This window comes from Melanerpes formicivorus, unplaced genomic scaffold, assembly GCF_026170545.1.
Source record: "Melanerpes formicivorus ecotype bairdi unplaced genomic scaffold, bMelFor1.0.p_v2 SCAF_65, whole genome shotgun sequence".
In the NCBI taxonomy this organism is placed as follows: Eukaryota; Metazoa; Chordata; class Aves; order Piciformes; family Picidae; genus Melanerpes; species Melanerpes formicivorus.
The window spans coordinates 2,565,266-2,686,733 of NW_027142417.1; the positions used below are offsets into that span (position 1 = coordinate 2,565,266).

Consider the following 121,468-nt stretch of genomic DNA (forward strand, 5'->3'; position numbering starts at 1 on the left):
GCAGGACACCTGGACCTTCTGCACCCACAGGCACAGACCACCTCCCTCCCATGGTGTGGACAGAAGCAGCTCTGGTGAAACCAGTAGTTCATGGAAGGCTGAGAGGCCTGGGGCTGCTCAGCCTGGAGAAGGGCAGACTGAGCAGGAACCTTGTCAGAGTTTATCAATATCTGAAGGGTGGTTGCCAGGAAGGGGCCAGGCTCTTGGCACTGCTGTCCTGTGATAGGACAAGGGGCAATGGATACAAACTGAAACCTAAGAAACTCCACTTCAACAGAAGGAGAAACTTCTGCACTCTGAGGGTGCTGGAGCCCTGGAGCAGGCTGCACAGGGAGGCTGTGGAGTCTCCTCTGGAGAGATCCCAACCCCCCTGGGTGTGTTCCTGTGTGACCTGCCCTGGCAGGGGGTGGGACTCAACGATCTCCAGAGGTCTCTTCCAACCCCTCCCACTCTATGATTCTGTGTGACAAGAGGTGAATCAAAATCAGGGGGAGAAGCTGAAGCCATCATGTATCACACAGCACAGAATGAATGGTTGGGGTTGGAAGGGAGCTCTGGAGCTCATCCACTCCAACCCCCTGCTAGAGCAGGGCACCCACAGCAGCTTGCCCAGGAGCACAATGGCCAGGGGGGGCTGGAATCTCCCACAGCACTCTCCTCTAGACCCTACACCTATCTAGCAGGGTGGTCTGAAGTGAAGCTTTAAGAGTGAGCAAAGCTCTCCTTGTCCCACGCCCTGGGGCAGCATCTCCCTTCTGGTCCAAACAAGGTGAGATGGTTGATGGAGGTTTCACAGACTCAGCTCAAGAAGATCTGTCTGCTGAAGAGTCTCAGCTGGGGGTTGTGCATTTTGCTTCCTGCTGACAGAATTTGGCTTGTTGAGCTGCAGCCTTTTAGCACAGTGAGGTCTGTGAAGAGCACTGAAGTCCTTTGCCACTCATGCTGCCACTCCCCAGGGTGTCACCTGCAGGTCCAACAGGAATATTCTCTATTCCATCATCCAAACCATTAAGGAAATACTGAATATCCAGCCCAGCTTCTAGCCCCTTGGACACATCTCACAGTGCTCTGCACTGGCTGTGTTGTCTTTTCACCTGGAGCAATCTTCTCCAACCTTGTTGAACCAGAACCACTCAACCCTCCTGAGAAACAGAAGGCATAAAACTCTCTGGAGCATCTTGAGCAATGGCACCACTGAGATTCAGGTGTGGTGAAAGCTGGATGAAAGCTTTTTTCCCCTCCTCCTGCATTCCCAGCAGCCAGGGGAGTGTGCACACATTTCCTTGATAACCATTTTGCAGCTCACCTCTGGGACCTTACCAAAGACTTGAGGTCAGTCCCTAGACTACCAGAGAGAAACTCCAGCTGGACCAGGGCCCTCCAGGCTGCTTAAGACAAATACCCTCGGGGTATTGTCCAAAGGGGAGACCTCAGAGCAGCCTCCCAGCACCTGAAGGAGGCCACAAGAAAGCCAGGAAGGGGCTTTTGAGAAGAGCTTGTAATGATGTGAGAGGGGTGGAATTGTTCCTCTTGTCCAAACCTATAACCTCACCTGGCTCAACTCCAGGCAGCTTCCTCTTCTCCTAGCACTTATTCCTTGGGAGAAAAGACCAACCCAAACTTGGCTCCAACCTCCTTCCAAGGAGTTGTAGAGAGCAAGGTCTCCCCTCAGCCTCCTTTCCTCCAGGCTGAACACCTCCAGTTCCCCCAGCTGCTCCTCACAACCCTCTGCTCTGGACCAGCCTCATTGCTCTTCTTTGGATGCCATCCAGCACCAAAACTTCCTCCTTCCCTCGGCACTGGCTGCGTGCCCACCTCACCCTCAGAGATCAAGGTCACAGCAGGTGCTCAGAGCCTCAGGTCTTCAGCAGCCAGGCTGCCTTCCCTGGCTGGGAGAGCTACCCCTGACCTGGTGGCCACAGATGAGAGGCTGTGTCATGCACCACAGATGTTCTAACACTTCTGGAGGCCTGACACGAGTAGGAGGGCCCTCGAGGGAAGCTGTAACCACACATACATTACATTTAATTTCAGAGGAGAGGCCATGCAATGCCTAATTAGATTTTCTTCATTTCTTCCTCACATTTGGCCAGTTGGGATCTTGTGAAGTTCCATCACATCTTCTCTGGAAGCAAGGACTGTTTTCTGCTGGGGTTGTTTGCTTCCTAGCTGACTAAATGTCAATTAGGTAGTGGAAGAAATTTAATTGAGTTGTGCTGAGTTCTCCAATGACTAACAAGTCTGCTCCTGAGCTCTGGAAGCAAACATCCTATCACCTGTGATGTGTGTCATCTCCCAAGGAGGAGGCAGCCCAGACCAAGGAGCACAGGAACAGCTGGGTTGCTTCTTTTCCAGATGAGGACCAAGCAGAGGGTAGGAGAGGCCTCCAAATCAACACATCTGCATCTCACCACAGAAACTGCAGGCTGCTGACACAAGTCCCAAACCTGGAGCACAGGGTTTTGAACAGAGTCAAATGCTTTGCTGAGGGGATGCAGACCCCAGGATGGTCTTTATTGAGCTCCTCCAAGAACCAGCAGCAGTCTGACTGCATCAACCATGCATTACACCCTTGTCTCCTCACCCTGCTGAGAGGTGGCACAACCCAGCTCCTGTGGGAGGCACAAGCCAGCATCACCTTGCAGGACTCTCCTGTACCATACAGAGGACCAAGCTGCCCAGAGGGGTTGTGGAGTCTCCTTCTCTGCAGAGATCCCAACACCCCTGGCCACTGTGCTCCTGGGCAAGCTGCTGTGGGTGCCCTGCTTTAGCAGGAGGTTGGGCTGGATGAGCTCCAAAGGTTCCTTCCAACGCTCACCATGCTGGGATTCTGGGATGCAGTAGTCCTTGGTGCTCCAGCAGAGCTCCTCTCCTGGATCATCCATCCTGCTGGTGCTGTAATGAAGACATCTGATCTGCTGCTCTGGTTGGACTCGATGATCTTCGAGGTCTCTTCCAACCTTAGTTATACTGTGATACTGTCACCCACCAAGCTTTCTAGTCCAGCAGGGGATGTCATGAGAAGGTGTGGGTGCTAGAGGCAAATCTGGGCCCCCCAGCTGCAGGGGGGAGCAGAGACATCATTTCCACCATGACACAGGGTCCCCATTGTCACAGGCTGCTCAGGCAGGGGCCAGGCTCTCCAGTTCTCAAGTGTTTCCAAGAGAGGACTCAGTGCCTCTCTAGAAGGTCTTTCATCACATTGCTGAACTCAGCTGAGAGGTGACAATGACCTGCACGTGTGCTTCACACAAGGGGGTTCAGGCCAGATGGTCTAAAGATGCTTTTCTGGCCTCAGGTAACACCCATCCTGGTACCTGTTCTGCCCTTGATGGCTTAGAACCAGCAGCAGGGGCCAGCCTGCAGGGCTCCATCTCCTCTCTCCCTTCTGACCACAGGCTTCCTAGCAGACACTCTTCTCCTAAGCTGTCATCCTCCTCACGAGTGTGTTCTGCCAGGGGGGCACAAGGGAGTGTGAGCCCATCCACACCACTCCCAAACTCTGCCACTCTTAATTCAGCTTTTGTGGTAAAAACATAACGTCTTGGTGCACTGAATGTTTGAGTGACTCATCTAATTCCCTGAGTAGGTGGACTCTGTGCCTGCACACAGCAGAATACTTTAATCTCAGCCCTCCAATTCCTTTAATCTTCAAAGGCAGAACGGTGCAACCCAGCAGTGCAGCTGACTGCTGCCTGAGTTTCCAAGGAAGAGCTCTGGCCCTGCACCACCTATGTCATAAAATAGACCTCCAGCTACCCCAGAGCTCCCCAGCGTGGCTTCAAACTGCTCCAGTCCACCTCTGGCTCCAAGGAACTGATTTAAACCCTGGCATAGTTCAGGGCAGTCTTTAAGCAGCTCTGAGGTCTGCAGGGCTCCACATTCCCTTGAGGCTGCAGAAGCTGTGGACACCAACAGCTCCAGCACCATCTATCCATGCTCCCCTTTCCCATGACTCAGACCCCAGGCTTCCCAGCATCAATTGACTCAACTTCATGGCACTAACCCAGAACAAGAGCTCGAGGAGCAAGTGCACATGTAGCTACCACTGCCTTTGCAGTGCTGGTTGGACTTGAGGAGCAAAAAGGTCTCCTCCAACCTCAACAGCTCCACAAATCTGTGATAAAGTTGAAAGCTGACAGGCAGCAAGAGGTCCAGGAGAAACCAAACAGCTGTCTGCTTCCTAGGCATGACCAGCAGGCAGTAGAGGTAAAGAAGAACTCAGGGAGCTCTCACTGTCTGTCTAAGGAGGACAGGATGGAGATGGATGTTTCCTCCCCACTTTGTGCCCAGTGGCAGCCTCTGCTCTGCACTCCTTGGAGCTTTCCAACACAACAAAGCCCAGCCTCAGGAGAGGCACATGAAACTCAGCTCTGCTATTTAAGCTTCATTTGAGGCACCTTGGCCAACTAACCCAGCAGCTGCAGGTGGGTAGAACCTGCCTGATTAACAAACCAAAGCAGACGAGGCACAGATGGGAAGAGCTCCCCTTTGCCAGCCTCCATCCCCCTGGCTGGCTGTCAGCCTGCCTGAGCACATCTCTCAGAGCCACAGTGAAGGTGGTGCCTGCTTCAGCTTTGCTGGAGAGAGCCTTCACCACCTGTCCTTAATCTGGGATAAATGACAAACTCAGCACCCCCAGCTCCAGGAGAGAAATGGGGAGGTGGAGGGAAGTTGTGTCAAAGCTGCTGCAGGCACTCAGAGCAGGCAAATGCACGTCCAGCATGGAGCTTTAGAGTGGTTTGCAATTACTTAATTCCCTGGAATTAAAGCAAAATGAAGTGCCTGATTGATCCTGTAATCCAGGGGCCACAAACTGCCCCTGCTAATGGAAGACCTGCTGCTTTGGATAATAGAGAGAATTGCTAATCTGCTGGCTGTTTGCTAGGCTGCAATTTTCCCCTCTGAACTGGATTGTTAAAAATAAACAATTCCTTTTCCCTCCCAAATAGGTGAAATAAAGAAAAGAGAGAGAGAATTTCTTCCTGAGAATGCTTTGTGGCTTTAGGGGGAAAGTTAAATTTAGAGCTGAGACTGGTTGCACAAAATGCTTTATAAATATTTTAAGGAGCTAACTTCCACTTTCTTCTGAGTGCAGAAGGCAGCAGGGAACAAAGCAAAGCCAGGCTTTGGGATGGAGTGGTGCTGAGGGAGCTCCACGTGCTCCTGCAGACGAGGGAAGGTCTTTCCCTTGGCATTCAACCTTTCCTGACTCTGTTCCTTGTCTGTATAAAAGGCCATGAGAGCCAGACTGGTCAGACAGGAACCTGCTGGTGACTCAGCCTGCAGCCTCAGCTCTCCCAGCCTCCTGCCCAGATGTGCCTGCACCGGTCCCTCCTCACCCACTCTGCTCTGGCTGCTGCTCCCTGGCCATGGGCCCAGCTGTTTCTCACTAGGCTTGTGCTGCATGGACATGTCTGGCTGGCTGCAGCCAGCACACCACGCTGCCTCTGTGCTGCCCAGTCAGCAGAGGAGGCTGGTGCCCACGGTCACCCCACTCTCATTCTCTGCCTTGGCTGGTCTGTGGCTCTGCAGGGCCTGGCTTTCCATTTCTGCAGCTTTTCTGGTTCAGCTGGCCCACAGGTGGGTGTCATCACAGCTCCTCCTCAGCAGGCAGGGGGGAGCTAAGTGAAGCCAGACCTCTCCCATGGGAAACCTGTGCCTGCCCGAGTCCAGCCTGGGCAGAGCAGAGCCAGGCTGAGGTAGCTATGGGCTGACAGCTTCTCCCCTGAGCTGCTCCTCCAAGTGGCTCTACTTGGGGGTATTGAGGACTCTGGGACACGTTGCTAGAACTCCTTCACACCCAGCTCTCTCCAAACTGGTGCACCAGAATAGAAGCAAAGGCACATGGCTGGATAGTGTGCAGTGGAAAAAGCAACAATTTGGCCAGACCAGGGGTTTGGATGTGAGCCTGGCTGGGGGATCTGGGCACACTGTGCAGTGTATCTACAGTAGATGTCAAGAGTGACATTTCAGAAGAGCTTGGGAGAAGGAGAAATGATGACTTGCATCTCCCTGAGCCTAGCTCCAACAGCAGCACTAGAAAAGAGCAATCAGCCCTTTTTAACCACCCTTGTTCTCACAGAAGAGTCAGGAAATGAAAGATTTGTTTGTTTATTGGAGGCAAAGACATCAAATGAATTTTGGTCTCACACTTCAGGGAGAAAAGAGAAAGAAGCCCTGGCACTTGGAGCAACCAGGGGAGATTTTCAACAGAGAAGGACAATTCATTACTCCACAGAAGCTGCTAAATGTTAACAGGCACAAAAGTTAGCCACAATCCTTTCCACCTGACGACAGCTCTGGGTTTGAGGGGTCCAGGACTGTGTCCAGAAGATGGCTTCTGAGCATCTCTAAGGAGGGAGACTCATGGCTGCAACCTTTCCTTTCATGTCATCACTGAGGCAAAAATGGAATCAAATCCATGAATCCAAGGCTCTCAGTGTCTCACAGGGTTGGTCTGGAGCCTAAACCCAGGCAGGTGACTAAGAGAGATTGCATTTCACTCACTTCTGAAGGAAAATAGTGACAAAACCAACAAACCCCAGACAAGGATGCTGTTAAACCAGAGCTAAAACAGAGCCTTTTGCTTAGGTTCCAGAGCTCAGGACATTTGAGGGTGGAAGGTTCTACAGAACAACAACAACAGAGTTCAACCTATTAACACCTGCAGACAGCTTTTTCTAGCACTTTGCTGCCTGGCCTCAGCTTTGAAGTGAGTGTGGGAAGGGTTTCTGTCACATCTCAGCCATGACCTTCTCATGTGTGCTCTGACACATCACACTGGGCAGCTCCATGTGACCTCATCTTTTCCTTAGAGGGAGGAAAGGAGGCTGATGTGAGCTACAGGGCTCCATGCCATGAGTCACTGGCTGATGCATGGGGCAGGAAATGCAAAGAGACACTTCTGCAACATCCACCCTCAAAAGAGTTAATTTTTTTTCATCCTGGGAACCAAAAACGTGAAAACAAAATAAAAGCCTCCTAAAAGTGCCCAATCCTCCCTCATGCCTGGTCTGGGGCTGGACTGCTGCTTGCAGTTCCTGGTTCTCTTTGAAAGATTGCACCAGATGATCCTCGGGGTCCCTGCCAACCTGGCATCCTGTCACTCCATGGTTTCAGTTCATGAGATACTTCGTGTGCAAAAGGAGCCCCAAAAGTGTAACATTGCCTTCTGCTGTGCAATCCCAGCAGCATCCCAGCAGCATCCCAGCAGCATCCCAACCCCCTGGGCAGCACAGTCTCACTACCCTCCCACTGAAGAACTCCTTCCTCAGGTCCAGTCTAACCCTGCTCTGCCTCAGCTTCAAACCATTCCCCCTTGCCCTGTCTCCCTCTGCTGCCTTCCTGTAGGATCCCTTCAGGTCCTGGCAGGCAGCTCCCGGGTCCCCCTGGAGTCTTCTCCAGGCTGAACAGCCCCAGCTCCCTCTGCCCGAGCTCACAGCAGAGTGGTTTTTATCTGGTGGTTTCTAGAAAGCCTGAGCCAAACTCTGAAGACAAACAGAGTCACTCTCAGCTTCACACTGCTGGAACTTGGAGCAGAACTTGCTTGCCGGCAGTGAGGCAGGAGAAGGCTCCTAACCACGGCACAGAAGTCCTTTGTGAGGGAGGCTTGCTGTGATTTTTCTCACCAGGTCTAATGTGAGTACTTAGCAGAGTGTCTTTCTCTGGCCCCCTGACATTTACAGAGGAATCTATTAGTCACCTGATGTCATTAGCTCAGGCACATTCCTTCTGAGGCTGACACTGATGAGCTCATCGATCATCGTTATTCAGCTAACATCAATCACCTGCGGGTAGACTACAGCAGCTGCCTGATAGATAAAGTTCCTCTGCTAAAGTTGCAGACAATGGACTTCTTTTCCATCCCAAATGTTGACGGGCCCCATCCTGCCACTGATCTCACCGGTGGTGTTACTGCAGACTGATGCTGGGGGTGTAAGACAGTGAGAAGGAGCTGGGTTCCCTCCGGGCAGCAGCAGCAGTTCTCACAGCAGCAGGGCAGGGACACCCCAGCGATCAGACCCCTCTGATCTGAGCATTCACTTATCCCCTGCAGCAGGAGCTGACCTGCTGGAGGTGCAGCTCCACAGAGAAGGACCTGGAAGTGCTGGTGGGCAGGTTCAGCATGAGCCAGCAACGTGCCCCTGTGGCCTTGAGGGCAAATGGTGTCCTGGGTGCATCAAGAAGAGGTCAAGGGAGGTTCTCCTTCCCTTCTACTCTGCCCTGGTTAGGCCACATCTGGAGTTCCCCTATTCAAGAGAAGGAGGGAACTGCTGGAGAGATCCAGTTGAGAGCTACAAAGATGCTGAGGGGCAGGGAGCATCTCTGTAAGGAGCAAAGGCTGAGAGCCCTGGGGTTGAGAGCCTGCAGAAGAGCAGCCCCAGAGGGGAGCTGAGCAATGCTCAGCAAGAGCTAAAGAGTGGGAGGCAAGAGTCTGGGGCCAGACTCTGCTGAGTGGTGCCCAGGGACAGGACAAAGGGCAATGGGCACAAACTGGAGCCCAGGAGGTTCCACCTGAACAGGAGGAGAAAGTTCTTTGGTGTGAGGCTGCTGGAGCCCTGGAGCAGGCTGCCCAGAGAGGTTGTGGAGTCTCCTCTGGAGAGCTTCCAGCCCCCCCTGGCCATTGTGCTGCTGGGCAAGCTGCTGTGGGTGCCCTGCTATAGGTCAGGACCAGACAGAGTTGGACTGGATGATCTCCAGAGGTCCCTTCCAGCCCTGACTGCATTCCCTTGCTTTGCTGAAGCTATTTTGCAGAGTTCTATGCACAAGCTGGGCAAAGTGAGGAACATTTTATAATCCCATGAATTGTGCTCAGGGAGCAGGATGCCAACAGCACCTGAGCTGATCCTTTCCCTCTGATGGGAAGGGAGTGAATCACCATAGAGTGGGTGTGGATGGACGGTGACCTCCACCAAGGTGATGGCTCCCAGCAGTAAACAAGTGTGAGGAAAGAGGTGAGCTTTGCCAGGAAAGGGGCAGGCAAACTCTGCTCTCTTCAAGGAAGAGAGAAGAGGCAGAGTTTCAAGCACTTCTTTAGTCACTGTTTGGTTCTTCCTCTTGTTCTGTGCAAGGCTGATTCCTGTGGGGTCAACAAACTCTTAGACTGCTTGTTCCTCATGGCAGAGATCTGGGAGCCAGCTTACTCTGGCAGACCCATCACACCCTGGGGCTCCTAACTGCCCACAGCAAGCTGGATTTCCAGGCCCACAGTCAGGAAGACTCCACCACCACCGTGTTCAAAGGGGGCCCAGTCAGACCCTGAACATGAGTAAAGAGATCCTGCACCTGCCCTGCCCGAGGTGGGGTCCTGCTCTCTGAGAAGTGCCCTGCCCAGCACGAAGCCTCAGGTCCTGCTGGCTGCCAGCAGCACGGCAGGGAGGGGGTGCAGTCATCCCATCAAGGCACATCTCTGCAGTGGCAGCGAGACCAGGGCAGGCAGAGCCCGGGCCGCAGGGAGGAGATGTCTTTCAGCCCTTGAAAGACAGGAAGGAAAGGGAGAGGAGCAGCAAGCCAAGCTGGGGGTGCCTGTCAGGTCTGCCTCATCCCTGTCAGATGTCAGCTGCCTCCACTGCTTCTAACTATAAATGTGACAGATAGGTGCCTCATGCCAAGGAGTGCTTATAATCATGCATGATGAAAGGAGCTGAGATTATGGAGCTGTCAGTGGAGTCTGTGTCAAACTGGAAGTTTATATTTAGTATTTACTTCACTTGAAGTCACTTCAGTCATTACTGCAGTTCTCAGCCCTGCTTCCTCCACCCATACGACTGCCTGAGAGGTCCAGCAAGTCCCCTTGGGAGGCAGATGTCCAACCTCTACAGGACTTCAGGATATGAGTACCACAGATCACAGAATGCCAGGCTGGAAGGGACCTCAAGGCTCCTCTGCTCCAACCTTTCCAGGTGATGGTTTGGTTGAAAGGAGCTGGCCCAGCAGCCTGGCAAGCTGAGTCTTCAAACTGCCCAGTGTGTGGGACTCCACTGCTGCCCTTGGCAGATGATTCCAATCTCTGACTGTTCTCACAGGCAAACAGCTTCTGGAGTCCAGCAGGAACCTCCCCAGGGTATCTCTAAGTTCCTTCAGAGCCTGTGCCCACCAGGTGTCAAGGAAATGGAAACTGCCTCATCCTAACCCAATCCCTCAGCACAGCCTGAGGTGATGGCACAAGGTGCCAAAGGTCTGGGCAGGGTGGAGAGGTCAGCAGCTAGCTGCATGACATCCACTAAGTGATGCAAAGTACTTGGATGCAGGTTGGCCTTACTGAAGATGCCTGGTCCAAGTGTGACCTCCCTCTGTTCCAGGCTCAGAACAAGCTCTCCAGATGATCTGCACTTCCCCATCAGACCAAGCTTTGGTTCCCCACAGTTCTCCAAGCTGGATGAGTTCCCACCAGCACAGAGTCTTGTAGCTGAACAGCAGTTCTGGATGGACTCTGGTGGCAGCTCTGGGCATCATTCATTCAGAAAGTGTCATAGTCTGGAGGAAAAAGAATGAAGTGACAAAGAGGAAACTTAGCCTTAATGAAATCAACTCCACTGAGACAGCAGGCAGGTGATCAGAGAGCCAGCTATGGCTGCAGGGATTTCTGCAGCTGGAGATGAGATTGCTTTGCTCTGCTTCCAGTGACCAGTCCAGTTCTTGGTCGGTCTTGGCATACCCTTAGAGCAGCATTCCAGCACCTGAAGGGGCTACAAGGAGGCTGCAGAGGGACTGTTCCCAAAGGCCTGCAGTGATAGGACAAGAGGCAATGGTTTGAAACCAGAGCAGAGCAGATTGAGATGGATGTGAGTGAGGAACAAGTTCTGCACCAGGAGGCTGCTGGAACACTGCAACAGGTTGCCCAGGGAGGTGGTGAGGCTCCATCCCTGGAGATATTCGAGGTCAGGCTGGACAAGGCTCTGAGCAGCCTGATCTAGGGCTGGACGTGGGGGTTGGACTGAGTGACCTTTGGAGGTCCCCTCCAACCCAACCCATTCCATGATTTGATGCTTTCCTGCACTGCTAATGATTCATTTCTTTGTCTCCATCCAGACACAAGCAGCATTTGAAGAAGTTTCACATCCATTTACTGGTGGGAAAAGAAATAAACCCATGGTCAGTAATCCTGTGATGTGCTCTCTTTAAAGTGCTTTACAGGGCTGGTTTTCCAGCAGGCAGCTCCTGCCTCCACAAGTCCTCAAACACCTGAAAGACTGAGAATTCTCCTGTAAGAAGAATCTTCTCCTGACACCTGAAAATGGCAAATCTGCTCAAAGTCTAGGCAGAAATTCACAGAGTGAGTCTTGATAGAAACTTCTTGGTGTCTTGGCTCCCTTTGAGAAGCAGAGCTGCTGCTTGCTCTGACCTTTCTCAGGGTACCTGCACCTGAAAGGTTCCAGCTGGCTTTTGCAGCACCTCCTTCTGCAGGAGAAGGTGCTCAGTGCCCCCCAGAAATAAATCAAATCAGTGACCTTTCCTTTAAATACATCTGCAGCCTCTTCCAGTGATCTCATGGCTTGCCCTCCCTTGCCCATCTAGGGCCGGGGGGTGAGGAGCTGACCCATCAGCTGCACTCTGGGCAAGTCCTTACTGGTTCTCTCCCACCCCGCAGTTTCTCAGGCTCACTGGGCACATTCAGCACTAATCTGCCCTTTAAGATACCAAGGGGACTGTGCTCCCACCCATACCCACAGCAACTCTGAGCCAGTCCAGCCAGGGGCTCTGTGTCCTGAAGTCAACAAATCCTTCAGAACCCTCTCCCGAGTCCACTCCTCATTCAGGTCCAGTTCCACAATCCTCACACATCTTCATCATGCTCACAAACACCTCCTGAGAGTTAAACAGCAGACTTTTAGTTACAGACTCCCAGCACACAGAGCTTTACAAAGGAAATTGATCCCCAGCTTGTCGAGATGGTTTGATTGCTCCCTGGGCAGTGGAAGGACAGCCAAAGGGTAGGAGAGGTCCCAGCAGCTTCACAGGGGCTGGATGCTGCTCAGGGGTGAAAAACGTGAATGGATTGCATTCAGACTGCCCCAAACACCAGGACTCTTCAAGGACTGCAGCAGAGGAGATGTGGGCTTGTAAAGGAAGCCAGTACTGAGCCCTTGGTTGTGATTTAGGCTGAGAGCCCTGGGGCTCCTGAGCCTATAGAACAGCCCTAGAGGGGACCTGAGCAATGCTCAGCAGCTGATAAAGGGTGAGGAGCAAGAGGCTGGGGCCAGACTCTGCTCAGTGGTGCCCAGGGACAGGACAAGGGGCAGTAGGCACAAACTGGAACCCAGGAGGTTCCATCTGAACAGGAGAAACTTCTGTGTTGTGAGGGTGCTGGAGCCCTGGAGCAGGCTGCCCAGAGAGGCTGTGGAGTCTCCTGCTCTGGAGAGACTCCAGTCCCTCCCTGGCCATTGTGCTCCTGGGCAAGCTGCTGTGGGTGTCCTACTTGAGCAGGGGGTTGGACTGGATGAGCTCCAGGGGTTTCTTCCAGCCCCACTGTGCTGGGATCCTGGGATCTAGGAGCTGCAATCACATTTATGGCTTTGAAGATCATTTATTGTGACCTCTCATCAGGAATCTTGACTCCTCCTGGCATCTGTGTGTCCTGTCAACCTGCAGCTCCTGCAACCCTCTTTGCCCAGACTGTTTATCACACCTAACAGCTCTTCACCACCACCCTCCTTACACCTGTCCTCACAGACTGCCACTCCAGTACCACCTACAAAACTCAGCCCAAGTCTCCTGTTGCTCTGAGCACAGAGACTTTGGCTGCTGCTGCCTGCCAGCTCCGAGATGCTGGGCCTTGGAATGCCCACATCTCCTGGGAACCTCACTGAGGAACACTAGCTGGGGACCACCACGGAGAAAAAGAGACTGAATCATGGAGGGAAAGCCTGCAGAAAGCAGAGAGAGCCAGAACAAAGGAATGCAAAGTAGATTTGGGGCAGCTGAGACTGTTTGAGAAGCCTTTCACCACTTGGTGTTTAAATAATCATAATAATACAGAACATCTGTGTTTGGCAAAGAAATCTCCCTCTAAATATTTACAATGCCCCTTTGGTTTATGTCAGTGTGAGTTGTGGTGTATGCCTTGCCTCTTTTGATGCTCCTGGATGTACACAGAAGCAAAGCAAAACAGAAAGCTAAGCTGAAAAGCAAGGCAGCAAAACCATCAGGTGTGGCTAGAAGGGGGGAAACCAAAGGCTTTGTCCTTGAGAGGCAACAGCAGCTCCTTTAAAGAGTGGCACTCATGCTCTGTGTATTTAATGCTAATTGCCAGAAGAGTTGAAATCATCAAATGTTTATGCAACTGAGCTCCAGAAACAATCACAGATTGATTCAAACGTTCCTCCAGGGCTCCCTCTGATCCACGTTTGAAGGCAAGTGGCTTATTAATTAATGAAAGAGCAGTGGAGTGGCTGTGCCACTGCTGAAAGCCAGCAGGCCAGCTCGGGCCTCAGGTGAGAGCAATCCACCCAGCAGGATGAGTCTGCATCCTGCTGCAGGGCTGAGGTGTGGGGGCAGGAGCAGTGACATCATTGGGCTGCCAGAGAGGAACCTCAGGCTTCAGAGCACTTCCCAGGCTGCAGAACCACCAGGGGCTAAGGACATTTCTGCAGGGAAATGCTCAGAAATGTGACTAAAGAACATCACCTGTCAGCGAGCTGGGGCCAGAATCCAGCAGATGGAAGGACTCTCTTGAGCTCAAAGTCTCTTGGGCTCCTCACCATTCATGGTGTTCCAGTCTACATCTTGGAGCAGAAGCCGCTGAGACCTCTCATGTGCTGCAGCCACAGACTCTGCTTATAAGAGAGCTTTCACATCACCAAGTCCAACCCTTACCCCACCCCTGCCAGGGCACCACCAGACCATGTCCCCTCAGCACCACAACTACACAGCTTCGAAACCCCTCCAGGAATGGAGACTCCACCACTGCCCTGGGCAGCCTGGGCCAGGGCTTGGGGGAAGAAATGGTTCCCCATGTCCAACCTAAACCTCCCCTGATGCAACTTGAGGCCACTTCCTCTTGTCCTGACACTTGTTACTAGCCCCCAGCTGGCTCCAACCTCCTCCTTTCAGGAAGTGAAAAGATCTCCCCTGAGCCTCTTTTTATCCAGGCTGAACAACTGCAGCTCCCTCAGCTGCTTCTCAGAAGCAGCCTGTAAAGACCTGCAAATATTAACTTAATAAATCCCCAGTGGTGATTTATAACTACCCAGCAGAGCAGTGGTGCAGGAAAAGCACCACCAGTCAGTGGGTGAAGTTACAGCCCCCCCTGGGCTTCCACACAGGCCAGGAGTGAGGAGAGAAGTAGGCACAATTCATCTCTCTGCTCTGGCCTTTGACACCTCACCACTACCAGCTGCTAAACTGCATGAGAAAAGGTTGCCAAGAAGGAAAAGGCCACAGTGTCAGCATCAGAGGGGGAGAAAGAGGCAGTGGGCAGAACGATGCAAGGAATGTCCTTTGCCACTGCAGCAAAAACCAAGCAAGGAGCTCAGGGGAAGCTCTCCTCCACAAGCCACCCAACCCCTGCCCGGAGCATGCTGCAGCCTGCCAAGCCTCCACCTGGATGGATGGTCCTGGGTGAAGGCTGCTCCTGACCTTTCCCTCAGCCACTCAGAACTCCCCTTCCAGACCAAACATATTCATGAGCAGCCTGCAACTCAGCACAGATTGTCCTGAGCACAGAGCCCTCACAGCGCTGTGGCTGCTGATGGGCTCTGCTCCTGCACCCGCACCCACGGATGGGCACTGGCAGCCGGTGGGCAGCTGGCAGCGGACCCTGGAGCCACTGCCTGGTAGAAAGCGCTGGTAGGAAGTGTCCTTAGGTGGAGAGAAGTTTGCCTGATTTATCTGTTTTGATTTGGTGTGCAGAAAATGCCTCTCAGCACTGTGACAGCACTGAAACAGAGGAGCCCCAGGGGATGGCTGTGTGAAGGATGCCAATGGAGCTACTGAGGAGGTGCCCACGAGCCACCCCCCCCCGTTCCAGCAGACAAAATGAACATCCCTGGCACGCTGCAGGAGCGGTGCTGGGGGTGCTGTGTGCTCACCTCCCACGTGAAATGCCATCACACCTGTGAAATGACACTTGAAAATCTGTTAGCACTTCAGCAGAAATATTTTCAAACTAACACTTGAGCAGAAGAGCCTCAGCTGCTGGAAGCTGCCCCCCTAATTTCCTGCTGAGCTTTGGACTTGCTGAAGAAGCTCAGGAGAGGGAAAACACCACACAAGGAGAGGCACTGGCTGGAGCTGAGTGGCCAAACTGTGAATGCTTTCTAATAAGACTTTGCCATTTCTCATCCTGACCCTGCTTAACACCACCCTCCTCAGCTCCCCTTCCTGAGAACAGGCTTTGCTGAAAAGAGGGAGAGGAAAAACCAGTGCCAGAACCTCTTGCAAATCTCTGCAGGTCACCCACATGGTGCTGAAGAGCAGCTGCTGAGAACCTTAACGTTGCAGAGGTGTGTAGGACAATGCCTGAATTCAGGCTGGCTGGGGAGAAAGTGGAAGTGAAGGGCAAAAGAGGACAGGGTGATAACCTCCTGCATGAGGAGAGGGCAGATTCAGACTGGAGATGAGGAAGACAGTGAGGGTGGGAAGACACTGGAACAGGTTGTCCAGGGGGGTCATGGATGTCCCCTCCCTGGAAGTGTTCAAGGCCAGGCTGGATGAGGCCTTGAGCAAGCTGGGCTGGTGGGAGGTGTCCCTGCCCATGGCAGGGGCTGGAACTGGATGATCTTCAAGGTCTCTTCCAAGCCAACCCATTCTATGAACCTATGAGTCTCTGATCCTGCAGGCACCCTAATCATGTCCTTTCCTATCTTCCACTGCTGCAGCTTTCAACCACGGTGCTCTTCCTGGCTGCTTGGTGTCTAATTTCCCAGCTCTGCCTCTTTTTTGGCCAAGCAGATAGAAATGCTCTGATGCTGTCTCACAGTGATACCATCAGCAGGACCACAGCTGCTATGCAGTCACCAGGCAAGACAGGAACAAACATGAGTTCTAGAAACCTCATCTCCAGACCCACCTCAGCTGCAGCTCCTGCTTTTGCCAAGGAAGGTTGGGCCAGACAATCTTTGAGGTCCCTCCCAACCTGGCATCCTGCAGTTCTGTGACTCTGGTCCCGCTGGGACCTGGCCCTGCAACAGGCCAGGGGAGAGCTGAAGGTGAAGCAGAACCTCAGTCCAAGTGCTTCACAAGCAAGCAGTGGTGTGAAGTTGTACTGGGTCTGGCTGGGGTGGAATTGTCTTCCTGGCAGCTGGTGTGGTGCTGTGGCTTGGATCTGTGACCAAAGCAGTGCTGGTAACACACCTTGGAGGTTCTGTTCCTCACTCTGCCCACCAGCAAGCAGGCTGGGAGTGAACACAGCTGGCAAGGCCAGTTTTCAAATGGCTCCTCTCCAAAGGATCCTCTGCTGGGCACGGGGGTGTTGGCAGAGGTGAGTGTGTGCCAGTGCTGGCTACAAGGAGGTCACTCACCAAGTGCACCACACAGAGACAGCACCGAGAGAAGTGGCACTGCTGGTGCTGTGAAGCCCCTGGGGAGGGTCCTTGCTGCCTTTCACTCAACCAAGCCGCTGAAGCTGAGCAGCACACTTCTCTGGCCAGGAGACAAAACAAGCAGCCCTGTGATACCTGCTTCTAGGAGTACTAGAAGAGATTCACAGGTTGCATGGGGTTGGAAGCTAAAGCAGCTCTCAGCTGTCCCTTCAGACCCGCAGCTCCGATCCAGGGGTGAGACGTCAGTGCCTGTCGCCTCGGCTCTCATCCGCCGCAGCCAGCCCCAGCACAGCCAGGGCTGCATCTTCCCTGTGCTGGGAGAGGGCTGTGAGTGGACCTGGCAGCTGCCTGGCTGCAGGCTGTGGTGACAAATGACACCACAGATGTCATGCTCTAACCTGCAGCTTGACAGCACTCACCAGACTCAAGGGCAGCTTTGCTGCAAACGCAAGAGGTCCTGAGCCGTGCTGGATGTTCTCAGCCGCATCAGCAGCCCAGGAGGTGAGCTTCCACCAGGCCTGGGAGGTGGCTTGATTTGTTTGTTCCCAGTGATGTGATCACAGGATGTTAGGGGCTGGAAGGGACATCCAATGACCCAGAGTCCAACACCAACAGCTTCTGATTTACTTGAAGTAGCTCCCTTGCTCTGCATTGCTTTTGCAACTTCCTTTACATTTCAGAGGAGGTAAAGAGCTGTGTGGAGAGCCCCCATGGCCAGGAGCAGTGGTGACTGCTCAGCACAGAGCCCTTGTGACACCTCCACCACCACAAGCATGGATCAGGCACCACTCAGATCATCTCCTGTCTCAGACTGTCTCTTATCTGATGACCCCACGACAGAGGCACTGATCCAAACTGCAGCCACCCTCACTCATCACTGAGGTAGCCACAGCAATGAAGCAAGGGCAAAAGCTCAGGGAGCTGTGCAGAATTCTGAACGACCTAAAACCAAGCTTCAGGCTCTGGCACCTTCTTTGCCCAAGCAGCACTGCTCTTTTCTGAGCTTGGGAAGATTGGGTTGCTGGGTTTGTTTTATGTTCATTAGCCTTGTTTAGGTTGGATGCTGAGGAAAAGTTCTTGACAGAAAGGGTTCTCAAGCACTGGCCCAGGCTGCACAGGGAGGTGGTGGAGTCCCCATCCCAGGAGGTGTTTAGAGGACACATGGATGTGGTGCTGAGGGATGGGGTTGGGTGGCAGTGGCTTGGCAGCTGTGGTGGGACTGTGAGCTCTAGGTTGGGCTTGATGATCTCAAAGGTCTCTTCCAGCCTTGACAGTTCTGTGGCTCTAATATGCACAAAAATGAGTCCCCTTTTACTATGAGCAGAGGAAACAGCCCAGCAGTGGCCACCTTGTGTTGGTCTGGGGCATTCTGAAGGGGATCTAACAGGAAGGGTGAGAAAGGGAGGAGTGTCATAAGCAGTCCCCAGAGATTTCCAAATGCCACAAGGAGACAGAGTTATTGATTGCTGCTCAACAGGCCTGCAGGAAATAATGGGGTCCCAGCACCTGTGCTGGGGCAAACAAAGTGGTTCCATCTGTGGTGCCAGCCCCAATATCTGGAGGTGTCTGGAGCTGGAGCTGCTGATTTGCAGGGCCAGCTCCGCCGTAAGCAGCAGGGGCAGCCAGCGGCTCCCCGGCCCTGCTGCTGTCGCTGTCTCTCGCCCAAACGGTGAGGCAGTTTGAGGAAGAAAAAGGCAAATCAATAAGTAATTATTCCCCAGCCCTCTCCACTCTTCAGCCATGTCACCTAATTGAACTCATCCATAATTCATGGCTCCCTCGCTCCCCCGCGGCAGGCGGGCGGCAGTTTCCTCCCGTGTGTCATCGCTGCCGATGCAGAGGTGTCAGGGATGATCTTTCCCCAGCTCCTTCGGTCACAAGTGGCCTCCTGAGTCTGGCTGTGCTAGCTCAGGGTCTCTCTGCCAAGCCAAGCAGGGCTGGAGGGGGAAGAGGGAAGTTCACTGTGCCCAGGCTGCCGAATGGGGGGGGAGGAGGTTGGCATTTGGTCTCTTCCCAACGAGTGGGCAAGGAGGTTCATGAACATGGTCCTCACCTCTGTGTATCTCTGGTGCAGCTCATGAGAGAGCTGGGGAGCAACAGGGCACTGGAAGCCCTCTGAGAAGCAGTGAGGATGAGGTAGCTGCAGCAAGAGAAGATGGAGCCAACCAGAGATGGAAGTGGGAGAGGGAGAGAGAGCTGGGAGGAGAGCAGCAGCATCCAGCCCCTAATTCAATGAACAGTTCATGGCTGAAACCCAGAGAAGTTTTGCTGCTGACTTCACCCTAGCACTCCAAACTGCCTTAGGTCCATCAGTAAGAGCAGGATGTAATTTTAGGGCTGTTACAAACACATTTGAACTTTCCAACAAAAAACTGCCTCTGGCCCCACCAGCACCTGGCTGCCCACTCTGCTCCATGCCAAGCCTGGGCAGCCACTCAGCAGCAACAAGCTGTCATTGAGCACAGAACCATGGAATTGTTTGGGTTGGAAAAGCCCTCTGAGATCATCAATCCAACCCCACCATGGCCATCAAACCATGGCCACACATTTCCTGAACCCCTCCAGGGACGGTGACTCCACCACCTCCCTGGGCAGCCTGTGCCAGTCCCTGAGCACTCCTGCAGCAAAGACATTTCTCCTAATTCACAAACTCACAGAGTGGTTTGGGTTGGAAGGGACCTTGAAAAATCATCCAGTTCAGGCCTGGCAATACTCAGGACTCTTCCCTCCTGGGGTGCCATGGAGCTGCAAGCTGGTTAATGGGCAGAGGAAATGCACAGGATCTCTAGAAATGATTTAAGTGAGAAGTGACAGGAAAAGATGATTAATGAGTGACTCTCTGCTACAAGACCCTCCTGGTGAGACCACTGCAGGCCAGCCAATTAACCTTGTTACAAGCCTCTCTGCCCAAGACTTCCACCTTTAATTTGGCTGTGCTGAACGTGCCACTTCTGTATCCTCATTAATGGGACTTCTAATTTTAGGCACTGGCCTCAACATGAGCAATGGGACAAAATAATCCCAAGTGTGGCTTCCACTCCTGGGCCATTGCTGTGTTTCTCTGTGCATTCCCTCCAGTGCTGATTTTTTCACCTGGCCTTGCTGCAGCTCCAAGCATAAGTCAGGAGAGAGGCAGCATCTGGAGGGCAGGAGATGAGCTGAGCGTCTGGAGGGCAGGAGGAAACCAGCCAGGCTTTGCTGGGGTGTTCTGAGCTGGAGAGGTTCTTGGTTGGTCAAAGCTTGGGTGAGCAACAAATGGCTTTGGGATTATTGATCACATTCCAGCCCAACACTCCAAGAGAAGCAGGAAGGTCTTTGGCACAGGAGCAGAAGGAGGATTTTCCCACACAGAGAGAATCCAGGGAAGGAAGCAGGAGGAGCAGGAGCTGCCAGAGCAATGAATGGCCAGGCTGCCAGCAGTGCCTCAAAGGCTGTGCTCGAGCTGCAGAGGAAGAATGCTGGAAAATGAGGCTGGAAAGCCTCATTCTGAGACTCCCCCAAGCAACAGAGTCCTTCCACACCCTCCCTCCCTAGGCAGAGCAATTACACTTGCAGTGTAATGGAGAGAGGGAGACAGGTTGCTGTGTGACTGAAGAGCTGTGGCATGGATCTGATTCCCTCCGCCCTAGAGGTGTGGAAGCAAATGAGTTCAACCTAGGCAATAGGAAGCGCAAACAGACAAACCATACTCAGGCTTCCTTGGGGAAAACCCAGTCTGAATTAAAGCTGGATAGCAATGACTGCACACAACTGCTGCCTGGCACTGCCAAGCACACCATCACCAGCAGCCTTCTAGCCTGCACCCACCACCGGGGGAAGGGGAATCCAGGCAGCTCAAGGTCTCATCCAGCCTGGCCTTGGACACCTCCAGGGAGGGGACAGCCACAGCCTCCCTGGGCAGCCTGTGCCAGTTTCTCCCCACCCTCACTGCACAGAATTTCTTCCTAATCTCCAGCCTCAATCTGCCCTCCTCAAGCTTCCATCCATTCCCTCTCCCCCTGTCAGTACAAGCCCTGGCAAAAAGCCCCCTCCCAGCTTTCCTGTAGGCCCCCTCACCCTATCAGCTGTGACTTGTGAGAGCAAGCCTACAGCAAGAGACCATCACAGACAGGTAAATCCTGGCAAACAATTAACCAAGTCCCCACAGCACTCATGAGATGTTCAGATTTACACAAACTGTGCCTTTGTTGACACCTCCTACACATCCCCTGGTACAGCTGGGGCCAAGAGGCAGGATCCAGGGAGTTATTTCAGGAGCATCTTCACCCAGAGAGCTGCTGCAGAGGCTCCCTGAGGCTGCAGGGAGGTGCAGCAGCACATTGTGCAGTCAGCTGGTGTGTCTTGCACCTCTCTTGCATATCAACCCAAACCTCAGCAGCAGAATTCAGATGCTGTGCACTGCTTTGCACACACAGGACACAGCAGCCTGCCATGCCCTTATGGCACCCTGTCATGGATGGCAGGAACAGGCAGAAGCATCTGCAGCAGCTTCATTGCATGAGAAGCAAGCCTGATGAACTTGCTCTGATCCTGACTGCCTTCAGAAGGAGCATCAGCTGCATTTTGGAGGCTGAAATCTCTCCTCAAGTGTTTCCAAGGAGGCAAAAAACACAGGCTGGAGGTTGGGAGATGAGCTGTAGAGCTATGAGGAGCCACAGGACAGCAGGAGGGTCCTGAGCTCCTGGCTCTGGCCCTCAGGCTTGAGACAGCTCAGTGCCAGCACAGCTGAAGGTAGTGCAGCACTGGAACAGGTTACCCAGGGAGGTGGTTGAGGTTCCATCCCTGCAGCTATTCAAGGTGAGGCTCAGCAGGGCTCTGGACAGCCTGATCTAGTGGAGGATGTCCCTGCTGACTGCAGAGGGGGTTGGACTGGATGCCCCTTGGAAGTCCCTTCCAACCCAAACCATTCTATGGTCTCCCACCCCTGTGCCCATGGGAGGCCACGGCCAGAACCAAACCTGAGCCACTCTGACCCCAGGCTTTTGGTGGTCCCAGCCTCCAGTGCAGCTCCAGAACAGCAAGCATGCCATGGCTCCTGCAGGGCTCCCTGCAGCCTTGCTGTGGGGTGGGACACCCCTGAACAGCTGTGCTGGAGAAGCTGAGCTGAGCCCTGACCATGAGGTACAAGTGAACTGATCTTCTGTCTGAGGCTCCTCCATTTAGCTGTGGCAGATGTTGCCATGGGAGACAAGCAGCCAAGCTCCCATCACCAGGGGAGCTCTGATCAGTACGGTCAGGGGATGTAAAGAGCTGCCTGGACACCAGCTGCTCAGTTGTTGGAGGGTTAAGTCACTACCATGAGCACCAGGGAGCTGCAGGATTGAGTTGGGAGCCAAGGGTGGCAGCCTGGAGGGGAAGGGCTGTAGGTCCTGCAGCATATCTGCCAGCCCAGGGCAAGTGCATTGGATACTAAGGGCCTAGATACAGGACCTGGCACACCAGAGCACGCCACAGGGAGTCCTGCTTGCAGACACCTAGTTGTCACCTGCAGCTAGCTCCAGCTGTGCTAACTGGCAGCAGCAGCGAGAGAGAAGTTCCAGAGGAGGCTGAGCTGGACAAATCTCTCTGGAGGTGGCTGCCTCTCTTTGCATGGAGGAGCCCAGAGGGTTGGTTAGATGAGAGAGCAGACAGCTGCCTAACACCCAGCTGACCCTCAGTGAGCTGTGTCCCACCCTTTGCTTTTAGAGATGGGGCTGTGCAAGAATCCTGGTGGTTGGGAGAGACCTTCAAGTCTGAGTCCAACCCTTAACCCAGCACTGCCAGCTCAGCACCAACCCATGTCCCTCAGCACCACCCCTGCACAGCTCTGAACCCCCTCCAGGCACAGGGACTCCACCCCTGCCCTGGGCAGCTTCTTTCAGTGTTTTGGGGAAGAAATTGTCCCTCATGCCCAACCCAAACCTGCCCTGGTGCAACTTGAGGCTGTCTCCTCTTACCCTGTTGCTTGTTCCTTGGGAGAAGAGACCAACCTCAGATACTGACTGAAGCCTACAGCTCCCAGTCCTAGTGCAAGGACTCACCAGCCCCAAGGGCAGCTACACTGCCTGCACACCTACACTGCAAAATCCTCCACCTGGCTCTCCTCAGCTGTACCCCAGCCCTGGCAATGCTAACTCCCAGCTCATGGCATTAACTTCTAGCTCCTTGGCTCCCACCTGTGCCCTCTGAGGAGCTGCAGACTGAAAGGTCCCCCTTTGGTCTGCAGCTCTGGAAGCACCAAAGCTTCCCCAATACACCAAGGAGCAGACAGAACCAGCAGGGAGGAGCAGTGTCCTCACTTTAACCCAGGAGTTTAGGCAGAGCAGCCCTCAGTCAGAGGTGGGAGACCTGGGCTCAGCAACCTGCCCTCAGCCCTACAAACCCCTTCTGCAGGGCCCCCTCCAAAGGCAGAGAGAGGAGTCCCTAGAGAGAAGGGATACATGAGAGCATCTAATCAGCACTCTGCTGAGAGGGAGAAATCAGCAATTATTTATTCCATCAAATGGCTGCCTGATAGAAACCACAAACATCAACTGGCACAGAGAGTCCTGGTATCAAAGTTCTTTGTTCTTGTTCTCATGCCCCAAGTATCTGTGGATTCCAGTGAAAAATGAGCAGAAATTACATAATTCATTTGCCTCATCAACTCATCAAAAGCCTATTGAGATATTTCTTCCTGTTCCCTGCATCACACACCCGCTCCACAGCCAGGCTTGGGAGGGGGTGAAGGTGATGAATGCAGCACCACGGCCCTCTGGACAGAGATGTAAAGGTGCAGGGTCAAGGAGGATGCAGCCAGGCCTCTCCAGTGCCAGGACCAGGGGCAACAGGCACAAACTGGAACGCAGGAGGCTCCCTCTGAGCATCAGGAGACAACTTCTCACTGTAAGGGTGACCAAGCACTGGCACAGGTTGTCCAGGGAGGTGGTGGAGTCTCCATCCCTGGAGATAAGAGAGTCACCTGGGAGCTGGCATCATTCCAGCATACAGCCATGGTGAATTATTCCCACAGGAGGACTCAGGAAGAGGCTCCTGCCTGGGAATCACAGGCACTGCCAGTTTGAAGGGACGTCTGGGAAAGAAACAAGGAAGCAAAGGTCACATCACCCAACCCCTGCCAGAGCCCAGCCCCCGCTTTGGAGGGGGCTGGTACCAAAGGAGGAAGGGGAGAAGGCTTGGCTTCCCTGGAGACATCAGCCAGCCCAGCTGAAGGACCTCAGCATCTCTTCCCATGGCTGCTGGTGGACTGGGCAGTCGGGTTTAGGCTTGGATTAGATGATCTGAAGGTCTTTCCCCACCTAAATGATTCTGTGACATGGTCCAGGGCAACCAGGTCTGAGTGTCCCTGCTTGAGACTGAACCAGGCAACCCCCAGCCATCCCTTCCCTCCTCATCCACCCTGCATCCCTGCCTCTCACAGAGCCTGCTGGAGCATTGCTTGTGTTGTGCCAGCAAGGTTCTCTAAGTGCTTCAAGGCTGCCTGACAAGCTGTGGCCAGCAGAACTCAGGCATCAAGGTTTGGAGTCCGCTGAACCCCGCCCCGCAGAAGAGAGAACCTTGCGAACAGAAAATAGATTACTTGGGCACATGACACATCCTGCTGGGCCCCAGGGAAAGCTCCTGCTAAAGGTCACTGATTCAATTTATTCTTGACCCACTTTAAACTTTGGACGTGCTTTGGGGAGCTCATTTGCACTGGGCTGAGCAGCACAGTCACTCCGCCCTGGGTGCTAATCACCTCAATTAACAAAAACTAACTGTGTGGACTGATGTTCTCCCTCCCAGGGTCTCGACTCATTTCTGTCACTCCACTGAGGGTTGCCTCCTCTCTTTGAGGCCAAAGCCAGGACTGGGCTGCAGCCTGCCTGTTGATGAAGTCTCAGTGGGGAACTCCCAGCCCTGGTGGTAGTTTCAGGACAGAGTTTGTCCTTCCAGCACAGGGCATCCTGGGTTTCTGTGTCAGCTGCATCCTGGGTTCCTTTGGCTGGGTCTCACCATCCTCACTCTAGAGAATTTCTTCCCAACCTGCAGTCTAAATCTGCCCACTTCCAGCTCAAAGCCCTTGCCCCTTCTCCTATCACTATAAGCCCTTGTAGAAAGTCCCTCCCCAGCTTTTTTGTAGCCCCCTTCAGATACTCGAAGGCCCCCAGAGCCTTCTCTTCTGCAGGCTGAACACTCAGATTCACAGATTGCATTGGGTGGGAAGGGACCCTCAAAGGCCATCTTGTCCACCCCCCCTGCAGTCAGCAGGGACATCTCCAACTAGAGCAGGCTGCCCAGGGACACATCAAGTCTGATCCTGCATGTCTGCAGGGATGTAGGCTCACCCACACCCCCAACAGCCCCAGCTCCTGCAGCCTGTCCCCACAGGGGAGGTGCTGCAGCCCTCTGATCACCTCTGTGGCCTCCTCTGGACCTTAAACAGTGAGAAACAAATTGTTGGGCTATGGAACTTGACTGTGCATCAGAGGAGAAGCAAAGCAATCATTCAGAGGGCAAAATGTGAGGGGGTGCCTGGAAAATGAGAGACATAATCAATGGCTTCAGTGTTAGAAACAGTTAACAGCAGAGCTCTCCCTGCAAGGCTTGCAGCCTTGGTTTTCTGCAGCTCCCTCTCGCTGGTAGCTGGACCAAAACATTGCTAAGTTTAGAGGCACGAAGATGCAGCCTAAATATAGGCTAGAAAACAACACTTCATGAGAGCAACAACCCAACAGTTTCAGCTGTGGGTGTCTTGGGTAAGAGGCTCACCCTCAGGTGGCTGGATGCAGATCTTACTGCGGTGCCCTGTGCATCAGGGAGGCTCTAGGTGCCATGGAGCTAGAGGTTAAGGATGATCAAGTTGAGTGCCTGGGGGTGAGAGTTAGAGAGAGGGCCAACAAGGCTGACACCCTGCTTGGGACAGCATGGGTTAGTTAATTGGATGGTGTTGGGTGGTAGGTTGGACTCCATGGTTTCAAAGGTCTTTTCCAACCTGGTTAGCTCTGTATTTGTGCATGAAGGAGGGGGATTCGCTTCTCACAATGCCCCTGGCTCAGGGGTTCTTTCTGTACAGAAGTGTGATGGAGGTTTCCGAGCCAGCTGGAACTGGTTTTTCCCCTCTGCATTTACCACCATGAGACACAACCACAGTGGAGGAGATGCAGTCTCCTCCTGTCTGTTCTCTGTGACATTTGTCTTGTGATTCACAAGAAGTGACTCTCCCTTCCCACCCTGCCCCTCTTCCTGAAGGCTTCCTGGTCAGAGCTGATTGATAAGTTCTCATTCATTTTCCAGAGATGCTTTGTTGCTTTTTTTAACTCCTTTCCTTCCTTATTTCTGAAAGGAAGCAGTGAGGGGGAAGCAATGGTCTGCAAATGAGGCAGAAAACAGAGATTTATTGAAGGATGAGAGCAGACTCCAGGGGCCAGCAGGTAAAATCAGCCTCATTAGCAGCATATCATCTGGCTGAACAGCTCCTGCTCCACCACCACCACCCCTGCACCCAGCCCAGAGCTGGGGGCAAGACCCTCACCAGCCAAGACACCACCCTGAGGAGCTCAGCCCCAGCCAGCACCCGTGGAGGGGATTGGAGGAGTCAGCAATGTTAGCCCTAACAACCGGGGGGCCAGCAGGCCCCCCGGCCTTTGGAGTCACCACCACCAGCACCCAGTGTGCTCCAGGGGCACTAACCTGAAGTGCGAGGAGGATCCTCAGCCCCGAGGGGCTCAGCTTAGGGCTGCTGCCCTTCCTGGGGCTGATTAAATAGGGCAGTGGGTGGGGAGGGCCAAGTGGCCACAGCTGGGGTGGGAGGAGACTGCACCAGAGCCCAGGTGCTGTGGGTTTGAGGGGAAAAGGGCAGGTGAGGGACTTTGAGGGTGTCAGGAAATGATGGGACTGGGGGGATGGAGCAAAACTAGAAATGGGTAGATCCAGATTGGATGTCAGGAAGAAGTTCTTTCCCATGAGGGTGGTGAGAGCCTGGCACAGGTTGCCCAAGGAGGTGGTGGAAGCCTCCTGCCTGGAGGTGTTTGCAGCCAGGCTGGATGTGGCTCTGGCCAGCCTGATCTAGTGTGAGATGTCCCTGCCCATGGCAGTGGGGTTGGAAGTGGATGATCCTTGAGGTCCCCTCCAACCCCAGCAATTCTCTGACTCTGAAACAATTTTGCAGTTCAGGCTGGATGTGAGGAAGGAATTCTTCCCAGCAGGAGAGATTGGCCGTTGGAATGTGCTGCCCAGCGAGGTGGTGGAGTCACCACCACTGGATGAGGCCCTTGGTGCCATGGTTTAGTTGATCAGATGGTGCTGGTTGAGAGCTTGGACTGGATGATCTCGCAGGTCTTGTCCAACCTGGTTAATTCTGCATTCAGTGGGAGCTGTGGACGAGGCTCTTGTGAGCTCCAGGATGCTTTTAGCCAGCTGTGTCAAGGTGCAGGAAGGAGTTTTGAGCCTGATTTTCATCTTCACAAACTATTTCTTTTCAGCTTCCTCATCCTCTCTGCTCTCCATCTAAGTCTTGGTTTCCTCTGCTCTTACCCAACAAAGACATCACTCTTGGATCCCACACCTCTCCAGTCTGGAGACTCATTGCTCTACCATCAACCTTCCTAGCTGGGCTGAGACCAGGAGGTGTTATTCCCCCCTAGTGACAGCAGGAAACACCAGGAGATGTTCCTCCTGCCGTGGCATCTCTCAGTATCATATGGGATGCAAAGCCACAGCCTGGACTGACAAAACCAGACTCCTCCAGGGAGGTGGGGAAGGTATCCCAGTGCTCTGCCACCTCAAGCCTGTCAGGAGGAGCAGGACCAGCCTAGCTATCACCAGGTATGGTCTGCACACCTCTGCAGACATTCCCCTGCCCCAGCTGCAGCGGAGTTTGAATGCCAGGGCTGGCTAATGGCAGCTGGTGAGGAGAAGACTCCTGCCTCCAGTGTGTGCATAAAGAACAAAGCTCTGATCAGACTCATGGGGATCAGAAAGTCAACCCTAAGTGCAGAAAACCACAGTAGTGACAGAATAAACATCAGGCACCAGCACAGCTCTGGCTCGGACCAGGAGAGCTGAGTTCAAAGCTGGAGTTCCATCTAAACTGGAAAACTGCCTTGGTGAAGCTGGACCCACTGGAAGCAGAGCAAGAGCTGCCCTCCTTCCAGAGCCCATCTGCCTCCTCTCCCCTCCTGTCTGTGACTAACCCCAGCTAGAATTTGCTCTTTCTATCACCACTCAGGCACCACTTGATGCAGTGCTGAAGGAAGATAAATCTGAAAGCCTTGCTGGACGAGGGAGAATCACAAAGCTCATTCACAGGGTGAGAAATGGAAGGGCAAGCTCTACAAGGATGGAGCACTCTCAAAGCCTCTGAAGCACTTGATGGATCTTTTCCCACCCTCTGTGATTAATACAGAAGCTATTCACTCTCCCAGCATTTTGCTTGAGGAAGCTTTGATTTGAAAAATGAGACAAGTGCTTCCAATGCTGTCATTGATAGGAAATGAGGTGACAAAGGAGAGCACACTTAAGCAGCTCTTAAATATTCATCATTAGAGCTGTCAAACTGCTCTACTATCCCCTCTCCTTGCATTTACCCAAACCTTCTGCCAGGAGCAACGAAAACAGCAAAGCCAGGGGGGTGTGACAGTTCTAAAGTGCCTGAGAAGCAATCACAGGAGGCCAAGCAGAGCTTGTTTCTTGGTCCAGACCCCAGCAGAGACACCAGCACCAGGCCAGATGTACCTAAGAGTTAATCTGTTGTGAGGCTTTGAGCTGCTTTTCAGTTAATGACTGCTACCATCAGAGGCTTCTCCTCCTGCCCCTTCCCCCTCTGGTGCAGCGACAGAGCATTTGACTCACCAGCTTTTAATTGTTTTCCTAGAAGTACCTTCCAGGCTGATTTCCCCCCGACCAAACAAGAGGAACTCATCTAATGCAAACTTACAATAAGCAAAAATAGCTGAATTCTTTGAATAGCCTGAAAATAATGCCTCCCAGAGAGAGCCTTTGCTTCCAAAGCCCCCCACTGCCAGAAGGAGCTCTCGAACCAGGGTAGCCTAAATATACCTCTCTCTATTTCTGTGTATTTGTGCACCTAAATGAAGTAGATACAACAATCAGGGATCCAAACTATGAACTTCATTAACTTTTTAGCATGATAATGTAGAGGAGCTCCTACTGGGCTCTGCTTTTCCAGTCAGAGCATGGCAAGAGACTGCAGGATTCCACCAGCAGCCACAAGCCCTGCTGGAACAGGCAACTGCCCTTGCAAAGCAGCACTTCAGGTTGCTCCTGACTGGACCAAATCTCTGCCACTAGGAGTTTCCAGAAGAGCAACAACTGCTCGAGCTGCAAATGCTCAGTGCCTGGTCCGTCACTACAAAGCCATCTCCTGTGAGCTCAGCTGCTCCTACACTCTCTGCTTCATTTATTCACAGGAGCACAGAATGGTTTGGGGTGGAAGGGACCTGCAAAGGGCATCTATTCCATCCCCCCTGCAGTGAGCAGGAACATCCTCCACTGGAGCAGGCAGCTCGGGCTGCTACTCTTTTACTTGATTCCAAAGGTATGAGTTCCTCCTCTGCTGGAAGGTCACACGTGGAAGCTACAGCTGCAGCAGCTCCAGAGCAGCCAAGACCTTAGGCTGATGTAGAACATGCTGCTGGGACCTCCAGATTCCTTCAGCATCCATTAGGTTGGCCCTTGAGGAGCAGCAAGGGCAGATTGTCACCAAGCATGTAAAAACTACTGCTGGGACCATTTCCAAATTGGAGCAGAGTTCTAATGTGGACTTGAAACCTACCTGAGAGGCAGAGAGCAGCACAAGGCAGGACCTGGTGCAGTTACTGCTCTCCAGTTTTGCTACAAGAGCTGAAGCCAAATGGCTTTGGCAGTGAACACTTCAGGAGGGTGGATGTGTGAAGAATGGGATTGCTTCCAAAGACTTTTGGATAGGTCCAATCCCTAAGCTAAGGGAACAAGGCTAGGTCATAAAATCTAAAGAGGTTGGCATCTCAGTTTCAAGGCTCACCTCAGGAGTCTCTCCTGAAAGCAGCACACTGTGAGGGCTGGAAACAGCATCAAGCAACTGCCTGGGGTGATCTGCCCTGCACAGCCTGCAGTCAGCTCTCACAGACCCACTTAAATCAGGGAGACGTAACCCAAGTCCTAGCAGACTGACAAGACAGTCCCTCTGGAACAGGCAAAGACTATTCCTCACTCCCTGTGCAAGTGGTGGGTGGATACTGAAACATTTCTGCTGTCACTCTTTGATTTTCTGTTATGTGGCTTCACGTTGAGTCTTAATTTGCTGCTTTTTATAGCCTGAGTGTAAGGAATACAGTTGAACAAATGTTACTACCCCCTCCACCAAAACACCCAAACTGCTCTGAATATTGATTTGTGTTTTGGAAGAAAGTCTCTGGGGTTTCACCCCCAGTTCATCTCCAAGTCATCTGGTGACTTCTCTGAGGAGAAGTAACCACAGCTGTGAGCAGAGCATGCTGTGCTTGGAGCGTGGGGCAGGCTCAGGTCTGCTGGGGGGAAATGAAGAGCCTTGGCCAACCCCCTTGATGCTGGTCACCCTTCCTCACCTGACAGAACCTGGCTAGGAGGACAGTGACACAACCTGGCTTCCCCTTCACACAGCTCAGGACAGTTCTTGTCAGAATCACAGACTGGTTTGGGTTGGAAGGGACCTTTCAAGATCATCCAGTCCCACTCCCTGCAGTCAGCAGGGACATCCTCCACTAGGATGCTCAGAGCTTCATGGAGCCTGACCTTGAGTATCTCCAGGGATGGAGCCCCAACTACCTCCCTGAGCAACCTGTTGCAGTGTTCCAGCACCCTCCTGGTGCAGAACTTGTTCCTCACACTCAATCTGCTCTGCTCTCATTTCAAACCATTGCCCCTGGTCCTGCCCCTGCAGGCCTTTGGGAACAGTCCCTCTGCAGCCTTCTTGTAGCTGCCTTCAGGTACTGGAAGGCCTCTATGTGTCCTCCACCAGCTGGATAAATCATGCAGAAACAGCACAATGTCCCCTTCACAACTGCCCATGGCACTCTGTCCTGCCCAGGACAGGCTCAGCTCTGGTGCAAACCCACTGAAGTCAGGGAGAAGTCAGAGGAGAGCAGAGCAGGATGCGAGCAGCAGGCGGCCGCAGTGGCATACCAATGCAGTTCACTGAGCTGGGCACTTTCCCTCTTTATTTCAATAACTATAGTGAAAGAGACATTTATAGAATGGGAAGTTTGGAACAAAGTTGGATCTAAACAAAAGTGAATGAAATAAAAAAGGTACATTTGGGGCTGGCAGAAAGAAAGAGAGAGAGAGAGAGAGAGAGGGAGAGGGAGAGGGAGAGGGAGGCTATATTTGGATCCTGGTCAGAAATTCAAGGATTGTTTTTATCGCCTCTAAATTTGGGAGCAGAATTCTGAGGTCCCTGGGACTGGAAGTGGTTCTGGAGGCACATCCTCTTTGGAAGAAGATGAGGGTAATTTTCCACACATTGGTGTTTATTAATAGAGGGGGAAAGGAAAATTTAACTGTCTGAGAATTGGTGGAACCCTGTCAGAGCCTGGGAAAAGCTTCAGTCCAGAGCTTGTACTTGCTGCTCTAACAGGCATCTTCGATCAAAGCCTTCAATCATCCACCTCTTCACCCCAGGAGAAGTTGAAGAGTTATCAGGAATCCCTGATCCATTCAGGAATGTACTTTTGAACCTGTTTTCAGGCAGGCGTTCAGGTGAGACGGCTCCGAGCCCAATTCACACGGCTGAGCTAGACCCCGAATGGTGACGGTGCCAGTGGCCACGTTCATGGTGGCCTTCCAAAGGGTGCTGGCAGAATCTGCACAGCCTTGCTGAACAATGCCATAGCTCAGCTATTTCTTTCCTGGGCTGCCAGCCTGCCCAGTTGTTGGCTTTCTGTATTTTTGGATGTATTTGGGCTAACAGCCAGGTGACCTTGAGCTCATCATGTTCTGCCAGCTGCTCTGCCATGCTGCCTGCCTGCTTCTTCCCTCCCTCCCTGTTCTCACCTGCAGAGCACAGGTCAGGGTGCCAGCTCATCCCAGCAGGACAGCTTTCCTTGCCTCCTGTGCCCAGCAGAGAACAGTCTTCAGACAGAGCCACATCTCTCAAACTTCTCGACCTCAGTGGAGTAACTTCAGGTTTTCCCTAGGAAACAGAGTGGGGATGTCCCGGGAGGAGCACGGAGGTACCAAGCTCTGGGGTGATGGAGGTCTGGTAACACTTGTGTGCCCTCCACAAGGTCTCTGACCTGCAGCTTCAGCAGGAGACACTTGCCAGGGCTGAACAAGCAGCGAGAACAGGACTGCTGCCATGATCCAGAGGTGTGACTGCAGCTCTTCCAGGCACACCTGAGTCACCTTCAGCTGCCAGCTCCGGTGCTGCCAGCAGGCTGTGCAGCTCTGCCCAGGACCCTGGCTGAGCACTTGGCTGCAGATGTCCTCAAGGTCACAGCTCCCTTGTTAGCCCTCCCCAAGCCAGGAAATTTCAGGTGAGCTCAGGATGGGAAAGCAAGCCACGGTGCAGCCCTTGAGCTGCACAAGCCCGAAGGGGTGAATGAGGAGCACCTGGGACCTCTGGGTCCTTTGGAAAGGGCAATGCAGCCGTTGGCACGCTGGGTGGAGGTAAACAGACCACACATCCCCCCTGCAAGCCTCTTGTACAGCTACACACGCACCACCCTCCCTGTGAAACTGCAGCAGGTTAACTACCTGCGTTCACAGAATCACTCAGAGGCTTTTAAACCTCCTGATCTCGGCGGAAGAGGAACGCTGAAAGCAGGGCACTTATTTATAATGAAGGCATTTACCAAAGCAAAATCCTTTCCTCTGTTTACCAAGTGGTGCCAAATGGAGGCTTCTGTGAGCATGAGCATCAGAGACCTGAGAGAAATGTATCTGCATTATCTTGGTTAAACACCTCCCTAATGTGAGGGAAAGACTAAAGGTCATCTGTCAAGTGCAGTTGTGAGGCAGGAAGAAAAATCTCTCATGTTGGATATCTGGAAACCTTTAGGCTCCTGATGTTTTTGTTGAAGGGTGGAAGTGTGATCAATGAATCATTAGGAGCCTGATAATGGAGGTCAGAGAGCCTTTTGATGAGGAGTTTAAGAGGCTTTTGTTCACCTGCCTGGAGATGGTTGATTGCTCTAATGCGATGAGACCCTCTCCAGCACTTGAATTTTAAATGTTTAGAGATCCTCCTGGCCAGCTCCTTCTCAGTGAGGCTTCACCACAAGTGAATTGTTGTGCAAATGAAACTCCAGGGAGTGTGAGGAGATTGGAGAGGGTTCAGCATTCTGTAAAGACTCAGCACGTTCTGCAAAGTGCCTGCTAAAGCAAAGGTAGCTAACAGGAAGACACCTGGAAAGTAGGAGGACCTGGGAGGGGGGATCTCCTTTTCTTTCCAGACTGAGCTGCTGAGCATGCAGACACACAAAGCTCTAATTCCAACTGCCTCCAGTTCATTCCTGGCTCCTTGCAGCAGTGCACACATGAGATGAAATGAATTCATCTCTGCTCAGGTCCTCAAGAGCAAAGCCACTTTCAGCCTCGAGGCTTTCTCACACAAAATCTATCCTGCATCTCCTTGGCTCCATAGGTTTCATTCACACTGGCTCCACAGCTCTGAGAGAGGCAAAGCAATGTCTGACTGAAGGAGAATCAGGCCACACACCAAAATGAGAGTCAGGCCACACATCAGTGTTCCCTCCTGCCTCAGGAGCCCAGTTCCCATCTCACTTACACCGGAGTGAACCGTGAGTAAATCCACTGAAACCCGCTGGGCTGCGAGAATGGGACACCAGAGCGTGGAGGATCTCACCCAGAGGAGATGAACAGCAGTGCTCCACCTTCAGATGGCTTTGTAGAGTTAGAACAGAGAGGATTTTGTTCCTGCACCCTTTCAAAACTCTGACAGCTCAAGTTGTCTTCTTGAAGACAGTTCCAGTATTGGTTCTGAATTGATAAGGAGAGGCAAGCAGTTCTTCACTGCACATTTTTCATCCTCAGCCCCAACTATTCATGGCAGACAAGGTTCTGGTACCCTGCTTTCACCTGGTGATGTTAGAAGATGAATTAAGGCCCTAATTAGAGGGGTAGCTGTTCAAAGCCATGACTTCACTTCAGTGTACAGCTCCATGCCATAAGACTCAATTGTCTCCCCTGCCATCTGCTCTGGTGTCAAGATGTCCTTTTCTCCCAGTGACATGCTGTTGCCAATTGCAGCATTCTTGACATTTCAAAATGTCTTTGTTGAGAAGTTTGTGGTCTGCTTTGTGTTTCCACAGGAAAGTGCTGCTGAGCACCACCAGTGCCTCGGGGCTGGCTGCCGGTGGGCTTGCTCCCCCAGACATTCCTGGGCAGCACCCTAGAAGCTTCTGAAGCTCTGCAGTCCCTTCCCCCAGCTCCCTGCCAGCTTCACCTCCGAGGGAAGGATTCACATGGCTTCACCTGCTCTGTTTGCTCTTTGCTTCTCCACTTGCTCTACATCTTCAATATTTTTCTGACACAATGTGCAAGTATGACATCAGGAAACCTCATGCTGGTCACAAGGCCTTAGTCATCTCCTACAGGTGAGGGCTGCAAAGTGATTCTCTCAAGCTCGCTGCTCTCAGTGGGGACTGGCTGTGTGCTGGACTGTGAGCATATAGAACAAGGATGCACAGCTTGGAGAATCTCATCCCCTCCGAGGTGGTGTAGGGAAAAGCAGGAGGTTTGGACTAGGTGATCTCTAGAGGTCACTTCCAGCCCCTGCCATTCTGCAGTTCTGTGGCCCAAGAGCTCTGACTGCAGGTCAGGAAATCTCATGCCCCAGCTCTGAGGGCTCCAATTCAGCAGCAGCAGAGAGGTTATCTTGTGATAGCCAAAGCTGCTCCTGCTCCCAGCCAACCCACCCCCAAGATGCTCCCCAAGCCTTTGCAGGAATGAGTGAGAAACCTACACAACTGGTTTGGTTTATTGCATGCCATGATAAGGTAACCTCTAGTTGCTGCCAGCTTCCCCCAGTGCAGCAGGCTGGGAGCTCTGGTTGCTCCAGGAGCAGCTGTGGGAGATCTGTGCTGCTACAGGAGCAGCTGTGCAACCTTCACCAGAGACACTTCTTCAAGAAGAGGTTTGGGAGGCTGCTGTAGGCATGAACCACAATTGCTCCTCCAAGGGAAGCCCTTCCTGCGTGAGTCAAGCTGTGGCCAGTTCCCTGAGGGAGGAAGGCAGCTCCAGGGATTGCTGTTCCTTCTGGAATGCCCAACCACACACTTCCACTCCCACCCCAAGCAGCTACACTGATCAGCTGCCTCCTGAGCATGGTCTAAAGCCTGTGCCCTGGCTCTAGGACTTGTCTCAGTGCAAGAACTGCTTTAAGCCAAGCTGTTGTCACTGGGTGATGATTGAATCAGAGCCTTCAGCTGGATGGCTCTCGAAGGGAAAACTGTTTCAGAGAAATTCCCCTGATTTAGCCTGAGCCACAACATCCATCCTGGGTACAAGCTCACACAAGTTTCCAGATGACTCCTGCCTTATGTGAGTCACCTGTGGTTACATGTGGCTGAAACCCTCCCTAATACCTTGCATGGGGCCTACAAAGTGCCATCCTCCTGGGCACAAGAAGCTAACCCAAGCCTTTTTGGTTGGGTTTTTTCCCCCCTTTCATTGACAACCATCAACTGAAAATGTGTTAGCAAGACCTTGAAGTGCCTGCAACTGATGTAAGTGAAACACCAAAGCTGAAGCACAGCACTTAGTATCTTTTACTTGGACACCTACAGGGTACATTATCAAAATAGCTTGTGGGAGGCAGAGTTGCACACACAAAGGCTTTTGTTGCTTCCTGGCAGGACCTGCATGTACATTCCCCTCTCCTCATCACACCACCTTCGGTGTGCAGCTCATCACGCTGGCATTCAGCAATCAAAGAGTCTGAAAACACACCAGGAGCAGGATTCAGAGAATCACAGAATGGGGAGGTTGGAAAGGACCTCAGGGGGATCAAGTCCAACCCCCCTGCCAGAGCAGGATCACCCAGGGCAGGTCACGCAGGAACACATCCAGATGGGGCTGGAAAGGCTCCAGAGCAGGAGACTCCACAGCCTCTCTGGGCAGCCTGCTCCAGGGCTCCAGCACTCTCACAGTAAGGAATTTTTTTCCTCATGTTGAGGTGGAACTTCCTGGGTTGCAGTTTGTGTCCATTGCCTCTTGTGCCATCACAGGACACCACTGCCAAGAGCCTGGCCCCTTCTTCTTGGCACCCACCCTTCAGTTACAAACATTAATAAGGTTCCCTCTCAGACTGCTGCTCCCCAGGCTGAACAGCCCCAGGGCTCTCAGCCTTTCCTCCTCAGACAGATGCTCCAGCCCCCTCATCATCCTCACCTCCTCCACTGGGCACTCTGGGTAATATCCCTGTCCCTGTTCCTGACTGAGCAGCCTTGCTCATGAATGGAAATGTGGAGGATAAAAGGTTACAACCTGGATCTCAGGACCTTTGTCCTTGCTGACTGTCAGGTGCCAAGGTTTTGAAGACCCCTTTGGCAAGCAGCACTTCAGCACACATCCCCATGCCACCCAGTAAGGGCTGGGAGAAGATTTCAGGTGGTAGTGGTGTGTATGAGAGGCTGGGATCTATGTCTAGCCTTGGGTTAAAAGTCACTGAAGAATCATGGTCCTGAGTCTTGCCTTGAGACCAAGACTCATCCTCCTTCCTCTAGCAAAAGTCAACACCCAGACCTCGTTGCACACATGAATGCTGTTACCTGCACTCCTTACAGGCAGGCAGCACTTCTACACACACAGGCTAAGGCATACTGTTGAAAACATGTCCCAGGAAGCCTCTTCTAAGGCCACTGCTGGCAAAGGGATCATTTCTGACTCACAAAAGCATCAGAATAGAGGAGCTGGCATCATCCTTGCCAGCAGACAGATTTACCCTCCTCGGCTTCACAGCACTGAAGCCCTTGCTCCGTTTTGAACCTCTTGCTCCTTTTGCTTTGTCTTGTGTCCTGTCAAGAAAACCCAGTTGTGACTGTGGCACATCCTTTGTGTGGTGGATGAAGACTTCCATGCCTCCTCTCGCTCCCAGCGTCGGTGACGTTCCCAACCACGAGCCCAGCCCAAGAGCAGAGGAATCATTTTTGTCGCTCTGGTTGCAAGTGCAGACTGAAATCACAACACACCCCAGAGCATGACAGATTTCTTCTCAAAGAAGGAAATGTGTTTAGTGGTGTGTTTTTTTCCAACTTGTAGAAGGGATTTTTGTGCCAAAAAAGTAGGTCTCCCCTAGACAGGTGATGAGAAGGACTGACCCTGGGGAAGGAACACGTTACTATGGCGCCGTTCCTCCCATCACGAAGTCCTCACCCTTTCAATCCTCCTGAATAGAACAACAAACACCTAACAAACCCAACCCACACCACTGCTGGGGGGTTCTGATGTGAGACCATGCTGCAAGGAGACTTTCTCCAAAACAAATACATCAAAATCAGGTCACAGCAAAGCTGGTAAGAAAGCAAACCACCTCCCAGCCCAGTCCCTGGTGCACAGCCAGATAGGCATCGGGCGCTTGGGAAGGCCTCAAATTAGCTCAGCTTGGCTTTGTTTACCCCAGATCAGCCCAGTGAAACCACACAGTCACCGCCAGGCAACTGATCCAACTGATTGTGGTCCACCCACCACCTTCCACAACGCCTGCAGTCACCCAGATCTGCCTCCTATCTCACCAGCTATCTACGCTCTGCCTTCCTGGGGCTGTTCAGCCTGGAGAGGAGAAGGCTTCAGGGGGACCTGAAGGATTCCCACAGGAAGGCTGCAGAGGGATTTTGCACGAGGGTGTCTAGAGACAGGACAAGGGATATTGGTTTGAAGCTGAGGGAGAGCAGGGTTAGACTGGAGGTGAGGAAGAAGCTCTTCAGTATGAGGGTGGTGAGACTCTGGCACAGGCTGCCCAGGGAGGCTGTGCCTGCCTCCTGCCTGGGGGTGTTCCAAGGCCAGGCTGGAGATTAGGAACAACTTCTTTGCTGCAAGGGTGGTCAGGGACTGGAAGAGGCTGCTCAGGGACGTGGTAGGGTCCCCATCCCTGGAGGTGTTCAAGAAATGTGTGGATGTGACACTTTGGGACGTGGGTGATGGTTGGACTTGATGATCTCAGAGGTCTTTTCCGACCAAAACAATTCTATGATTGAGCAGCTGAGCCTAGCTGAGAGGTGTCCCTGCCCATGGCAGGAGAGGATCTCTGAGGTCCCTTCCAACCTGAGCCATCCCCTGTGATTTTACAGGGTTAAAAAAAATAATGAATGCATTGAGCAGCAGAATTTGGCCCAAAGTGTTCCACTTAATTTAGCTTCAGTGAACAAAGTTCTCCTTTACAGGAAGAAACTACAACACAGATCAGATTCTGATTTCAAAGTGTACTGAGCAAGGCTGGAAGGGGATGATTTGGAGACAGTGTGGATATTTTAAGGGCACTTTCTACTATTTGCCCAAATTACCAGCACTTTGGGTTCTCCTGATAAAAGTGTTGTGGATAATGATCCTCAGAGCGGGCTGAGGAATTGGTTGAATCATCTTCTAACTACATCTGCTGCCATCCAGAGGTAATTGGCTAAAGTTTGAAGAGCAAATCTGAGTTAATACATCTAAGTGAGCCACAGAAGCTGTACATCAGAGCAGCTCCAAGCAAACAGAGAGTGAACCCTGCAGCCCAGCTGAACAAAAACCATGACAATCAAAGAGAAGCAGGATGATTCTTTATTCTTTTCCAACAGCAAACAAAACCAGCAGTGCAGCACACAGCTCTGGTACATCACCTACACCCTGCAGGATGCTTGCTGGTAATCTTCTGGACTTTCAGCACATTACACTCTCCCAGCTTGCATTTTCCATGCAGCCCCCAACTGTGGTTAAAAGAGAAACTGACCTACAGCCCCCTTCACCCCACAGAGATCCTGCACTTGGCACAGAAGCCAAGATCCCTCTCTGCTCTGCCCTGCTGAGGCCACATCTGGAATATTGTATCCAGTTCTGGGCTCTTCAGCTCAAGAAGGACCTCAGGGAACTGCTTGAAGAGCCCAGCACAGAGCCACAAAGCTGCTGCAGGCAGTGGAACATCTCCCTGTGAGCACAGGCTGAGGGAGCTGGGGATTGGAGCCTGGAGCAGAGGACTGAGGGCTGCCCTCATTGCTGTTGGTAAAGAAGTGCAGGGCTGGAGCCAGGCTCTGCTCAGGGATGCCCAAGGGGCACTGGCACTCAGTTCCACAGAGCAGTTGCCAGAAAGTCATTTGGACTCCTCAGAGTCTTTTCCTTCCCTTCCTTAGCAAGTGAAGCAAGATCACATCCTAGCATGCACCCCTGCTCTTCCAGGGCTGGGAGTGCAAGAGAGATGCCAGTGATGTCTTCTCAGCCCCAGACGTGTGCCTGAAGGCGTCTGGGCTTTGTACACATACAGAGCAAAAGGACTCTCGGTGCTAGCTCCGTACAGGTAAACCAGGAGGCTGCAGGAGCGCTGAGTGTGAAGGTGTTGAGCAGACTGCCAAAACTTCAAACTTCCAAAGTATACATTTATGCCTAAATCTATGTAATGCAGCTGCATCTCCTCAAAAGTCTGACTTTAGAGTCGGCTTTAGCTGCAGTTCCAGGTAAGGGAGGAGCTGCTCACGGCGGGGAACCAAACCCTGCCCGACGCGATGCCATCTGGTGGCAAAGGGGCAAGGTGCCGGCGCCAGCCAGCCGGGGACTGAAGGCACTGGGGCGCTGCTGCTCCACCGCACACAAGGCACGCTCGGAACCCCGGACCTGCGCATCAGCAACAAGACCTTATCACAATTAAACTTGCAAAGTACAAGCCCTGACATGTCAGGCGCTCAGACACGAGCATCTGCTTGCTCCCTTCACAGACCAGCGCAGGCTAGGGGCTGACCAGCTGGAAAGCAGCTCTCTGCAGGTCCTGGTGGACCAGTTCCCCATGAGCCAGCAGTGTGCTCTTGTGGCCAAGGAGGCAAATGGTCTCCTGAGGTGCATTAAGAGTGTGACCAGCAGGGCAAGAAAGGTTCTCCTGCCCCCCTACCCTGCTCCAGTGAGGCCACACCTGGAGTACTGTGCCCAGTTCTGGGCTCCCCAGGTCAAAAGAGGCAGGGAACTACTGGACACAGGCCTGCCACTTGTCACCTGGGAGAAAAGACTGACCCCCACCCGGCTCCAGCCTCCTTTCAGGAGTGGTGGAGAGCCAGAAGGTGTCCCCTCAGCCTCCTTAAGCAACTCAGTTCACTGCTGTGCTTCCAAACCATGATAAATCCTGAGCCATGCTACACCTCCTTAGCCACACCATCACCCCGGGATGTGAGCTTCCACCAGGGCTGGATCATTTGAGCTGTTTGTTTCCAGTGCTGTTATTAAAGCTTCTGACTTATTTGAAGCAGCTCAAAATGTGATCTCTATTTGCTTTGCAATCTACTTTCCATTTCCAAGTAGGTAACGAGAGGGCTCTGCGGCAACCTCCAATGGCCCACAGCGGCGGGTGGCTCTCACGAAGGCGGCAGCGCAGAATCGCAGAGCCCCGGCGCGGCAGGGGACCTCCGGACATCGAATCCAACCCCCACTGCCCAGAGAAGGTCACAGAGGGTTGGTCACCCAGGGGACATCGAACATCCCCCGAGACGGAAACGGCTCCAGGGCAGCCCGCTCCAGGGCAGCCCGCTGCAGGGCAGGCGGCTCCAGGGCTGCAGCACTCCTCATGCAGCTCCTCCTCGCGTTGACACGGAACTCCCAGCGCTCGAGTCCGCGGCCAGCAGCACATCCGCTGCTCTCCCGGGAGCCTGCACAGCCTCGGGGACGCCTCCGGCGCGGCCGCGCCGCTCTTCCGCCGTTTCGGTGCCAGGCGGACCCGCGCCCGTTCCGTGGGGACACCCGAGGGGGCCGCCCGCCGCCCGCCCGTGGCAGCGAGACGCCTCCAACGCCGCCGGCGGAATCGCCGCCCCGGGCCCGGCGGGACTCCCGCTCCCGGCATGCCGCGCGCCGCGCTCGCCGCCGTCGTGCTTCCGGGCGCGTCCCCGCGCGTCCGGCGCCGTCACCCGGGAGCGCTTCGCTGCACTTCCGGCGCCGGCGGGAGCTGCCCCCACGTGCGAGCGGCGGTGCGGCCCGGGCTGAGCCACGCCGCCGTGCCCCCCGCCATGGCGGCCGTGCGGGTGGAGCAGGTGCTGGCGGCCGCCGCGGAGCAGGAGGCGGAGAAGCGGCGGAGCGTGACGGTGGAGAAGGAGCTGGAGCTGGAGTTCGATCTGGGCAACTTGCTGGCGCTGGACCGTAACCCGCCCGCGGCGGCGGGGCTGCGCGGGGCCTGCCCGCGGCGGGAGGCCCTGCTACGGGCGCTGGCCCGCGACAACACGCAGCTGCTGGTGGCCCGGCTCTGGGAGCTGCCGGCCGAGCGCGCCGGCGGGGCCGGGGGGCCGCTGGTAGCCCAGCTGCCCGAACCCACTTTCCGCCTGCCGCGGGAGAAGAAGCCGCCGCGGCCGCGGCCGCCGACGCGCTGGGAGCAGTTCGCGCGGCTGAAGGGCATCCGCAAACGCAAGCGGACCTCGCTGGTGTGGGACGAGCAGGCCAAGGAGTGGCGGCGGCGCTGGGGCTACCGGCGGGCTGGCGGCGACCCGGCCCGCGCCTGGCTGGCGGAGGTGCCGGCGGGAGCCGACCCGGAGGAGGACCAGTTCGCCAGGCTGCGGCGGGAGAAGCGGGAGCGGGTGGCACGCAACGAGCTCAACCGTCTGCGCAACCTGGCCCGCGCCCACCGCGCCGGGACCGCCGTCCCCGCCGCCCCCCTCCACCCCACGGGCCACCAGAGCCGGGAGGAGCTGGGTCACGTCGCCCGCGTCGCCCGCGTTTCCACCGCGTCCCTCGGCCGCTTCCAGCCTCGGCTGCCCAAGGAGTCGGCGGAGCCGCCGTCCCGCAGCAGCGGCAAGAAACGGCGCTTCGAGCCCCTGCTGGGCAACCTGGCAGCCGAGCGCAGCCGGCAGCTGGAGCTGCTGCGGGACATGGGCAGCAAGAAGCCGGTCCTGGACATCACCCGCGCCGTCAACAAGCAGCTGCGGCAGGAGGAGGCCGAGGCAGCCGCCGCCAAGGGCAAGAAGCAGTCGCGGCGGGGCAAGCGCGGCCGCCGGCAGCAGAGGGTTGGCCGCAGCAGCAAGAAGAGTGGAGCCAGGCGGCAGCAGCAGCGGCCCGCGGCCGGCAGCAGCAGCGGTGGCAAGAGAAAGAAGGCATGAGGGACAGAGGGACTGCCTGCAGCGCGGGGCTGGGGATGCCCACCGAGGCGTGGGAAGGGACTGGCACTGCAGCCTCCCGCCCGGTGCTCCGTTCCTGCAGCTCTTTGTCAATAAAAGCGCTCCAGCCTTTCTTAAGTGCTCTGCGTTTGGCTCTTGGCTGGCAGCCCGGGGGGCTGCATGCTCTGCCCCGGGGGAGCTGGTGGGGTATTGAGGGGTCAGGAGCCCCTGTTTCCCCCCGCGGCGTTGCGGGGACAGACAGGTGACATTGCTTCGTGGCTGCAGCTGAGCACACCTGTCCCTTGCTCAGGTAGGTGTGAGCTGTGTTTTGATGGAGTAAACCTCCTCAGCCGCAGCCCAAGGCCCTGGCTGCTGCTCTCTGCGCTGGGCCTGACGGTGGAGCTCTTGCTCTGTAACGCAGTCAGTTCCTGCGGCTCAGCGCTGTGGTGTTTGAGCTCAGTTACAAAAGAAACAGGAAAACTGACTCTTGAGATTTCGTTGCAGGGAAGTCAGAGCTGGTGCCCAGCCCTTGAATTCAACAGGGAAAAAATGTTTGTGTTGAACAGCAGATGAAAACCTCAGTCTCTCCCTGCATTAACAGGAACCTGTCATTTGATGGAAAGAGTGTCACACTATCAAGCAGCTTCTGGAAAGGATCTCAGACTTCTGCTTCTCTGAACTCTCTGGTGCCTTCTGTACTCATGAAATAAAAAGTACAATTTGCTCCCCCCCCGTGTGGCTTGGTTACAGGAAGGATGCCCTGGGCCCATACCTTTTTGGAGGGGTAGGAAAGTAAGTGCCAGCAGTCTCAAGTCAGTTAAATTGTACAGTGTTCAAAAGAAGAAAGAAAGAGATCTGCTTCTCTACAGCTCCCTGAAAGGAGGTTGGAGCCGGGTGGGGGTGGTCTGTTCTCCCAACGAACAAGTGACAGGACAAGAGGAAACAGCCTCAGGTTGCACCAGGGGAGGCTTAGGTTGGACGTGAGGAGCAATTTCTTCCCCAAAAGGGTTGTCAAGCCCTGGCCCAGGCTGCCCAGGGCAGTGGTGGAATCCCTGGGGGGGGTTACAAGCCCTGGAGACGTGGTGCTGAGGGACATGGGTTGGTGGTTCCCTGGCAGTGCTGGGTTGAGGGTTGGACTCCATGAGCTCAAAGCTCTCTTCCAATCAAAGCGACTCCGTGATTCCAAGACTTCGGTTTCGCGTCGGGAAGTCCGGGAGCCTGCCCCGGGGGGAGGCGCTGCCGCCGGCCCGGCCCCGGCCCCTGTGCCAGCCCCGCAGACCGCGGCCATGGCGGCCGGACGGGAGCGGGCGGCTCTCCTGCTGCGGCAGCTGCAGCTGGCAGCGTGAGTGCCACCGGGCCGGGGCCACCCGGGGTGGGGGCAGCGGAGCTGGGGTCCGGGCTCCCTACCTGCAGCAGCCCCAGGGCCGCCGGCGCCACCTGAACCCCGGGGGTCGTGGGTGTTCCTGATGTCCCCCCGGTGGCGCTGAGCTATTCTCACCGGCACCCCGCGGGCCGGGCACCGGGACCCCTTCTGCCGTCCTGGTCCCCACGACTGCGCACCCACGGCTGCCCCGGGTGGGCCAAGCCACGGGGCCATGAACGGAACATACGGGAAGCGCCAGGGCAAGGACATTCGGTCTCCTGCCTTCGTTTTTCCTTTTAACCCTTTAATTTCCTTTCCTTTCCTCCCTTCCTTTGCTTCCCCCCTACCTTTTAGCTATTCCTTTTCTTTTTTTTTTCTTCCTTGCGACCATTCCTTTCCTTTTCCCCCTTCTTTTTTAACTATTCCTTTTGTTTTTTCCCCTTTCCTCTTAACCATGCCTTTTCTCTCCATCTCTCCCTTTTAACTAGATGTCGGTGCCCAAGCCACTCCCACACTTATTCCCAAGGTAAGACTCAGTTTGTGTCTCCAGAATCACTCTGTAGGAGACCACGGAGCGCCCTGTTTTGGCATCCCCTGGGCAGGAGGTGCAGGTCACAGGTAGGAAGGGGAACCATTTAAAAGGACAAGGTAAGCAGAGTGGTGTTTTGCAGCTGTACAGCGCGGATGGTTGTTGAAAAGATTCTGTCTCCACACAAATCACAACTAATGCATCCTCTCCCTCCCTTCCCTTGCTGTGAGGCAAGGTAATCCCACATCTGCTATGGCTGATACCACTGCTGGCATCACCTGAGCCATCTTAATGGCTTTCCAAGGGGAGAAACACAGATAAAAAGGAGCTGTGTGCTGCTGGGCAGTCTCCAGGTGTACATCCTCTAATACATCCCACATGGTCCATAGTTAATATTCTAAAGGTGCCTAGAAGATCATAGAATCATAGAGCTGTCAAGGTTGGAAGAGACCTTTGAGATCACCAAGTCCAACTACTTGCCCAGAGCTCACAATCTCACCACTGCTGCTGAGCCACTGCCACCAAACCTCCTCCCTCAGCACCACATCCATGGGATGGGGACTCCACCAGCTCCCTGGGCAGCCTGGGCCAGGGCCTGGCCACTCTTGCAGCAAAGACATTGTTCCTAATGTCCAGCCTGACCCTCTGCTGGTGCAGCTTGAGGCCATTTCTTCTTGTCCTGCCATGTGGGAGAAAAGGGCAACAGCAGCCTCACTCCAGCCTCCTTTCAGGTAGCTGTAGAGAGCAGTAAGTTCTCCTCTCAGCCTTCTCTCCTTCAGGCTAAGCATTCCCAGCTCCCTCAGCCTCTCCTCATAAGACCTGCTCTCCAAACCCCTCACCAGCTTCATCATCCTTCTCTGCATGCACTCCAGTACCTCTTTGTCTTTCCTGTGATGCAGTGTCCAAAGGTGGACACAGACATAGTGGGAACGGATTTAACAGTGACTAGCCTGGGGGGGAGGAATGTTTGTGGTGTTTCCTGGCAGCATTTGAGGAAACAGCAATTTCTGAACTCAAAATTCTTCCTGAAAGTGAAGTTTGGCTCAAGCATATGACAGCAGGGCACTTATTATACCATCAGAAAGCAAGAGGGTAAATGGCTTGGACATGTCCTTAGCCTGTCAAATTAATGACTGAGAGTACAGCAGCCTCCAGCTCCAGGAGAGGTCAAACACATCCAGCCTGGCAAGAGGTGGTGATGAAAGAGCTGATAGCAGCTGGCCCAGGGTTGAATAGAGAGTGCATAAAGGATTTAATACATCTCCCTGTTGCTGTTGTGGGTCACTGCTTCACTGCACCCCAGAGTGTCTGCAGGACTCATTATCATGGCTTCCCTCCTTGGGGCTGAATCCAAGCTGCATCTTTTCAATTAGCACAGCAGGCAGAAGGCCTGAGTCCAGCAGGAGCAGCAGAATGCCTCATCTGAGCTCGTGCTTGGGGAGGAATGGGCTGCTTCCCTTGGTGGAGCTGGCTTCCCTTGGTGACCACGTCAGGACATGCAGGGAATGGAGAGTTTGGTGGCAATTCATGGCCAAATGACCTGGCAGAGAGAGGATGTGACTGGGATACTGTCCTTGTAGATATCTTCTCTCTTCTGCTAAATACAACTGGCAGTGACATGCCACTTGGTGCTGGAGAAGAGTTGCAGTCACTTCATGTGATGCAAGTGAGTTCCACCTGCAGGGTCAGGGCTAGGCAGAGCGAAAGAAGTGTAACCACTGCTCAGTATCACTCCCACATACAAAAGATGTTCCTTTTCCTGCTCTGCTGTGTCCAGCTCTGGGCCTTCAACACATGAAGGTCATGAACCAGATGGAGAGGATCCAGAGGAGAGCCCTAAAAATGATCAGGGACCTGGGGCACCTCCTCTGTGGGGACAGGCTGAGAGAGCTGGGGCTGCTCAGCCTGGAGAAGAGCAGGCTCCAGGGATACCTAATAGCAGCCTTCCAGTACCTGAGGGGGGCTACAGGAGAGCTGGGGAGGGACAGGACGAGGGCCAAGGGTTTGAAAGTGGAGCAGAGTAGACTTAGAAGGGACATTACGAGGAAGTTCTTCACAATGAGGGTGGTGGAACACTGAAACAGGTTCCCCAGGGAGATGGTGGAGGTCCCATCCATGGAGACGTTTAAGGTCAGGCTTGACAAGGCTCTGAGCAACCTGCTCTGGTTGGGGATGCTCCTGCTGACTGCAGGGCTTTGGACAAGGTGACCTCTGGAGGCCCCTTCCAGCCCAGTGCATTCCATGAAACACCAAGGGATGCAGTGAGTAGCCCAGACCCAGCCAGGTGACCTCTGCAGAGGCATTGGTGATTTCCAAAGCACAAGAACCTGCCAGCTCTAGCAATGAGACACAGACTGAAGTCACTTCTTGTTGCCTGAGTCTGCTTTCATCTCCATTGCAGTCCCTGAGCAGCCTGCCCCGGGAGGCACAGACTATGCCTTTGAGGTAGGCTTAATAACAAACGGTCTTTGTTTTGAAAGTGCTATCTTGAGTACTTCCAAGCCTGGCCTGTAACAAATGCTTAGTTTAGTAAATATTTCAATTTCACTTGGCCTGCCTGGGTCTAGAGGCCTTTGCTCCCTTTTTCCAGGAGAAATGTGTTCTGCTCTCATTGTTTGCAGATGGCTGTTTCAAACATCCGCTACGGAGAAGGAGTTACCAGAGAGATTGGCATGGTAAGTTCCTCAAGTGTGAGCCCATCCTGGGTGAAAAGGTGTCCTCTAAAGCCTGCTTGGTGCTAGCAGTCCGTTTGATGAGGAACAGATTGCTACTTGCAGCCCAGAAGGACAAGGGCAGGCTGGGCTGCAGCAAAAACAGAGATGGAGAGAGGGGATTCTGCCTCTCTGCTCAGGGGAGACCTCACCTGCAGGGCTCTGTCCAGCTCTGAGGGCCCCAATGCAAGAAGGACATGGACCCGATGGAGAGGGTCCAGAGGAGGCCACAAAGATGATCAGAGGTCTGGAGCACCTCTGCTGTGGGGACAGGCTGAGGGAGCTGGGGCTGTTCAGCCTGGAGAAGAGAAGGCTCCAGGGAGACCTTAGAGCAGCCTTTCATTATCTGAAGGGGACCTACAGGGTCTGTTCAGAAGGGGCTGTGGAGATAGGATGAGGGACAAGGGTTTGAAACTGAAGCAGGGCAGATTTAGGTTGGACAGCAAGAGGAAGCTGTGCACAGGGAAATACTGGCACAGGTTGCCAGGTTGAGGCCCCATCCCTGGAGACATTCAAGATCAGACTGGATGTGGCCCTGGGCAGCCTGCTCTAGCTGGAAGCTGAGATACCATGCAGACGAGTGCCATGATCTTCCTTTGGCCTTTTCATGGGCTTTAATCCCACTGTTATTGTAGGACCTGCAGAATCTCGGTGCTAGAAGAGTTTGCCTGATGACAGACAAAAACCTCTGCCAGCTGCCTCCTGTCAAAGCAGTGCTGAATTCCTTGGCAAAGCATGGCATAAACTTCCAGATGTATGACAACGTGCGGGTGGAGCCAACGGACCAAAGGTACTGCTTCAGCAGGGTGCTTCTCCAGGGGCTGCCTGGCACCTGCTTAAACACCTCCTCTACACTCACCTCAAGAGTTAGCTTCTCTGTGTGTGCTGCTTTCCTCCTAACTGGAGAGCTTTTCCTGTTCTCCAAGTTTCCTGGATGCCATTGACTTTGCTAAGAAGGGAGAGTTTGATGCCTACGTCGCGGTCGGAGGTGGCTCTGTGATGGACACCTGTAAAGCTGCCAACCTGTATGCAGCCAGCCCTGCATCAGACTTCCTGGATTATGTCAACGCTCCCATTGGGAAGGGGAAGCCTGTCACTGTGCCCCTCAAGCCACTCATTGCAGGTAAAGCAGGACAGAGTGTGTGGAGAAGGGCAGACACCAGCTCTGGGTGATGTTTCTGCTGCAGTCGTCTCCCCGTGGGGCTTCTGCTGCAGTTGTGCTCAGCAGCAGTTCTGCTGTCCACCTCAGCAGAGCTAACATCCCAGGGTCTGGGGTTAGCTTGTCCTGTTGAGCTGAGTTTTAACTCTTTTACTGACAAGAGAGATCAAAGTGGCAGCTCCTTTATGAGGTGCTGGCATCACACCAGGGATCCCTCTGCCACCTCACCTCGTTTTGGTGGCATCACCATTCTGGTTTTGTTTTGCAGCAGTCCCCGGTAACTGTCATTTATTTCACCCTCATTCTTTCCTCTCCAGTTCCTACCACAGCTGGAACTGGAAGTGAAACCACTGGTGTTGCCATTTTTGACTTCAAAGAGCTCAAAGTGAAAACTGGTGAGTTGCTTTCCTGACAAAGGCTGTTGTTCCAGACAAAGGCTTTTGCGATGTCCTCATCAGTCCCCATCCCAGCCCGGAAAGGAAGGGATGCTGCTTGTCATGCCAGGTGTCACTTTGCTTCAGTCACCACAGGCAAGCTGGAAGAGCTTCAAGGTTTCCTCCTTGAATTAAATGTGTAGCATCTTAACCTCATGCAATACCTCTGTGATGCAGTGGATTAGAGTTTGAAGGCAAAGCAGGAAGCTAAAAATCTTTCATGTTCTTGAATGGCAGAAAATGTTAATTTGCAGAGGAAATTTCTACTTACAGTCAGGGTCAAGCAACTGTTCCTTATTTCCTCTGTATTTTGCTTTCTGCTTTTAAGACTCTGCTGCTTTGTTGTGTAATTGCAACCAAATGTTGCCTTTCCTGGCTTTGGAAACCTCAGGCCTGAGATGCTGTGCACACGAGGGGCACTCAGATCATGCAGCTCTCTTCAGGGACTTCACCATCCCTGGCACTTGCATTCAGAGAGATTCTTGTTCTCCCTTCTCTCTTGGCTTTTATCTGCACAGTTCCAAATCATTTCTCCTCTTGATGCTTTGACCATTCAGCCTGTCTCACCCCATTGTGCTACAAAGAAATAGGCAGCAACAAAATGTAACTCTCTAAACTCACTTCCTCGCTTGCCCACTGCAGGAATTGCTTCCAGAGCCATTAAGCCAACATTAGGCATCGTGGATCCTTTGCACACTCTGTCTATGCCTGAGAGGGTGGTGGCCAACAGTGGCTTTGATGTGCTTTGGTGAGTTGGCTGCAGCTTGACTTTGTCTCCATTTTGTGGTTTCTTTACTGTGAAGACTGTAGGAGAACCAATTCTACAGATTTCAGGAGCAGGAAAGAGGAATCTTTTCCCTTCCTTGCCTCTTTTGCTTCAGGTGGCCCCCATTGTACTCTCCTCTTGACTTCACAGCCTCCCTCAGGATGTGTGGAGACCTCATTGCTCTCTGCACCTCCCTGCAAGGGGCTGCAGTGGGCTGGGAGTTGATCACAACTGCATTTGGCATGTCTCAGACGTGGCAGGGAGTAGAGAACAAGGAGTTTCTAAGATTCCTTTGGGAATGCCTGTGGGGTGCTGAGAGGTCTTAGCCCAGTTGTGACCACCTTTAGAACCTCTTTGATGATTTGCTCAGCACTTGGCACAATTTTCTGCCACTTAAAGCAGCTTTTAACTGTGCAGAACTCAAGCTGCTTCTGGGAGGGCCAGAGCCTTGCTTCTGGGTGCTGTGTGTGGTCAAGTCACAGATGTGTCATGGCACCCAGTTCCCAGGCCTGGTGAAGCATCCTCAGCTGCACCACCTGTAGTGGAACTGAGGTGTTCAGAGCTGACTCTGGTTTGTCTGTAAACTGCAGCTCTCTTCCCACTTCAGTAATTCTCTCCCCATCTGCCCTCCAGCCACGCTCTGGAGTCCTACACTGCCCTGCCCTACGACCAGCGCAGCCCCTGCCCTCCCAACCCCCTCAGCCGGCCGGCTTACCAAGGCAGCAACCCCATCAGCGACGTCTGGGCCCTCCATGCTCTGCACATCGTGGCCAAGTACCTGAAAAGGTAGCACCTTGCCAGCAGCCACCCCCTCCCAGGGGCTCCTGGGGCTCCAGTGCCCCAAACCAGATGCTTACAGCATCCTGAACTTTAACCTGAAGCATTCAGCCTTCATTTTCTGCCCTGGACTCCTCTTGAAGCAAAGAGGTTTTTCCAGATACAATGGGAAGCCAGACTGGGGCTAAGTAGCTTTGGTAATGCCTCCATGGGTCTGCTGTGTGAGTCCTCAGCTATTCCAAGCTGATAGTGCAGCAACATCCACACATCTTCCCAAGAATCTTCCTTCTGTGGCAGTGAAAATGTAAGAACCTGAAGGAAAGGCTGCTGGTGTCATTTCTGTGACCTTCAGCAGGGGTTAAGGTACTTTTGGACCCACCAAGGTGACCTCAGTGTGCAGAGGGATGCATTTACCAACAAGCAGTCCATGCTTAGAACTCAGATTAAGTTCTGGCTTAACTGGGAGTTGGGTTTGGTACCAGCCAGGGAAGTTTTAGTCTGTGCACAGCTTTTGTACACCAGCCTGGGGGGGTGTTGTAGAAGGCTTCTGACAGCACCTAGCTAATCAAAGTGATTGCTTGTTCCCATGGAATCATTCATGAGACCTTTCCTCCATGCTGTCAAGCTGCCCCAGCAGTCTGATGGGCAGGGAGGTGAGGAGCCCTGTCCTCTTCCCACAGGTGGCAAGGTGCAGCCCCCATGAGAGGGTGAGAAAGCTGGAGTGCTCTTGGAGCCTCTGGTGGGACTGCCAAAGCTCCTCAGCAGAGTTAAGCCACCACTGAGGAGAATTTGGATGAATTCACTCAGGCTTTGGAGGAGTGAAAGGAACCTTTCACTGAAGCAGGCTGATCTAGAGCAGGGCTGCTCTCTGCCTGAGCTGTGACCTGGTCCTGTGTCCAGCATTTTTACCTCAGCTTACCTTTGAGGGTTTTGCATATCTGGCCCTGAGGAAGCCCTCTCTGCCTTTGCCTGAGTCACCAATCTGCTGGAACTCACTGCTGCTGCTGTCTCCATGCTGCACAGAGCCATCAGAAACCCTGAAGACCGTGAAGCAAGAGCCAGGATGCACCTTGCAAGTGCTTTTGCTGGCATTGGCTTTGGCAATGCTGGTGTTCACCTCTGGTGAGTACAGACAGGCAGCACCCCCAGCCAAGGGCAGCTCCTAGCTGGGGTCTCTGTCAGGCTGTCACAGATCTCACTGCCTTTGTTGAGAAGGTTCATAGAATGATTTGGGTTGGAAGGGACCTTAAAGATCTTCCAGGTCCAGCCCCCTGCCGTGGGCAGGGACACCCCCCCCCCAGCCCAGGCTGCTCAAGGCCAGGGTGTGTGGGTTTGTTTGGTTTGTTTTTTCACAGCTAAGTCCCTGAGGTGCAGAGGGGGTGAGGGTTTTCTGCACCTAACATCCATACCATTCCTAAATGCCTTGTAAGCATCTCTGCCTCAGCTCTGCCTGCAGAGACCTGACCACACACATTTCCCAAAGACAGGAGAGCTGCCCTGACCACTTGCTCTCTCTCTCTCTTCCAGCCATGGAATGTCCTACCCCATTTCTGGTTTGGTGAAGACCTACAAGGCAAAGGATTACAATGTGGATCACTCTCTAGTGGTAGAGCTTGGTTTCTCTTTGGTTATGTATCACACATTTCAACTCTGTTATGGTAGAGCCATAGAATTGTCAGGGTTGGAAGGCACCTCAAGGGCCATCCAGTTCCAAGTCCCCTGCCATGGGCAGGGACACCTCACACTACATCAGATTGCTCACAGCCTGGCCTTCAACACCTCCAGGCATGAGGCTTCCACCACCTCCCTGGGCAACCTGTGCCAGTCTCTCACCACCCTCATGGGGAACAACAACTTCCTAATGTCTAGTCTAAATCTACCCTGCTCTAGCTTGGTTCCCTTCCCTTGGTGGCTCCCACCACCACCTGACACCCTATAAGTCCCTCCCCAGCTTTCTTGTAGCCCCCTTCAGATACTGGAAGGCCACAAGAAGGTCTCCTTGGAGCCCTCTCCCCTCCAGACTGAACAGCCCCAACTCTCAGTCTGTCTCCACAGGAGAGCAGCTCCAGCTCTCTGCTCATCCCCATGGCCCTTTCTGGACATGTTCCAGATCTTTCTCATACTAGAAGCTCCAGAACTGGGCACAGAGCTCCAGGTGAGGTCTCACCAGAGAAGAGCAGAGGGGGAGAATCACCTCCCTGGCCCTGCTGGCCACACTTCTCTTGGTGCCACGCAGGATGCACTTGGCTCTCTGGGCTGCAGGTGCAGGCTGGCAGCTCACAGTCAGGAGCACCAGAGCACACTGAAGGGGAAGGGCATGTCCTGGTGATGTGACTTTATTCTTTTTTCCTGTTTTTTCCTTCCCCCCAGCCACATGGCCTCTCAGTGGTGCTGACCTCCCCAGCAGTGTTTGCTTTCACAGCACAGATCCGTCCCGAACGACACTTGGAGGCTGCTGAGATACTGGGTAGGGATCTCTATGGCCACAACTTACTCATGCAAATGGAATTCCTTCCAAAATGGCCTTTGGGGAGGGGGGAAATACAATGATGTGTGCAAGCACTCCTAGTTGGTTGTTATTTATATCTTGGGTCAGGCTTTTTCCTGCACTAGGCTGTTGTAGCCAAACTTCTGCTGGTGCCTGTGCTGAGAGTGATCACAGTCACTCCTGCAGCAGTGAACAGAGCAGGGAGAGAGTGGTCAGGGCAGCTCTGCTGGCATTTGCTAACTGTGTTCAGCCCCTTGTATGGTCAGGCTTCTGAGGCAAGTCACAGTGATCCAGTCACACTTAGGAGTGTCTGCACTGCTGCCTGCTAGCAGCTGCCCCATCACCCCATGACCCAGCCCCAGCTGAGAGAGGAAGCAGGAAAGGGAGACCCACAGGCTGAAATAAAAATGGATCTGATGGAACAGCCAAACTAATGCCAATGCCAACACAGAGGATGGAAAGTTAAACTCACCCAGCCACAGAACAGGAAGGCAGTCCTTGGGAGCAGGAGAAGGGAGAGGAGCAGTGGCAGGAAAAGCCTCAGCAACAGCAGGAACCAAGCTCCTCCCTTTGTACTGAGGGTGATGTTCCTGGGATGAGATTCACCTGAAGCCACCTAAGCTCAGCTGCCCTGGCTGACTCCAGACTGCTGAGTGTCTGACCCAGCAGCACCAGTACCATGACTGCCTCGTGTAAGCAATGTAAAAGCAGTGTGGGTTTCAAGAGAGAGTGAGCCCTTGTGAACAGTCCCTCCCCAGACTTCCTGTAAGCCCCCTTCAGGTCCTGCAAGGCTGCTCCAAGGTCTGTCTGGAGCCTTCTCTTCTCCAGGCTGCACAGCCCTAACTCTCCCAGCCTGTCCCCACAGGGAGGTTCTCCAGCCCTCTGAGCATCTTGGTGGCCTCCTCTGGAGCCTCTGCAGCAGCTCCAGGTCCCTCTTGTGCTGGGGGCACCAGAGCTGGATGCAGTGCTGCAGGCAGGGTCTGAGCAGAGCGGAGGTGCAGAATCCCCTCCCTGTGCTGCTGCTCTCCCTGCCTTGAGGGCAGCCCAGGCCAAAGCGAAGTGCAGCATGTCTGTGTCCCTACAGCACTAGCACACAGCTCAAGCAGGCTAAGAAACACCAAAAAGCAGAGTAAGAACACGTTCCTGGCTACCTGGCCAGCAGGGCATAGCAGAGGATCTGAGCTCTGGCTCCTTGAGTTTGGAGCAGGCAGCTGAAAAGCAGTTCCTTTAGGCTTTGTGGTATGAACTGCTGCCAGAGATTCTGTCCCTAAAAGCTCTGATCGCTTCCTTTGTAGAAATCTAAACTGCTTTGTTGTCTGCCTTGCTGTGAAGGGACTCTGCTGCAGACGTGTCCCAGGGAGCTGGATTTGTTAGTTCCCACCTGGGGTGTTTGCTTCTGCTTCCAGTCCAGAGTCCAAGTGACTGCAGGAGCTGATTCAGGTCTGAGCTGTGGCCAAGGGCAGTGACTAAGGTGGTGTTCCATGACATGAAGCAGATTACTACATGGTTCTGGGGGGTGTGTGTACAGCTGTGCCTGTGGGTACAGCCACAAACAGCTCAATACCTCCCTGGGTGGATTCTCCAGCAGATGAAAGAGTTGTGCCTGTGGCTAAACATTTTCTATCAGAGCCTGATGAATCCTTTAGGTTGAGCAGAGGGAAAGCACTGAAACTGCAGCAACAGTTTAGGCCTCCACATTTACTGCCCCTAATTCCCCCTTGTACTTTATACTGGATGTAAATTCCAGTTACTCCTCCCCAGCCAAGCCCAGGATAAGCTCAGACTGCCTGACATAATCCCCACAGCACAAGACTTCCCACAAGGCACTGTCACACCTTATTTATTCATTTCTCCCAGATATCAGCTCCTGCAGCACTGCCAATCCTACTGCCTGGGTACCTCAGCTCCTCAGATGAGCTTTGTTGGGCTCCTGTTCACCCTGAGCCCCTTTCAGTCTTGCACTGAGCTGTGTGAGGATCACAGAAAGTGTTTTGTGTTTTTTTCCCCTGTAGCTATGTTGTGCTGTTAGTCATCATCTCACTATGGACCTAACATAGTTCTGCTGTGACATCACTGAGGTTATGCAGAGAACAAATGTAGCTCAGCTTCCTTGGAGAAGGAGTCCTGGGGAGGAACCTGTGTCTTCTGCCTGGACACAGGGTTATTATGCCTTGTGAATAAGTCCTGACCATTCCTTGAGGAAGGGGAAGGAAGCTATTCTGTGACCAATCTTGGTCAGCTCTCAGCTCATACTGCTGCTTCCAGCAGTGCTCAGTAGGTGCTGCAGACAGCAGTGCCTGCTCTTCAGCTCTGCACTCTCTGGACAAGGCAGCACACCTTCAAAGCCTGGAACAGGCTGCCCAGAGAGGTGGTGGAGGCTCCATCCCTGGAGACATTCAAGGTCAAACTTGATGTGGCCCTGAGCAACCTGATCTAGCTGGAGGTGTCCCTGCTGCCTGGCAGGGGGGTTAGACAAGATGAGCTCTGAGGATCCCTTCCAACCAGATGCATTCTGTGCTTCTGTGGCATCGAGTTTAGGCTTTACTTAGCCTCCTGTCTTTCTCAGCTGCTACACTCCAGTTCTGCCTTTGAAGGTGTAACTGAACAGAGCAGTCTCTGGTTTCCATGTCCTCTAGATGTCAGCAAACTCAAAGCCTTCCAATAAAGTTTGCATTTGGCACAGTGTCCATGGAAATAAATACCTCTGAGGCTGTTGCCTTAGCTGCCTCCCTCCCAGCAGTTAGTCAGCCTGAGAAGAGCTGCTCCCTGGGAGCACAGGAGAGGAAGCAAACCCCATGGGGCAGTTAGTCCTTCTGGCTGCAGTTTCCTGCTTCTCCTGGGCTGGTTTGAGCTCACCTCTCACAGAGCAGCAGTTTCCTGCTTCTCCTGGGCTGGTTTGAGCTCACCTCACAGTCTATCCCAGCTGTGAAAGGAAGCCTGACCCCTGGTTTCTGACTTGGCATCGCTGTTGGGGCTGTGCCTGTTCGGTGTGGGTTTGTCTTCAGCTGATGCTGTGATTAATGCAGTGCAGAGCAGGCTTCCTCTGCTCCCTGCAGCCCACAGTCAAGGCACTCTGTCCTCTTTCAGGAGCTGACATCAGCAGGGCCAGGATCAAGGAGGCAGGGCTGGTGCTGGCAGAGACGCTGCGGAGATTCCTGTTCGATCTGGGTGTTGATGATGGCTTAGCTGCCATCGGCTACTCCACTGCAGACATCCCTGCCCTGGTCCAAGGCACGCTGCCCCAGGTAAGGCAGCAGGCAAACCAGCTTTTCTTGCCCAGTAAAACAGAGCAGAGCCATCAGAGGGGATTCTTCCCGAGCAAATGCTGCTTCTAGTCCTACATGAGAGGGATGAGGAGGGAGGGGATCCAGGCTGGCCAGGCCTGGGCTGTGTCTCTGCACAGGTTAGGGTTTGCTTCTCAGGGAGAATCCTGCAGGCTGCTCTTCACATGGCTGCAGCAGGAGTGGCTGGGGGTTGGTTGGGGTCTCTGCACACCACAGCTTTCCAAAGGGGGATGCTTTTCCCAGGCCTTTGATCTCTGCAGATCTGCTTCTCACAGCTCCCTCTCTTGCTGTGTGCAGGCCGGGCTGGAGGTGCAGCCTGACTGCCCAGCTCACTTTGCATCCCACTTTTCCCTCTTGAGAAGTTGCACTTTGCTTCCCAGATGGCTTTTTTGTTCCCCTGACCCCCCCAGAATTTGAATCGAGGTCCCCTAGGATGGTACAGATTAAACTGGTAATACCCTTTATTGTTTCAGTGCTCACAGAGACACTGCAAGAAGCAGCACAAAGCACAGTCCAGAGTCCTCCTTGTCTGATTCATCTGCTGTGGACTGCTCTGGCTACCAAGGATTGATTCCCACCAAGCAGCACTCAGAGATTAGGAGCAATTTGTAGGCTGAAAGGCTCCCACTGCCCCTTGCTGAGTCCCTTGTTTGGAGCCTGAGTTCCAAGCAGTTTTCACTCTCCCCAGCTGCAGCAGTTCCTGGGCTACAAGAGGTGCTGTGGTTTGAACATGTTGGTCCCTAGGAGCTGAGCTCCTGGTTCCAGTGCTAGCAACTGGAATCTGCCCTGGGCAGAGCTCCCAGGGTAACACCCAGCACGCTGCCAGCTGGGACTTGTGCTTGAGGACTTTGCAGCTGAGCTGGCTTCTGCTCTTGCTCCTCTGGACTCAACTGCAGGCAATTGTAGCTGAGACATTCTTGAAAGCTGTGTGCAGCTGGTGATGCCTCAGCCTTAATCACCTGATTACTGATTGGCAAAACCTGTTTGCTCTCTCTGAAGGGCCTTAGTAGGAGGCACACAGCTCAGCTGCTCTTGGAGTCATTTTGTTTGCAGCCTTCTGTAATCCACTTTCTCTTTATTCTTGCAGGAGAGAGTGACTAAGCTATCCCCACGTCCCCAGACAGAAGAAGACTTAGCTGCCCTCTTTGAGGCTTCCATGAAGCTCTATTAGCTTAAACATTCTGATCTGAAAGGCATTCTCTGTTCTGACACCAGGGTGATGTCGCAGAGATATGGGGCTGGGCTTGTTTGGGTGCCTTTGGCTCACGTCCCACTGTACACTGCTGAAAGGTCAAGCAACTCATCTGTAACTAAATGATGCTTTGCACTGAAGGCCTGGCTGGGGCTTGCTTCTTGCTCACTACTCAGTGGTATTAGCTTCCAGAAACACTGGAGCAGACCTCTCTCTTTGCTGAAGGCTTTTGTGTGCTTCAGAGGTGGCCCAGGGTGGGAAGATGCTTTAAGGGCTACTCTGCAAACCTTGGGCTTTATTCACACTGTGATTTCAGAAATCAACATAGAATCCTACAATGGTTTGGGTTGGAAGGGACCTTGAAGATTATCCAGTACCAACCCCTGCCATGGGCAGGGACACCTCCCACCAGCCCAGGCTGCTCAAGGCCTCATCCAGCCTGGCCTTGAACACCTCCTGGGAGGAGGTATCCACAGCCTCCCTGAGCAACCTGCTCCAGTGTCTCCCCACCCTCACTCTAAAGAACTTCTTCCTCATCTCCAGTCTCAGTCTGCCCTTTTCCATTAATTGAAGTAATGTTTTAATTAGGGAGGGGGAGTTCCCCTGCAGAAAATGTCATCTGTCCCACACAGCATCATCCTTCATGGTCATTCCTCCCCTGGGCAGGCCACAGCTCCCTTTTCCTGCTGGGTTCTGTGGCAGGAAGCTATTGACTGCATTGTGCTGCTTTGTGGGGTGGTTGCTTCTGCTGAGCTCCCACAGGTGCTGCACTCAGGGCAGCCACCAGCTCGAGGAAGTTGTGATGTGCTGTGGTTTGGTATTAAAATGTGGTGGTGTCACATATGGCTGCACTGTGCCCCACTGGGAGCACTGGTGGCAGGAGGGAATGAATGAGTGTGCAGCTTCAGAGCACCTCACCAGATGGCTGATCATCAACTGAGAAAGGGAAGTGGGACAGGGAGAAATGAAACCAACATTTTACAACTCCTTTTCTGTTTTGAAGCAGTGTTGTGTGTGCAGCTCATTTAAATCAGACTCTGCAGCATGACAGAGTCCCAGCAGGGTGGGGGTGGGAAGGGGCCTCTGGAGCTCACCCAGCCCAACCCCCTGCTGCAGCAGGGCACCCACAGCAGCCTGCCCAGGAGCACAATGATCAGGGGGGGTTGGAATCTCTCCAGAGGAGACTCCACAGCCTCTCTGGGCAGCCTGCTCCAGAGCTCCAGCAGCCTCACACCAAAGAACTTTCTCCTCATGCTCAGATGTTGGACCCTTTCAGTATCTGATTCATGGAGCAACCACAGCACAAGACAAAGACAAGACCTCCATAACCTCTGTCAGCTTGAGTAATGGAAGAGCAGGAATGGTGATGGTCCAGAGAGACAGCCTCCAAAGCCCCCTGAAGCTCTTTCCTCTTCCCTTCAGGCTTCTCCCAGGCTTATCTGTGTCCAGGACTTTCCTGTAGTGGACACAGAACTGAGCAGATCCCCCCCAGAACTGAACTGATCAAGGTGTTTGGGTGGAGGCTACCAGGGTGGGGGGAAAGGACAAGGAAAGATCATCAGTGCTGTGAAAACCGAAGATCTCAGAGGCTGCCTGCCTTGGAAGGGACTGACCTCTGTGTAGCTCAGGAGCCTGCAAATCCTCTCCTATGTATTTGCAGCATTAATTCCCCTTGTTATCTGAGGTGATCTACTTTAATCAGATTCCTAGAAACAAGTCAGGTACTTAAAGCAGAAGATCTTTGACACTCCCAAAGGCCAAAGACCAAAGGCCAAAGGAGAAGGGAGAGCAGATTCACAGACTGCATCAGGTGGGAAGGGACCCTCAAAGGTCATCCTGTTCAACCCCCCTGCAGTCAGCAGGGACATCTCCAACTAGAGTAGGCTGCCCAGGGCCACACTGAGTCTGACCTTGAGTGTCTCCAGACAACCTATCTCCCCCAAAACCCTTCTAGGATGATTGGTGTCAGAGGGAGCCCCCCAGTTTGCCCCTCCAGACTCAGCTGTGTGATTTATGGGCATTTAACATACCTGTGGCACAAAAGCTGCCTCACCAACTCCTATTGCTCCTGCCCTGATCCAAACCCTCCTCTGGCCCCATGCCACCTCCCCTGCTGCCTCACAGGCACCATAACCAAGATCTGGATAAAGAGAGGGCTCAAAAATGTGATCTTTGGAGCAGCTTCTCCTGCTTCCTGTTTTCTAAGTGTCCAGCTGTGGGGTCTCTGAGTGCCACTGAGGATGGTCCTTGAGTTTAATCTCATTTTCACACAGGACTTAAACCAGAGCAGGCAATGCCATCTGATACCCTCCAAAGACCTTGATCCCGCAGAGCACGTGTGCTCCATGCAGCAAAAGCAGCTTGATGGCTGTGTGGGGACACACCAGAGACAAACAAGGTGACAGTTCAGCTTGCCTCAGCCCTTGGACTTATCCATGGGGAGAAATCCTAAGCAGTTTCTGCCTGGTTAGCCAAGCAGTGGATTTCTCTCCGTGTGGGGGAGGACAGAGTGCACCTGCAGCAGGAGAGCCTCCCCTGCACCAACCCAAGAGCCACAGGGTGAGGGTTCACTCAAGAGGTTGTCCAGAAATGGCTCTGTACAGATCAGGAGCCAACAGGCAGAATAAATGGATGTAAAGGAATAAATGGGGGATGAAAAAGCTCCATTTCTTCATGGACAGCCAGGAAATTATAGTGCTGCAAGACAGTGAAGTGCTGGAGCAGGGCCAGAGACAGGCAACAAAGCTGGGGAAGGGTCTGGAAAGGAGCAGCTGAGGGACCTGGGAGTGTTCAGTCTGGAAAAGAGGAGCCTGAAGGGAGACCTCATTGCCCTCTACAGCTCCCTGAGAGGAGGTTAGAGTGAGGTGGGGGGTAGAGGAGAGAAAGGAGAAGGAGAGGAAACGGCCTGAAATTATGCCAGGAAAGGTTTAGGTTGGAGATGAGGGAAAATGTCTTTGCTGCAGGAGTGGTCAGGGGTTGGCACAGGCTGCCCAGGGAGTCCACATGCCTGGAGGTGTTCCAGAAACCTGTGGCCATGGCACTTGGGGCCAGGGTTTGGTGGCCATGGTTGATGTTTGGACTGGCTGATCTTGGAGGGCTCTTCCAGCCCAAACAATTCTGTGATTCACCAGGGGCATAAAGTCCTCACTGGTCACTTGGCTTCAAAAATGAATGCATCAACAGCAGATGCAATGGAAGCTCAGCCCCTGCTGTCACAGCCCAGTTTGGAGCTGTGGCTCTTGTGTTGGCATCTGGAGTGCCCTCTGTGGATGAGAGCTTGTTAAGCCTCCACGTGCTCAGCCTGGCCCTGGCTGTGGAGCTGGTTCTGTGCAATCCCTGCTCTGCAGGACCTCAGCCTGGTGGTGCTGTGCTTTGTGCTTCCCACTGAGCATTCTGTGGACTCACTCAAGGGTGTCTGACCAGCTTTGTGGCTGCCCAATTACCTTGGAGTAGCTTTTTAAGAGGAGCCAACCAGGCTTGTGGGTTTGCTCCTCAGGATCCTGCAGCGTCTTCTGTCACTGCTGGGGGATGCTTCCAGCTCCAGCTAGAATTTCCCTGCCTGGTTAGCAGAGGAGTCTGTGGACTGGCCCTGCCCACCTTGCTTCCCTTTCTGCTGGTCCTCTATATGGAATTTAAAGTTCTAAATGGGTTTTAAACACTTCAATCTTCTTCCCATTTGGGTAAAATCTGTTACAGCAGCTTGTAGCCAGATGAGTCCTCACTCATCCCCAGGTGCTCCAGCTCCTTTCACACAGAGCTGGCAGCAGACTGCTCCAGGTACCAGGTGAAGCTGTTGACAGCAGCAGCTCTCTTCCTTTCCTTTACAGAAGGTAGCAGGCTGGGTGTGAGAAGCTCACTTTGTATTTTGGGGGTTGTTGGTTCTCTGGGTGTTGGAACTGGATTATCTTTAATGTCCCTTCCAACCCAGCCCAGTCTGTGACTCTCTGATGGTTCTGTGGTTTCCCTTCCATGAGAAATTCCTCTTGCACTGCCCCAGGCAGAAGGGGCTCAGAGCCCTGCCCACAGCCTGCCTGTGCAGCTTTCTCTCACCTCACGCTGAAATGGTTAACTCTGCACACCTCTGGGTCCCAATCCCACTCCAAAAATACCCAGGGCTTATCCTTATCATGTTGCCCAGCTCATGGTAAGAAACAGGCTCAAGTGGCTCAGTGGGGATTAGATTCACCTCTTACGCAAGAGGGGCTGAGAGCCAGGGACCTGCCTGGGGAGCAGCTCAGTGCCCTGCGGGCCAGGGAATCCCTTGGCAACATCCCTGGCGTATGCTGGGAGTACTGGGATGCTTCCCAGCGCCTGCACTGCAAAGGCAGTCGCTTGTTTCCAAAGGCCAGGACACAGACTGGAGGTTTCTGATACTCCAATTGCTCCAAGTTTTAATTACAGGCTCTGTAACCCTCATTAATTTTCTTTTCATTTGCCTCATCCTGTCCGCTCCCTGCACAGCGATTCACACCCAGAGCACCACAGCCCTAGTAGAGGTAGGTGCTCAAAGCCTGCCTGCTCAAAGCCTCCCCAGTACCACCCTGAGTGCAGCTGCTAGGCAGCTCCTGAGTCTCCCTGCAGTTCCCACCTCCCTCACCGTGATGGAGCACCAAACACTGGAGCTGATGTTCAACCCAGCTCACATCTCTCACTGGGAGGCTGCTGGAGCCCTGGGGCAGGCTGCCCAGAGGGGTTGTGGAGTCTCCATCTCTGCAGAGATTCCAACCCCCTCTGGCCATTGTGATCCAGGGCAAGCTGCTGTGGGTGCCCTGCTTTAGGGGGGGTTGGACTGGGTGGTCTCCAGAGGTCCCTTCCATCCCCACCCTGCTGGGGTTCAAGGATTAATGAAACATCTTTAGGTCATGGCTAGGAAAGCAACCACTGAGAGCCAGAAGTGCCTCTTGCAGGACTCTGACTGGCCAGAGGTGACATAATTGGATTGGCTATAGACTTGGGATTGATTATAGCTTTGGGATCGGTTATAGCTTTGGGATTGATTATAGCTTTGGGATTGGCAATAGCTTTGGGATTGGTTACAGCTTTGGGATCGGTTATAGCTTTGGGATTGGCTATAGCTTTGGGATCGATTATAGCTTTGGGATTGGTTATAGCTTTGGGATCAGCTATAGCTTTGGGATTGATTATAGCTTTGGGATTGGCAATAGCTTTGGGATTGGCAATAGCTTTGGGATTGGTTATAGCTTTGGGATTGGCAATAGCTTTGGGATTGATTATAGCTTTGGGATTGGCAATAGCTTTGGGATTGGCAATAGCTTTGGGATTGGTTATAGCTTTGGGATTGGCAATAGCTTTGGGATTGGCAATAGCTTTGGGATTGGTTATAGCTTTGGGATTGGTTATAGCTTTGGGATTGGCAATAGCTTTGGGATTGGCAATAGCTTTGGGATTGGCTATAGCTTTGGGATTGGCTATAGCTTTGGGATTGGTTATAGCTTTGGGATTGGTTATAGCTTTGGGATTGGCAATAGCTTTGGGATTGGCAATAGCTTTGGGATTGGTTATAGCTTTGGGATTGGCAATAGCTTTGGGATTGGTTATAGCTTTTTTTCTTCCTTTTCTTTTCCTTTTTGGCCAGCTCCTCAGTGTTGCTCTTCATTATTTTTGTCCTACCCTTTTGAGAGCCTCCCAGGCTCCCCTCCCAGCCGCCTGGCTCCATTCAGCCAGGGAGGCTGCGCTGATCTTTTTCTCGGCAGCTAATGGATTTGGGTTGATTGCTTGACACGGGGACAATGAGGGGGCCGACAATGGCCCTCGTGCCCGCGCAGCTCCCCATCTGTTGAGTGCCTGCTCCTTCAGAGGGAGCTGTGCAGGGACAGCTGAACAGGCCAGCCCGGCCTGATGTTAATGACCTCAGTCGTACAAGCAGAACATGTGGCGCCATAAATCAAAACCTAATTGAGGGCTTGTTGGTTTGTTGGTTTTCTTCCCTTTTGCTTTAATTCTGTCGCTGTCCCCACCTCCCATTTCAAAGGGGGACAATGCCCCCGGCCCCTGGACAGCAGGAGGCTGCCCTGGGAGGTGACAAGTGACACCGGCTTCTGTCTTCACTCTTGAAACAGTGACACCTTCCACGCCACCAAAAGGCTTCCAGGCTGGGGATGTGTGGTGGACCAATGCTTCATGTCCCAAGTAGTGAGGGTGAGGCTGGCAGCCCAGGTCTGCTGGCACTTTCCATCTGGGACTGTTGGTGGCAGACATCTATCGGAGAAGACAGTGCCAGGGTTTGTGTTAATTGCACACACGTGCCAGCCATGGAGGCTGCTCGGGAGCCTGATGTAATCTGGGATCATTAGCCACACTCCAAAGGGGCTCTGCTGCTGCAGTGGCTGGAGTCTGCAAGGCAGAGGTTCTCATCTCGGGTGCCCACAGCAGCAGGAAGGCAGCAGAAGCTGGGGGGGAGGGGGGCTGCTTTTTGTAGATGTGGAAAGGACAGTTTCTGTTGAGGAGTGAAAAGCTTTGGCAAGAAGAGAATTTACTGAAGTGCAAAAGTATGGATTGAGGCACCAGGAGCATGCAGTGATGTAGGGACCCAGCTCTGGCCGAGCCCCTTGCCCTCCCCCTGTAAGCACTGAAGTGCAGGGGACACAAACCTATGTCTGCATCCACCCAAAGTGCCCCTCTTCCATCACCTGTGCTTCAAATGCCACGCTGAAGTGCCCAAAGCTCTCATTTCTGCTCTTAAAAGGTAAAGCACAAAACGCTTCTCTGAATGCACCTGGAAGCAGCTCCTCGTCCCAAGGGAGGAGCAAATTGTGATGGCAAATGTGTAAAAGTGCACAAAGTGAGCCCAGGTCGGGTTAAAAAAATCCTTGCAGCACTTTTGCAGCCCTTTACTTGCCTCTGCACTGGCTGCGCGGAGCAGGCTGCGATTATTGGCCACTTAACTGCGGAGGATTCTCCAAAGTGGCAAAAGGAGACCTGGCAGAAAATGCTGCTCCCTGAGCAGAGGCTGGAGGGGCAGCCCGGGGAAGCCTTTGCCTTAGCAGCGCTCACAGAAAGGCAGATGGGAGCAGAAAATGTTGCGATGGAGAATATGGAATGAGATGAGATCACAGCATCAGTCTGTCCTTTGTAGATCTGGACAATGATCAGGGAGCCAGATTGGATTAGTGAAACCTATTTACCGCAAGTTCAGAGCGGTCGCATGAAGCTGGAAGGCAGTCGGCAGGGAGAGGCGGAAAATGCACCAGATCTACAGCTGCAGCGACGAGAACTTGGAGGTTTTCACCACCGTGATTTCATCCAAAAGTGAGTACGGAGCAAACCCCTCCGCGGCCGGAGGGCTCCAGCCGCGCCGGGGGGTCGGCGGCAGGGAGAGGGAAGCCTGGAGGGAGCAGCTCTTGTGCACTGCCCTGCCGTGCCATGCCCTGCCCTGCCGTGCCATGCCCTGCCGTGCCATGCCCTGCCGTGCCGTGCCATGCCCTGCTCGCAGCCCCGCACCTCTGGAGCTAACGCCCGCAGGTGCCTCGGCACGGTGGCTGCGTGAAGGCTCGGTGCTGGTGGAACTGGGGGAGCTGGGCTGGGTGTGGGCACTCCTGTGAGGTGCCCGCTGAAGCCCCAGCTTGGAGCTGTGGAGCTGAGAAGCAGCCGAAGCTGGGCGAGCAGGCAGCAGCTCCGGGGGAAGCAGGGGCGCCGCGGCAGCGCTGGGTTTAATCTGCTGGCTCAGGCGGTGGAACACTTCCAAAGCCGTGCCCTGGAAATGAATGCATGATTAACATTAATTGCTTGTAATGAAGAGTAAGGACCGGACAAAGCCCAGCCTGCCTTTGATTGAACAAATTAGTTTAAACTCCATGGCTGCGTAGTTCAGCAAGAAGAAAGCAGGGAAAACAAATTGTGGGGTCAGGGCTTCGCTTGCAGGCTGCGAGCACAAGCCCTCAGCTGCTTCCTTCCAGAGCCCTCAGCTGCTTCCTTCCAGCATCTGAGTGGAAACGACCAAGTGAACTGTCCCTGGGATGGGGTTTGATGCCCAGATTCTGGGCTGTGCATCCAGACATCCTTCCACGGGCAAAGCCAGCAGCACCTGGAGGGATCTGTTCCTCCCTCCCTGTTCCCTGTGGGAAGTGCCCCCTGGCTCCCTCTGCCCTCAGTGGCCGCTCAGGTGCTTGCTGGTGCTGTGACCTCCCCGTGGTGCCTCTGGCGCTCCTCAGCCACTGGCTCTGGCAGGTGGCAGGCAGCGAGCAGGGCTCTGCCTCACACAGACTCTGAAAATCAGCAAATGCTTCACTGGGACACATCCCTGTGCTGCCTCTTGTGCACAGCCTGGGGACCAATAACAGCTAGGTAGCAGGAACCTGTGAACTGTGATCCTCACACTGCCCAGTGAAAGACCTGAAACAGCAGAGGAGGAGGAGATCATTCCTTGCATCACTGAACATTTCTGCACTTGAGTGTTTTGCTTGTGAGCAATTAGCTCCCATAAAAGTGATTGCAGCAGCCTCAGGAGTGAGTTACAAGATGTGCCTAGGGTAAAGCCATACCTCTGCCATGTTTGTCTGGTTTCCATCCCACACTCTCCATAGTTTCAAATCCAAAGCCTGCAGGAGAAGGCAGTAGGGATCCATGAGGCTGTCACCAGGCTGGCAGCTTGGCACAGTCACCAGCTCTGTCCAGGCAGGTAACTCACTGGTGATGGTCTCATGCCACAGGGAGCATGGACAAGGTTGGTCACCTCCTGTGCCCCTGCCCTGGTTCACCATGGGCAGCACAAGTCCAAGCTTTCTCTCTGCCCAGTGGGCTCCTGCTGCTCAGCAGTTGCATCCTCACTGGGATAGCGAGGGGTGGCTTTTGGACAAGTCCGAGCTGTCTAGGAAGAGTGAGGGTAGTGGCACTGCCAGCTCTGCTCAGAGCAGAGCCCTGGGGAGCCCAGTCACTTGTTACTGCTGCTGGCAGTGGAGAGGGCTTTGGCCACAGCAAGGAGCAGCCTTGGATGACCTCCAGCTGCTTCCACAGCCTGAGAGCTCCTGGCAAACATTAACACAGCAGCGATAAGCACTGCGGCTGCTGGAGCTGAGTGTGCCCCAGCAGCGTGCAGGAAAGCTCAGCCGGAGAGAAGGAGGCACCCAGCATCCCACAACAAACCCTCACTGCACAGGGGGGTCCCTTCCAACCCAACCCATTCTGTGAGTCCTGGCTCCCCAAAGCCTTTGGACTGCAGAGGGAGTGCAGAGGACACCCCAGCTCACCTGCCCTGCCCCTGGGGTCAGCCTGTGGAATTAATTCTCCAAGTTTGGGAGGTTTTGGCAGGCCTGCTTCTGTCACTGGCTGCTCAAGCCTGCAGCTCCTGCAGCCCAAGCTGAGAACACTGAAGAGCAAAGCAGAGCTGGAGGGGCACAGAGTCCAAAGCAGTTTCAAGTCAAGCTGAAACAAGAGTTTAAACCTTCTTCACTCTGGACAGGAAAACCCTCGCCCAAACCCAGCCACCCCAACCTCTTCTGAAGCTGGGCTGCAGGTCCTGGCATCTCATGTGGCTGCTGACTCTGGGCTCCCTGTGAGCCTGGGAAATACAATGCAGAGACAGACATCAAGCAAAATGCCTCAAAATCAAAGAGCTGAAGAGGCTGCTCTGAGGGTTGGGAGGACTGAGCTTGGTGCAGTGCTGTGTGCTGGACACTGTGCAGTGAGGTGAGGGCACCAAGGACTTTGAGCATGTGGAAGAAGTCCTTGTCTAGAAAACACTGGAGCTTCTCCCAGATTAATGCCTGCACTGGTCATGGTTGAAGGTGACTGGGTGGAGAGTGAAGCTCGTTTCCATCTGAAACATTGGCCTCAGGAAGGAGAGGGATGGGTGCTCCTGTAAGCCTATGGGAGAAGCTTGGCTGTCCTGCACCTGTGGCTGTCTGTACTGCACAGCTGGAGCACAGCCTCTCAGATGGCATTTAAAAGGACTTGCTTTGGAGTTGTTCCAGCTGGAATCCTCCTTAGACCCTTTCTTCTTCCCCCTTTCCTCAACATGCCCCCAAGGTGGATTTCCACAGATGTGTAGCTCCATCTTCTCCACCTGCTGCAGCCTGACCCAGTTCCTGTTCTTTCCACAGCTTGTAGCCCTGCCCGGAGGAGAGCCAAAGGCACCCAGCACATCCTGACCAAGAGTGTAAGGCAAACCTCCCTCCTCTCCCTGTGGCTTCTCTTGTTGTTGTTGTTCTGGGAGTTTGTTGTTGAGTCTGGGGTTGGGTTTTTTGGTGGTGGTTGGTTGTTTCTGTTCCTTTTGGGGCTTGTGGTGGTGGCATTGGGGGTCCAGGAGCAGGGCTGTGGGGACAGCCCCTGTGCTGCTCTGCACCCCTCCTGCATCCTCCCTGCTCCCCCTTAACACAGCTAATTCCAGGAGAGCCTTGGTGCTCTCATGTGCAGATGAAGCCATCAAAAAGAGACTGTGCTGGCTCTGAATGCAGAGGCTGGTCAGGGCTCTGAAGCCAGCAGTGTTTTGGACAGCAGCTCACTATTGCTGCAGGGTCTGGCTGGCTCTGCCATTCACACAGGTTGACATTTCCTGGTCTAGAAAACAAAAGTGACTTCCAGCTGATCCTGCTGCCTCACCCCAGGTACCCTGGAGAAATGTCAGCTCCACTTTAGATCAAAACTGCACTACAGCAGGTTTCCTTTCCTGACCTAGATAAGTCTGCACAGATTACAGCACTGGGTGAGGTAGCCAAAGTGATGGTGAAGTCTTGAATTGAGGGAAAACAAACTCCAACAGTGTGCTACAGCCAGCTGCTGCAGCCCAAGATGCTGGCTGCAGCTGTGCTCTGGAGCTCATGCCATTGTTCCTGGCTGTAGTGGGCAATGGGACTGCAACTTACTGGTACAGATTCTTCTTCTTGAAGTCCTTCTGGCTTTGCTGGTGTAACATGGAACAAGGAATCTGGAAAGCATAGACAAGGTGGCTAAATAATTCCTGCTGTTAATGGAGCAAAAAATCCTGCTTCCTCACCCCAAACCACATCTCATCCCTTGCAAGACACCAGCAGAGGTGCAGGGCTGAGGGACAGGGTTTAGCACCAGCCTTGGCTGAGTTAGAGAAGGGTTGGACTCAAAGATCTTAAAGGCCTTTTCCAACCCGAACAACCCTATGGTCAGCAGAGCTGGGCCCCAGCCCCAGGCTGCTTTAGCACATGCTTGTCTTCAAGGACACCAGGAGTCCCTTTGCCTTAACACTGGGCACGTCCTTAAGTAGCTTAGGGAGCAGGGGCTGTGTAGGCTGTGAGCCAAACCCCACAGAACTGAGAGAAAACCCCTCTTAGGTCTGGGATTAGGCTTTGCTTGCCTCACCAGCCCTTTTCAGCACTGTTTGCACCTGCTGCTGGCTCTGTTCTGCTCCTTGTCCTGCTGGTCAGTAGCATGGAGGCCATGTCTGAGGGCACCTGGAGTCAAGAGAGTCAGAAATGGTCAGGTTGTGTGTTTTGTTTCCCCCTGCTCTGGAAAACACTGGTTTGCACCTGGGGGGTTGTGGCTGTGGCACAATTCACAGGCACAGGGCTCTGCAGATGGGCAGCAAATGGAGGTAAAACTTGTTTCAGGGCAAAGGACGATGCTGTGGGAGAGGACATGCTTGGATGTGGCCCTGCTTTTATGTCTGGTGCCTGTTAGAGAGGGCAGAGAAACAGGCCAGGTGTAACAGGATGGGTTTGCCTCTTCCCTGCAGGTCGTGGCCATATCAGACCCTCGGCCCCCCCGCGCCGAGCCGCTGCAGCCCCGCCGGGGGGAGCTCCTGCAGCCCCGCCGGGGGCAGCTCCTGCAGGCGCTGTGCAGCGAGGACGAGCTGCGGGGCTTGGGGCACCTGCAGAGCAGGCAGAGGGGGCCCTGCCCCACCAAGGGTAAGTGCTCAGAAGGGGCTTCCTTCCTCCCTGGCCTCACAGCTTCTTTAGATCACAGAATTCTCTTGGTTGGAAGAGACCTTTAAGATCACCAAGTCCAACCACAGATACTGCAGGCTTCCAGCCGTGCAACCTGAAGGACACTTCCAAACCTGAAGCCAAGAGGAGTTCCTTTGGCTGACCTGCTTTGGCTGAGCTACTTTGCCAGAACATTTTCTGTATCTGAGAAGAAGAGGGCCAGGCTGAAGGGAAAGCTCCAACAGCATGAGAGCAAACAAAAACCAAGAGCAACACCACCAAACCCACGAGACAGCCGAACAAAAGCAAACCAACCAAAACCAAAAGGTGGCCATCAGCCGAAGCACCGCGGCCTGGAGCCCCTGGCTGAGGGCTGCTAGTAGCTAACATGCAAGATGAGAGGAGATGATCGAGTTAGGCTTTGATGTGAGGCATGCAGAGGTACCTAATGGAATTACTGGTGGCAGGGGAGGGGAGCAGGAAGGGGGAGGCTGGTCAGGATGTTCTTCATGGTGAAAGATTGCCCCCAGAAGGAGAAGACAGTGCTGGCTGCTGAGACAGCTCTGCAAGCAGCACCTCTGATGTTTGCTGCTGCTATTTGTATGGCACTGGTCACAGCAGCTGGGGATCACATTCTGTCCTCTGTCTTAGTGGATCTTGGTGCTTCTGATCCTTATTCTTCATGCACCTGAATACCCTTGACAAAAAAACCCAACACACCAGCAGGGAATTGCTAATGGCCAGAAACAGAGAGAAAGAAGGGGGGAAGGGATAAGAAAGGGCAAGGGATCTCTCCAGATTCCCACAGCCAAATGGGAGGATTTGCCTCCATGGGGGAAAAAAAAATCTGGCATCCCTCACTCATTTCTGCCCTCAGCACAAGAGGCAGGGATGTCAGGGAGCATTTATCCATGGAGAGTTTATCAGCTGGGTGCTCACTGAACCTCCAGGCTTGAGGACAGCAGAGAGAGGTCAGTCAGCCAGGGACAGACATCCCCTGGGATGAAGCCCTCCCTGTGCAGGAGCGGATTGCTGCCTGGGTAAGAACAACTCCCAGGGCAACCCAGAAAGGAGAACATTCTCCTGGACAGTACCAAGCTGGCAGTGGAGGCTCCAAGGTGCACAAAGCACAGGTGATCCAAAGCCTGCAGCAGATGGGAGCAGTCTTTGTGTAAGGAAATACCTACAGTGAGTGCTGGCAGAGGAGAAGGGCTCCCTCCCAGCCTGGGCTGCCAAGGACAGCTCATCACCTCAGATCCACAGCCTGGGATGAGCAGGGGCTGTGCAGGATTAATGCACTCCACAATCATTTATCTTGACAGCACAGGAGACGGCCATGGGAAAGAAACTTCTGCAGTTTGGGCCAAAGCCAGATCTATGGGATCATAACCTGCAGCTGGGCTCTGTCCACATCTGGGTTTGCCTGCCTGGAAGGAGGCTGTTCACCAAGCTGTGCCAGGGGTCCATGACCAAAGTGCCATCTCTTTTATGCTTTGCAGTGGGACTTGCTGAACGAGAGCCATCCAGATCCTGTCACCACCTGTTGGATGGAAAGTCTTTGGTAAGTAAACCCAGCCAGCCATCTGCTGCTGCCTGGTGGATCTCAAAAGCTTACACCTGAGCTCTCCCACACCCCCAGGGTGTCACATCTCACCAGTGGCATGTCCTAACTACCTGCTTTCCCCTCCCACAGTCCCCACCATCTCCAGTTGCCCGTGTCACAGCGAGAGCAGCAGCTGCCCCAGGCTCACCTGGAGGCCACAGCACTTCTACACAAGAGTAAGTCCCTTCCCACCCCTCTGGCCAAGCCTGGGGACTGTGCTTGGGATGCTGCTGGGTGGGGAAGGGGATGAGGGACCTTCCCCAAAAGGGTTGGCCAGGCCTGGCCCAGGCTGCCCAGGGCAGTGATGGAGTTCCCATCCCTGGAGAGGTTTCAAAGCCCTGGAGATGTGGTGCTGAGGGCCAGGGTTTAGTGGAGTCCTCAGCACAAGAGACATGAACCTGTTGGAGCAGGGCCAGAGGAGACCACAGAATGAGGCTCAGAGGAGACAGAGGGAACAGCTATTTTACCCTGAGGGGGGAAAGATGCTGGCCCAGGTTGCCCAGAGGGGCGGGAGGTGCCCTGTCCCAGGTCAGGTTGTTTGGTGCTCTGCTTTAGTTGCAGATGTGCCTGCTGGCTGCAGGGGGTTGGAGTGGATGAGCTTGAGAGGTCCCTTCCCCCCCGGGCCAGTCGGTGATGCTGTGTCCTGTGCTTCACTTGCTAGGCACAGGCAGCGCTGGGGGAAGACAGCAGAGTATGACCTGACCCTGCCACCTGGAGCAGAAGCTTCCCTACCACTGACAGGAGGCAGCCTGTGTGGGACACCCAGCCTCCTGAGGAAGATGTGGATGAAGCACAAGAAGAAGTCAGAGTACCTGGGAGCGACAAACAGTGCCTTTGAGGCAGACTGAGGAGGCTCAGCAGCACCTGGAGAGACAGAAGGTCCTGGAGGCAGGACAAGTGCTGTGGGATGGCTGCAGGGACAGCCACGGCACAGCTCAGCCAGGATAGCCACCTCCTCAGCCTGCCTGGTGCCATTGCCTCAGAGCAGTGGCAGAAAGGCTGGCTGAGGGAAGATGGTGAACATGATGCATCTCCTTTGTTGTAACCTACTTAAACCCCAAGGTCCCCTCTAGCCTCATGTCTGAGCTCAGTGCTGGCCCCCACCTGACAGGTCCTGTCTGAAGCAGCTCAGAATCACAACAGAAGCCTCCTGAGAGGTTTGTGTCTTGCTACAAGGCAACAGGTGGGGTGTGGGGGAGCCAAGCTGCAGCCATGGCCAAGACTTTCCTGACATGTCTTTTGCAGCCATCACCAAGCACCCTAGGCCTCCTGCCAGAAGCCTTGGAGGCTTGGGCTGGTTTAGTGTGTAGGCAAACCTGATAAACTCAGAGGGACTCCTCTTGCCCAGCAATGCTCACACTCAAGGAGCAGGGAGAACAGCAACCGCCAGAGCACTTTTTTGGTCTCATCCCCTCTGCAAGGCAAAACCAGAGCTGGACACATCCTGGGAAAAGTCCACTGGCAGCATTTGGGGTAGTTATGACCATGAGCACCTGTGGGGCCTGCCCTTGTAGCTAGCACCGCTCATAGAGCACCTACCACACAGTCCAGGGCAGAAGAGCTTTGCCTGTTGAGGAGGTTGCAGGGCAGTGCCTTGGTTGGAAATTAAAGGCTTTAAGCAGTGTGAGGATGGAGGTGAGGAGGAGATGGTTCATGTTCCTGCCCAGCACTTGCTGTATCTGGAAATGTGTATTTATTGCTTCCTTATTTATTTCATTTATAACCTGGTTCTACAAGAGGAGGAGAGACTTCCAAGAGGCATGGTTACTGTCTTTCTACTCCAGGAACTGCTGTGGAGCTTACTTGTGGTGTGGTAGCTGAGTCAATAAAATCAGTAAAAGAGGTCTTGCTCAGAAAACAGAGAGAAGAGCAGAACCAGGCAGCCTGTGGCCCCAGGTGGGGCTTGGTGACTTGGAGGCTTTGGGGAAGCATGTGGCAGGGTTTGAAAGCAGTGGGGAACATGAAGCCCTGCTAGCAGAGAAGCCAAACTCTGCTCCCCACAGGCTGTCTGGGAGCAGCTCCAGGATTTTAGGGGGGGTAAGATCAGAGTTCATTGTCTGATACTCAGAGAAAGCCCCTGGCAAGGGCAGCAGGTAGAGAGCAGCCACAAGTGTACAGCCTCAGGGGTGCAATGGAGATGATGTTTGGTCTCACCCAGCTGAGCAGTGTCACCTCCCTCCCGTCAAAACCAGACCCAGCAATGGGCCCTGATGGCCAAGACGACCAGTGGGAACCTGGGGTGCATCAAAAGAGTGTGGCCTCACTACAGCAAAGCAGAGGGGAAGGAGAACCTCCCTTGGCCCCCTGGCCACACTCTTCACAACATACCCCACTCACCCCCACCCCACAGAATGTAGCAGTGCAGCTGACAGCACCTCCTCTGGCACTGCCTGGCACACACACCTTGTCCTCCTCCAGAAGATGCATTTTGAGATGTGTTTTGTGTCATCTTTCCGTGCTGGGCTCCCAGGCACCAATGCTGAGGCACCAGCCTGGCTGAAGCAGACCTTGTGATGCCAGCCCCTCACACTGACAGCAAAAAGAGTTCTAATTTCTTCTCACCATTTCAAAGCCATCTCTGTGACAGAGCTGCTCACTAAAATATCCATCCTTGCTTTGCATACCACTTCATTTAAATCAACTGTAGCCAATTTAAGGCAGGGCTGCTAAATTGAGAACAAATCCCTACTGATGCATGAAAGGAAATCTCAGCTACTCTTTAGCCTCTTCCTTCCCCTTTGCCACTCACCCCACAGACCCTGCAGCAAGCAGGTTTGCTCCTGGGCACATCACTGCCTGGGGGAACACCACACACTTCCCACAGGAGTATTTTGGACTGAAATATTGGCAGATTCCAGGTCTGAAACGTAGCCACCCAGGAAAGTTGCAGCATCAGGAGCTGCACAAACAAACTAAACCACCACTCGAGTTTCTCAGATGAAATCCTGTGTGTGAGCTCCACAAACACTGCAGACACCCAACAGCTGTAACTACCTGAGGAGAAGGTTTTCCAATCTCAAGTGTTTACTCCACAGATTATTTGGGAGCGAGCAGCTCAACCCCAGGTGGCACTGGAAACGTCTTTACGTGGCAGGAGTATCGTTTAAATGCATGGGCACCCAGAGCATTAAAAGTAAAGCCCTTGGAAGCTGAACCCAGCTAGAGAGTTAAGCAAGATGGGGGAATGCCCAGAAAAGCCAAGCCATCTGGGATGAAATGGAAGCAGGTGTGAGTGATGTCCCTCTCTCCTCAGCCATCCAGGTGGAGTCACTGCAGAGAAAAGGCAACAACATTCTGAACAGCCTCATTAATGAATAGCCCCCAAGGAGCAGCCAGCCCCTCCCCAACTGCCCCAAAGGCAGGAGAGCAGTGCAAACACCAGCAGGGAGCCCCTACCCCAGGGGCTCACCCCACCACACCTCCCACCCTGCACACCCACCTGCCCTGACAGTTGATTTCAGAACCACATTTCCCTACTGCTCCATCACCCTTTGCATAGCACCAAAACAGCCAGAGCCAGCACACCCCCTGCTTGCTTGAGGCTCTCTTGTTTTGGGGAAGGGGTGCACTGGACCATAAAGCAGAACAGACATGCAAAGGGCCCCAACCCTTCCCTCCAACCCCTGACAAGGCACTTTTTGGTGAAGCAAACCCTCAGTGCAGCTGTGCTGGGGGCTGATGGTGCAAAACCAGCTCTGAGGTGTTGCTGCTCCCGAGCTGGAACAAACACAGCCTGAAAAGAGGGTCCACAAAACCAAACCCCACATCTTCCAGATGACCTCTCAGAGTTCCCAAATAAAACAAACAAATAAAATCTAAGGGAAAAATGAGTCACCAGGCTGCAGTGGCAAATGCCAGCCACCACCTGAGCTTCTGACTCACCTTCAAACCTTACAACATCTCTTGACCAAGCAGATCCACACTCCTGCTGACAGCAGCACTTGGTGGCCACACAGATGCTGGCACTTGCCCTGCTCCCCTAGCTCTAGAGATGCTAACTGATCTAATGCTGCCTTTTCCTCCCATCCCACCACAGTCAGAGCCTCCACACTCATGGTTGCTGTTACCTGTTCATTGCAAACTGGAAATGAGGGGCACACATTTCCCCAGCATTCCCCCAAGGGCAAGGAATGGATGCTGGGCTGGAAACAGCCCCTGGGCAAACGTGGACCAGCAGGAGACAGCAGCTGTAAAACTGCTGATGTCTGTTGTGAGCTGAACTGAAGCTCTGCACCTCAGACTCTTTAGAAAACGATTTCCAGAGGTGGGATTAAGCTCTGCAGCTGTCCCCAGACACGCTGCTGGGAGCTGTTCACTGTATGCACAACGTACATGGGAGAACTCACCCCGGGCATGGATAAACTCCACACACATTCCCCCCCAGGTATTTATATCTGTGATTGCTACTGAGCTGCTGCTGAGGGGGGAGTCAGATGTCACCTGCTTGTCCCCAAGGAGAATTGCCTGCACCACAGCCAGCCCCAGGGCTGTGCTGCAGGGTCAGCTCCAAGGGAGCCCCTGAACCTGCTCAGACCTTTGTCATCCCCAGCTGCACCCTGAAAACTCAACCCCAGGCCACCCAGGCCACGCTTGCCCTTTCTGTGCAGCCGGCAGGACAAAAGCAGTAGAAGATGTGACACGTTTGACACATTTGCCCAAAGCAATTAGCGACAGGCTCTGGGCCCAGGGGCTCCATTGTCACACTCAGCTGGAGCCAGCTAAGCTGATTTGTCCAGGCTGGCAAAACTCCCCTTTCACAGGCCACTGACTGCTGTCAAAGGACAAACTGATGAAGTCTCATCTTGGCCTCAGCTGCCAAAAGGTCCAACCCCTCCGCCAGGCCCCACAGGAAGGGGGGAAGCCTTGAAGAGTGCTGGGGTTGCTGCTCCCTTGGGCTCTATTGAGACACATTAAGAGAGAGTGGCCAGCAGGTCGAGGGAGGTTCCTCTGCCCTAATAAGGCCACAGCTGGAGGACCGGGTCCGGGTCTGGGCTCCCCGGTTCAAGAGAGGCAAGGAACTGCTGGAGAGAGTTAGCAGAGACTGTGAGGATGCTGAGGGGCAGGGAGCATCTCTGTGAGGGGGAAAGGCTGAGAGCCTGGAGAAGAGCAGCCCCAGAGGGGGTCTGAGCAATGTTCAGCAAGAGCTAAAGGATGAGACAAGAATCTGGGGCCAGACTCTGCTCAGTGGTGCCCAGGGACAAGGGGCAGAGGGCACAAATGTAACCCAGGAGGTTCCATCTGAACAGAAGGAGAAAGTTCTTTGGTGTGAGGGTGCTGGAGCCCTGGGGCAGGCTGCCCAGAGAGGTTGTGGAGTCTCTCTGGGGAGCTTCTAACTCTCCCTGGGCACTGTGCTCCTGGTCAAGCTGCTGTGGGTGCCCTGCTTTAGCAGGGGTTGGACTGGATGATCTCCAGAGGTCCCTTCCAACCCCACCCTGCTGGGACTCTAGGAGCAGGTTGTCGCTGGAGGAACTCTTGCCGGCTGCCTCGCTGTCCTCTCCCGGGCTGCAGTCTCCCCCCGGAGGAGCTGCCCGGTGCGGGCTCCGCAGCAGCTGCCAGCCCCGCGCCGTGCCCAGCCCCGCGCCGTGCCCAGCCCAGCGCTCGCTGCCGGCCGGCTCGGGGCGCAGGAGGAGCACAACCCCAGGGTGCTCCGTGCCCGGCCACCCCGGCTCGCTGGAGCAGAAGTTGGAGTCACAAGAAGAAAACAAACGCAGGGGAGGGGAGGGAAGGGCAGGGGAGGGGAGGAGGAGGCCGGGACGGGCTCCCCACTTCCCGCCAAAAATTATGCGGCAGCAGGTCCGCGGAGTGGCTGCCAGATGACCTGCTTGTCACACTCATAATTGCTGCCCATCTGCTGTCTGGAGCACACAAAGCCTGGCCGTTTGCCAGCGCAGGACGAGGCACAAACTGCCCTACTTCTGGTGACACAGCCCCGCAGCCGCTGCCCCTCGGCCCGGCGGCATTCACTTGTAAATCACCTCCGGCTCCGGCGCCTCCTGCTCACGCTCAGCCCGCGGCTGGGCACGGCCAGGCTGGCACCGACCTGCACAGACACTCGGGGCTGCCCTGCGCCCAGCCATCCCTGCTCTGCTTTACCTGGCTGGTCGCTGTCCCAAGCCTGCCTTCTCCAGCTGTGCGTCCACAGCTGGTCTTGTCCGTGTAGTCCCTGCAAAGAACTTTTGAAGCACTTTACAATAGAATCAGAGTAGTAATCGAATCTATTTGGTTGGAAGAGACCTTTCAGATCATCGAGTCCAACCCTTACCCCAGCACTGCCAGGTCACCACCCAACCATGTCCCCTCGGCACCACATCCCCACAGCTTTGAAACCCTCCAGGGATGGGGACTCCACGAGTGCCCTGGGCAGCCTGGGCCACGCTCTGGCAACCTTTTCCACGAAGAAATATTTCTCATGTCCAGCCCAAAGCAGGACACAATAGTCAGAGGTGTACACCACTGCCAGCCAATGCACAGCCTGCTGGCATCCTGCTTCTGCTAAGGCCATTAATGCTCATAACAATCAGTGTGCTGACACAGAGAGCCAGAAGCCAGGTAAATAACCCAGAGCACTCTAAAAATAAACCCAAAGAACCACCCCAAGTTTCTGTACAAAGCAGTTGCAGGTAGACAGAACTCCCCTGGCAATAGCAACCGCACCACTGGGGTCACCCACACCAACAGCAGGCACTGAGAGAGGCCTCCTTGCAGTTCTGTACCTCACAACACACAGCAGTGAAGCAGAAAGTGAAATTGAAATGAAGACCAAACCACAGACACGAGCTGAGGCTGAGGAGTGCCAGATTGCACAGCTCATACTCCAGATGCAAACAGGAGCTGCTCAGCTGAGGCTTCCTCATCACCATCAAAGGTTGGGTAGAGTGGGGATGAGCCTTCACATTTCTTGCTATAAAATCATGCAGAAACGTCCAAGGCTTACCTGTCTGTCCAACACATCATGCTAGCAGAGCCACAAGGATCTTACTGTTCCTTTCAGCTGCAGGGCATGAATCCAACCCGCTCCAGGGATAAGCTGGCTGTCTCCCGGGAAAGCTACACAGACCAACGTGCTGCAGCTTCAGCAGGGACCAGGCTTTTGGCTCAGCTGGCACAGAAACAGCAATCCACAGCCTCCCCATGAAAGTAAGTATTTAAGCCTGTGAGGCTTCAGCTTATCCAAGGCCAAGGACACTTATGAAAGGGAAAATTAGATGAGGTGTAGCATCAGAAGACATTGGGGTATTTTCCACCCAGTCACTGAACCTTTACCTGAGTGCTTGTCACAAAACCAGCTGCAATAAGCAATTCCAGATTCAGCATTGTGGTGGTGTTGGACCTTGCTCACAGGTGTGGTGCGACCACAGTCAGTTAAAATCCAGTGTTCAAACTCTTATTCCATGGAGCTGGAGTCACTCACAATATGGCATCAGTGTGGTGCAACCTTCAGCTGTTCTCATGTAAAACCAGAGTCACAGTGCTAGGACCTGGGCTTTCTCTCACCAGCCAATGCCTTAAAGACCACTTACTCCAAGCACAAGCCAGTCCCATGAGTAAACTCTTCATATGACTAAACGTAGGGCTGTAGTTTCTCCTAGGTTTGGCTTACCAGCTCTCCACCTGCTCTACTTTTTTTCCACTGAGCAAAGTTGACATTGAAAAATGTCACAAGCATGACAGACTTCCCTGCAACACACTCATACATACTTCACCCTGATTTCAGTCTGCAGCAGCCAGCCAGGTGCTCTGCAGTCATCCCTCCTGGTTCGCCCCAAGAGATGGAAACCTTCCCAGGCAGGTCTGCAGGATGTTTGTGTACCATGGCCTGGCCCTGACAGCCAGGACCCCAGCAAAGCCCCAGTTACCAGTCACAATTTACCTCGACAGCTTAAAGCTGGGTGACAACTCTGCAGGACTGGCTTGTGTTGGTCCCTCTTTGTCTTTTTCCTCCAGCAGATTATCTCCATTTCATTGTTTGCCACTCACATTTTAACGCACAGCTGGGAAGGGCAATAATTGCCTGCTGAATCTCCATGTTTCCAGCAAAGTAAGGGTCCAAGTCTAATGCTAACTCTGATTAACACAAGTTTGTGAGTACTAGTGAGGTGAGGAAATCAATCAATCACAGCTCTCACTTGCATTAGCTGCCCAGAGCCAGGCACTCATAACAACACATCACTTTCACCACACAAATGAAAGCAGCATGAAAGAAAAAGCTTTACACTGGCAACATTCTTCACCCCTCAGATTGTCTCCTGTATGTAAATATTTGTGTTGAGGCTGAGACAAATAGAAACTGTTAAGCAAACACAGGTGGGCTCCATCCAGCTGGAGTGCCCCAGGCTTGCTGTCCCTGCCCAGACAAGGGCAGAACAGGTGGGTTTCTTGCAGCTTCACATGCACACACGTGGCTCTAATGAGCATCAAGGTCTCAAAGAACAGGCACTTAAGAGGAACCTGGTACATAGATGCTTTATTTCTGACATGAATATGGTCTGTATTGTATGTGAGAGTCTTACATAAATGAAAAGGTTGTTGTACAACAGAAACTAAGATAAACAAGGCATTTGTTGCACCTTATGTCAAACCTCAAAACAAAAATACTGAGTAATATGTGTTTAGGTGTCATGCAAGTCTGGCTGCTGCATGTACAAATAAACCTACCTACAAACTGAAAGAAATGCCAATGCACACAACGTTCACAAAGTAAGAAAAGATGCCTGACATGTGAAAGATCCAAACCTTCCTGCTAAAGCAACAGGGTTAACTACAGCGATCCAACCAATACCAACACAAATTATTACTACCTATCAGAACCCTACACTTAAACTTGGCGTAGGCAGCGTGGGTGATACCACTTCTGCTGAAAGAAATCCTCCAGATCCTAGATAGCCATTCTCTCTTAAGGTCTTGCTCCACTTCTTGTGAATTCAGTGCTGTCTCCAGCCTGGAATGTTGCTGTTAAAGCCATACCCAAGCCTAAGGCTGCCGAGAATTCCACTCGCCTCCATCCTCAGAGGGGAGGCACAACCCTGGCACGATGGCTCTGCTCTGATCCCTTCTTTATACAGGGTTCCCTCCCCCCACCCCTTTAAATTTTGATGTGAATTAAAAACTGCTAAAAACATTTATGCCTACTACTACCATAGCCAGGCCAATATTCCATATCAAAAAGCTCCTAAGATACAGCTTGTGTGTCAGCTTTGAGATGTTTAAAAAGCAACCCTTCACCCAGCCCTCACCTCCCTCATCCTCCGTTAAGAAGCTACTCTCGCCCACCTCTGGTATTCCAAGCGACAGGAAGACTTTCCACACCCTGCATAGTACTGGTTGATCTCCTACAGTTAACTAGAGAACCTGACAGCCAGGTGTAAGTTACATACAGTGCATACGATGCTCGCTCTTTCCGTCTCTCCTAGCAGCAAGCCGACCCCGCCGCGCCTCGGCGGCAGCACACCCGGGAGTGGAGAGGAAGAGTGTCTGAGTTATAAATAGCTACGGCTACAGTGTACAACCCTAGGGACCTGCCAGTACTTGTGGCTAGCACACCCTTACAACTAGGGAACACAAAACACCTCTACGACAAAAAGCAAACCGGAACAGTCCTTCAAGAACAAAAATAAGACACAAAATAAGTGCAAATACCTAAAATAGGCAACTAAAGCAACTGTTGTGACCTGCAAAGCCTTAAATAAGGACAGAGACTCGTCATAAATAATAGAAGGTTCTCTCTTTGCTCTTCAAACGTTTAGTTCAGCATGTAATGGTCAGACTTAAGTGCAGACAGAATTGTTTGGAGATCCAAGGTGCCAAGTTTCTTTCTTTCTTTTTTTTTTTCCCTTTTTTTTCTTTTTTTTACATAAAAATAGCCTCTCTCTATAATGCATTCACTTTCAGTTCCTATGCAGGACAAAGTACTCCTGGGTCACAGGCAGGACCCCACCACTCCTTTCTAACTCTAGTTCAACAAGGTAGAGGAACGGCTGCTGCCAACACCTTGTGGTTACTCTGGGGAGCGACATGATTGGAGGGTTCTAGTGCAATCTCTGCGTGGCTGTGACGTACAGTATGGAGTTGTGCACTTCCCCACTGCAATTCCTCTGCTCTTCCACACTCTCCACTTGTCCTTTTGTTCGGTGTAGCTGTTCTAACAGGAAACAACGTTGGCTCCTAGACAACCTGCACTCGTATAAATATCTACAGTTAAGCTTTCAAAGGAAAAATAAATTATAAACCCAGACTCCTTCCCCATGTACAAAGTTCGCCCTGCTCCTACGTACTGTACAATACATTCAACAATCATCTCGCTCCGAGATCTCTGAAGAAAAATACTGATGCTTTACACTAACCCCTAACTGACCCCCCTCCTGCCTACTTCTAGTACCATTTGCAAATAAATATATTTAACACTGTAGTTAATTTCATCGTTTTGCAGCATACCAAAAGAAATTAGTAGTGCAACTTTCTCTATCCTTCCTTCACCCTCCCTTTCCACTGTGTTTCTTTATGGGCTAGGGAATGCTACATAAGCAGAAGCACATTCACTCGTGTATCTTGCTGAGTTGGGAACCAGTAACAACCTATAAACCTACTCTATGTTGAAAATGCACTAACAGGAGAAAGAGCAATGCAAGAGAATAAATATGAAGAGATAGTCCTAGCCCCTCTGTGTTCTCACTGCTGCAACGCATTGGCCACGCTTTCCTGGCTTTTAGGCAGCTGGTCTCTTTTCATGACATTGAAGCAATTCATTGCAGAACTGTTTGTGCTATCCCTCGGTAGAGAACACAAGAGCTTGGTGTCTGTTCTGTGTCAGTGAGAAGAAAGGTAGCTTTAAGGCAGCTTCAAGGCTTCCCTCGGCAGGCAGCCTCCCCGTGCAGACTGCGCTCCGTGCGGATGGCAAGAGACGGCTGGCAGCTGTGGTGGCCGTCACAGTATGAGAGCCCTCGAGGTGCTGCTGGTGGCTGTGTATGTGCTCAGGTACCTCCTTGCTTGTTCAGTCATGATCAGCTGGTCTTCTGTTTTGCCGTAAACAACTGCTTCCCAATCACAATTTGGCTGCTCAAGATAAAATTGGGAGGAAGAGATTCTTTTACCTCACTGAAACACTTCAGCAACTCTCAGAGCAGTAACGGACTACCAAAACCCAGCAATATTTTACTGAGGATTTCCCTCTACAGCACAATAACCTGAAACCCATGACCAAGCTCCCTCTCCACCCAGCTCCCCAGCACTGCACCTGTGCTACACTTTTAAGTTCTAACACAAAATGAAAAAAGCTCTTGGAAGAGAGACCAGTTCAACAGTGGATGCAGAAAAGGGAAGTTAATTAAGCAATCCTCTCTTTGGGAATATTCCCACAGTCCTGGGCCAGACAGATGCATTCATGGTGGTGCAGTTCCCAGCAGTTAATGCTTGCTTTGGAACACCACAATTAAAGGAAGTTTGTTCTTTCTTAAGAAAGGATCTGAAAGTAATACTACTTAAACCCACATCATCACTGCAGCAATTAAGTGGGCAGAAGGATCAGGTTCCAGGTGCCCTGCTTTCTTCTTTCTTTTTTTAAATAGCTTTTAAATTAATTCAGAGAAGGAAAAAACAAACTTTAACATCAGCCCCCTACGGGCAAACTGGAGCAGGTCCCAAGTCAGGTCAAAGAGAATCTCTCCCTAAGCCTGGAGACACACAGAGGAGAAACCAGGTTCCAGTTGTAGCAGCATGGGAAATAGCTGGATGCACAAGAGGAGGCACGTTACAAGAACAATTACCAACAGCCCTGTGGATGAACTCTGCTCAGTGAATCCCACTGGGCTTATTCTGAAGCAAGCACCTCCCAGACATGAGAGACTTGGGTGCTACCAAGATTTAGGTTGCACCAAGTCAAGTTTTCTCACTGCTAGGCTTGGGTACCTGAACCTGCTTTGTAGGTTTAACCTATCCTGATGCTTTCCCCCCTACATTCAAATCTTAAGGGCCACTCAGTGAAACCTCAGGGCTGTATTTGACGAGCTTAGCTGTGATTAAACACTTCATGGGCAAACAACCAGCTTACAAGAAATAAGGACCATGGAAACACTGACCAAAACTAGATCACTGAATGGGACAATTCCAGAGATCAGTACAAGACAGAACCCCCCCAAGATCTCTTGGCTACCCTGATAACAAAACCATGCAGACCTGAAGAGCCTTCTCCATTTTGACATTCTTTGAAGCACATGCATTGAGTTTCTTCTTAATGACTGCATTTGCTTTGCTTGCTGCATTTGTCTCCTGGGTTTCTGCTGTCAGGTTACATCTGTTGTCATGTATTTCCAACAATGGCTTCATTAATAAAGATGTGGTGTATGCATTTTCTGACTAGTGACAGAATTGAGAGGAGAGAGAACAGGAATAACAATTAGCATGTAATAACAATAATGTCTTCAGCTGCTGCAATCAGAGAAGCCAAAGTGTGCACAGAGCAAATATGATCAGAAAGACCATAGGAAAGAATCTGAAAGAAAAAAGGAACAAATAGTATCTGAAGCAGCAGTCTGGGCTGCACTGGAATTCCTGGTCAATCCTGAGCACAGGAACACAAGTGGCTGCTGGCATGCTGGAGGCATCACTGCACAGAGAACTTCCTTCATGCAAAACCACCCTACAGCTGATTAGGTGTTGTTAAGAGCAAGCCTTGAGAAAGTGGCAACTACAGAACATTTTCAAAGACATCTTGTCACTCACTGTCAGTGCAACCCTTGTGAGAGTAATCACAAGGAGACTAGAGTGAAACAAGTTAAGATCAGTACTGGGGGGAGGAACTGCTTTAAGAAGTAAAATATGATACCAGCACCACTATCTCCTCCTTGAGTGCAGCTTCATACCTGATCAGGAGTCAGACATTGACTCTTTCAGAATTAAGTTAACATATGTGTTTAAGAACTAGATTGGAATCAAGTTTTCCTGCAAGTCTGAAGATTAATTTGTTCACTCACTCACCTGGAAAATATTTGGCTACTTACTAAAAGAATAGAGACCAAACAGCCCCATCTCTGAGCTCATTGGGTATTCAAATTCCTTCAGCCAGAGGAAGCCCACAAACCTCACCTCCTGTGCACCTGCTATTCCTTAAAGCATTCCTTGCTGTGTGAGAAGGAGAGCATGCTGCCTAATGTACAAGCAGGTACTTCAGAACATGCCTGCCAAGCATGCAAAACACAGGGCAAAAGCCACCTTCCTGGTGCATGAGGGAGAGCTTCAGCATGCCACACACGCTCAATCTGTTAGGGAACCAGGGTGGAAGCAGCTTTGCTCTAGAAGCAACTCTGCAAAGCATCCACAGCACTTCAGCAGTCCAGCTCTGAAGGCTGAAAGGAAGAATTCATGCATCAATTTAAGCTTCAGCAGTGGAAGTTGTACTTCCAGCTGAAGGCTATTTTTCACTTTCTAGCTTTGTGAATCTAGCTCCAGCCCAACACTTTATTTCAGCTGAGAGAATGAAAGACACTCAGGTCTGTGTTAGTACTGCTGCCAGTGATGCCCTTCAGTCATTCAGGACTTACCTGTACATCTAAGCTATTCTCTTCTGTGAAGAGCTGGGCACCAAGCTCTTCCTTCTCCCAGGGATCCAGGACCAGTGATTTTCTGACTTTTTTAGAAGAGTTGTGCTGCAAGAAACATTTTTGCAGAGAGAAAAAAAAGTGGTTGTACAACAGTCTCTAAAAGCAGTGATTTGCTGTTTGGAATCAACTGTTGCAGTGTTACCTCCTGCTTGCAGCTTTTATAGAGAGTCTCTTCTTCCTCCTTGAGAAATATATCTGTTCCAGTTTCCTCTTTCAAAACTTCCCTAATGTCTTCCTCCAAGAAGGCAAGTGGTTGTGACTAAGTTCATTAAGATTGAAGGAGAAAACACAGGGAGTCTATTAGTTGCTCATGTTCCACTTTCAGTGACTGTAGACCAGAAAAGGTCTTGCAAAACACAGCAGGAGCTTTAAGCTCCTGTAGTTAACAGCTGCAGATCAACATTTCAGATTCATTTTACTCCACATCAGTTCTAGTCAGGCTGGAAAAAAAAAAGTACACATGCACTAACTCCTCCAAAAAAGCAGAGAAGATGACATGCAAAAGACTTGTTAGTATTTATTAGCCATGGTTCTCCACTGACAGAAGGGATACAAATATTTTAGGCATATTAAACATATCTGCATACATAGAAATGCACTCAGAATTGGGCTGTCAAAGCCTGGCTGTTGTTGGGAAGGAATTGACATCCATCTCAGCAGCAACCTTTGAATGAGACATTGATAGTCCCAAGTACAGTGCTGAATTTCACAGAAGCCATACAGATGGCTCCTTTGTGTACCAACAGGAGAATTCCCTTAAGCCCTCCAAATGTGATTTTGAACAGGAGGTTAATAGTGGACAGAAACAGGAATGCCAAACCACTCCATTTGCATAGTGTGAATCTATAGGGTAACACAGATGGTGCCAAGCCCCGTGGCAGAGTCTGAGCTACCTTCTGTGTTTGCAGGGAGGGAGCAGTCAATGTATATTGGCTGGAATTTTTTCAGAACTTGAAAAGCATATGTCTGCTGGATTCCAAAAGTTATTACACATTAACATACCTCAGCTAGGCTAGCAAGAGAGCAAAAACTGAACTAGACTGCAACAAACAAAACAGTAACACGATCCAAAGTCAGTCACAAGCCCTCTGTGACAGCCAGAGGAATCATGAATTGCTGTCTTAAGATTAGGGGGTTAGGATGAAGAGAATTGCAGACATCACTCAAGTAACCTCCTAGGAAGGCTGCAACACTTCCAAACATCATCTCACCAAAGAAAATAATCAGTCTCCTCAGGACACTAGCATGCTGTGGCAGACACCTAGTTTCAGTCCTAGCACTGTAGAACTGAAACCAGAGAACAGCTCAGCTCTTCCACAGCCCAGAGGGCTCACAGATAATGCAGCTTTTCAAGTCAAATGTGAAAGGTGCTTAAAATACCCAGGCCAGTCCCCCCTTTGCTCTGGCTAGGTTAGGCAGCTGGTAGATAACCCGGGTTTCACTTTGAAATAAGCCAGAATGCTGTTAAAATTAAAGTTAATTAAGAATGCTTCAAGCATTGAAACTGCAGCCCCAGGCAACAATGTTCCCACTCTGTAAGAGGCAGAGTGTTAATTAAGCAAGGCTACACAAACTGAAGCTAACTCAGGAATGCATTTAAGGTTACTGTGGATGAAGTGATTCCAGGTAGTGGCCACTGTTCCAAAGGACAATGTCCCCCCACCGCACTCGAGTCTAACACACACAGTCTGCCTCAGTTTGGAGCCACATACCGTCAGCTTGAGGGGACCATACTTCTTCTCCTGAGCAGCCAAAGCATTTTTAAAAGGAGTTGGTGTCCTTGGTGTTGAACCCAAGAGAGATCTCCTAATGGTGGGAGTTCTGAAACTATTCAAGCACAGAAAAGCACTCACACAGGCATTTTATCCGCAGCAGTATAATAACATGCATCAAAGAAATGTTGTAAAACTGCCTGATTTGCACAAGAAACATCCCCACCAGGAATCTGAAAGCCTTAACATCACCCCAGGTACATTAAACCTCAATTGGATTTTGGGCAGTGTTTTACAAGGGGAACAATTGCCACACTTCTTGTTAAGTGAAAAGCGGGAGACCAATTTGTTTGTACACAAGCATTTAAGGGCCAGGGGTTTTAAAACCCCTTCACAACATGCATGCAGGAAGACTGATTTCTCAGTGCTGAGGGAAAGCTGGGCTCCTCTGGGCAGCACCAGCAATGTTTCATTTCATAATCCTACCCCACGTTCTCCTTTTGATCTTTCGGTGCCATTTCCTTGTGGAGAGGAGTTGTGAGAAGAACTTTCTGCCCACAGATTGGAGTGGATGTAAATGCAGGATTTTCAAGGTTAAATTGGTCATTTCCAGAACAAGTGTTGAAAAACTAGGGGGGGGGAAAAAGAAAAAGGCAAAACTAAGCAACCTTAAAGAACAAAACTTCAGCACTCTGCTGAGCAACGAAAGGATTTCTGCACACCTCTGGAGGGTTTTTTACTGACAAAGCCCAGCAAGTTATTCTTGCCTTCCACACCCAAGATTTGTGATATTTACCACTGAAATCTTGGTTTTCTCCTTAAAATCCCTACTGCTGAATTAGGTCAGGGAGACAATAGGTCTCTGTCAACAATTATTTGCATGAGAAAGTGCGAGCTGAGACCCAAGTCCTCACCGCCCCCAGGCAGTGCCCAAAACAGAGGCAATAGGTTATTTAACTCTTGCTTTTCACTAGATCTACCCTCATGCAGACAGGTTTGGGCATCTCTGTTCAGGGCACAGGGTATGACCAGGGAAGAGTGCAGCCTTCCAGCCTGGCTGACCTGGGATGGAGAAAACGGTAGTGTCTTGACGGGGGTGTGCTTCAGCGCCACGTGTATGGCATCACCACACAGGCCGTCGCTCAGTTCGCTCGCTGCCGGCTGCCCCACACGCAGCCTCCTCTTCTTTCTGAGGATGGTTGGAGGAGTGCTGAATTTGCTCAGGTTTGGGGTGGAAGGGAAGGTGGCTTCCTCCTCGGCGCCGTGCTTCTTGCCGTCCAGCAGCACGCTGACGCTGTAGGGGCACTCGGCAGCCCCCTCGTTGTGCTGGATCCGCATCAGCTTCACCGGAGCTGGCTTGGCAGGAGATGCAACAGCCTCTGACAGCTCAAAGCTGGTGACATCACTCCACGCCACAGGATCCTGTGGGGCGACAGGCAAAGCTCTCAAGCACTAGCAGGCTTACCTCAGGCGATTTCCCGAAGCCCAGGCCAAGCCAACAGCCACACACTGAGTGACTCTCCCTGTATCTTCCATACAGCCAGAGAATGGTTTGGGTTGGAAGGGACCTTAAAGATCATCCAGTTTTGACCCCCACTGCCCTGGGCAGGGACACCCCCCACTAGACCAGGTTGTTCAAAGCCCTGTCCAACCTAGCCTTCAACACAACCAGGGAGAGGGCATCCATGACCTCCCTGGGCAACCTGTTCCAGTGTCTCACTGCCCTCACTGTAAAAATGTCTTCCTGATTTCCAGCCTGAATCTCCCCTCCTAACAATCCTAAACCAGTGAATATTTTAAACCACAATTCTTTTAGAACAGGCAGCAAAACAAAGGCCTCAATGTGGGTGAGACTACAGAAAGACAGAGCAGGAGGTAATTCCAGGAGTATTTCACACCTACTGTGTAAATGGCCATTCCCAACAAAGATTGCTTTAGAACACACAGACTTACAGACTCTATGAGCTCCAGTGTCTCTGCAAAGTCTGGAATGGTTTGGAGAGATGACAACATTGTGTTTGCTTCCACAGCCAGATACTTAGGGGGGGAATTGTGCTGAACAGATGTGCCATGGGTCTCCTCCATGCTGTAGAACTCACTGTTTTGCTCCCCAAAGCTACTGAGTGTGTTAGACACACAATCTTCCATGACAAAGCTTCCAGACCAACAGGGCAAGTTTGCAGCTTGCTAAAAAGTAGGAAGAGACAAGTTAATCTTACTCAGTGTACAGGCTGAAAGAGGCAATTCTGGGACCATGGGGAGGGGAAAACCAAAAACTGACTGAATGAGGAGGAAAGCCTCAGCATAACTATTGGTTTCTGCCTTTTCAAACACTAATGATCTGCTTGTAAGGAGAAGGCCAACTGCATTAGTACACTAACACACTCAACATTCTCAAACCAAGCAAGACTTCTTTCATCCATATCTTACACATGCTTATAACTCAGCTCATTATGGGCTGCACTGGAAGCCATCCCTGATGCTTGCAGTATATTATGAAGCCATCTGCACTGCAGAACACAGGTGCATTTTAAGATTAGAAACTGCTTCTACAGTGTAAAATACTTCCTGAGTGACTTGAGCCTTTTTACAGTGCAGATTCTACACTGATACTTTAACTTCCCAATGGTGAGCCCACTTTGGTACACTCAGCACTCACAGACTGTAACTGGAAGTCTAGAACCAAAGCAGATTGCACCAGCTGAGCAGAACATTGCACCCTTTCAAGAGGACACCAGGAACAGCTCCACATAACACTACAAGTTCACCTGTAATCTAAATTGGTGGTCACTGTGGCTGGTTGGGTGTCTAGTGGTGTCCACAGTTCTCTGCTCCTGAGGAAATAAGTGACTGTCAGCTGCAAGTGTCTCCCACCCCCCTGAAGCAGATGTAAACTTGGTGCAGTGCAAAGCTGTGTACTGTTTGCCATATCCCAGTGTGGGAACTGACTCTTGCAAGGACTCACACAGAGGCTTGATAAAAATATCAACTATGTCCTTCCCACCTTTCTCTGTTGAACAGATGACTGCTGACCTACAAACCTGAATGGCAGACTTATGATCCAGTGTGCTGCCTCTTCAAGAGGGTGAAAACCCTGGGCTAAACTGTAGGTCACATTTCTCCTGTTTTCACTGCACTAAACCAAATTTACCTCCATTCTAATACACAGACTGTGGTTTTACTACCCAACAGCCACAGGTTTGCTTCCAGCAGGTTTGGTGAGGACACAGCACAACCCCTCCCCAAGTATCTATTAGTAAATTGCTGAGGATTGCTGCCAGCAAAACATAGAGAGCTCCACAGACATTCACAGGCCTTACAGAGGATACTCGTTTCCTTCTGATTTCATTCTCTGCTGACATCAGTAGCAGCTCGAGTTCCTTTATTTTCTTTTCTTTATCAGGGTCATCATCAATAAATGACTGCTGAAGAAAGGAAGAAAGAAGTCATTACTCTTTTCCACCTCTGCCATCCCTCCAAGCAAAGATTCTACATTCCAGCAGCTAGGCTTTTAACAGGACCAGAGAGGGAGCAGGGACAGAGCTGCTCAAGCTGTATCCTATCTGTAGTGCAGTGGTCACTCACACTAAAAGCAACTCCAGCAGTTACCAGGAAATACATCTGGTGCTGAAGGGGTACCCAAGCCAATGGGTGAGCACATTTCTAACCCAGCCTGTCAAAGCTGAGTACCCTACAGCACACTAAACAACAGTCACTCAGCTCTAGCTTCAGCAGCAGCACCCTGCTAGGTGTGCTTCCCACAGCTGGGAGTCACTTATCCTAAATGTGCATCTTCAACTGGCTGACAGAAGTTCAGCAGTCAGAAGAAATAAGTAAAGTCTGCTGAGAACAAAACCCCACAGCCCCAAGGGCAAGTCACAGTTGTTTGAACCCAGTCTTTCAGCAGGGTTCTATTTATGATGTACTACAAGCAGTAAAATCTTGCTTTAAAATCTTTTAGACTCTAGGTAAAACTAACAGGTCACTACCTCAACATAAAGATTTAACCAGCAGCCTCTGTTTAAGCCATACTTCTGTCAGAGACAAGCACAACCATTGTGTTTCTGAGGTGTGTAAAGAAGGACAGCTCCTTTATTCCTGCCTAGCTCTACCAATGAAGCCTGCTCAGAGGATTGATAATGAGCTAAAGATATTCAGAAGTCACAGGCTTCTCAACTCTTCATTTTGCAGCATAATACACAGAACAGTCTCTGCATTTACAGTGCTTGTTAACAATTTACCTGAACTAAGTTGGAAGAAGCTGAAGCATGCTCTAGACAGCTGCCTTCTGCTGAGGCATACTGATATGCAGGAATCTAGAATGACAGAAAGGATTTTACAAACCCTAAAGAACAGGAGGCCACAAAATTCTCTCTAGCTTCTTGATCATAAGCTACTTAGTATTGTTTACAAAGCCTAAGGTACCACAACAGCACAGAAGTACTCAACAGCTCTTCGTTCTTCCACACCTGTTCCTCATTCAAAGCCCAATAAAGCAGCTGACAGCGGGAAACACCAATTGTCCTGGCTGTTGAACTTACATGTGTCTGAACAGGCATGTAATATTGACTCTGAGTGTGCAAGTCCTCCATAGGCAGGCTGGGCTGGGGCTCCAGGGTGGATGAAGTGGCTCTTTCAGACTTGAGAGCGTCCTGCAAGTACCCCTCCTGCTCCACCTTTCTCCGCATCGTCGAGTTCCAGTGATTTTTAATCGAGTTATCAGTCCTAAAAGCCAAGTGCACAACAGTGGCTGGGGTCATATCTCAGAGATGCCATAACTTATAGGGCTTGAACAGTGGCTTAATGCAAAGCCACAGATCCAGAAAGCTCCAACAGCCTGGACTGGAAGTTCTGCTACCAGCAGTGTTTTGACACCATTGCTGGAAAGCTACACTTCAAAACTTCCTTCTGCTAAGCCTGCAGTCCACAGGACATTAGGAGTAGCAAGAGGAAGCCTTGGTTCTGCCTGTGATGATGGGTAAGAATCTGTTTTCTTGGACACTTGTGACAGCTACATGTTCTCTGTCACTACATTATTCACCCTCTGCTACAAGTTTTTGGACCACAAAGCTTAGGCAGTCAGCCTGCTGCCCCACAGCACAGGAAGGGCACTGGGGCTGGTGTTTGCCATGGGAAGAGAACTCTTCTAAAACACAGCTAGCAGCTGCATTGCCTGCTCTGAGCTTTCTGTGCAGCCTTGTGGAAGATCCCACTGCCTCTAGGGGCCCTTCATCTCATGAAGGGAAGGCAGGCATGGCAGCAGAGCCCTTGGACAGGGAAAGCCTGCAGTTCCACAGGCAGGCTGAAACCACTTTGGACTCCAGACAAGCATTAAGGCAAGAGCAGAGGATGAATGCACTACAGTCTCAAACTGGCGACGTTACTGCTAGAGAGGTACACAGCCCAAGCAGTTTGCTGTAAGCCCCATTCCTCATTCAAGCTCAACTCCAAAAAGTAGTCCCCTTATTCATCCCACTAGGGTTGGGCTCCTTACAAATCTTCCAGGTCTAGGATCCAATCCTTAGCTGAGTCTCATCTTGGATTTATTTTCAGCCAGTAAATTGGTGATTGAGGAATGCCTGTGTCCTTACAAACTCCTCTAGCCCTCTCCAATGCCATTCAGGTGCAATCCATTCCCTTCCCATGCCTCTAAAGGATTTTCTGTGATTCATGGACTTAAAGTGTCACTCTCAAACAGACATCTCTAAGGACAGCAGCACAGAGCTGAAAAGCACCTTCCAGGGAGCAGCTTTGCTATTTCAGCCCATCGGTTTCCCAGACGCTTGTGAGCTTCATAGATGACTCTGTCCTCCTCTTCTGTCCATGAAGACTTCTTCACCTCAGGATTGAGATGGTTATGCCATCTCTCTCTGCACTGCTTGCCTATTCTTCCTTTCAGGTGTTTTGCAATCAGAGACCAGCGCTTTGGACCATACTTCTGAACTAATTCAATAACCTGGAACACAGATGGAAGCAGGTGATCCTTTCACAGCTTACATTTCCCACATCAAAGAGATTGAAATGGTGAAGAGCAAAAGATATAAATGAGACCTTAGACCTCTAATGCTGTAAAGAGATGTAAGCTAGAGCAGCTCAGCTAGCAGCCTGAGCAAGGGGAAATGAAATGCTTGAGCCTTTCTATCTCTCAGACATTCAGCTACTTAAAAGCAGCTACATGGCTCTGAGTTGTCACACAGCAAGCGGTAACAGTCTGTCACAAGGTGCATCACAGATCATCTGTGGGGATGAAACCCAAGAAAAAGTAGACATTCTTAGCAATTTTATGCCAGTAAAAGAGCACAGAATCATTTAGTTTTTATTACCCTCTGGTCTTCTTCTTTAGTCCAGGGCCCTTTAATCAGTTCTGGGTTTAGTACCTTCTGCCATCGATGCTGGCACTGAAAGTCTGAGCGGTTCTGCAACAGTTTCAGAGGAGCAGTGTTGGAGGTTAAGTCTGAGGCACACAAACCTGTCAATATTGGCTAGCCACGATTATTTGCACATTTCACATGAAAAGACTTATTCAGGTATTTGTTCTAATAGTTCAATTCTCCCTTATTTCTTCTTCCACATGCTCACAAAAACCCCTCTCCAGCAAAGCCAATCCCTGCACAGGGCTCTCCTCACTGCAGCGTTCCTGATAATCACATTCAAACTCACTCTTTAAAGACAAACTCAGAATTACTTCTGTCCTCAATACTCCACACCTTCCCTGAGCTCTGTGACTGAGATGCTTTTGACATGTTCTACAACCTACACATGGAAAGACACTTCTAAAGCAAATACCTTTTCTCTCAGATAAAAGGATAACCTTTTCTCTAGGTCTCAGATGGACATATTCTCAGCTCCTTACCAGTGGTAAGGAAAGCAGGTTTATGTCAAGTTTAGCTAAGACAGACTAATTGAACATTGCTTCTTTTCTGCTCAGGACAGATGGTGCTTTTCTGTAGCTTCACCAGCAGTCTGTGAGGCCAGTGCAGCTCTCACAGCTGCAGAGTCATTTCATGTTTGAACCAGCAGCTCTTTTACTCATTCCCAGCTGACCAGTGGAACTGAACAAGGAATTTTAATTGTAGTAGAAAGCTTCCAAGAAACCCACAAAGGATCCACTGGTAGCAACTGAAGGTATGTTTGGGTGGGAAGATTGACGTGTTAGGGAAGCAGTTGTCACTGTAAAAAGCCACAAACTAACCAACACACACCAAAACAAGCAACATTCCACCTCCCTTTTCCTAAGGTGCTGAAGAAACTGACCCTGCTGCTTTCAGGCAGTCCCAGATGCAAGCCACCCTCCCAGCTTCAGCAGCAAGCTGTGCAGCTGCAGATTTAACCAGCTCAAGTGACAAAACCAACAGGAACCCAGAATGAAAATAAACAGAAGTGAGGACAGAAGGCACCCATGATTGTTGGTCATCTCAGGCTATCACTTGAGCCCCTGCCTGAGCTGATGGAGTTCTCCACGTTCTGAGCCAGATCTCAGCTCCAATTTGCAAGCAGCCTTTAAAAAGAGGATTTTTTACTATAATGTGTTTGTGATTTCTTTTCCAGCCCACTTCCAAACTAGACACATGACCAAAGGAACTCAAAATTCAAAGGCAGTTTACTGAAACAGATCCAACTCACTTGTAGATGACTAGCAATGAAAGCCCAATCATCTGTACCATGTTGTTCCACCAGCTTCTTCAGCCTTTCATCCTGTTAAGACAAAACCTCAGCCAGTGCTCCATGCCATAGGCTGCTGCACAAGAGCATATTTCACATGGGAAGGAAGCTAAAGCCAAGCAGAAATCATTACCTCATCACGTGTCCATTTCACCCTGTTACAGATCTTCTTCAACACTTTTTGCTGTGGCACTTCATAGTCATGATCCAGATACTGAAGGTTTTCATCTTCTTCACTGCAGGGTACAACAGAAGAGTGAAGAAGGTGGAAACAGTTAAAAATCACGCTGAACAACTTATTTGTCAACTGCTTGTACCATTTTGACCCTCAACCTGCACATATCATTCTAAAATGGCACATGGAATTGGCATGAAGGGAAGCCCTGCCTCCAGCACAGCCCTGTATTCACCATGCCAGAGGAACAGGATTCATCTCCAGGCCAAGCACTGAGATATGGACTGAAAATTCACTTCACTCAAGCCTTTGAAGCAGAAGCTGCCACTGGAAATCAGGGTGGGGGTGGGGCTGTAACACATTTCAGGATCTTTACACAAAGGAGCTTATAAAACAAGGTGTTTTGCTACTCTGCAAAGTACATTCATGGTCTGCCTCCATAACTCAAACACAAGGGTGCCAAATAATTCAGCATCAACTTGAGACTGTCAGTTCCTGCCTGGAATAAAAGTCTTGCCTCAACGTTACAGAAATTAGACAACTCCTGGATGTGTTCCTGTGTGACCTTCTCTAGGTGAACCACAGAATCATAGCATGGTTTGGGTTGGAAGGGACCTAGGTCATCAGGTCCAACCCCCTCTGCAGTGAGCAGGGACATCCTCAACTAGAGGATGAACTAGGGGGACCTGCCTCGGTATGGGGATTGAACTCAATCTCCAGAGGTCCCTTCCAACCCCAACCATTCTGTGGTTCTGTGAAGGCAGAAATATTCCAAGCAGCAGCTACTCTGCCAGTGCCAAGAGGCAGGTAAACTGTGCCTCCATGTAGATCCCACTCCATCTACTGGAGAAAGGCACAATCCACAGCCTGGAGAAACAAAGCCCTGCCGACAGGCAGCGCAGGGAGACGTTCCATGGAAATACCAAACTCGTGTGCCAGTGACTCATGTCAGACAGCATAAACTCAAACACATGTGGAAACCCAGGCCTAGCAACACGACGAGCAGCTCCTCTGCAGGAGCCACAGCAAAGACACAAAGGGACTCTGCTCTAACTGAGAGCACTGCAGTCTCCATCTGTGTCCATTCTATGATCAGTCCAAAGCGCTGTACAGCACAAATCCACGTTCAAAACTAAGTGTAGAAGTTCTGCTTAGCCCTGAAAATGGCTTCAATTTTTCAGTCAAAGGTTAAAGAAAACAAATCCTTAATCCCAGTAACAGACTTCACCTGAGCTGGTGCCCTAGGAATGCATTAGATGGTGGATCTCTACTTTATTTCCCAGACAAGTGGATTTGTTACTTCCCATGAACAGGTTCTGTGGCTAACACAAATGTATGGTCCCTCAAGCAGAGCACCACTTACTTGAGAGCTACAGGGCAGTGTGCACCCAGCTCTTGCACACCCAATGTATTTAACATTGCTTCTACTGCCCACCCCACATCTGAAAGTGCCCTCAGCTTCATGATGTATTTTGTCACTCCTAAACATATTAAAACTTGGTGGAGCCAGTGAAATACCCAACATAAGCTCAGCAGCAGCAAGGTCTTCACAGTATGTGCAAAAAAGTAAGCTGCAAACACAACAATTGGAGTTTTGCATTAAGTGGCTTAGGACTTAAGAAAAGAGGATTTAAACTCACAGGTAACTAAGAGTTTTCTCTTCCCCCTCCCACTTTCTGCCTCTTTTATCCACAGGTTCTCAAACTTCAGCAGCATCTCACTGTTGCAAGGTGCATAGCTTATTATTACAAACCTATTCCACACCGAGCAGGCCACACAGTTTACTTACAACTAAAATGTGGCCTTGTGGTTAAGCCCTTTATCAACACAATCTCCTCACCCACTGCACAGCAAAAGACTCCAAGAACAGAGCTCCAGCTACATGACTTTGAAAGAGGGCACCGACCTCTCCTGCACCTTGCCTGCGCAGGAGCAGCTGCTCAGCGCTCAGTCTTGTTTAGACTAGCACACCACCAGATCATACATTGAATCTCCATGAAGGGCTGGGACTAACAACTTCAGGGTTTGATTGAAAAAACAGTTCAACCACACAGGGTTGTTCTAGTTCATTTGCCAGTTCTTTTGCAGTTATGAAACTGGGTTACACACTGCTCCAAAGTGGAATGCAGCCACCAAATGTCATTAAATAAGAAATCTGGAACAATAAAGTATTTCCTGAGCTCTCTGCTAGCTGCCTTTGCAGTTCTGAGTCGAGAACCATTAAAGGACAAAAATCAAGCTCCCAAATGCAAAACCCAAGAGCAGTTTGACAAAATTAAACTTGAGTCCACTCAGTGCAAAACAATTATACTCTCTCCTCACTCCAAGATTAACACTCTTGAAGTCACCTTTAGTTAAACTCAGAATGACAACGGGTTGGGCTTGGAGGCACCACCGCCACGCACCGCCACAACATTCCTCCCGGGCTACTGATCTCACACCCAAGTGCTCTCTGCTCTCCACAAGCAGTTGTACTTTCAATCATGACATCAAAGCACTCCACAACCACCAGAGCTGCTACAAGCTAAAGCTTTGCAAAGATGAAACTATGGTTCGGAGCACCACAGATGAAAGCCTCTTAAACTACACCACGCAGCCTAGGAGTAACAAGAGATGTTCTCTCTCTGAGCTGATTCTTGCAGACAGCCAAGTGCAGAGAGCTCCAGCAGCTAGCCTCTGCAAGCAAAGCCCCTGACTGAATCTTTGCTCCTTGCACGAAGAGAAGCCCTAAAGCACTGCTGTCTCTAGCTGCAGCTTTGCAAATAAAGAGGTCTATGAACTCTTTCCCTAGATGAGGAAAATGCAGAAACAGTTTTACTATCTGTAAGTTTGAAACCATCCCAAATTCCATGAGAAGTATGCAGCCAGTAAACCCCAGATACCACAGGTAACTCACTCATTAGCATTACTCACTGAGCATCTTTTCCTTTCTCAATCCCACTCCTGCTTTTACATTTCTTTGTCACTTTCTCTTTAGGACAAGAACAACTACAGCAATAAAACAGTTCTGCCTGGCCCACCTGCTGAGTACAATGACATACCCATTTTTATGTCAATAGAATAAGAGAGGTATCCAAAACCTGGGGCTTCTGCCGAAGCTCAAGGAAAACATTCTCTCAGGGGTGTTTCAAGCTAGATTATCACATCTTCAGTCCAAGAATACACCGAATCAGAAGCAGTAGGTGTGTTTAAGATATCGGAAGAATCGGCAGGCCTGAACGTCGACTGAAAGCCCCAACAAGGCTGAGCCAACGGCACTCGGGGTGGAGAAGAGCAAAACCAGTGCTCCGGCAGGAGAAAAGCAACCAGCAGGAAAAGCTACGCAATGGTCACTGACAGGCTGTGCTCTGACAGGCTGAGTGAGCACAGCGAGGCAAAGCTAAGGAGGAGATGCCCAGGTAAGAGACAGCGATGGTCTGGGGGTAGGCACAGGAGTGCGAGCAGCCAGGGGCGAGGCTGAGCCCCCCGCGCTGGTGACGGCAGGGCAAGGGGGGCAGGTACCTGTGCGGGAGCCGGCCGAGGGAGGACCCAGCGGGCAGAGGGAGGGCTGGAAGGCGGGCGGCGGGCAGTGACACCCGGGGGAGGCCGAGAGCCAGCAGGGCTCGGCGGGGGGGGTGAGAGACGGGGCGGGGCGGCACCTGGCAGGGATCCCGGAGCGCGGGGGGGCACCTGGGCGCGGGAGCGGCGGCTGCCCAGGACGGGGGTGGGGGGCAGGAGGCTCAGAGAGCCTCGGGCCGCGGCCACTCACCTGCACGGTCTCTTCGCCATCCTCGGGGCGCAGCATAGGGGGGGCCGGCACGGCAGCGGGGCGCAGCGCGGAGCCCCCGAGCCCCCGCCCGGGCGCCCTCGCTCACAGTCGGGAGGCGGCGCAGGGCAGGGGACGGAGAGCGGGCACTGACGGCTCAGGAGGGCTTCAGACGAGCAGGACTCCTTTGACAACTCCCTGTTCCCCGCGTTATGCACAACGCACCGGCAGCCTCCCTCAGCCCCGACCCGGCCCGGCCCCCGGCGCTTCAGACATGGCTCGGCCTGGCCCCTGCCCGCAAGGACGGAGCGCGCAGCAGCCCCCCTCTCGCCCCGCTCCTGTCAGAGCTGCTGCGGGCTCCGGCGGCACCTTTCCACCCAGGGCTGCTGCCCTGTCCGGCCGAACGCTTCCCGTCCCCCGCTGCCGCCGCGGCTCCGCCGCCGCCACCGGCGGGCTCGGTCGGTGCCGCCGAATCTCGCGCCCAGCCTCCTTCCCGAGCCACCGTTTGAATCTGCGCAGGCGGACTGGCGCCCCATTGGCTGCGGCTGCCGCACGCGGGCCGGGCCGGGCCGGGGCGGGGCCGCGCGGCCGGGCGGGGCCGGGGCATGACGGGGGAGCGAGTCCTCCCGCTGCGCGGGCTCGTCGCTGCCCCACGCCCGCACCGCCGCGGCCCCCGCCCCGTAACGGGCACCCGCGGGGCGATAACGGTAGAGGTAACGGGCAGCGTGGCGGGAGGCTCCCCGACGGTAAAAAAACCGGCAGCGCCCCGCGAGGCAAAAATTACGCTTCTCCTTCGAGCCGGAATCGAACCAGCGACCTAAGGATTTCCGCGAGTGGCACCTCTACAGTCCTCCGCTCTACCAGCTGAGCTATCGAAGGGAGCTGAGCGCCAGCGCCATTCCACTGCAGATAGCGTGGTGCAACAGCCCCTCGCGGAGGCTGCTCTATGTTGTAATGGGTCTCGGTCTCTTTCCCGGGAACAGCAGGCGCTCCCTAGAGCTCCCTTGCTTTAAAACCGAGAACTGGAACTGCAAGTGGCCCGAGGTGACAGGAGGAGGGTTCTTACACTCAGGGTCTCCTTGGGGACAGCTCCCTCAGTGCCTCACACTGCCCTGGGGTGCGAAGACACACACACACCCCCAGCCCGTTTCACCCTTTCCTCCCCCCTCGGAAACACTGATTCCCGTGCTTGGAAAGCAAGAAATGAGTCTCCTCCCACCCCATCATCCCACTTTATAGGGCGCCTGGTCTACCAACTGCCCAGTTCGAGAGAAAATAAAGCAGGCACCGCGAACACCACACTGTGTCCCCGCGAACACGTCCGTGGGCACACACCTTCCCACGGCCATGGCTGCGCAGGCAGCGGCCGCCTCCCGCCGGCCCCTGGGCAGCGAGGGGAGGGCAGGGCGGGAAAGCCAGGCCCGCAGCGCCCTCTGCGCAGGCACAGGGGAAGCTCAGGCGCTGGGGGAGCTCAGGCCCTGTCCCGGCGGCAAGGGAAGCGCCGCCGCCAAACGCCGAATTTCCCCGAGTGGGACCTGCACAGTCGCGGTGTGGCGTCTTTCCCAGAACAAAACCCACACCCGATGGGGGTTCTGCTCACGCCCAGGTTTGTTTGTGCCTGCCGCTTGTGCTGCTGGGCGCTCAGCGCCTGCCCGCGCTCGCTGCGATTCGCTTCCAGCGCCCAGAGGCAGCCACCGCAGAGCGCTGACAGGAGGCTGTGAGCTGCAAACGCGGTGATCCGGCGGAGTGTGGGACAAAAACTGCCCTGAGACAGGTGCTGTCAGCTTCCCACGGTATGAAATCTCACCTCTTAGCCTTCATTTATGTTTCATTCACAGCTGAAGGAGTCTGAAATATTTCGGGGGGGGCTGTTTTTAGTAAGTACTTTCTCCTTTCTTCCCGTAGTAATAGGTTCTTGATTGGTAGGAGATAGTTCCTGAAAGCAATAGCTGAGTCAAAGTACTGAAATAATGAGGAGTGGTGGCCCTGTGATTAAAAACTAAATGAATAAAATTAATAAATAAAAGAATAACCTGAAGATGCAGTTAGAGCATCTGGTAAGCATCCCCCCTGGAGCACACCAGGAGCACACGCACACCTCCCTGGCTTTCTTCTCTCCTCCCGGGTGTATTACTGTCCTGTGGGATGAGGTCTGATGTTCAGAATGTATTGTGCTCCTACACGACAGAAGGATGGGGATGCACCCCCCCGCCCCCCTTCATCTCCCCTCAACTAGCTTCATAAAACCAAACCAGAGGTCTGTCAACTTCTCTCTTCAGAGACCTGAGTTTACGAGGGGGTTACCAGATGATTTAGTAGCCTTCAATGCCTTACCACCAGTTTCTCAGCTAACCCTAATGCTGCAAGAAACCCCAAGTATGTCAGTCAAAACACATGCATCCATCAAAGCTTCAGGCCAGCCCCTCGACTTGGTCTAGACTCAATGTCACAGCACCCCAGGTGATACTGCTTGCATCAAGCCCGTGTGGATGGAGTTTCCTCCTTCTGTTTGGAGAAGTTCCTGATGAACAGCAGGAGGATGCTCACCAGATATTCCTTCAGATTAAAATAGTTCTGCATGTGAGCAGCACATATTACCTGCATCTGCTCCATGTCTCAGCACAGCAGATCCCAGCTTGCCATTTGCTCTTGAGTCATGTCTCAGTTCAGAGCAACTGCAACTTGCTGTGTGCCTTCAGAGGCAGACTGCAGCTTTTTCTCCCTCCTCCTTTTTAAACACTTGTTATCACAGTGTCTAAAGGGCCATATTCCTTTATTGGCTGTTGAAAATTATCTGCTTGGGCTGGAATTCTCTCTCAATACTCCTTACAACATTTTCCTGAGATGCTAAGCCTTACACCCCTTCACCCCAAAGGGTTAGTGTGCTCTGTGGACTTGGGCTCTATTTATACAGCCTTTCAGACAGGGGGAAAGTGCTAATACCTCTGCCCAACGCTATTAGATAGAGGTAATGCCTAAGCATGACAAAGAATCCTATACACCTGAGGATTTTATGAGCTTTGCTTTGCTGTATTGCCAGTCTACATTATCCATACTAGTGCAGGGAGGGTGGAAAGCTCAGGCTTAAAGGCCATTAAAACAAAAATATAATCAAAATAGTTGAGTATTTGTGGATGGGCTTTGAATTTATGCTAGTGCTTTAACCTCCTGTACATCCCCAAAGCAGCCTGGATCAGCTTCTCAAGGAGGCTGGAGACTACTCCAAGAATTCTGAGGTGGCCTTTTTGTCAAGCCTTGGACTGAAGACAATCAATGTAGTTCAGATAATAGAGAAGCTGCAGGAATACAGCCCTGCCAGGAAGCCACATTAGGATCTGTTCAGGCACATATATGAAGAACAAGTTACTGTAGAATAACTGCAGTTCTTGGGGAGGAGATTGCATTTCAGCTCTGTATCTCTGCTTCTGGCAATCCTCAGCTGTCTCTGGCTTGAGGAGCAGCTGAGGTCATGCTGAGCTCACACTGTCTCTTGCACAGTGTGAGGGAATGGTGTCAGTGCACAGCACTGACAGAGGCTGTCACTGAGAAACCCAAGTCCTAAGCCTCTCCTCATCTGCTTATGCAGGGGTCTCAGCCCTTCTCTCCTGCTGGATGCAAAAGTGTGTATTTGGCAGCTCCTCAGAACAAAGAAAGGTGGATCTTGGGGCAATCCCCCGATCTAGAGCAAGCCTCTGCAGCTTCTAAAGGTAGTTTATCACCATGGAGGTGGAACAGCACGAAGCATGGTTGCCCTACACTACTGGGTGATATTTAGAATAGTGGATAAATCCTTACACATCTTCTTCCCTTTCCTGAGCATGCCCACAAATCCTCTGCTCCCTTAGGAATCTTCCTATAGTCCTTCCTCTCCTATACACATGGATCTCAAAGTCAGACAAGAATTTCATGTCTGTCAGTCTCATTTGTGTGAAACTGAATCATTTAGCTATTGCCTCTCACTGTCTCCAAGAGCAGCAGTATAAAGGGAGGACAATAAGCTTCATTTTGAAGAAAAACTTACATCCTGAGTTGCCAAAATAGCTTTAAATCAAGTTACCTGGTTCTGAAAGATTTTGTGTGAAACATGCCTTAAAGGTTTCTGAGGAATGACACAGCCAGGCTCCATGGAGTGGTGCCTAGTAAGAGCCACAGCACCTTCTAAACCTCCTTCCAGCTTCTGCTCACTTCCTTCCATCTTTCTTTCAATTTTTTACTTATTGAATACAAGTTTCCAAACAGCAGAGACCCAGTCCAGATCTCCAGGATCACTTTAGAGGTGAAATTAGATTTGCTACCAGTGAGACAAGCCACTAGAAGCATTATTTCCAGCAAAGAACAAAATTAGGAGGTCATTAAAAAAAAGAGGTGGATGAAGTCCAAACACAAATCTGGGCAGCTATCTCAGCATCATCAAATCAATGCCCTTCATTAGCAGAACAGACAGCAAGTCTTTGCTGAGGACTCTTAAAATGTTGACAAGTCACTGCCACAGAGGTGGTGTTCACACTGAGCCCAATGTGACATTAATAAATGTTTGATGGTATTAATTAATGTTCAGGATCACCCAATCAACATCAATTTAAGTACTTCAAACTGAAATAAACCCTTTCAAACCAGTTGTTCATTGCTATTCTTAGGACCAGTTCCAGCACCTCAATGCCCTTCCTGGAGTGAGGGGCCCAAAACTGAACCCAGTATCTGAAGCGTGGCCTCACCACTGCCCAGTGGACCCAGTAGTGTGGGACAATCACTGCCCTGGTCCTGCTGGCCACAGCATTGCTGATGCAAGCCAGGGTGAGGGTGGCTTTCTTGGTCACCTGGGCACACAGGTTCACATTCAGCCAGTGTCAATCTGTGTTTGAACTGACTCTTGTTAACACCAAAAGCAGCTTCCACAACTCACAACACAGGGTTCACCCTCACCCTGATCCTAGGGAGAAAAGCATCTTCTGTGCCTTCCATAAATACAGGAAGAAGTAACCCAGAGTTTTGCAGAAGGGTTTTATGGCTCCTTTTTAGGCACAGAAGTTATGATTACAGCCAATTCTTGACACCAAGTACCAGATGTAGCTGGTGGAAGAAGCAGAGAGATAATTTCAGGAGCTGTCAATCTGTTCCTCTTTGAGCACTGCCAAGTTTTCCAAAGGCTGCTTCTCCCAAGTGATGCAGTTCACCACTTTGCTCTGAAATCCATTGGACCAATGGTCCAAAGCCAAATTCCAAGATAGCTTAAGTCTCATCTGTGACCCGGCCCCTGCTTTGCTGCACCTTCTTAAGAGAACTTGGGGAAAAGATTCATGTCTCAGGCTTTTGAAGCAAGGCTTTATATATTTGAGACCAAAATCTATGAAGTGTAGTGCTTCTATGCATTTAATGAAATAGAAGAGGTGAGAGGTCCAAACACTTTTCCATTAAGAGTTTGTCTTTCATTAAAAAAAGGAAGTTTATTTTAAACAGAAACATAACTAAAGCAAAATGGATGATGGCAGAGTTTGCTTCTGAGATTCATCCCAATTCTTCCTCTTCTGTAGCAGTGTTCATGTATGCAGCTAGAATGTAGAATGCAGACATCTGTATCATGGCAACTCACTCCTCTGGCAGCCAAATCAGTGGTAGTCAAAGAGGCTGAAGCCTAAAAGGGCCAGAGGGAAAAAAACTGCACCTCAGAAAACCAAAGCAGATGTTTTAACTTATATAGTTTTAATATAGCAATCAAAGAAAGTTCCAAATCCTGTACAGTGAAGTGTAGTATAGTACACTATATACTGCTATAATACACTATTGTTACATACAGATAAAAAATCAAATAGCATTAGTACAGCAATCACAAATCAACCAAACCAAACTGTGCTGGGCAGCAGCCAGTACTGTGAGGATGGGAAGAGTTTCTATGCTAATTGCTTTTGAATCCAACATGTGAAGCACTTACTGCTTAAAAAGGAATTGTTGTCTAAATATATACACTATTTGAACTCTTATTTATACATTTTAAATAGCATTCCCTCCTCAAAGTGCACTCTTTTCTTGGCAATAATCCTCAGGAAACGTAAAATTGTTCTGAAAAGACCACTCTGGTTCCAACCTTTTATTGCTCAACCACAGGCAGAGGGCTCAGAGGGAATCCTGCATCCTAAAGGCCTTAAGCGACTTCTGGTTTAAGATACCAAACTGATATCCCCAAGCAGAACAGAGAAACCACTCACTGCTGTGGTGGTTTTCTTAACAGAAAGATCAGCTTCAGATTGTTATCCTCTTACAAAAGCACAGCCAGCCTGCTGTTTGAGCACAGGAACGAGGAGATCACAGCAGCAGCCTCTGAGATGCTTCCTTTCCGATGCATTCCAGATGGAACGCCACTCTCCCGCACCGGGCACCTCCGTACCTTGCATCCCCAACACCTTGGAAATGCAGCCAGCAACTCTGCTGACCTTGTGACAGCAACAAGACATGAGGCTTCTGGAAAGATGGTAAGTTAAGTCTTGACATCACACCTGCTGTACAGGGCTGTCACTGTTCATGTCTGGCTCATGGGACTCACAAACCCAACAAGCTGCACCACCGGGCTGTGACGACAGCACTGAAGGCAGTCCAAATATATTTATGTTTCCATCTGAAAAGCTGCCATTTACTTCCCCTCACTGGAATGCAAACCATTTACAAAGAAACAGCAGTACCAAAGTCAACCTTACTACACAGGCAGCCACCCGAAGCAGGAAAAATCCCACACATGCCTGGAAAACTGCTCCCTTCTCCTCAGGTTTCCCATATGCTCATCAGCAATCTAGTTGATTCTCCTTTTGCTTGTGAGCTGGGCCTGTAATTTCAGTAATCACCTTTCTTTTAGGTCATACACACTAAGCCATAGCAAAGTTTAGGATTTCCCAGTATTTCAAGTCATCTTTGCTATGAGACCCTGCAGAGAAGGTGGTTGGCCCCTAGACAAGAAAGTAGTCAAGGCAGATACTCAACAAAAATGTACAGCCAAAGCCTCTGCCCAGCCAGTAGCAAGAAGCTGAGGGAGTTTTGGAGAAAGGGGCACTCCACACCATTGGAAATGTCTGACACAGCTTCACATCCACCAGAACTCAACCTCTCCCCTGCCCTTGTGCCTCTCCATCATGTTTCTGGCTCAAGCAGGGAAGCCCAACCACCACATGGATTTGCCTCAACTTGCACCTGACCCCCTGCTAGCCACCAAATGAAAGCTGTTCAAACTTCCACCTCAGTGTTCTTTATTTCACTTCTCCTGTACAGCCACACATCTCCCCAGCATGGGGAGAGCTTTAGTTTCACATGAAGGTATCAAAAGCCATCTTCCTTAAAAGCACTGACACTGAAATGCAAGAGAAAGGCAGGTGAAATAGGAACACTGCAAAGCAAGAAGCACAACCCTGATTTACACCAGAGGATCTCGTGACTTTAACACCACTTTGCCATTCCTTTCTGAGACCATTTTGGTTTAGGAACTGGAGACTTCTGATCTATGTGACTCAAGTGGATCGAGATGAAGGAAAGCTTGAGTCAAACAGAGCAATTATCTCTGTCTCTTTCTATCTAGGTAAGAAGGAAAGTGTCAAATTACTGCTGAAATGGGAAGTGTGTCAAAATCAAACCAAGCCTTCCTCTTGACACAGTAAAAGGCACACAGACTTCTGTAGTCTTACCAGAAAGGCATGAAATAAGGATGTGCAATGAGTATTTCAATTCATTTCAGGCTTAAATCTCTCTCATATACACTATTGGGTTGTTTTCAGCAAAGGAGACTTCTTAAAGTCTTAAAAAGCTTAAAAATATCTAGGTGGTAGCAACCTTGTCTAAAACACAAGAGACCAGGAGATTCCTCCCCCTCAGCCTCTCCTGACTTAAACTCTCTCTGAGAAACAGGCCACAGCCTGATCCTGTGACCAGGCATAAGCCCCTACTCCACAGTCTCCATACCCAAGCAGCCTTCAGACAGGAGATTGATTCAGGGGAGACAGAATGTTTTCAGAAGTCATGGCAGGCTGCCAGCTGCTGCCTGTGCATCCTGTTTCCCATTCAACGAGTCCTGCCAGTTAATCAGTGCATCAGCAAGGTCAGTTCTGGTGAGCCAAATTACTTCATCATTCCAAGCTTCCAAATTGCCAATTTGCAGGTTGAGACCCTAACATTTCCCATGTGTTTGTGTGAAGGTGATGCTTACTTTTTAGTGAGAAGTAGTGTACTACTTATTCCCTCTACATAGGAGCCAAGAGAGGCATCTGAACTTCCTTTGACAAAACAGGGGCTCATCTTGAAGTGACTTGCTTCAGTTAGTCTTTCCATACAAAACTAAATCCTCCTTCAAGGGACACTTCATCCTACTAACCCTCAGAGCTGTTTTAAGTGATCAGAAATGCAAAAAGCGAGGAGGCTTTTCTGAGTACAAACAGAGAACACAAACACCACCTGTGAACTGGTAGAAACCCACGTGTGCACACACAGACCTCAGTACTGAAGTGCTGTTCCTTCCTTGGGAGCTGGATTAACACCTTTCATCCATTCAATGTTATTTTACCATTAGAGGAAGCGACAGTAGTGCATTTAAGTGTGACTCTGAAGACAGGAAGCAAAGTGCAGTGTCAGATACACATTCCAACCTCAGGCAGCAAGCACCAAGGCTGCTTCTTAATGCCTGGCACCGCAGGGCTGAGGCAGAGGTCAGCTACACTATCAGTGGTGCAGGGAGATCTGCACCACAGACCGAAGCGAGGCTAATAGAGGAGGGCAGGCTCTCCAGACAGCATCTATGCCTTGTTTCCATGGAGCAAACAGCTTCCAAAAGCTCAATTATCACTGAACACTTTAGCAGAATGTAGATTAGAGAGTCATTTCCTTCCAATAAATTGTTAATTTGCTCTGAAGAGGACAGCTGTTATTTCATTTTGCCATTACTGACCAATGCTAGCAATCCAAGTCTGAGAAGTGGATTTGCCACTGAGCATTTGTTGTTTCCTGCGACTGCCAACTTCCCTCCTGGAGCTGTGCTAAAAGCTGTACAGCATCTGAGCAGCTCGCTGTTTGGGAGGAAATAAAACATGCTATCACCTATTGACAGAGCACCAAAATGGTTGTGTTGGCTCAGCCATAACCACACCACCCCAGCTTTATCTTCACCAGACACTAAGGAGCCTGTTTTCTAACTTGCTCTAACTGGCAATACGCAGAAGTGAGAGAGCTGACTGAAGTTACACTTACTCCGAGGTCTCTGCGGAGCGTACACAGCTGTGTGAATGGAAGAGGGCTGAATCTGGAAGTGCCAGCACATTGTCACTAAACTATTTGCTGCAGGGTCAAACTTAGCAGCTCAGTTTAAGCACAGCTTGTGGTTACAGTGTATTTCTGAGTAGAGTTATGCACCTGGGACAGGATTAGCTTTGTCACGTTTCTAGCTTTGCCCGTTCTAGCCTTTCCAGTAACCTTAACCTAGCATGGTAAGCACCTCCCATGGGCTTAAACTTTTAAGACCTTTAAGGAATTCAAAATGACAAAGAGTTTTCAAGAACCCACATGTACAGCAGATATTCATCTCAGTGCATCTCCTAATGACTAATTGACAGGTAACAGAGCCAGCCTGGGCAGCAGTATGGGAATATTGAAAGCTATTGCCAATCACACGCTTATCATGCACTGAATAAGATGATATAATCTTTGACATACATACAAGATTGAATAACTAATCACTTTGTGTGGCCCAGCCAAGAAACATGACATTGGAACTGGAATTGCTTCTACCCTTATGAGACTCTAACCTATCAAGAGTGATCCATTGGCTCAGTTGCATTGGCGATTCCTGCATCTTGACTCTCCATCTCCTCAAGCTCCTCAACAGAACTTCCCTTGTGTGCTTTAGCCCTTGCACGGAATGTTGTCCCCACAGAATTCACCGCGCTGCCCTCGGCGGCGGCGCTGTTCAAGTGCTGGGGGCCGCCCGCCAGAGCGGCGGCCTGGAAGCTCCCAGTTTTAGCAGCTGAACTCGCTGCCTCTGCTTTCCTTTGGGAGAGCTCAGCTGATGCTGACTGCTCTGCATTCTGATCCCGCAGATGTCTGTCCATCGAAGCCTGAATAGAGGAGACCATCTCCTGCAGCTTTTTCCTCTGCGCCTCAACCAGAGTGGGGTCGAGCTGCCTGCTGTCCCTCATGGTCACGACCCCCGGCGCCATGCGGATCAGCTCGCTGCTAGCGGCGGCTGGGAATGCAGAGGGCTCCGCTTTAGCAGGACTGAAGTCCGTTTCTGTGCTATGCTTTCGCAGAAGTGGCGTTTCCCTGGCTCTGGGATCGTGCTGTTGGCTACTGGAGGCGGTCCCCAGGGAATGGCCCTTCCCCTGAAATGCAGTTATGTTGTGCAGTTGCTCAGATTTCTTTTTCACCACTCCCCCGCTGCCCAGCTTCAGCATTCCATGTGAGGGACTTGCTTCCCTGCTTCTTGAAGCAGCTTCTGCTCTCGCTTGACTTAAGGCCTTTTTAACCAGCTCTTCGACATCGGGGCCGATGGGGAAGTGCCCAGCAGCATCCACACACAGCTCTAGCCTGTCTTCTGCTGCGTTGTACACAAAGTTTTTACCAGGCAGGTGTGGGAAAGTGCAGTGTTTGCCATCAGCCAGACCTGTAGAGACAGACAAAGTTACTCCAAGCGCTGACAGATCGGAAGGCATGCCCTGAGCACACAGGAGTTATTGTATTGAGACCTTGTGCATCCAGTATGGAAAAAGAAACACACAAACTGCAGCTAGAGAACAATTTAAGCTTGAGATGAGAGCAGTCTAAAGATGCTGCTGCCTTCTGTGGGGATTCAAATGAAGAGACAGGGCTGTAGCACTGCTAGACAAAGTAAGCACCCTGCTGGGTCTTGTGGTTCTAATACAACTAAAGACATTGTATATGCTTGCAGTACAGCAAAGCCAGCCAAACACCATCACTGCCGCCACCTCCTGCCCCCAAACCACACAGAAAACCAAACAGAACCCCCAGACAACTGCCAGAGAGCACATTTCAAACCATCATCGTGCTGGAGCAGTACTACTCAAGATCAATTCCATGCTAGTCAGAATTGTCCTGGGACTTTAGGGTGCACAACTGCTGCTAAGCCTGAGGAACTTCAAATATTGCTCTTTGATGTCTTCCCAGGGAGAAAGTATTGCTAGATCAAACCATTGTAAGCTTAGTCTGGTCAGTACTCCTGAAGATTTAACTGTCAACCTGCCCAAAACAAACATCAGGTGCAGTATTTTTTCATCTGCTCTTTGTTTCATTGTCCCACTCACAATTAGACCCATCTGCTAAAATTTGAGAACTCACCAAACTTAAGCTTCTGAAGCTGCTCTGCATCAAAAAAAGAGCAACATTTGGCTTTCCAGCTTCTAATCCTCAAATACAAAACCACCCTTTGGGCTGGGCCATGCAGGCTGTGGGAACAGCTGTAAAGGTAGCACTTCAGCGAGGATGGCTTCCTGCAAGTTCAAAGCTGGCTGTAGATTGAGACTTGGCTGCAGCAACTCTCTTCACTCAGTTCTACCAGCAGTGCAAGGAGAGCTACAACAAAACCTCCCCTTTTTAAGAAGTGCCAGGAACAGGTCAAATGATGAGATTTGCTCTTCAGACTCTCTTACAGTTCTTGAGGAAAAACACCATCAATGATGCAGAAGGGAAGAAACACAACAAGCAAATCCTATTCCTGTGCTCTCAAACGCAATGCAATACAAACAAGTGTTCTGGGCATCAATGAAAAAGGTCACTCAGATCATCTGAAATGTTATTGAAGTGTTTTCATCCTGCAGAACCAACTGACCAGTCTCACTCACCCTCCACAGCTCCTGATTCACACCCTTGCACTGCTGCAGAGTCTGCAGATGGGATTTTATTTGGAGAACTCCAAACACACAGCTTCTTTCTTTACATACCCATGGGAGCCACTAACCAAACAGCCAAAACACACAGAGAACACAACTCAGCCCCACACACCTATCCTAAAAGAACATATTTTAACTACATAATTTAGCAGCTCCAACCTCATTTGCATGAGAGAGAGAGCTCTGACAGCTGCTCTGGTAGAGCACAACTGCCTCTGGAACTGCACCCCTGAAACCTCAAAGTGAGACCTTAAACAAGATCTACAAAATCACATTTTAACTGATGAACTACCTACACTTGATGGAAAGCTTTGTGCCCAACAGTTTGGCATTAGCTAAAATCATACAAATAGCTAAAGAGCTTCTCTGAGTGGGGGGGGGAAGAGTTAAGATTGTTGCATACTGTAAGTGTTTCATGTGGAAATGTAACAGTTCCTAACATGTTAAAATCATGCAAGTGTGTTAATGCTGAAACAGCAATGCTGCCTGCCAAGGCAGTGCAAAATACCTGCACACACAGACATGTAACAGTCACAGAACCATGGAATTGTTTGGCTTGGAAGAGACCTTTCAGATCACTGACTCCAACCCTTGACCCAGCACTGCCAGGTCGCCACCAACCCATGGCCCTCAGCACCACATCTCCAGGGCTTTGAAAGCCCCCCAGGCATGGGGAATCCACCACTGCCCTGGGGGCTTGACAACCCTTTGGGGAAAAAAAATTGTTCCTCATGTCCAACCTAAACCTCTCCTGCGGCAACTTGACGCCGTTCCCTTCTCTCTTGTCCTGCCCACTTGTTATGAGGGAAAGAGCAGTAGTGGTATTTGTAAGCCACCTAAAAATCAATTACACTCTCAACTACTTGCTTGGTTACTCTGCAGGTAGTCCAAGATGAGACATTTTTCAAGGCAAGGAGGGGATGGGTAGTTTTGCTTTTGAACAACCACCTTAGGGATATGAAAGGCAAATTCTAACAACCATCTCAGTGTAAAACATGCAGTGCCTTTGGACCTACAGAGCAGCACACCAGATGGATGACCTGCCTCACCCACTAAGTGCTCAAAAGGACAAGGGAAACAGATCCTAGGAGCTTCTCTGATCTTTCCAGGAAGACAAAGCAAAACACAGGAAAAAAACCCAAGCCCCTTACTGAAGTTGTTTGTAGAAATCAGGAAGTTTAAATGAAGATGTATGGTTGTGGAGAACATAGAGCAGAAGAGATGGAAGTGCATGAACTCATCTGAGTCAGATTCCCCAGTCCTGAAGAGAGGGAGCAGAAACTGTTCTGTGAGCTTATGAAAATGCAGACAGACCATGCTAATAAAATACAAACTTATTTAAGCCTACAAGTGACTCAGCAGCAATTTACCACTTGAAAGATTTGAAAAGAGAGGAAGGAAGGGATGAAAACAAACCCAAACCATACCTGTGGTTTTCTTCATTATGCTGTAGAACACTCCACCCTGCTGAAAGAGCTGAGGAAGCCCCTTTGCATAAGACCAAACATCTTCTCCTGTGAAAACCAAGCACAAGCACTAAGCAGTGGCCGGAAAGAGCACTCCTTGAATTAAAAGCTGAATCCTCACTCTCTTCTGTGCAACTACGAATGGAGACTTTTGCTGCAAATTGACACAACAGGAGCCCAGGACTCTGAGAAACTGAGGGAAACATTCCACTGTCTGCAGTCAAATACCCTGCATGTTCTAGCACAAAGGTTCCCAAACTCAATTTGATCCAAGCCGCAGCTCCTGGTTCTTTGCCAGGCCCTACACCAAGTCTCCACTCCCCTCCTACCCATGCTTTCAACACAGAGCTAGGAAATGACTAACAGGCTTCCCAACTGCAAGTACATTCCCTGAACATTCAAACCTCAGTGTTAGACCCCTACACCTTCTCAAAAAATCAGTTTTGCAGCTGCCATCCAGCAGAGTGGAGACTGCAGCTGAAGTACAAACGTCCACAGAGGCAGCTGTGCAGGAGCTGTGGCTGTACCTTTGCTTTTCTTCTGAGCTAGGAGTAAAATGCCAACTGTGAGGCCCCAGCAGTCCTGTGGAACTGGCATTTGTCAAAGATGCCAAAAATGGCACTGAAATGTGACAACTTTAAATGTCACTGAGAGGGGGGAAAAAACCCTACCCTAGACTATGTAAGGAAAGGAAAATAAAGAGCAGAAAATAGGGTTACAGAGTATCAGTGACCCAGCAGCACCTGCTGAATCTGCTCTGCACTTTTCCCTGCACCCCCTGCCCAGAGACGCGGCATGTGATGGAGCTGCCCAAGCAGTGCCACCAAAGAGCGCTGCCAGCTGCCATTCCCTGCTGCAGAAGCAACTCATGCCCATGCCTCACACACCAGTGGCATTCTCCAAGGCAAGATTCCCTGTTGGCCCTGGGTATGATTTTCCAAGCCCTGCACTAGAGAAGCATCACTGCCTAGATAGGCTTTTATGTGACACCAACAAGGACTACAAGCAGGAGAGTGTGGAGAGCAGGGCTCACAAAACAAAGGCACCAGCCACTGAAAGAAACACAAACCAACCCTGCTGTTTGGATAAAGAGATCTCTGACTGGAACACCAGAAAACCTCACAGTTACAACTGGACTCACTCAGATCAGAGGAACCAGTGTGTGGGATTCAACTAAACTACATTTGAGGTTTGCACATTTTTGTTGCTGTTTGGTTTTGTTTAGCACGGCAGGAAGATGTTTACAGGTCACAAGGTAACTTGTGGGACTGTGTAGTGAGATTAGAAACTCCCTCAAGACATTTATCAATGGGATGATGTTCTCCACGCTGCTCCCACTCCAGATCACTCCTTCAGACCAGACCTCAGCCCCACAGCATGAAGGTATGGAACAAATTAAGAGATCCTCTCCCACACTGCAGTGGAAGCCCCAGACCAGCACTTCACACAGCAGAGAGGACACTCAGAAGTGCAGCCCAGATCAAAAGCTCTGTTGATAAACATGGGTTAGAGGGAACTACAGCTGGCTAAAACCAAGCTGACTGATTTCAATCAAATCCTGGCATCAATTAATGCACTTAATTTAAGCCTGGCTATTTTGATTCCTGGTGTACTGACAGATTCATCAATGCAACCCAAACCAATCCAAACAGATTTGTACTTGGCTTGCACATATCCATAGGGCTCCTGCAGGGCTGGAATCAAGTCTGTTGAAAAACAACGTTTGAACTATGCTACAGTAGAATTCCTTTAGTAATTTCCCTATAGAATTCTGTGTTTTGAGTTAAACAGAAAGAAAAATAGGCAAAAGCTTTACCAAAACTCATGCATAATAGATGAAGCTGCCCAGAAGCTGCAGTATCCAACTCCCAGGGCCTTGTTTGGAAATTATAGCCAGCAAAAATAAAGAAGATGGCTTCAAATTGTAACCCACAAACTATCTGGGAGCAGAAAAGAAGAATGCCAGCAACTGAAATATGAAAGCAGCATCAAGCCAGTCTGCAGGAGACTGTAGGGAAGGAAAGCTCTGAAGCATTCAGAAGGAGTCAGAGGTGTTTGAAGACACTTTCATTGTGGGCACTGGGGAAAGAACACAACAGCACAGTGAGCTGGTTCAGCAGCATCTCCCCTCCACACATCCTGACCTGTCTCAGATCAATGTTTTTAGCAGGACAAAGTTAGAGCAAGAGCATGAGGCACAAGCTGACTCCCAGAACTCTGCAGCACTGGTTTGAGTGATGCAGAAACATCACTGGGAGACACTAAGGCTTCTCACCCCATAAACCACCTCGAGCAGCTGCCACCCTACTGCTCCTCAGTGCAAGGACTTAGGCAGTTTACTAAGTGGAATTTGTTTCCCCACTGAAAAAAAATCCCATTTGCAATAGTGAACTGCCTAGGTTTTTCCCAGGCATATCCTTAAAGCAAAATGAAGCCCTGACAGGGAAAGTGAGGCTACAAAAATAGCATCTTAGGCAGGAGCTGCACGAGGTGTTAGAACTGGTTGGCTTCTCATTTGCTGCCTCTTTTACTTTATTAGCAATGCAAAATGGATGCAGTCAGGGGAGGGTGAGGTAAATTCTATTCTAACCTGAGCTTTGAAAGAGTAGTGTTTGTCAGAGACAGGAATTGCTTCTGGAGTACCAGATCAGCTCACAGCTTACAGACAAGCACACGTCAGGACTGGCACACCTTAATGCTGAAGTCACTGAGCTTCAGAACACTCTGACGTGGGTTTACAGCAGGCCAATAAAAGTACACCCAGCAGCATGCCCTGAAAAGGCTCTTTTAAGCTTCATCTCAAAATGAAACAGCTTTTAAACTTAACCTGCCTTGTGGAAATAGGGTGCAAAGTGTCAGTGTGCTGAGGGGGGGAGTGATTCTCTGCCTTATCTTGCTAGAGACAATCAGACTTGGAAAGGAACCAAAGTTGTGCTCGATGAACTTCTGACACACCACTCTGTTTACGTAATGGTTTCGTTTCTAAAACATCACATGCTTCAGCCACACCAAATCCCTCCAGCAAAAGAGAAGGCACAAAAAAAAGCCCTGTAAACATCACTATTCAGCTGCTTCACAGAGCTAAATGTGCCATAATTGCAGCTCTGCTTCCTGCCAGTGAACAGCAGGAGCAGCGAAACTGATGCAGAAAGTACACAAAAGGAAGAAGGTCCAAGTCTCCCGAGTCCAAACATGACAGCAAACCCCACAGGCACCCAAAGTCCTTTCTTCCTGAATGATTAACAGATTCCATGACTGACAATTTATAGGCACAGCTTTCCACCCTCTGCCCACCTCTGGCACTCAATCTGTGTTTAGAGCCTCACAGTTCCTCCCTTGCAGTAATGCTGCTCACAGCTCTAGAGCAAGCCCAGCTCTTCCCTTCAAACGAGCAGAGTAACGAGGGGGACAACATTGTTTTGGTTTGCTTAAAGCAACACAACTCCCTGCGGGGAGAGCTGCCAGACTCCAGAGGTGAGAATTTGCTCCTCAGCTTCCCATGAGCAGACACTCCGCATCCCCCTCTCACCTTTGCTCTCCATTTATTTCCTGAAACCTGAGGGAGATTGGGGGGGAAAGAGAGCATGTGACTCACAGACATCAGAGGTGTGCCTAAGGAGACAGGAAAAACTGAGACAGGCAGCAGAGGAAACAACTCCTGAACAGCCATTGTTAAGAGAGGACTTTAGAGCAAAGAAAGAGCATTTTCTATCCACATTTTAAAGTCCCAATGCTCAACACATCACTGACAGCACATTAAGTGTACCTCTAATGGAGAAATAAAGGAACTAACCTTCTCCATGGTGACAGAGGGAGGAAAACAAGAAGAGATGGATGTAACTGCAGCGTGTAAAACATTACCTTAAACCCCCAGTTTTAAAGCATAACCTGAAGTCAGCCTTACCCATGAGTGTTGCTAGAAGGCAGAGGGAATACATCTCCTTATCCACTTGCTCCTGCAGCTCCTTGGATGAGATTTTGCTGGTCAGGGCGACGTCCTCATGCTTCACAACGTGGGCCGAGTGCGCTGCAGCAGGCTGCCTGCCCTCCTCCTTACCTTTCAGGATTTCGATGGCCACTCTGTCGCCGTGCTTCAAGGGCACAGGCTCGCTCTCCTTGCCCTCTTTGGGGGGCAGCAGCTCCTTGGGAGGAAAGCCGTAGCGGATACACTGCAGATAGGGGGGAATGTTGAACTCCCTGGCTATGCTCTCCTGCAGCTCCAGGAAGGTGGTGGTGCGCTTGAGGGTGAGCATGGACTGCCTCCCGTCGCTCGTGGTGATCCGGATCTTGTTCTCCGTGGCAGAGGTTGGGGAGTAGGGAGTCTTGGTGGGGGTGGCAGGCGCAGAGGAGGGCCCCTCACGCACAGCCCCGGGAGAAGCAGTCCTGGGTTGCCCTTTATGCTCCTGCTTCACTTTTTCACTCTTCCGTTTTTGCATGACAGAAGCCTGGTCTGCAATGTTCTGCTGAATAGTTCTTTCAGTTTTGCTCATATTCAACTCCTCCTTGTGCAAAGTTTTTGTCTTCTGTCCAGTCAGGATAATTTTGGTAGGGAGCTGGGCCTCCGGCTCCTGTCCCTGCTGTACATCAGCAGCTCTTTGGGCGTGAGCACCATCGATATTTACAGGGGTGTAATCGTCGGGGTTCTTTTTGGCAGTTTGATGCAATATTGTGTTGACAACTTTCTGGACAAGAATCTCGCTGCCAAACTCACCAGGGAAGTGCTTGGTGACCAGCTTCATGGCCACGTCGTAGACGTTGCTGTTCAGGGACGCGTCGCTTTCATACTGGAACCAGTAGACCGTCTCCCTCACCACTCTTCCTCCCCACTCCAGAGTAATAGGGAAAGCTTCAGGGAGATTATCATACTCTTTACCTTCCCAATAGTGCTTGAACCCACAGCCACACTTGCCACCTGCAGACCTGGTGTTAGTTCGGTCTCCGTCCAAATAGGAAACAGATCCATCCTCCCTGACACGCCGCACCAGGTTACCGTGGCACCAGTTACAGGCAGTCAAACTGCTCAGGCTATAGTCCGGTACCAGCACGTCCTTTGAGGGGTTGTAAGAGCACACCAAACTGTTCAAGGGAAAGCTGTAGTTTTTGTCAGGCCTTAGCTGGCCGTGGGTGCTTTTGGCCAGGCTATAGAGTTTCCCCCCGGGAGCCAGCCACTCCGGGGGGACGTGGTGCTCCGAAAGAGCCCCACAGATGAGGCACCTGTGAAGGCGGTTGTCCATCACTGCTTTTTTGGCAGCTGCAGTGACTTCCTCAGGCTGGACTCCTATCACACCAGTCCTTCTGTAGAAATACTGATGTACATCAGCTACGAGACTGGGATGGATCCCGTGCTTGCTCATGAAAACCTCCTCCATTGCAGCAACCAGCCTCATCAAGTACTTATCTTGCAAACTTCTGTCTCCTCCAATAACACAACCTCCGTCCTCCTCTAACTTGATGTACTTTTTGATGAGGTCTTGAGGAACTCCCCAGGCTTTAGGAAGTAGTTTCCTAGGCAGTTTAGGTAAAGCAGCACCTTTTATTCCAACTAGAGGAATATAATGGTTACGTCCTGAGCTACTCCAGGCGATGCAGATGGGCTTGTTCAGCATGCCATCCTTGCCCATGCACTTTTCTAGAGGTATCAGACCAGGGAGGAAGGTGGCTGAGTAATCCCCAGAACTTCGCATTCCACTCAAGGAGTCCAGGAGGATGATAGGCCTGTGGAGCACGTTGGCCAGGCCGAAGATGTGAATATTCCTAAGGCCCATGGGCACACCTTCTGGAGGAACAAAGAGCGGGTCACATTCGTTGATAATGTCCTCCCACTCGGCTGCATCAATAAAGTCATGGAAAAGGGCTTTATAGTGACTCAGGTTCTCCTCAAAATGCTTCTTGAGATTCTCTCGCAGAGCGTGCCAGAACAGCTCCCTGCCGACCAGCGCCCGCGAGACGGCGTGCACCAGGCAGTGCCCGTCTCCATCCACGTGCACAGGGATGAGGCACTCCTGGCTGTTGTTGGCCTTCTTGATGTCTTCCAGGGTGTCGTGCAGGTAGATGAGGCTGCCGGAGCGGTCCTTGCCGTAACCGATGGTTTCGACGTGCTCGGGCTCGATGAGGAAGGCGCGGTCACCCAGGAGCGAGCAGTCGAAGATGTCTCCCTGGTTCATCTCCGTCAGGAGCTTGGCTTTGCCGGTTTGCTTGTCCATGCCGTAGCGGGCCAGGATGGGGGCCAGGAGCTTGCAGTGGTAGTTGGAGAGGCCCATGACTTTGACGAGCTCCGTGTTCCTGCGGGGCGGGCCGGCCCCGCTGACGCCCAGCAGCGCGTTCCGCAGCAGGTTGTGCAGCACCAGGTCGGGGTCCGTCACCTCCTCCACGGCCAGCAGCTGCCGCTGCTCGTGGCGCTGCCCGCAGTCCGTGCACTCGATGCTGCCGCCGCTCTGCGGCCCGTGGGCCGGGAAAAAGAGCCGAGCCTGACATTTGGGGTCCGGGCAGGTACCTGAAAAGATGCGCCGGTCCCTCTTCTTGGAGGCGGCCGGAGGCGGCGGCTGCGGCTGCTGCTGAGAAGACGGCGGCGGCGGCGGCGGCGGCTGCGGCTGCTGCTGCGGCTGGGACATGGCTCTGCTCCGGCCGGGCTTCACCCCCACCCCCCGCGCTCCTCCGCCCTCACAGGCTCATCCCCCGCGCCCCGGCTAACGCCGCTGCCGCCGCCGGTGCCGTCAGCCAACCGCCCATCCACCGCCCGCCCGCCCGCCCGCCGCCGCTCCTCACCCCCACCCCCGGCGAACGCGGAAGCCGCCGCCGCCGCTCGCTGCCTCTTCGCCGCCCTGGCCGTTGCCCGCAGCGCAACGGCCTCTCGCCCTTCCCCTCTCAGGCCGCAGGCGCGGCTCCGCGGGGCCTCCCGGGAGCGGTAGTTTTTCTCCGCAGCCGGGCACCGGCGGGGCCGGGAGCGAAAACTACCGGGCCCGTGATGCCGAGCGGCGGGGGTGGGCGGAGGCGGGCCGAGCCCGGCCGTGAGCGGGGCCGCTGGGAGCTGTAGTCCGCACCCGGGGGCCGGGGAGGAGGGCGGCCGGGAGGGGACACACTTAGTGAGCTCCCGAGCGCTTGTTGCGCTTTTCCGGGGGCAGGTGTGCGGAGCGGGTGGGGCGCCGCGGGTGGCTGCGGCGCCCACACGTGCGCTCCTCTGCCGGCCCCGCTCTGCTCACCCCGGCACGAACGCTGAGGCAAGGCTGCCCTGTGTCACCGGCAGGCACCGCGGGCGGACGCTGATCACAGGGGCCCGGTGCTGCCGCCCGCCCTTGTCCCGACACTGGCGGCCGCCTCCTCACAAAGCTGCCTGGCTCAGCTCAACAGGTTGTCCCCGAAAGGGACACGGCAGGTGGCCAGGGTATGGCATGGCATCCAGGCCTCATCCTGCACCTCACTGCTGCTGCGCAGCGTGGGTCTAAGTGAGGTGGGCCCCGAGGGCTTCCTGGGCATGGAGGCTTCCAAACACCATAAGCCTGGCTTCCCAGCCAGCAAGCCCCTGCAGACGTGGGCACATGGGCTCGGGCTTCAAGCATGAGTCACTAGCCAAGCCTGGGATGGTGGCAGTGCTCTGTCTGCTCTTGGAACTCCCTGGGCCTTCTGGAGCTCGATGTACCCTCAACAGGCTTTCACTTCTCCAGCAGCTATGCCTGTCTGCCTCTCCAAGGGGTGAGCTATATAAAGAGAGGTGTTCCCCAGCTGCCAGCTGCTGATAGCACAGAAACAAGATGTGAGGAGCCACCAGAGCGAGTTCTTAACCCAAATGGTCCCTCCTGCTGGTGCTACGTAAGGAGATAATGAAGGAATGGAGCAGGCACTGGCATTATCTCCAGTGGCCATCTGAAATGATACTTCACCAAAATGAAGGGAATAAGGTTCACAACTTCCAGCCTAGTGACAGTGGGCTGCAGGCAGTTCTGTGCAGACAGCTCAAGGAGGGTCCTGTCAGTATGCAGGGTTTAAAAGTGCTCTGGAAGCCATTCCAGATATTTATCCTTTAATAAAGGAAACCAAAAGCTGGAGTCTCCTTCTCTGGAGAGATTCCAAACCTGCCTGGCCATTGTGATCCTGGGCAACCTGCAGTGGGCGCCCCTGCTTCAACAGGGGGTTGGACTGGATGAGCTCCAGAGGTCCCTTCCAGCCCTACCATGCTGGGATTCTGGGAACTTCTAGAGGACAAGGTAGCACCTCACTGGGTATTGCCAAGTACCAGAGCAGTCCAACCCTACAAATACAAGGGGAAAATGACCACTTCCTCCCTCCTCTGTCATCCCAGTCCCACCAACCAACCATCTGCCACTGACCTGTGGGCACCAAACGTTTTAAAGCTAGAATTCAAGTCACAGAGAGTGCCCTGTGCTTGCACTTGCCAATGCAAAGAGCACGTTCCATTCTCATGAATCCATGAGAAGTCCTTTAGAAAGCAGTTTAATAAACCCTGACATTTCAGTTACAAATACTCAAATGATGAGTGCATACAAAATAATTTCTTTTCTATGCTTTATTACAGGTTTAAGGAAGAAAAATGTCTGCAGGCCTGGCAGAGTGACAGCAGTGCCACCTCCCAGTGACGGCGGCGGAGCTGTGCACGCTCAGTCCCTCTCAGAACGGTAATTTGTGTAGCAAATCTCTGTGTGTGTGTAAATGTGTGCATTGCCCAGCAGAGCCTCATGTCTGATCTTTCCAGATCCAGGGCAGGATCGAAGGGGAAAGGGTGAAACCAATGAGAGAGATTTTCATTCTTGCCTGCTGCTAATTCAGTTGTGGGTGTATGACAGTAAGGTAAGAGCAGCAGTAGCTCCCTAATCCTGCCAGTGTGCCCTGTTCCGGGGCTAGAGCAGCAGCCTGTGCTCATTCATTTCTTAGGCTTCCCTTCAGCAGCAGCAGGAAGGCAGTCAAAATGCAAACAGGGAAGCCTCTGTCCTCTGTGAAACTGTGGCAGCTATTGAGAGCGGGCACCATTCAGGCAGCGGGCGGTGGCAATCCTGTGCTAACCCAGCCTGCATTTGGGAGGAATGGCAAAGAATTTGAATGGCAAAGAACTCTTCTGGAACGTTGCTGGCCTCTGGAGCAACCCATTTCCTCCTGTGGGAAACAAACACTCCTGTCTGAGTTTGATAGGGCTTTGTGTTCAGTAACAGGTAGCAGCCTGCTGAAAGAATTGGCCTTTGCTGTCAAAGCCAATGGAAACGTTTTGTTTACTTATCTAGCCAGGTGTGTTTGTGAAAGCACTTGATAAACCATGAGTGCAAAGGCACAAGCATTCCTCCTGCCTACTCCCAAACTAACTTCATTGGTAAATGATTGTCAGTAGAGGAATCTCTCTGTTACAGTGACTTGACCCTAATTAACATGCTTCTGATGAATGCCATTTGTAAGTATCCCAGCTCAGTGCAGGCTGATCATCACGACTGATGGCCCAAGCAATCTCTGCAATAGTCAACTTTCCTTAAAGAGTCTTTGACAAAACTCACAATTCTCTGGTGAGCCAATCACTCATGCAAATTAAATACATCTTTATTTACAAGCCTTATGCACTGTATCTGCCCAGCAAGAGAAGGAAGTTGTGTGTGGCATCGCTGGATCCTGCCGGAGATCACAGCAACAACCACACCATTTTCACAGGCAGTGCAAAGAGGAAAGCAAGGAATGCCTTCAGATCTGCCACATCCTCCAAGATCTCACTGACTGCAAAGTTAAATCTCATTATAACAGGTCAGCAGAGTGATTAATTGTCAGCAGCATGATCTGTTTGAACCCTGCTTTGGTGGTGAGACCCAAGCACTGCCAGGCATTCGTTTCCCATCTGAGATGTCAAGTTTGATCTTCACCCGGTGCTATTCCCTCTCTTCTTTGTCATTTGCCCTCAGGAAATGGGTCATTCCCAGGGGAAAGCAATTATTTCCCACAGGGACCTGTTTCTTTGGGAGAGCAATGGCAGAGGTTTCCAGCTAAACAGAAACAGAGGTCTTGTGCAGCATGCCAAAGACCAGAGTGTGATGAACTAGGAGATGCTCTGCTTGGTCAAACTGTGGAAGTTATTACCAACCTTCAGCTGCACCTTGTGTGCTCTCCACACCATGCATTGCAGAGAAAGGGGAGCTGAAAGGCTGCTGTTGCCTTCATTGCATCCCCTGCAGAACTCATCCTGCCCAGCCTGTGAGGGCAGCAGTTCTGCCTGACCTGGCCCTCACAGCAGTCTGCATTTCAGACTGAAGCTGAGAAAGAGGAGAGGGAACACAAGTCTGAGCTGGAGGGAAGATGGCCACATCATCACAAACCAGAAGGAATGCAGCTCTTTATTTAGCTCACAGATTCCCAGCATGGTGGGGGTCTGGAAGGGACCTCTGGGGATCATCTGGTACACCTAAAGCAGGGCTACCCAGAGTAGGTTGCCCAGCACCACATCCAGGTTTGCAGTCTCTCCAGAGAAGGAGATACGACTCCAAACTGCTGCTGAACTGCCTCTGTGTTGCTGCCCTTCTCTTGAGCAGGCATTGCTGGAAGCCCAAGCACCAACCACCACACACCCTGGGATGATGAAGGGATGCTGGTCACAGGCTTCCCCACCTCCTTGGCCTCAGAAGCAGCACGCAGCCAAACACAGAGTTCTGGGCGGACAGGAAGCACCACTGAGCAACTCCAGCTTTCATAAACTCCTGGGTTAATTGACACTTAGTCAGTGGTGGTTAGAAAACAGCATCTGGATTTATTCTGAGGACCTGGACTGGTAACTCTTGTCCTGGGTATGTCCAGCTGGACCACTTCCATATCCCTCCTCTGCTGCTTTCCAATCATCTCCAGAATGTTTTCCTTCAGTGTTTTCCCAGAGTCAGAGCATGAACTGCTGCCACAGCAACAGGTTCTGCATCTCACTCCACTCACAGCTCCCCTGGAGAGCACTGATGTTGTTCCTGCACAGGAGACCAGAGTGGGGCTGCTCCAGCTGTGGGCTGTGTGTTTGCAAAACATAAGCACCTTCAAGGGAAATTCTGGGCTGAGGCTCTACTACTAATTAGAGCATTCCAAATGACCTGCTCAGAGGCTTTGCTGCTGCAGAGTCAATGTTCCAGTGCTGGCTCAGGGACAGCCTTGTTGGGTAAGCTCCACATCCCACTCCATGCAGGGATAATCTCAGCATCCAAGACAAGCTGCTCAGTAGCTGCACTGGGATTTCATTCACCTGTGCATTCCTTTCTTGGCTCACACTCTAGTTCTGAGGCCCCATTTTTCAAGACAATTCAATTAACTTCACATGCAAACTCCTTTGCAAAATTAAGGCCCTGCAATTTTTACTCTGTCTCTTTGCAGAGCTGGCAGGCAAAATGGATTCATCAGGGCTGCCAGTGTCCAGCAGCTGTCAATAGAAAATCAAT

At 51.8% G+C, this 121,468-nt stretch overlaps 5 protein-coding genes and 1 non-coding gene across 11 annotated transcripts; 3 read left to right on the forward strand and 3 right to left on the reverse strand.

Moving 5' to 3' along the window:
• The first annotated feature begins 40,525 nt into the window (after positions 1-40,525).
• On the forward strand, positions 40,526-42,424 carry RRS1 (ribosome biogenesis regulator 1 homolog). The gene has a single exon (XM_068162498.1). The coding sequence runs from the start codon at positions 40,619-40,621 to the stop codon at positions 41,696-41,698; it is 1,080 nt and encodes a 359-aa protein (XP_068018599.1). The 5' UTR covers positions 40,526-40,618; the 3' UTR covers positions 41,699-42,424.
• A 531-nt stretch (positions 42,425-42,955) lies between these two features.
• On the forward strand, positions 42,956-56,538 carry ADHFE1 (alcohol dehydrogenase iron containing 1). 3 transcript variants are annotated; one of them, XM_068162499.1, is made up of 14 exons: positions 42,956-43,037; positions 43,547-43,584; positions 45,989-46,032; positions 46,209-46,262; positions 46,934-47,088; positions 47,225-47,421; positions 47,775-47,852; positions 48,534-48,639; positions 49,291-49,443; positions 50,458-50,556; positions 50,962-51,040; positions 51,805-51,901; positions 55,010-55,167; positions 56,294-56,538. In XM_068162499.1, the coding sequence occupies exons 1-14, from the start codon at positions 42,982-42,984 to the stop codon at positions 56,375-56,377; spliced, it is 1,398 nt and encodes a 465-aa protein (XP_068018600.1). In that variant the 5' UTR covers positions 42,956-42,981; the 3' UTR covers positions 56,378-56,538. The 3 variants fall into 3 exon arrangements, 2 of the variants coding, with proteins under 2 accessions (XP_068018600.1, XP_068018601.1); XR_010990326.1 differs by lacking the exon at positions 51,805-51,901 and having other exon boundaries at positions 56,294-56,380; XM_068162500.1 differs by lacking the exons at positions 42,956-43,037; positions 43,547-43,584 and adding an exon at positions 43,603-43,706.
• A 6,479-nt stretch (positions 56,539-63,017) lies between these two features.
• VXN (vexin) lies at positions 63,018-71,889 on the forward strand. 2 transcript variants are annotated; one of them, XM_068162572.1, is made up of 7 exons: positions 63,018-63,104; positions 63,495-63,667; positions 66,457-66,512; positions 68,061-68,232; positions 69,750-69,811; positions 69,944-70,029; positions 70,515-71,889. In XM_068162572.1, the coding sequence occupies exons 2-7, from the start codon at positions 63,601-63,603 to the stop codon at positions 70,699-70,701; spliced, it is 630 nt and encodes a 209-aa protein (XP_068018673.1). In that variant the 5' UTR covers positions 63,018-63,104; positions 63,495-63,600; the 3' UTR covers positions 70,702-71,889. The 2 variants fall into 2 exon arrangements, with proteins under 2 accessions (XP_068018673.1, XP_068018671.1); XM_068162570.1 differs by lacking the exon at positions 63,018-63,104 and having other exon boundaries at positions 63,111-63,667.
• A 6,418-nt stretch (positions 71,890-78,307) lies between these two features.
• MYBL1 (MYB proto-oncogene like 1) lies at positions 78,308-97,065 on the reverse strand. Of its 2 annotated transcripts, XM_068162502.1 has the most exons (16): positions 96,743-97,065; positions 92,953-93,055; positions 92,781-92,852; positions 91,481-91,573; positions 90,893-91,113; positions 89,699-89,882; positions 89,399-89,473; positions 88,478-88,582; positions 87,111-87,344; positions 86,220-86,579; positions 85,644-85,786; positions 85,158-85,272; positions 83,588-83,704; positions 83,386-83,490; positions 82,022-82,201; positions 78,308-80,902 (listed from the first exon to the last, which is right to left on the reverse strand). In XM_068162502.1, exons 1-16 carry the CDS (start codon positions 96,760-96,762, stop codon positions 80,774-80,776), a joined length of 2,256 nt encoding a protein of 751 aa, XP_068018603.1. In that variant the 5' UTR covers positions 96,763-97,065; the 3' UTR covers positions 78,308-80,773. The 2 variants fall into 2 exon arrangements, with proteins under 2 accessions (XP_068018603.1, XP_068018602.1); XM_068162501.1 differs by lacking the exon at positions 89,399-89,473 and having other exon boundaries at positions 96,743-96,847.
• A 463-nt stretch (positions 97,066-97,528) lies between these two features.
• On the reverse strand, positions 97,529-97,618 carry TRNAY-GUA (transfer RNA tyrosine (anticodon GUA)). The gene is given in 2 exon segments: positions 97,529-97,564; positions 97,582-97,618. It is a non-coding gene; the product is annotated as a tRNA-Tyr (tRNA).
• A 4,483-nt stretch (positions 97,619-102,101) lies between these two features.
• Positions 102,102-116,703, reverse strand: VCPIP1 (valosin containing protein interacting protein 1). 2 transcript variants are annotated; one of them, XM_068162504.1, is made up of 4 exons: positions 113,977-116,703; positions 110,034-110,120; positions 106,510-107,363; positions 102,102-102,371 (listed from the first exon to the last, which is right to left on the reverse strand). In XM_068162504.1, exons 1-3 carry the CDS (start codon positions 116,681-116,683, stop codon positions 106,513-106,515), a joined length of 3,645 nt encoding a protein of 1,214 aa, XP_068018605.1. In that variant the 5' UTR covers positions 116,684-116,703; the 3' UTR covers positions 102,102-102,371; positions 106,510-106,512. The 2 variants fall into 2 exon arrangements, with proteins under 2 accessions (XP_068018605.1, XP_068018604.1); XM_068162503.1 differs by having other exon boundaries at positions 102,117-107,363.
• Between the last annotated feature and the right edge of the window lie 4,765 nt (positions 116,704-121,468).

Bases quoted from the DNA above. Each gene is read 5' to 3' on its own strand.
- ADHFE1 (XM_068162499.1), top strand. From the start codon at position 42,982: ATGGCGGCCGGACGGGAGCGGGCGGCTCTCCTGCTGCGGCAGCTGCAG. The intron at 43,585-45,988 runs GTAAGACTCAGT...TCTCCATTGCAG, and splicing joins CTCCCACACTTATTCCCAAG to TCCCTGAGCAGCCTGCCCCG. The intron at 46,033-46,208 runs GTAGGCTTAATA...CATTGTTTGCAG, and splicing joins GCACAGACTATGCCTTTGAG to ATGGCTGTTTCAAACATCCG.
- MYBL1 (XM_068162502.1), bottom strand. From the start codon at position 96,762: ATGGCGAAGAGACCGTGCAG. The intron at 85,273-85,643 runs GTAGGATTATGA...GTGCTTGAATAG, and splicing joins GATCAAAAGGAGAACGTGGG to TTTCAGAACTCCCACCATTA. The intron at 83,705-85,157 runs GTATGTGGCTCC...TAATGAACTTAG, and splicing joins ATGGTCCCCTCAAGCTGACG to TCACAACCACTTGCCTTCTT.
- VXN (XM_068162572.1), top strand. From the start codon at position 63,601: ATGCACCAGATCTACAGCTGCAGCGACGAGAACTTGGAGGTTTTCACC. The intron at 63,668-66,456 runs GTGAGTACGGAG...TTCTTTCCACAG, and splicing joins CACCGTGATTTCATCCAAAA to CTTGTAGCCCTGCCCGGAGG. The intron at 66,513-68,060 runs GTAAGGCAAACC...TCTTCCCTGCAG, and splicing joins AGCACATCCTGACCAAGAGT to GTCGTGGCCATATCAGACCC.
- RRS1 (XM_068162498.1), top strand. From the start codon at position 40,619: ATGGCGGCCGTGCGGGTGGAGCAGGTGCTGGCGGCCGCCGCGGAGCAG.
- VCPIP1 (XM_068162504.1), bottom strand. From the start codon at position 116,683: ATGTCCCAGCCGCAGCAGCAGCCGCAGCCGCCGCCGCCGCCGCCGCCG. The intron at 110,121-113,976 runs GTAAGGCTGACT...TGGTTTTCACAG, and splicing joins CCTTCTAGCAACACTCATGG to GAGAAGATGTTTGGTCTTAT. The intron at 107,364-110,033 runs GTATGGTTTGGG...CTGTCTCTACAG, and splicing joins CATAATGAAGAAAACCACAG to GTCTGGCTGATGGCAAACAC.